The sequence below is a fragment of the Macaca thibetana genome, chromosome 13 (assembly GCF_024542745.1).
Source record: "Macaca thibetana thibetana isolate TM-01 chromosome 13, ASM2454274v1, whole genome shotgun sequence".
NCBI lineage: Eukaryota > Metazoa > Chordata > Mammalia > Primates > Cercopithecidae > Macaca > Macaca thibetana.
Window position 1 is genome coordinate 40,681,619 of NC_065590.1, and position 144,179 is coordinate 40,825,797.

The following is a 144,179-nucleotide window of genomic DNA, read 5'->3' on the forward strand; positions in this document are numbered from 1 at the left end:
TGGACAACAGTTTTCTCAGAGACGTATGTAGTGTTGCTTCAAAATAAGGGATTAAGGTAGAGTTCTCAACACAAAACACTGAGAAATAATGACCATCTTTTTCCTTTGGTAAGAACTCCCCTGCTTTAATACCATACTCAGTGCATGGTAACTATGGTGTCTATGCTGCTTCCTACAGGAGTCACACCGGTGTGGGACACAGACAAGGGCTCAGAGAGAACAGAGTGCAAATACCAGCCCTGCTCTTCCCCGCCATGTGACCCTGAGCCAGGTATTTTGCATCTTTGTGCCTTAGCTCCATCTGAAAAATGATTAATTAGACCTACTTCACAGGAGCAGAGTGTGAATGAAACAGGATAACCTGTAAGAAAGCACTTGGCCTGGGGACACCTCACAAATGTCATTTTGCCTTTCCTGTCTAGGAGCGAGGGTACATTTTACTCAGTCCAGAAGTCCCCAAAGGCCAGTCCTCAACTCCCAGAGCTGACCTGTCTGCTTTCTCTTGCTTTGCTCAGCCTCTCACCACTTCTGCCATCACTTTCTCCTTCAGAGCTCTGTGTGTGGCAGTAAAACCACAAATGGATGGCACAATTTGGAGTTCCAATGTTTTAATAACTGTCTGACCTCAGAGAAATTACTTAATGGAGACCTCAGTTTTCTCTTCTGCAAAATTGGATAATAATAATACCCATCTCACAGTTTTATAGTGGGGACTTTATGATGTAATACACGTAAGGTATTTAGTACAGTGCCTGACACAGAAGAGCTTAGTATCTACAGCTGTTAATATTAGGAAAAGGGGCCGGGCGTGGTGGCTCACACCTGTAATCTCAACATTTTGGGAGGCTGAGGCGGGCAGATGGCTTTAGGCCAGGATTTCAAGACTAGCCTGGTCAACATGGTGAAACCCTGTCTCTACTAAAAAATCAAAAACATTAGCCGGGCATGGTGGTGGGCACCTGTAATCCCAGCTACTCGAGAGGCTGACGCAGGAGGAGAATCATTTTAACCTGGGAGGCAGAGGTTGAAGGATGACAAGAGTGTTGTCAAGTCCCAAACAAGTATCAATGTTTTGGAGCATAATCAAGAAAAGATATTCCTTTCCCAGTGAGATTTCTTTTTAGGTTGCTGCTCAGTACACTGGAGTTTCCATTTCACCACCTTAAATGCCTCTGCCATTTTGGTAAGTTTTCAATGGGCTATGCAATAGAATGTAATTAATTACAGGATTTAATATAATTATACTTACATAATTAATTTAATAACCCAACTCAATTTCAATTGTCCTTTTTTTTTAATGCATTGAGTGTGCACCTCCTCATTCAAGCCATTGCCTTAGGCCCCTAGGAAAGCAGTTGGCTTTTTGCCTTTCTTTAGTGTTTTAGAAAACAGGAGGGGAGAGCCCTTAAGGTGTTCCTGGGTCACCTCCCTTCTTAGATAATTCAAATTTGAGGCTGCAAAGTAGCTTGTATTTCTGACTCAATTCCTTCACTGGGTGTTCCTACCTATGGAAAAAAAAATAAAATAAAATTGAAAAAAACCAGAGCCAGGGTCTAGAGGTCATTTGGGTGAAGTTTGAATGTCTAGGCTTGGTGGTAATGCTTACATAAGCCACAATAATCTTCTCTCCAAGTAAACAAAGGCCATGTTGCTTGCGCCATTCTCTGTAAGATTTGAGATCCTGGAAAATTATTTTCAACTCAATATAGCATAGTAGAGTCTTGTGTTATACTCATAGAGACCCAGTTTTCTCCTCTGCACAAAAGCTTAATAAACAGGGCCAGTCCCAGAGATAGAAACAGGACACACAACCACGAGTAAAGACATGCATGTGCCTCTCACGGGCCTCAACTACTAAGGTTTTACATAGGTTAGAAATTTGTGGGGTTCCTATCTCAAGGGAGGTGATTTTCTAATAGATGTGGTGGAGTGAAGAAGACAAAACACATACAAAAGCTGCTGGTTATTGGAAACACAGAAAACAATCATTCTTGATGTTTTGACAGTAGATGTGGCATATTTCTTTCTGTATCAGAAACTGCTTTAAAAAGAGTAAGCAAAGTTTGTGATTTCACAGTAATGGAAGTATTACTCAGTAATCACTGAAAGTGATGACATGGAAGAAAGGTTGGCCCAGACTCTTAGGACACATTACACCACACTGCATGCTGGAAAACCCTCACCTCCAAATCCCATCTGTTTTTTTGTTTTTGTTTTTTGTTTTGTTTTGTTTTGTTTTTGTTTTTTAAAGCTGTGGGTTATTTTGTCCCTTAGACGGGAGTGGATTTGAAGTTGGAATATTTTTTTCCTGATTCCTGCTTCTCTGAAGGAGCAATCAGGCCTTGCTTTTGTCATTAGTAGGGTCTTGTGTAACACTGCTACCTGTTGGAAGACAATCTTCTGTGTTCCAGAAGACTGAGGACACCCAGAAGTCCGGAGGATTGTTTATGGGTTCTATCATTTGAAGACTATTTTAAATATTTACCATGTTTCTAGCACTGTGGTTAAATAGTTATCAGTAAAAAGGACTATTCAGTCAAGGTAACCAAATCACTCAGAGACGTTTAATGATGTCTCATTTCTTCTCATTTATGCATCTGCGGATGAACTTGCATGAAGCTGATTTATGTTCGCTTTAGCTGAGCTTGGCTTCAAGTCACTGACTGGGTCAAGGTCTACTCTACTTGGCTCTGATCTATCTTAGTCCATTTGTTACCCAAGGCACACAAGAACAAGTATAACTAGGCAAACCTATTTTGTGTCTACGCTTGGAGTCACATCTGCTAACATCCCACTGGCCAAGGAAGTAACAATGTCAAGGCCAAAGCTAAGTGGATGTAATACCACCCATTACGAGACCAAAGCAAGTCACAGGGTGAGGAATGGGGGTGGGAGAGGCGGGAGGGAGTGAACATTTGCTGGATAATAAACTAAACTACCAGAGTAACGCATTTATTTTATATGTAGGTCAAGGCATTAAACCTTATTTACTTATTTTAGTTAAATTGTATCTGAGCATAGGGAAAATTTATTACCTTAAATAATTTGCACTGTGAATCTTTAGGGAGAGGAGCAGAATTGGAGACAGAAACCCATATCCTAAGACTGTAGCTTACTGAGAAGGTAAAATCTGTAGACAAGTAGGTTAACCACCCTGAGCCTCAGCCTCCCCATTATAAATGCAGACAATCCTTTAGGCTGCATCCCAGTATTTCCATGAGGATAAAGGGAAATAACGATAGAGGAAGTACTTTGACAACTTTAAAGTGCTACTCAAATTATCGGTTTTTGTTCTAATTAACAGAATGTAAAACCCCTTAAAAGTCAAAATATTGCTCATGCTTTTTACTTAGGGAAAAGGGAGCTGGTCTCCGGTTGAAGAACTCAGGTTTGAATCTCGACTCCATCAATTATTTGGTCTTTATAAATCTTAGTTTCTTTCTATGTAAAACAGGGATCATAATATTAGCTCTATCCACACCCAATGTTTGGGGTGCAAAGGATCGAAAACACTTCAAAAAAATGTAGAGTGCCATGCCATATGCAATGGGAGCTTAGAGCTTCATCATTAGTGACATTGATGCTTGTTGTCTGAATGGGGGAGTCACAAAGAATTACAGGTTCAAAGTAGTTATTCTTTACATGCAAATGTGGGTTTAGAAGGATAAGTGGTTTTTGAGATAAAAGTTTAAAGAAACTGTCTTATAAAATCTAAATAAAACTCTGGTGCTTGGCTGAAACTCCAGACCAACATTCTAAAACAGTACTTTCTTGAATCAAAAATTGTCAATCTGAGAAAGACTTTACAATTTACCTTGTGAAGTACAACCCCTTCAATTTTACAAATGTGGCAAGTGAGGCTCATAGAGTTTAAACCACATATGAAAGAAAGAAAAATCCAGTGATGGAAAGGACAGCTTTTAGTGGCAAGTTGAAGGCTGAGATTCTCCGCTGGAGAAAGGTGAATATTGGGGCCACAAAAGTGTCAAGGGATCTGTTGTGTAGGCATCTTCATGTAGAGAACTCAGGTTATATTTCAATTGGCTTTTCTTTGGATTTCTGTCAACTCTGAGTTTAAACCAGGGGACTGAATCAAAGTCAGGGAGGTGAGGCTAGTGGTAAAGAGTTTGAGAAGATGGATTTACAATCCCAGTTCTGCTACTTACAGTGGAGCAACCTTGAGAAGGTTACTAAGCCTGTGTGTATGTGGGCTTTCTTGTCTGTGTAAAGAGGATGAGCCTAAGTGTCTGGGAGTGTTCAGCGTCTGCTTGAAGTATGGTGTGGCCACCTGCACCCTGTAACCTTGGTGTCAGACCTGGCACTTCTGAAGGAAGAGAAGAAATGAATGACGTGGCACTTTCTTGGAGTAAGATGATGGGCTGGCTGGGGCCCCAGAGTGGACCATATATGTGATGATTCTGCATCTTAAGGAGCTTGTTCTAGGTTCTCAACTTAGCTCTCTTTGGCTGCCTCTAAATATTGAAACATCAAGACTGCACTCGAGACTAAGCAAATAACAATTGCTGGGGCTGGAGTCCGGGTGTCAGCATCTTCTAACCCCCATGTGCACACAGGACTGAGGACCACTGTTCCAGTGCAACAGGAGGCTTCTTCCCAAGGGCCAGGTTAACATAGTGGCAGGAGCACAGGGCTTTGTAATTAGATATATCTGGCTTTAGATCTTCACTCTGCTGCCTGCTAGCTGTGGACCTCTGGCCTCAATTTCTTTCCTTCTTCTTCTTCTTCTTCCTCTTTTTTTTTTTTTTTTTTTTTTTTTTTTTTTTTTTTTTTTTTTGAGACAGGGTCTTGCCCTGTAGCTTAAGCTAAAGTGCAGCAGTGTGATCTTGGTTCACTACAGCCTCCACCTCCTTGGCTAAAGTGATCTGCCCACCTCAGCCTCCTGAGTAGCTGGGACTACAGGCGTGCACCACTACACCCGGCTTATCTTTCTCTTTCCTCCCTTCCTTCCTTCCTTCTTTCCTTCCTTCCTTCCTTCCTTCCTTCCTTTCCTTCCTTCCTTCCTTCCTTCCTTCCTTCCTTCCTTCCTTCCTTCCTTCCTTTCCTTCCTTCCTTCCTTCCTTCCTTCCTTCCTTCCTTCCTTCCTTCCTTCCTTCCTTCCTTCCTTCCTCCTTTCCTTTCCTTTCCTTTCCTTTCCTTTCTTTCCTTCCTTCCTTCCTTCCTCTTTCTTTCTTTTGGTAGACATGGGGTTTCACCATGTTGCTCAGGCTGGTCTCAAACTCTAGGGCTCAAACAATTTTCCCTTCTCAGCCTCCCAAAGTGTTTGGATTACAAGTGTGAGCCACTGTGCCCGGCTTCTATTTCTTAATCTTTAAAAGGGGACTACAACTCTTACTTCACAAGGCTGTTGCAAAGATGAAACCAATAACAAATGTAATGTCATTGGCATATAATGAGTACTGACAATATGGTAGCTATTGTTATTAAAAGAGGCCTTCTCAGAGCAAACAGTCCATTTAATTTGTCTCCGCTGGACTCTCAGCCATATTACCTGGTTTTATTTCCTACATATCATGTAAGAGGATCTGGAATCATTTTATTCACTTATTTATTGTTGGGCACTATCATGACAGAGATCTTGTCTGTCCTCCATGTTCCCTCTGGGTTTCCTCTAAGTTCCCAGCACCTAGAACAGTGCCTGCTATACAATAGGCCTTCTTATAAATACTGGATCGAATGCATGAATACAGGAATCTTACCTGCCTTTGCAAAGTCTGATTCAAACAGTTTCCCTTCCTGTTCAATTGCAAGTTTTAAACTGTTGAGTCCCCTTTAAAGGAGATGATTGATTGCAACTATAGAAAAAAAAATTCTAGAAACATGGTTAGTGGCATAGCATCATTCTGGAGGGAGTTCTGGGGGAGGGTTGGCTTCAATGAACCCTTCTCTTTTTGCTGCCCTGGAGGCTGGAGAGAGCACACCTGCTTTTCTTTTTTTTTTTTTACTGACTGATTGCAAGACAGGGAGATTTGAAAAAGGCTCCTCTCCCTGCAAAATGAACTCCATCTCAGGTCACTGGGAGCGGGAAGTAAGAAGCAGACGGTTTTTTCTCCTTCCCTCTATACTGTCTGCCTGTCCCCTCAGGAGCCTGCCTAGGAGCCCATCTGTATCAAACATTCACTTACCTTTTGTTAACCCTTGAGCTTTCCACAGCAAACCAGACTCCTAAGGAGGAAGACAGGCATCCAGGTAGTTTGTTGTAATACTTAAATGTTGACAAGTTTGCACTTGCTGGTGAACTCAAGTAGGTTACTTTTAAGGTGAATTTAACTCCCCACCACCCCCCTGCAGAAGGTTCTGGGGAAGTCAAGACTATTGAATAATTACACTTTGAAGGTGGCTTCCATCCTTAGACTGGCAGTCTGTGTGGTAGGCCCTGGTGCTTGGCTCAAACTCTAGACTGAAACTGTAAAACAGCACTTTGTTTACTTGAATCAAAGACTGTCAGTCTGACAAAGACTTCAAAATTTACCTTGTGAAGTACAACCCCCTCGATTTTAACAACGTGGAAGTTGAGGCTCACAGAGTTTAAACCACATGTGCACACTATCCTAGCTGGTTACTGTGGACCTAAGACTGGAACCTCGGTCTCTCAGATCCTGGCTCACTCAGTTGTCTACAAGCCCACATTCTGCCCTCTGCATTGACAAAGAAAGGAGCACAGAGGGACAGTCACGTTTGATTTCTCGACTGCGACAGAGTGAGCAGAGGGCCTGGACCACCTAAAAGCTGAAGCTATGAAGTGGAGAGAAAGGACAAAGGTTTGAGCAAAGCAGACTGCTCCAATGTGTGAGTGTCTGAACCTTGAAGTGAATTTCCGGTCCACTAGAACAGCAGAGTCTTTTTTTGCCTTTCTCCCTAACAAACATTCTAGGCTGTGTGCGAAAACATAGTTTATTGTTGTTATTTCTTTCTCTGTTGCCTAGAGCCATACTTGGGTATAGAGAGTTTGTACTTGTCAGAAATTCAATAGAACCTTTAATATTTTATTTGGGTGAATCTCTGTGAAGAGTGGGACGTGAACAAGGGTGTGATAAAGATAATGTGAATTTAACCAGCCCGTGTTCACTATCTGAGTTTTACTTTCTTTGCATCATACTTACACATATATTTGCTGGTTTGTCAGGTCAGTGATTTCTTCTGGATAAAAAATGTATTGTATCCTTTGTTACCTATGCATTATTTAGCGTGAGGAAGTTGTTCAGTTTCATGCTCTAGAACCATTTTTATTTACCAAGCCACCATGGAGAATATTGAAACAGAGGCTCAGAGACAGTGGAAATTGCACAGTCACACAGCAATTTGTCATCCTAGTCAACCTAGAAATCAACCTGATTAAATCTATATTTATGGATGGGTGCGGTGGCTCATGCCTGTAATCCCAACTCTTTGGGAGGCCGAAGCAGGCAGATAGCGTGAGCTCAGAAGTTTAAGACCAGCCTGGACAATACGGTGAAATGTTGTCTCTACAAAAATACAAAAATTAGCCACGTATGGTGGCACATGCCTGTAGTTCCAGCTACTCTGGCAGCTGAGGTGGGAGGATTGCTTGAGCCCAGGAGTTTGAGTTTGCAGTGAGCCGAGATCATGCCACTGCACTCCAGCCTGGGTGGCAGAGTGAGACTCCATCTTAAAACAAAAACAAAACAAGCAAACAAACAAAAAACACCATCAAAACTATATTGAACAAGGAGTTCCATTGAATCATACTGTTTTGGAGTCTATCAGAAAGGGAAATTTTGTCAGTAAATTGTCTTTTTTCCTGGAATGAAATTATCCTATGATCTCTCTAATTCTTACAAAATACAAATAACCAAAATTGACTCAAGAATAGCAGTAAAGGAAAATGGAATTATAAATAAGGAATAAATTCAAGAATGCTGTCAAAGAATTGCTTTCAAAAGACACTTCAGCTCAGATTATTATTCCAAGCTATTTTTTTCAAAGTTTTAATGAAAATTCTCATTATATATGAACTGTTCTAAAGCAAGGGGAAAAAAAGCCATAGCAATTGATTTTTCAAACCTAGTGCATTTCTGATACCAAAACCTGACATAAACAACATAAAAAGAAAGCTACAAATCAATCTCACTCATGAACTCATGAATAGTGAGAAGTAATAATTCTAAATAAAACTTTAGTAAATTGAATCTAGTCGTATGTTAAAGATTGATTCACTATGAACAGACACAGCTTATTAAACAAATTAAAAATGTTTTACTATAGAAATTTACTAATGGTTCAAAGAAGAAGAAATATGATAAGGTGTATAGATCCTGAAAAACATTTGCTGAAATTGAATGTTCAGTAATAATTCTTAGAAATCATAGATTCCTAAGCATCCATGAATAGAGAAAAATTTCCTCAATTTTGTATGGAAAATCTAACACAAACCAAAAGACAATGCCATTTGGTAGAATAACATGAGAAAGACGTTATTACTAATATCAGGAACAAGGGAGGAGACCTATCATCACCACTGATATTTAATATTGTTCTGGATATTCTGGCAAATGAAATTGATGATGAAGAATGAATACATGTATTAGAAAGGAATATAAGGCCAGGCGCAGTGGCTCAAGCCTGTAATCCCAGCACTTTGGGAGGCCGAGACGGGCGGATCACGAGGTCAGGAGATCGAGACCATCCTGGCTAAGACGGTGAAACCCCGTCTCTACTAAAAAATACAAAAAACCAGCCGAACAAGGTGGCGGGCTCCTGTAGTCCCAGCTGCTCGGGAGGCTGAGGCAGGAGAATGGCGTAAACCCGGGAGGCGGAGCTTGCAGTGAGCTGAGATCCGGCGGCTGCACTCCAGCCTGGGCGACAGAGCGAGACTCCGTCTCAAAAAAAAAAAAAAAAAAAAGAAAGGAATATAAGAGGTAACACTATTGTGAGTTATAGAAATGTCTACCAAAAACAAATAAGCAATTTCCAAATACATTAAATAAAATTTCATTATAGTAAAAATTGTATATATTGCATTTGTAATATAGATGCTTAGAAAATATTCAGCAAAAAGGTTATATTCACAATAATAATAACAAAATATAAATTCCCAGGAATAAATTTATGAGACAATTTGGATCTATTTGAGAAAAAAGTGATAAAACTTCACTGAGTGTCCTAAGAAGAATATTAATAAATGAAATGGTACACTATATCTACTTGTTGATCCAATATTATAAAATTTAAATTCCCTCAAATTAACACATAAGCTTAATGAAATTACAAAAAGAACACAAATTATAATTCTCATTTTATTTTGGATGCAAGATTTGATAAAATAAATCTAAAATTTATCTGAAAGAATAAATGAATAAAAATTCTCAGGAAATTTTGTAAAAAAAGTAATGGGAGTATTTATGTTGTACAATATTAAAATATTTTAATTCTAAAATAAAAAAATTTGTACTAGTATATGAATTGACAGATTTCTGGAAGGAAATCAAGTGTTCAAAAATAATATTTGAGAAAAGGTAGCATTTCAAGTGAGTAGAAAAAGAAAAATGTTTTTTCCACAAAACAGTTCTCAGATAGTAGATTAACTATTTGAAAAAAATTCCAAAAGGAATAATAATTTGATTATCTTTAACAAACAATCATTTAATTTGGATCACAGATATAAATGTAAGAGATACAAATTATAAAACTTTTAGAAGAAAACAGGCATAAATCTTCATGACCTTGGATTAGGCAATGGTTTCTTAGATATGACACCAAAAGCACAAGCAGCAAGAGAAAAAGGTAGATAAAATACACTCCGTCAAAATTTAAAATTTTCGTGTTTAAAAAGACATCATGAAAAAGTAGGAATACAATCCATAGCGTGGAGAAAGTATTTGCAAATTACATAATGGATCAGACTTGCATTAAGAATATGTAAATTATGTTAAGTGAAATAAACCAGAACAGAAAGACAAACATCACATGTTCTCACTTACTTGTGGGATCTAAAAATCAAAACAATTGAACTCATGGATAGAGAATAGAAGGATGGTTACCAGAGGCTGGGAAGGGTACTGGGGGGATTGAGGGGAGATGGGATGGCTAATGGATAAAGAAAAATAGAAAGAACGAATAAGACCTACTATTTGATAGCACAACAGGGTGACCATAGTCCATGATAACTTAATTGTACACATTAAAATAACTAAGAGTGCAACTGGATTGTTTGTAATGAAAAGTATAAATGCTTGAGAGGACAGGTACCCTATTCTCCATGATATGATTATGATGCATTGCATGCCTGTATCAAAACATCTCATGTACCCCATAAATATATACACCTACTATGTACCTACAAAAATTATAAATTTTTAAAATAGAATATGTAAAGAACTCATTCAATTCAACAATAAAAAGGCAAGTAATCCAATTTAAAAATGGGTAAAGTGTTTGAATAAACCTTTCTCAGAAAAATGTATACAAATGGCCAATAAACACATAGAAGATGCTCAATAAGATTAGTCATTAAGGAAATAAATGCCAGGTGTGATGGCTTACACCTGTTATCTCAACACTTCGGGAGGCTGAGGCAAGTAGATCACTTGAGCTCAAGCGTTCAGGACCATCCTGGGCAACATGGCAAAGCCACAGCTCTACAAAAAAAAACACGAAAAATTAGCTGGGTGTGATGGTGAGTGCCTGTGGTCGCGGCTACTCAGGAGGCTGAGGTGGGAGGATTGCTTGAACCCAGGAGGTCAAGGTTGCAGTGAGCCATTATTGCACCACTGCACTCCAGCCTGGGTGACACAGAGAGATCCTGTTTCAAAAATCAACAAAAGGGAAACAAAATGAAAAACACAACGAGTTACCACTTCACACCCATTAGGATGGGTACAATATAAAAAGTGTAATACTATGTAAAGATGAACAACAACCAGTATTGGTGAAAATGTGGATAAATTGGAACATTGCTGGTGAAAATGTAAAATAGTGCAGTCACTTTGGAATACAACTTGGCAGTTCCTCAAAAAGTTAAACATAGAATACCATGTGCCCTAGAAATTCCACTTGTGTCTACATAGGCAAGAGAATTGAAAACATGCTCACACAAAATCTTGGGCAAGAATCTTCACAGTGGTGTTATTAATAATAGCCAAAATGGAAACAACCCAAATGTCTATCCAATGAGGAGTAGAGAAACAAAATGTGATCATATCCATACAATGGAATATCATTGAACTATAAATAGGAATGAAGTACTGACCTATGCTCTGATATGCTTTGGGTATTTGTCCCCTCCAAATCCCATGTTGAAATATGATCCCCAGTGTTAGAAGGGGGCCTAATGGATGTGTTTGGGTCATGGGGGCAGATTCTTCATGGATGGCTTGGTGTCCTCCCCACTGTAATGCATTCAAGTGAGATCTGGTTGTTAAAAGGAGTCTGGGGCCCCTCCTTCTCTCTCTCTCTTGCTCCCTTTCTTGCCATATGACATGCCAGTTTCCCTTGCCTTCCACCATCAGTGAAAGCTTCCTGAGGTCCTCACCAGAAATAGATGCTGAGGTCATGCTTCTTGTATAGCCTGCAAAACTATGAGCCAAATAAACCTCTTTTCTTTATAAATTGCCCATCCTTAGGTATTCCTTTACAACAATGCAAAAGGACACATGCTACAACATGGATGAACCTTGCAAACATTGTACTAGGTGAAAGAAGCCAAACACAAAATGACAAATCGTGTGCAATTTCCTTTGTATAGAATGTTTCAAATCAGAAAATCTGAATATAGAGAAAATGATTTAGTGGTTGCTGGGGGATAGGGAGAAAGGGGGATGAGGAATGACCCTTAATGGGTAAAGGGTTTATTTTGGGTAATGATGAAAATGTTCTGAAATTAGACAGTGGTGATGGTTGCACAACTCTGAATATATTAAAAACTACATAATTGCATGCTTTAAAGGAGTGAATTTTTGGTACACAAATTTCATTTCAATAAAGATGTAATTTTAAAAATATTATACGAAATACATCACTTTTGCTGAATCAAAAGAAAGATAATAGTATTGACAATTATTTGTACATGCTGTTCCTTGGCGTTCTTGAGGAGGATATTCTCCCATATATATCAATAACAATAAAAATATTTGTATCCTTTCACCTAACATTTATATGTAATATTCTATACAGTTAAATGGTTACACCTCCCCCACTCCACATTTAGTATACATGTGTTCCTTGAAAAACTGGAAATATGGTTTTTGCAATGGAAATTGGTTAAGCATTTTGCATATAGCTCCATGCTAGAACTTCATGTGATCACTGAACTCATATTGTAAAAGAATATTTAATGACTCTATAATGCTTGTGATATAATGTTCAATGAAAAAAAGGAACATACAGAAGTTTCTGAATGTAGATCCTTACTTGTAAAAGAGAGATAGCCAGAAATAGAGAGGGAAAAGAAAAATGAAATTAGTCACTCCAGAACTGATAAATTCATCTTGCAAAATGTGAAACTTAAAAATGGGCAAAATAAAGTATTCTAGGCATAGTCTGTGTCACACAACAGAGAAGGACTGTTAGATGCCATGTTTTATACTTGGTATTCCACTCACTGAGCCTATTATTGAATTTCTTTTTCCAACTTTATTCAATTCAGTTCAATTAAACAAAGATTTACTAAATACCTACTAGATGGATGGAAGACCTTGCTTCAGGTGCCACAGCAGAAGCAGAGATGAATAAGTAAGTAGATAAGACAGAGAGAAGCATTGATCAAGCTGGGTAAGAAGACAAGATAAGAGAACAGAGATGGGCTCAGGGTTAAGGATGAGATTGAGGGTGCAGGTGCAGCTGTTGTGAGAGAAAAGAAGACAGGAAAGATGGTGTTGCTGCAGTCATTTGAAACGTTTCTGAAGGACAGTGATACCATTATTATAGCCCACCTGTAGCCAAAATGGAGAAGTGGAGAAGTGGTTGGTGACCAGCCCAGGTGAAGGTACTTTTAGAGTCTTGCACTTGGAGGCTGAAGTCATGGGGATGAAAACCAGAGATGAAGTAGGAAGAAAGGCTGAGCCTGGCATATGGTAGGTATTTAATAAATACTTCTTGAATGAATGAATGAATGAATGAATGAATGAATGAATGAATGAACTGCAAGTGTAGAAAATGAAAGGTGCAACTGGGGATAAATTATAAATCGGTCACAAGGACTTTTAGAAGAAAATTTGTTGAGGGACAGGGAGGGTCCAAAGAGCTAGAAGGGACGGTAGTGAGCTAAATGCATCCAAACCCTGTCCTCAGTTTCTGGGCCTGAAGAAGAGGTAGAAAGAGATTTTCCCGCTGGAAAGTTTTGCCGAGGAATGATACAGTAAGAGGTTTGTTAGGTGAGGCTGTAGGGAAAAGCCTTAGAGGAAAATACTGGAGATGGAGACCTGCCATGGGGCCCTAGGGAAGGACCTTGATCCAGATGGTCAGATAAGATGGGGGTGAAGGGCTGCAGGGAGGAGCAGTGAGAGGATGGGAGAGAGATGGACGGAGGGAGGGAGGGAGCTGGGAAAACAGGCTAAGTAAGCCTGTATGCAGGAAGAGAGTCAAAGAAGGAGAACTAAAGTCAATTCTCACTTCCCTTGATCCACCTCCTAACCCAGAGCTTGCCTAGTTGGATGAGACCTCTTAGATGCCATCTGAAGTGAGAATGGAATAAGATGACCATTATGACATGATTTTTGTTTTTAATGCACACACACATGCAGTAAGTGACATTTCTAGGTGAATAATTAAATAATCTCAAGTCCTAGAGATAATTATGTCTGGTATCCAGTATACAGAGAGGTAAAGAAGTAACTTGCCTACAATTTCTCAATGATAGAGCTAAGAATTAAATCTAGGTCTCATGACTCCTTAACCAATGCTTAAACTAAAATAATTAAATTTCTAAATACACTTTTTCAGATAATTGTTTAAAATGTCATGTTGGAGAGTGTAAAACATATTATTGAAACCAACATGGATTGCATTTCTCAGTTTCCTTCCATGTACTGTATTTTGTACTATCATGGGAGTAGACTAGGGTCTTAAAAGAGACTTTAATAGTAGTTATAATATAATACTGCTTACTACCTAATACCCTGTTCTAGGCTATGTGTTGAAAAATTGACTTTGTGATAATTCTTTCCTGTGTCTAATCAGGTTGATAAATTAAACTTACAGGTCTGTTATTCTAGGTCATTCTTTTTTTCTCTAAAAAGAGCATTAGCCATTGGTCCTTCCCAGATGTTACTCTCAAGCTTGCCTTTGCCAATTCAGAATCTGATATCTGAAGCTCTTTGCTGCGCCTTGATGCTTTCCCTTCCACAACCCTGGTTGCTATTACCTTTGTTATTTCCAAAGACAGTGTGCCATGATAACAATTCGGTTGGGAGCTGTATTTAATATGTCAGGAAATCCCATTCTTTCAATGATTTTCAAATTTCCTTCAGGGTTATCTATAATAAAAATAAGGTTTCCAGATCATGCACATCAAAAACGAAACATTATTAGAACATGTGTTTGGTTTAAAAAAAATAAAACTGGGGTGATTTCAGTACAAATCCTGCTACTGTAATTTCTTATTTAAACTAAACAGATTTGTTCTCCTTTTATAATATGCCACTCAATTTCAGGCCTGCCCTGGTCCCAAGAAATGGGGGAAAGAAGTATCTATCTACCTTTTAAAATATGTGCCAACCATATCCCTGGCCCCTTGATATGGTATTTCCAAAGAGTGTTACTTCAACTTGGAGCGGTTATCAGCACCAGTGATTAATTAATGGATTATTTACTAAAGTTCCTTTCCTTTCTTCTCTCCTTCTGAAAAAGATGCAGAGGACAAGTGAAGAAAAGCCAGACATGTGTATTCCATTTGAAATCCATGATTAAAAACCTTAAAAATTCAAACCAACATAAAAAACTGTTTTATTTTAATACTCTGGAAGGTTTCAGTGAACTCCATTATTTTCACTCACTATTTGCTTGAATAATTTAGGCAAGAAAGCTAAATTATACATAAAGTGTACAGTTAGAAGAAAAAGTTCATGCACAGCCCTAGGCTATAGCCTTCCCCTAATGATGTCTGAAGTCAGTGAAAAGAACTCGTTAGACTGAGAGTAATTTCTCAGGGTTTAATTTTTTTTTTCTTAAAGCAATAATGTTCTTATAAAAATCTGACAAATAATACACTAAAAGAAAGCCACAGAAGAGTCTCCAGTTAAGGCCTTAGCCCCTGTAAGCTTTCATTTAATTTCATATATAAAAGTTGGCTTTCCATACACCACAATAGATTGTTGGCAGCCTCGAGTGATCTGATTCAACAAGAAAAATACACGGCTTGATTGAATCGAGTTGCTATTCGGTCCCGTCAGAATTCTGAAGTTACGGAGTTAAAAGGAGATGCTTCAAGCTAAGAGATAAACTGGAATCCACTGTGGAAAGAGGATCGGCACCCACTCAGTGCACCATCATTTGAACAAGTGGTTGCCACTTGCTAGGGTATTGTACTTAAGGAGCTCCACATATCATTAAAGATTTATGGATTCACTAAAATGTCCACATTCCCTTTAAGAATAACAACAGAGACTCTGGCTGCTGCAAGATGACAGGAATATCAAAATGGTACCATTGTCACCTTTGATTTCTGAGTTGCCTTTGTTCTTTCCTTAACGTTACACAATTGTAGAATTTGAAGAATCTGGTTCCACCCCTTCATTTTACAGATGAAGAACCTGAGACCCAGAGAGGTGAAATGATGAGCTCAAGGCTACACAGCTAATGTGTTTGTTCATTCACTTCCAAATGTTTATATATTTAGAGAGAGAGAGAAAAAACAATTCCAAGTGGAAAGAACACCATATGTAAAGGTGAAGAGGTAGAAACTGGCATGATGCCTTGGGGAACAAGAGGTGCTGATTATTGTCTGGTTGCATTCCCTGTCCCCATGCCCCACCCCCCATCTCCCAAGATACTTCTAAGCAAATCTACGCCAAGGTAGCCTAAGGTGGCAGGTGAGAGCACAGATTCCTTAAGATTGAATCCTGGCTCTGCCTTGTAATAGCTGTAAGGTCTTAGACAGTTCACTTGCCTCTCTCTGGTTTATTAAAATGGTGGTGGTAATAATAGAACCTACTTCTTAGGGTTGTTTTGAAGATCACATGGGTAACAATGCATCTAAAGTGTTTACAGTGTCCAGCACATAAAAGTTACATAAATATTTGTTGTTTTATTAATATTAACATGCAATAAACTCTTACATATGAATTAGGTCTCCTGGCCATGACTGATGAGACCAGGGGTGGGCAGTTGACCCAGGTGAACGAGCTGTCAGGTAGCCAATGTTCTACAACTTGTGTGGCCTCAATTTGAAAGGATAAATTGGGCCATCAGAGTGGGACCATCAGGAATTATGAAATGGGCAACCAAAGCCTTGGGCCAATTAACCAAGAGGCTGGGAAAAACAAATTATTAAAAAGACTCAGGGCTAGAACAGATAATAGGGTCCTAAGTGAAAAATGAAGTTACGAAGTTTTGAGGAAGTCGATTGGTTGAGAGAGGAGAATGGAGCATGTGTGGGTGCATACTCATGTGTGCATGTGTATACACATAGACACACACACACACTCAGTTCCTGAAAACTTCCTATGTTTAATCCAATTCCATGGGTAAACAACTCTCACTAAACCTCCTTTTCTTAGAGGTAACCAGAGTGAATCTCAGGCTCTTACAATCAGAAGAAACTGCCAAATACTAACAGACAGTTCTGCCAGGTAAATGTCGTGAGTCCCAGGGAGAAGGATAGAGGATGACACTGGGATATAAGCAGAGGCCAATTGTGAAATGCCTGGAATGCCAAACTGTGTTGAATGTTTCTCCTGAAAGCCACTGGAGGTAACTGAAGGATTTAAGCCAGTGAGGCGTGTCTGATCAGATGCCACCAGTTCTGTAAGATTCCCCCAGGCAACCATGCAGAGAGTAAATACGAAGGGCGAAAAAGACTAGAGGAAGAAGGACAGTAAAGGGGCTTTGGGTATAATCTAGGCTAAAATTGATCAGAACCTGAACTAGGGAAATTGCGGTAGAAATGGAAAGAAATAGACAGATAAGAAAAATGTTAAGAACCTGGCGACTTGCCATGGGGCACAAGGAAGCAGCTGGAGTCTAGGCAAGACATTTGACTTGAATGTTTGGACAGATGAACCAGGAAACATAGTTCGGGGATGGACATTGAGAGGCTTGCTTTTGCCTATGCTGAGTTTGAGGTACCTGTTGAAAATTCAAGTGTAGATGTCCTATTGCACTTGGATATGTAGTTACGGAGCTCAGCAAAGTATCTGGAAAGACCAATTGAGAAGCCTACAGGATGAAAGCGGTGGTTGAAGTGAAGTGTTTGGCTGATATCTTTCAGCATGACTGTACAGGGTGAGAAGAGAGGGCCAGATTTATGGTTTGGGGAACACCAGCATGTATGGGGCCAACAGAGGAGTCTCTGCAAGAGTCCAAACACGAATGGACAGAGAGATGGAGGAGATCCAGAAGAGGGTGTAAGAGCGAGGAGGATTTAGGAACCAAGAGGGGAGGAAATGTTAGGGTGGAAAGAATGATCAGCAATGTCAAGTGTGGAAGAAAGTTTCTATAAGTTGAGCGCACAAAACCATCACTGAATGCAGCAGCATGAAGGTCATTTGAGACCTAAGCTTAAAGAGTGCGAACAAAATTAAGATGACAGTAGCTTAAAGTATGAAGAGGAAGGAAAGTAAAGGGAAAGTATGTGTGTGTTCCAGTTGTAAAAGAAAAGAAGGTGAAGAGAATGTGGGGTCAAATAAAGATTATTTGTTTGCTTGTCTGTTTAATGCAGAATAGCTTTGACACTATGAACTGAGAAGAGACACGTTGGTGAACTCAGAAAAGGAAAGTTAATGACACAGAAAAGGGAGGAATGGTGGAGTTAGGTGTCTGCTGGGGAGGCAGGAGAATACGAGATCCCAGGCACAGGTGGAGGGATTAGCCTTGAACAGGATGAGGGACAATGGTTTGATGGAAACAGCAGGAAAGGATGGAGACCAGTAAAGATGTTTGTAGGTGAGGATTCTGCAAGTTGAGGGAGTTAGTGTTTGAGGGGGCTGTTTTTCTCAGTGAGGTAGGATGCAAGAGCATTTGCTGACAATGAGAGGAAAAGCTATGGTGTAAGGAGTTTGAAGAGAAAATAAAATGTTAGGAAAAAGTGCACCACAAGGGCCAAGAGAGGGATGGAGCAGGAACTCATGGAATTGCAGGGCCATTGAAGAGCCCAGTGAGTTTGAAAACCATTGCTATGTGAAGGCACCGGTCCACGTGGCAGTTAGACTTTCCTAGCAGTAATCCACATCCCAGGCATAGGAGCAGAGAAACCAAAAGACTGGAGGATGCAGGATGGGTTGGATGGAAAAGCTAAAAAGCAAGAAAGTCCAAAGTGATAGTAAAAGGAAGACGGATGAACTTAGATTTTAAAGAGGTAGAAACGAGTCAAGAGGGAGATCTGGGTTTGGGAGGCAAAGGGGAGGGTGTGGCCTGGAAGCTTTGGTGGGAGGAGGTGAAAAGGTGGGAGTTATGAGAGGAGAAAAGTGGTGACAAATAGAAAGACAGGAGTTTGTTGTCAGCATGTGGGATACAAGAGTTTAAGATTTTAGAATTAAAATAGCAAATGGTTGCCAAAACCAAGACCAAAGGCAGGTCCCCTGACTCAGTCATAGAATTTCTTTTCCTGGAATGCCTCTGGCTTCTCTGAAGAGACCTAGTGCCATAACTGAAGGCCAAACTTGTTATAGGCTGGCACGAACATTTGCCAGGGTAATTTATCCTCTTTTGTCACTGGGGTTCCAACTGAGGCTGGAAAAGCTTGAGAAAGTTTAATCACACTGTTCTTCAGAGTCCATTGTAAGACACTAACAACTTGCTGTGTGATATTAGCAGTTTTACATCTTACACTGGCATCATTTTGTCACACTGGTTTAATGTTACCATCATGTAGCTTAGTATTAGTGTGATACAAAAGTAAAATTACATGTGCACTTTTCATATTGTTATATTGAAATCCAGTATGTATATGACACTAATACTCTTCAAATTCCATAAAATATACATTTCCTGATATAAAGACATTTTAATGTCATGTTAGACGAAGAATGCAGATCAGTACATTTCCAGAGCTATGCAGTGGGAGAGAAAGGACTAAAGGGCTTAACATTTATGAGTCTTAGGAAAAGCAATCTAAAGATGGGCTTCATGCCTGACACCCAAACCCAACCTTGCCTTAGCAGGCAATCAGGGCAGTACTCATTGGCCACTTGTATAAGAATACAAGTCAGCAAACTTTCTCTCTAAAGGGTCAGTTTGTAAATATTTTTGGCTTTGAGGACCATTTGGTCTCTGTGGCAACTTCTCAAGTCGGCCACTGGAGGACAAAAGCAACCACAGACAATATGTAAACACATGAGTGTGGCTGTGTTGTGATCAAACTCTACTGATGGACACTGAAATTTGAATTTATATAATTTTAATATAATGATATAATATTCTTAATTTTTTTTCAAATATTAAAAAATGCAAAAACTACTCTTATTCTGTGGGCCATAGGAAAATCAATGGAGGATGAGATTTGGTACACAATAGTTCATTGACCCTGGCTGAGCACATTATAAATCTGCAGGAGCCCTAAATCAGGATTCCCTGGCAAACCCTAGTGGGTTCAAGTCCTGTTGCAGAACTTATCTATGCTAGTACATACATTCCTAAACTGACCTTGACACGAAGGAGACATATTTTGTCTTCTCTGTATTTTCAATTTCCTCATCTTCCACCCACAGAGAGCTGGCTTTGGTCAGCCGTCACAGTGGCAGTGCTCTGATGCCTGGCCAGAGCGTCAAAGAAGGTGTGCCATGACCTGGTTTGTCAAAAAGAAAAAAAAATAATTCTTAAGTTCAGACCAGGTCTTTGGATGCCCTTCCCTTTATATTTAATAGCAAAATATTTATTCCCAAGCAGAAGGCCAAAATTATGACAGTAAATGCAATAGATACCTCTATTAAAATGTCACATGGTGATCAACATTTTTTTGGTAGCGCTTTTGCTTTTGCATGTAACCATGTGGCACCTTTCCAGCAATTTTTGGCTTCGGGCTTCTTTGGTTGGTGCTGACTGCCTCAAATTTCCAAGTCCATTTGGCTCCCCATCTCTTTTCTTAGAATGAAATACAATAACACTAGAGTTAAACATCCATCCTCATGGGAAAGAGCGCTTTTGAAACTTCAGAATACTTCTTAAATCCTTTCTCTGCACTTTCTCATGGCAGCCTTTGAGTGAGGCTTTCTGAATAACATTGAATAGTCTTGCTAGTGGTTGCCTGCTGCAAAACATGCACAATCATGGAGGATGAGGTTACCTGCTGCCCTTGAGGCCATGGTTTATTCAACTTTTAACACCTAAGTAACTTAGAATTGATCAATTTCAAGCTCTATTCTTGCCAACACCCATTTGATCAGAACCTGCAAACATCATGGATTTATTTTTAATTGAAAGAAGAAAATTCAGAAGTGAGAGTAGAGGTAGGACTTACCTATAGGCCATGCCCATTTTTCCATATATACCCCTTTAGGAATAGGATGGTTCTACTCCCAAATACTTCATTGGGTAAACTTCCAAATAGCTCATGAAATGGTTATTGATACTTTCTCATAATTAAAAAAAGCTTAATGTAACAAAAATGTTCTCCAGATGTAAGGCTCATTTTCTACACCAAGGATGGCCAATACTTGACTATAACTCTCCCCACATAAAGTCGGGGCAGTTATTCCTCCTCCAACAAGTGTAACTTTCCATCTGAACCTGGTTGTGTCCATTAAATTCTTCCCAACCAACCACTGCAAGCAGCCTCCATTGGTCAAGCTTGCCTCAGATGACACTTCTTTAACCTCTGGACTACATTTTTTTTTAAATTTTGTCATTCCGGTGTAATCATAACACCAACTTCCAAAACATGTAATGTTTATTTATGCAGTGATACATAAGCACAAAGAATGGAGTCCTGTAATTTTTATCTCATGCCACAAAGCTTTTATTACTGGAAGACTTTCATGGAAGAGTCTCTCTTGTGGAAAAGAATGATTTCATAGCTTAGCGCTAACATGACCTAGAGCTTTTTCTGGGATTCAACCTTACATGAATAGTAATAAGTGTACAAAAAAATATATATATACATGATATTCATAATACCATTATTTATGATAGCAAAAAGTAGGAAACAACCTAACTGGACAAAAATAAGGGAATGGTTAATCAACATGGTAATTCCATATACTGTAACATTATACCGCCATTAAAATGAGAAATAACAATGTGCACTGACCTAAAAAAAGAAATAGACATTGATACAATCTCATTAAGAATGTATGTGCATGTATAAATGTGTTCCTATACATGGATATGTTGGTATAACTCTATCAAAGGGAAAGACTGAAAAGATCATGCAAAAACTATAAATAGTGGCTAAGTTATTCCTGGAGTCCAGGATAAAGGAACTTTCACTACATAGTTTTTATAATTTTTGAAAAAGCAGTGTATGGGTGTTTCCATTTGTAAAGATTATACTGTTAAGATGTATGCATTCCAATGTACATACATTTATGTATTATTTTATTTAAAATAATAATAATAATGGCATTGGAGTGGGGAATAAGTAGATATGTAGATGATAGAAGAATGACAGAATGATGATAATTATTGAAGGCAGGGTGGATATGAGGGAGTTCATTGAATTATACAGCTTATGTTGTATATGTTTGACATTTTCTACAATGAAAGTATTTCTTTTTCTTTTTAAAAAGGTGGGATTTTACAAAGCCCTAGAGATTATCCTTTGGGACCCGGTAACAAGGACTTATTTGAGATATAGCCATTAAAACTAAAGTCTCGAACAAACGAGCAAATAAAAATTATTAAAATAGCCAACAGACAACGTCAGTTTACTAGGTCATTTCAATGTCACCACCACAAAGTTATTTCATGTTTCTTCATCCAAACCTTTAAGGAAGATATACAAACACAGACAACTCCAAATATCAGCAATATTTCAATACATTGTTTTTAACTTGCATATAATTTAAAACTGTTATTTGCTTTCAGTTAGAAGTCATGTAGCAGGCTTCAAGTTGGATTCAAGACCCTTTGACTCCCTTGTGAAGTGACATTGTATTACGTACCTTCCATCAGAGAACTGAACTACTCCCCCCATCATCTTGTCGTTTTACTTAGATCGAATATAGAAGGATAGAGATGAACCTGAAAGATTTTTGAGTAACCTAAAGGACCTAACTGAGATTCAAGGATATGTCAGAAGGAAGCCTGGACTTAGGCCATCCAGAGCACTTCAACAATGGCAAAAAGGAGGGGACTGGGGCTCCTGAAGGGTGAAGTGTGAGGAACCACAGTAGGGGGAAGACAAGACAACAAGGAGGGAGGAAAAGCCATGGGGCTTACCCTATTGTCCTGCATCTCTTTTTCTTCACATGGCTACCTGCAGTCTAGCCGTCACAGACATAACCCTGCTCTCTTCCCGTGATGAGGTAGAGTAGGCACCAGGAGTGCTGGTGTGAGATGGAAGCTCTAGTAACAAGGAAGCTAGTTACAGGAGCATCATAACCACAGCAGTGGATCCGGGATCACATTATTTTCCTGCTTAAGCCTTGATTTTAAGACAAGAACTTGTTATGGATGGTAGGAAAGATTTATTGCCGTCTCATATTCCTAAACATGCAATAGGAAGAAAGAGTAAGATCCCTAACGAAAAAAGATTTAACAATTTCTAATCATTCCAGAGGAGGGTGATGCAATAATTCCAACTTCCCTCAGGGCCCCAGGACACTGAATTCTTCTTGTTTATCCTGGAAAGGGAATCTATTTCTAGTAGTAGTAGGTTTTGTCCAAGGTTTCAACCATATTTTGTTGCCTCAGGCTGTCCTGGAAAGCTGGAAATTGGGACCATTCTCTATGGAGCCGATTGGTTGTGGCCTGATCCTCACTAAGGATGGTCAAGCTTTGAGAGTGGAGGTCGCCCACTTACCAAAAACCCACTCATCCTTTGAAAACATACAACGTAAAGAATAGGCTGACCGTAGGACCCTGTTTGCCTGGGACCATCCTGGGAATTTATGTACTGACTAGTTATTAATAGTACCCTTTCATTTTAACTAGCAAATTAGATAATACATTATATGGTCACCCTAACTGAAAGTTGCTACATTCCAAGTCTAGCTTTTGTGCCTAAATTCTTACTGTTGTATCATCATCAAATTACAATTTCCTACTTGAGGAGGAAGAGCATTGCAGGCAGAGGGGACAGTAAAGCAAATGCTCGAGGAGAGAAATCGCATTGAAACCTTTGGGGAATTAAAAGGTGATGAGAATGGCTGAAGTGTAAGAAGCAAGCTGGATGGATGGGCCCTAAGAAAAAAGGCTGGAGGGAGATGGGGGTTCTAGATCACATGGGGCCCTTGGTGCTCTGCTAGGGAGTTTCAACTTTATCTTATAGTGCTTTGGAACTCATACCTGGCTAGTCTTCAGAAAACCTGGAAAGTGTTTTAAATTCAGACTTACTCCAAACCAAAGGTGAAAACATTTTTATACAATTAAGAAAACTATAAATACAAATTGGTTATTAATTACTTTAAGACACTATCATAACATTTACAGGGATCAGATGATACAATGTCTATGATTTGCCTTGAAATTCTCCAGCAGGAAAAAAGGGGGAGAGTGAGGATCCTGCAAAAAAAGTGGGGGTAGGTATAGGGAAATGTTGAGCAGTAAAGAGGTTGTTGAAGTTAAAGAATAAGAGTAAGGGGATTGATTTTTTATATTTTCCACCTTTGAGTGTGTTTAGAAATGTTCATATCCAGAAGATAAAAATGCATATTCCTTGGGTCTCATCTTATACCTACCTAACCAGAATCTTGAAGTAATAGGATGGAATTTTAGAAAAATTCCATCTGGTCAATCAGTAGATGTTCGATTGAGGGGTGGTTGGAGACAGACTGAAGGCAGGGGAACTAACTGGAAAGCCACAACAATTTTCCAGGAGAGAGACAATGAAAGGTTGAACCTAGGTGGTGGAGGTGGGAGAGAAGGATAGACCTGAGCTGAATCCTGAGTTTCATAAACAAGACCTCGTGTCTGATTAGACGGAGAAGATAAGGTTGACATTGACTGTTTAGTGACTGAATGAATGGTGCCATTACCGAGATGGGAAATATAGAAGGAGCAGATATGAATAATGTAGGCTAGAGAATTCAGCTTCGGGTTTTTCCAAAGATTAAAAATATTGGAATCTCCTCTATTAATATAGTTTCAATTTTTGCCAAATTTCTTATTTGTTAAAATTACTTCAAGACATGAATTCTATGCGAATAATACATTTTTTCTGCTCTATGTTCCAGGACTAGTCTTCATTCAGGGTTTTCAGCAGGTCTGCCTTTGAATTCATGTGACTTGATTCACTATTGACAAAGGCATATACCCTCAAGGTTTCCAACATCTTCTGTGCCTTTTGCATTTTCCTCTCTGCCTTTCCCCAGTATCCTACCAAGTCCTGCGGTTAGAGAACAAGCAACAGGCCAAGTACAGGGTCTTCTCTTCCCTTGAATTCTCCCATAAGTGTGGAGGCATGTGTAAACACTCCAGAGGCTGAGACCCCAAGATCAGCCACATCTGTTCTTTCAGCATTTTTGTCTTTTTTCCAGTCATTTCCTTTTTTTCAGTTGTAAGAATTTGAGCCTGAGACATGACATCTTTTAGGAAATCCAGTTAAACCCCACGCTTTCAAACAACTAGGTTTAGATTTGCCCAAGGGACATGAGGAAGTGGCCTGCGAGTTCCTTCTGTGTTGGGAACCTCTCTGGAGACCTGAGTCTTTCCTGTAATCTCCACGGGCTCTTTGCAGAAAGTCGTATTTCTTCCAAGTCTTTCTTTTCATCCCTGTCTGAACCTGCCTTCATTTTCCTAATGGCTAATTAAAAAATTACAACCAAGAGCATTAAATAGTAAACCCCTTCCCTGCTGTTCTCTGTTTAATTTCTGAGGCCCCAAGCAAAATGTCTTTAAAAGAATTAGAAAGAGCCACCTTTCTGCTTGCAAACTACATGATAAACAGCATCCTCGTGGGGAGAGGCCTTTATTCTAATGGGTAGCCCTTTAATACAGGATGTGCTTGGGCATTATTTACATCTTATTCCAGAAAGATAAAGGTTAGCAGGCCACATTCTCCCCAACATTATGACTTTTCACTTGTGTGTGTTAAAATAATTGTGGTGTGTGTGCGTGTGCATGTATGTGTGTTTATTCTTCCCTTGGTGCTTGCTGATTCCATTCTACACTAAAGCAACTATGAGTTTTAAAACTCAGAATTATTATTTTTTTCATATGACTTAGGAGCCTGAGCTTGATGAAAATTTCTCCCCATTCATGATATGCACACTTAAGCTGCTGCTCAATTTCATTTGCAAAGAGATCTTGGAAGGCAGTGTCTAAATAATAATCAACATAGTGCTCTAGTTGGATTTGTTTATATATTATCTTAACACTTTATTACATATTTTAATAGAACAGGAGTTTAAAAGCTGAAATCAGACATAGTCAGCTTGGCCTATTCTAGATTATTCTTCATCAATTGTTTTTTCTTGTGATTATACAGTTTTACTTTATCATCCCTTTGATAACAATTTCTGCATGAAAATTGACTTTATATTTCATTTTTCCCGTCTGTTATCTTAGCAGCATTCATACGCAAACACCCTTTGTGCTGCACTGGTAATATAACTGATCAGGCGAAGCTGTGCCATAAGAAATCAAAACCATAATAATGTCTTTGGGTTTTGCATTTTAAATACTGCGTTCATTGTTGCGCTGAGGTTTCTGATCCCTTTCCAGACATTATGGAGATTACCTTTGGTAATGCCTATTTCATTGTACTTTGATATAAAATAATGTGTGTCATAAATCATCTGAGTGACTGTCATTAAACAGAAAAGCGCCTACTTATGATATGTAACAATTTGCTTTTCTAATTTGAAGAAGATTGAAGCATTTTAATTACGGAAGGTCTTTGAAAATGAGACTGGAATTCAATATAAAATTGTATTCCTTATGGAATTGTTGGTTAGAAATAATCAAATCCTTATTCATTAATTTTACATTTTTTTTGCAAGCACTAAATAAAAACATTCTTACGAGGGGTTTTCCTAACGTAAGCCCTATACTTTTGTTACCATTAATCTGAGAAAAAGTTATGTTCACATATTTAAGAAAAAGGCACAAAAGAATCAGTTGTTATTAGGAATTAATTTGCAATTGTGAATTTGAAAAAAATAGATTTAAAATTGGGAGAGTCGTTGTCTAAAAAGTTGAGAAAAGATGAAGAAGGGGCATAAAATAGAAAGGGTTGGGGGAGAGAGCCATTTAAAATTATTGGTGTGTTTCATAGTTTTAAGACTGCTTCCATTTGGAAGAGAATGGGGGTTTGGAGATTTCCCAGTGAAGAACAATTGAAAATTATTGGAGCCCTCCTCTTTAAAGGTGATCAGAGCTCTGAACATGGACATTGCAGTGAGATTTAAAATTATGAGAGCTCTTCAAATTGTTTAAAACATTGATTTTTTATAAAATGGATTTCCACATTTTATTTCTTCAGTTACTAGGTAATTACAGCTGCCTAGAATCTGAGGTACTTTATTCTGAAACTAGTATTTTCTCTCTGGCTCCTTCCCTTTTCTTTCCTTCTGCATTTTTTTTCCTCCTTAATAAGTTTTCTAGTTTCCCTTGCTTCTGGGATAGATACATCATTCTTTGTTCTTGCTCATAAATCACTCTGTGACTAAGGAACCAGGAAGTTATTAGGGGTGAGGGGAAGGTCAGGTCGAAAATTCAGATTGATCTAACCTATTCTCACAAAAAAGCACTTTGCCTACCTTAAACCTAAAGCAAAGCACCAATGCCAGCTACTGCAATATGACTTTTAATAACACTTCATGAAAGAAAAGACTTCAGCATCTTTTACAGTAAGTGTGATAAAGATTCATAGGAACTATGAAGTTGTCACTAGTAAGTATTTAGTTATAGTATTACAGTTACATTTGCCCATACACATCATTCCAGGCACGCTTTCTTCCTTCTTCCCTCCTGTTTTTCCTTTCTCTCTTCTCCTCTTCTTTTGTCTCTCATCAATACAGACAGTTGAAAAGGAAATTCTGAAATTCATTGTGGAGACTGATGAAATTGGAAAGTAGATCCTTTAGTTGGGAACTCTAGATGTTGTTCTTCCCATGTGTTAGAAATTGGTCTTGTGCAAACACACACACACACACAGAGTCTTGTGCAAACACACACACACACACACACAGAGTCTTGTGCAAACTAACAAGGGACATGATCAGGGTTAATTAATTTGAGAACCCTAGTTTACATAGCAAATTATTTCTCTCTATTCGTAAAAAAATTCTCTCCTGTTGCTCCGTTGTCCTCTCCGTTGCTTATGATATTTGGTAATGGGCAGGAGGAGGGTTCCATGTATTTTGTACAAAGCTGTATCAAAGTGAATTGAACATAGTATTAGGTCTTTGTCAGCCTCAACTCACACCTGCCACACACAAGGTTTGTTGGCCTTTCATGCACATCATAACTTGAGTCTAAATCTAAAGGAACAGGGAAGGCAACAGAGCAAAGCTATCCAGATGTTGCTCAGTCTGTGCGATTGTAAATTTTAAAAGTACCAGCTTTCCATCCAGATTTTAGTGCATTGGGAACTATATGAAAATTCCAAGACATACTGGTTTATTGAAATGTCTGGCCATTTCTATATGAATTTTGGAACAGATGTACTGAGGTAGGCAATAAAACTGTGATAATAAGGAACATTTCCACATCAACTCACTAAACTACTAATCTATACTGAGGGGCAAGACTCAGCAGTGGAGGAGGGTGAATTTTCATGATTATTGTTTGTAACACAGTGTCAATGATGCAAATTCATCCTTGACTCTAGTTTTGCTTAAGATTTCAGGGGGATTGAGGTTGACATGTACATGGTCTGCTTTATTCCAAAATAAATTGACAATTGAATTTCAGTTTTACTTTCTAAAATCAATGATAATAAAACAGAAATATGCTATATGACTTTGAATTTATCCTTATAAAAGTTATCATTGTATCATTATATGTGATACCCCCAAGAAACCCAAATCAAGTACTTGGAGATCCTTAGAATTTAGAAGTCTGGGTCTGATTGATTCTCAGGGTCTACGCAGAAAGTAGAGGTTTGCACTCCAAAAGCGGGGGACTTGGTCTGGGTGTGCCTGTCGTGTGACCACTGTCTTTACAGCTCACACCTCTAGATGGAGAAGAAGGTATGCTGTCTTGCTGCCTTCTCATTCTTAGTCACAACCCAGCTCATTGACTCCTCCATTTGAGAACATTCCAGGATGCAGTTCCAGGAAGGGGACCCCTAGGGTTAAGGTTAAACCATTTGTATCCCTTTCAGGGATTTGCATAGCTGTGCAATTAGATAGAGCTTTGGAACTAATGTGGGTCCCCTAAATTCCTGACAATTTCGCCCAACAAGATTGACTATTGATCAGTCGAGACTACAGCTCTTGAAATAAAAGGCAAATACACACAAACAAAAACAAAAATGAAATGTGACTTACTTGATATTATATGGGTTTTAATTCTTTCTCAGCCCCTTTTCTACTAACCTGTGGTACTTGGACACTGGATTTTTTTAAATGAATAATTTTACTCTCTGATGCTACTAGGAAGACTTCAGAAGCAAAGGAAGCTTTCTGCGGGGGGATGGGGTGTGGGAAAGGAAGCAGAGGCAGGCTTATAAATGACACAGGCCATTTCCACATGAGAGCTACCTGAAGAACAGGGCTTCAGGGCTATTGACAAGCAAACAAGCATGTCACAGAGCATGCTTCAAGCCCAGGTACTGAGGCATCCTCCTACTCAGCCTCTTTATTTGGTCACATTTGGGAAATACTAAAGCTAGTAGAGTCTCATTTGCTCTTCTCTGGAATTTTAAAAATTATTTTTTTCTACCATGACCCAGTTTTCCCACAGCAAGTTTTGCTTATTTCTCTTTTTAACTGTAACATGGATCTCATCGATCGCCTCATATATTTCCTTGTTGCTTGTTTTGAAAGGGTCCTGAAACCCTAGGAAAATAGACAAATGACCAACAACAGAAGGAATCAATAGAAGCAAAAAGAGAAAATGTCTGTGACCTCTATTTGTGGAGAAAGTCAGCTCTGTTTTCTTGGAGCAGGACCTCTTAGAGTCAGAAAGGGGCCTAGGCAACTTCCTTCATTGTTGTTTTTTGGTCTGTTTTGCTGTTTTGTTTTTCTTTTGAAATCCTTTGTATAGTAAAAAGCAAGCATGGTAAAAACATGAGTGAAAAACTATAAAATATTTCAAATATTTACATTTAACAAACCAATAATTGTAAAACACACAGAAATACAATGACCATGTTTAAGTTCATTTAAAGAGAAGATCAAAAGTCCAAAGTGGAGGCTTTTGTGAATGTGAGCCCTGGGACAAATGGCTCCTTCCCAACCTCTTCTGACAGCCCAGCTCCAAGCCCCAGACATATGCCTGTCCCCAAGTATGTGATGTGTATCTTAAATATCCATTTCAGGGTAAAATGTGAGCATAATCACTATGATGGCCCAGGTACCTCACTTTGTGCATGGGTAGTCATGAAGCTTAAAAAAAATGGTAGTTTCCTTCTTCCTGCTGTCATTTTTTCATTTGATTTAGATCTGAACCTGGAAGACGGTCTTAAGGCAGTCTTTGTCAATGATGAATAAAGTGAAGTAAAATTCTTCTTGCCCTGTGAATGCTGGTTTGTGAGAAGAAAAAATGTGGTCTGTCAGGAAAGGGTGGATCACCTGCATCTGTGACAGTGTGCTTCTGTGAAGAAGAGATGCAGGAGCTCTGAGCTACCTGGTGGACCACAGGTTTTATTTGGCCCTCCTGTTTCATTGACCAGATATTGCCAACTGGGAATAGCAGCATTGATGAACTTCATTTTGTCAGCTTTATTTCTGCTGTAAATTTAATTTTTATCATGAAAAATTTCAAACGTATACAACAGAGATTAATATAATTAATATATTAATATAATTAATTAATATATAGATTAATATAATTAATATATTAATTATTCTCAGAGAGAATAATATAATAATTAAAATTCTGTGGAAATACAAAATATATAAATAAACTAAAATACCTAAGAATACATTTAACCAAAGAGGTAAAATATATCTACGGAAAACTACAAAATACTGAAGAAAGAAATGACAGATGACACACACACGAAGAAAAACATCCCATACTCATGAGTTAGAAGAATTAATAATATTAAAATGATCATACTACACAAAGCAACCTATATATTCAATGTAATCCCTATCAAAATATGGATGTTATTTTTTGCAGAAATAGAAAAAAATACTAAAATTCATATGGAACCAAAAAAGAGCCCAAGTAGCCCAAGCAATACTCAGCAAAAAGAACAAAGCTGATGACATCATACTACATTACCTCAAATTATACTACAAGGCTATAGTAAACAAAACAGCATGATACTGGTATAAATATAAACACAGAAATCAACAGAACATAATAGAGAACTCAGAAATAAAGCCACATAGCTACTGCCAACTGATCTCTGATAAAGTTGACAAAAATGTACACTGAGGAAAGGACACCTTTTTCAATAAATGGTGCTGGGAAAATTGGATTGCCATACGCAGAATAAAACTAGACTTTCACCATATGCAAAAATCAACTCAAGGTGGTTTAAAGGCTTAAATGTAAGACCTGAAACTATAAAAATACTAGAAGAAAACCTAGGGAAAACTCTTCTGGACATTGGTCTCATCAAATAATTCGTGACTAAGCCCTCAAAAGCACAAGCCACAAAAACAAAAATAGACAAATAGGACTTATTAAACTAAAAAACTTCTGCATAGCAAAAGAAATAGTCAACAGAGTGAACAGATAACCTGGAGAATAAGAGAAAATATTTTAAAACTATGCATACAACAGGCACTAATACCCAGAATTTACAAGGAAGTCAAATAACTCAATTACAACAACAAAAGCACAAATAACCCCAGTAAACAGTGTGCAAAGGACATGAATACACCATTTTTCAAATGGAGACATACAAAAGGCCAACAAGCCCATGAACAAAAATGCTCAAAATCACTCATCATCAGAGAAATGCAAATCAAAATCACAATGAGATATCACACCAATCAGAATGGCTATTATTAAAAAGTCAAAGAATAACAGATGTCAGTGAAGATGTGGAGAAAAGGGAACACTTATACACTGTTGGGAGGGAGTGTAAATTAGTACAACCGCTATGAAAAAAAGTCTAGAGATTTCTCAAAGAACTAAAAACAGAACTACCATTCTATCCAGTAATCCCACTACTGGTTATCTACTCAAAGGAAAAGAAATCACCGCATCAAGAAAAACGCTGCTCTTGTATGTTTATCACAGTACTGTTCACAATTGCAAAGACATGGAATCAACCTAACTGTCCATCAACAGATGACTGGGTGAAGAAAACTGTGTGTGTGCATGTGTGTGTATGATGTGTATATATATGGTATATACAAATATACTATATACACGCACATGCGCGCGCGCGCACACACACACACACACACACACGGCCATAAAAATAAACAAGTCATGTCTTTGCAGCAACAAAGATTAAAATGGAGGCTAGTATCTTAAGTGAAATAACAGAGAGTCAAATGCCACACATTCTCACTTCTTTAAGTGGGAGCTATATAATGTGTATGTGTGGATATTGAGTGTGGAATAACAGACATTGGAGGCTTGGAAGGGTGGGAGAGTGGGACAGGGGTGAGGGATGAGAAGTTACCTAATAGGTACAATGTACATTATTTGACTGATAGCTCAAACGTCACCATTAACAGTATATCCATATAATTAAACTGTACTTGTACCCTTTACATTTATATAAATTAGAAAAAAACTAAGACAGCCTTTGGTTTACACCTGTGCATTCATGCAACTAAACCTCAAACATCGACACCCAGAAGACTTCCTAGGTGCTTTTGAATCAAGAAAACTGTATTTATTGCCATGGAAAGGAAGATTCAAAGTGAACAAAGTTAGAATGACTTACCCCTAAATTGCTGTTTTTCTCATTCTTAATTTAAGGCTTATAGGTAGCATAAACATGTTGGTTGACAACTAGTTGCAAAGAAGGAAATACTGTTGGCTAAATACAGAATAATGTATTCTGCTTTTAGTGACCTGCTTTAAGAGAAGCGTGTGCGTGTGTGTGTGTGTGTGTGTGTGTGTTTCTGCGTGTGTCTGTACCTGTCTGTGTAGAAATGGGAAGATAAACTAAGTTGGAAAAACAGAATTACCTCAAGAAAAGTGAAATTGCAAGAGAAATCCTAGATAAGACAGGGCACATTCAGAAACAAGGCTTTTCTTACTATTATCAATGATAATGTCAAGTCTAGGGCACAACAGGGCATTTAACAGGATCATTGATGTATCTCATCTTGTAGAGGGAAGTCATTCAGCTCTGTATCTGTGTTTTCCTTTAATATTATTACCATGTGATATGGTTTCCAGTTAAAAACTTGTGCCAAAAATGAAGCAGACCTGACTTGGCACTGAGAACACTTATTTATGTTTTGTAAGTGCCAGTGTTTACTAAATCGAATGACAAGGTTACAGGTAGCTTTGGTGGTGACTGGGAATTGTGATATCTACTTTTGGGCTTCACCACCTGTAGCTGAAGGCTCTAGCATTGGTGATATTATCCACTCTCTACATGTTTCGGCTTGCCCCCCTGTGAGAGTCTAAAGACAATGCTTGATTTCTAGATGTATAGGTGCTAATACGGTTTGTACGTTCCCCTTGAAATCTCATGTTGAAATGTGATCCTCAGTGTTGGAGGTGGGGCCTGGTGGAAGGTATTAGCTTACAGTGGCAGATTGCTCATGAGAGACTTAGCGCCATCCCCTTGGTGATAAGTCAGTGTTAGCTCTGGTAGTACACAGGAGATCTGGTTGTTTAAGACTCTGGGACCTCCCCTTCTCTCTCCTCCTCCCTCTGTCTTACTCCCTCTTTTCCCTTAACCTTTGCCATGATCGTAAGCTTCTTGAGGCCCTTACCGGGAGCAGATGGCAGCACTGTGCTTAGTATGCAGCCTGAAGAACCAGGAGCCAATTCAACCTATTTTCCTTATAAATTTCTCAACCTCAGGCATTTCTTTTTTTTTTTTTTTTTTTTTTTTTTTTTTTTTGAGACGGAGTCTCGCTCTGGCACCCAGGCTGGAGTGCAGTGGCCGGATCTCAGCTCACTGCAAGCTCCGCCTCCCGGGTTCACGCCATTCTCCTGCCTCAGCCTCCGGAGTAGCTGGGACTACAGGCGCCCGCCACCTCGCCCGGCTAGTTTTTTGTATTTTTTTTTAGTAGAGACGGGGTTTCACCATGTTAGCTAGGATGGTCTTGATCTTGTGACCTCGTGATCCGCCCGTCTCGGCCTCCCAAAGTGCTGGGATTACAGGCTTGAGCCACCGCACCCGGCCAACCTCAGGCATTTCTTTATAGCAATGCAAAAATAGACTAATACAGGTACCAAGAGTGTTGACAGAAAAGGGTGATGGGTGATTGTGAATTCTTATTTTCCAACCTCAACATTTTGTAAAGTGTTTTGGGGTCCTTGAGAAACAAAAATGTTCATTTGGTGGCTCATCCCACTGGAGGCTCCAGAGGCTGTGCTGGCCTCCACGGGGATCTGACCTGTGCAGTTACATAGGGTCCCATGCTTGCTAACATACCGCTGTCACCATCTTGAAATTCTTAATTTTTGAACAATAGGTTCTGCTTTTTTTTTTTTTTTTTTTTTTTTTTTTTGCACTGGGTCTCACAAGTCCAGTAGCCATTCCTATCCAGCATGTCTTTGGGGACAAGCCACTATTCAAGTGATGGCATGACCATCTTACCAAGAGAGTTTCTGTATTGCCTTCTTCATGTCTGGGGCTCCCCTTAAAGACTGAGGAAAAGAATGAGTACTTGTTGTCTTCATCCATTTGTAATGCTATAATAATATATCTTAGACTGAGTCATTTATAAACAACATACATTTATTGCTGACTGTTCTAGAGGCCAGAAGGTCCAAAATCAAGGCCTCAGTAGATTCAGTGTCTAGTGAGGGCTCATTCTGTGCATCAAAGATGGAGCCTTCTAGCTGTGTCCTCACATAGCAGAAAGGCCATAGTGCTAACAAGTTCCCCCAGTCCTCTTTTATAAAGGCACTAATCCCATTTATCTCCCAAAGGCTGCACCGCTTAATGCCATCACCCTGGGGTCTAAGTTTTAACACCAGGGCACAAACATTTAGATCATAGCACTAGTTTTTAGGAGATTTTGAAGTCCCACATCATACATGAGGAATGTTAAGATCTAAAATACTCTGAGAATAAGGCTTGAGGTCAAGTGGACCTCTGAGAAGCTCTTCAAGAAATATCTACTAGAAACATAAAAGGCAGATCTCCTATAGATGGTCATTTCTTTCTGCCATGCTGACATTTCCAGGGTTCGTCTTTTTCTTTCTGTTGCATCATTTCTCTGTGTCAAGTATTATTCAAGCTCAACAATTCTTTTACAGTCTTTGAAAGCATTCCATTTTGTAATATTATTGTGTTTTGGTGGCTAGAGTTTGATTGCATCTAATAAGAGAAAGCATTTCTTATTTTATGATTTCTCCTAAAATTTGGGTTTCCACTCACTTTACTTTCCACTCAACAGCAGTGTGCGTTTGTTAATATTTGCCTGCTAAGAGATCATAGGCCTTGGGGTGGTAATTAAATGTTTGGATCACATGGAAGTTCAAGAATCTCTGTGATTTTAGTTACCTCTCAAAGTGTCCAGAGATGGAATACCACTTATATTTCTGGCTTTAAAAAAATAAAACCTGTACATCTGAGAAAAATGGATTTCAGCCTCAGGAAACAGCTGGCAAGGAGCCTGGGTTAGCCTGACCTGGCCGAAGGTGCACATAGTCTGCAATGGAAGATGTGAGTGGGTGAGCAGAGCCAAAGCAGAGGTCTTCTATGGAATCTACATTTTTATAAATTCTACAAGGATTTCATCAAATCTATTAAGTCTTTGAGTCTGATAGCTCTTCTCTACTTTTCCTCAGTCTACAAAATGCCTGTGTTTGTAAATTGCCAGAGGGGTTTTTACTTATTTCTTGTTGTATAGGAAGCAAAACCTCCAATATAATAAAATCCCCTTTTAAATGGTTTCTACCTGGAAAATAGACACAGAGTGGGGGTTCTCTCAGTTCACAACTTGTACAGCACTTGACATATGTTACAGTTGGGAGAGGTAAAACATGATGTCCCTATTTTTGTTCCTGCTCCAGTCTGGTACCTGTTGAAAGAGGTACTGTATAGAAGTCAGTGGATGGAAATCAAAGCATCAGCTTTGAGAATGAGACTTAGGTCCATGGGCAATTGGGCTCGCTAACATTTTACGTCTGCATTAGAGTCATACTCACTGGGTCACAGGTGAGTATGACTCTACCTGTGTTGGGGCCACTCCCCAGGGCATGAAGAAATGGATGGTGGGCACCTTGGCAGATAGTTAGCTTCTCAGGAGAGAACCAGGAAGTGCTGACTCAGTCCTGTTCTCCAACTCACCACTCTGAGAAAGTGATGGAGGGACACTAAGGAAGTAATTCTAACTGTGCAAATTCCTCTACATGAACACATGAGGAGTAAGGAATAAGCATCTCCCAAACAATAAACAAAAGAAAATAGTTATTTCTTTTGAGTTTAACATATGATGATTTCAGAAAATAAAATATCACAAATTAATATTCTATAATTGAGAAACTTTCTTTAAATGCCCAAAATAAATTTCTTAAAGACCATTTACTAGCTCAAAAAATTCTTTCAGTTATTTAAGGAGGGAAAAAGTTTACTTTGAAGAACTTTTAAAGTTACTTTAATAGCATGTAAAACAATGGGTATGTTGATAACATTTTTTGTGTGAAAATTTCCATAAGAACGTCTAACGTGGCTAGACTAGTAGACTTGTTCAAGATTCTATACATTCTTGGAAGTAGAGACTGGCATTTCTTTAAGAGTGTCTAACTTATGAACATACTGGCAATGAATCCAAAGAGGATTCCCCTGCGCCTTCCTATCTGGCTGAATTCAGGTTGCTTCACCACTTCAGCAATTCTAGGCCAGAGGCACATGGGGAGAAACATGGCTACACTAGGGCCTCTTAGGGTGGTTGTCACTGGGCTGCCTGGCTTTCACTGGGGCCTGTCTTCACTCTCCATCCCTTCCTTCACAAAATCATTCATTTGGTGGAAGCACCAAGAGACTTGGGAGCAGGAAGGCCTGCCAGGATGGGCCTAAGATTCTGCCCCTTTAAGACTGGCTTGTGCAGGAACCCATTAGGATAATTGGAAACCCAGCAGTGCCCAGGAGCAGAACTCAGTTCTGGTTTGAGTTAAGCTGGGTCTAAGATTCCCTTCCTTTCCACCGTATGTTTGCAAATATTAAAAACTAAACTGGGCCTCTTATTTCAGGGTTGAAGCTTTATGGTGTTATGGGACAAGGAGGAAGATAATTCGGTTAGGGAGTAACACAATCACCTTTGATCAATGGCATTTTTAGGTCCTCTTGGATGCACAAAAAGGATATTGGATGAGGGCAGGGTGGTCTTCCTGATGAATTTATTCTCAAAATTTGCCACTGTCGTGCTGGGAAAGAAGGGCACCTGACAACTGGGCTGTCTATCGGGTTAGGTTCTCTCTGTTGGAACACATGAGAGTGCTTTTGCCTGGCTGGAGAGGGTAGCAGCCTCTCTTTTGTATGATTTATTATAATGATGATGATTATTGTTGGATTATTACAGTTGCCTATTGGCAGGGCTATAGTTAAAAATTTGGCAGTGTTTTTATAATAAATGACTATTTTTACAGCTCAGCTATAAAAGTTTACTTAGGTCTGAAATATGATATACAAACCCTTCATCCGGGAATGCTTTCCTTTCAAATAGAATTTTAAAAAACGGTTAATAAAACTGGTCTTTCTAATTTTCCTGAGTTATATGAATATTTTGGAAAAACAGAAATATATCATTTGTAAAGGCTTTCTAATACTTTTTCTCAGTTGGCCTTGAGTTTAAACAAGATGCTATAAAAAATTGAAATTATTTAAGCTGAGCTTAGATAAATTGAGTTGAAATGATATTATGCACAGGGATAGACTGAAAAAAATAGAGAAGCAAGCAGTCTTTCTATTTCACTTTAAAAACTCTATCTTTGGCTCAGTAGTAGAAGCCCTTTGGAACAATTACCACTGTGCATTTTCATTATGCATTTTATACCTCTAAGTACATAATCACCTACTCATGTCTATCTGATAAATAACGAGACTTTTTATTTCACATTTGCATTGTTAATTACAGTATATTACAGAAGTAAGATTCCAGGCATCTGTTATTAATAGAATGTAATTTTTTTAAATAACAAGCGCACTTTAAATAGACAAAGAGAAGGCACCCTTTATTGGAGGCCACCCAGATTTGTTGTTAGCTTTTTTTTGTTTGGACTTTAAGATAGATGAGGCAAGAGTGGAGGGAAAATGTAGCATGAATTGAAGCTATCAGGATAAAATTATATTTGTTATTACTTGTGATTTATAGTCTGGCAAGAGTTTATATCCGTATTCTTGAGAAAGGAGTCACAGGTTTTGTAAATGCAAAAGCAATACAAATATCTTTCCCGGGCGTGGTGGCTCACACCTATAATCCCAGCACTCTGGGAGGTTGAGGTGGGTGGATTGCTTGAGCCCAAGGAGTTAGAGACCAGCCTGGACAACACAATGAAACCCTGTCTCTGCAAAACACACACACACACAAAGTAGCCAGGTGTGGTGGTATGTGCTTGTATTCCCAGCAACCCAGGAGGCTGAGATGGGAGAATCACCTGACTCTGGGAGGTCAAAGTTGCAGTGAACCATGATTGCACCACTGCACTCCAGCCTGAGAAACTAAATGAGACCCTGTCCTCCCCACCCCCCTAAAATATATATATGTGTTTAGGTTGAGAAGATGAAAAGTCCAACCCATGAGTTCCTTCATAGTGTATGACAGCCTCTGATCACAATATGAGGGCCCAGTTGGAAGAGAAAATTCTAGGGGTCTCAGAATCATTATCTTCAATACCCAAAGATAGTTCTTCTGAGCAGAGTTTACCCTCTCTTCCCACTTCCCTACCTGGAGTCTGGCTGAGAGGGGATGTGGTGAGAAAGACAACAGAATAAAATTCTGGGAGCCTGGGTATTTTTCATCTGCCCATTTCCATAACCACCTGGGTGATGGTTAGACTTGCTGAATCAATGAGGGCTACTGACACTGCCCTTCCAACTCCAGAGGGCCGCACTGAGAATCAGAGTGCAGTGAATGCACTGTGGAAAGCAGATCCATGACAAAAATGCAAATACTCAAGTACTGACTACCCCTTGGGAAGGGCTTGTGCAGGTCAGTGTTTGCGGCCTATTCTTTTTGGCAATAGACTTTACAGCTTTGTCAGTCACCACAATCAGGATATACAATAGTTCTAGCATGGGAAAAATCTCGCTCAAGTTACTCCTTAAAAATCACGCTCTTCATCTAACTCCATCCTGATCCATCATTATAAGTTTGTCACTTTGAGAACATAAATAGAATCACACAGCCCATAACCCCTGGAGATTGGTTTTTCTCTCGGCATAATGCCTTTGAGATTCATCCAAGTCGTTGCATGTATCAATACTTTATTCCTTTTTAGTGCTAAGGAAACATTTTATTGTACAAATGTAATGCTGTTTGTTTATCCATTCACTCATCAAAGGACCTTTGAGTCGTTTTGGCTGTTGCAAAAAAAGTTGCTGTGAGCATTTGTGTACAGGTTTTTGTAGAAACATAAATTTTGATTTCCTTAGGCAAAATATGCAAAAGTGTGATTGTAGGTTCATATGGTAAGTATATGTTTAACTGTATACAAAACTGGCAAACTTCCAGAGTAACTGTGCCATCTTATATTCCTACCAGCAATGTCTGAAAAATCTAGCTGTTCTGCATCCACACCAGCATTTGATATTATCAGTATTTTTACTTTAGCCATTTTAATAGGTGTACAGTGGTAATATGTCCTTGTAGTTTTAATCTGCATTTTTCTACTGGCTAATGATGTTGAACATTTTTTAATGTATTATTTACCACCTATATGTCCTCTTTAGTGAAATGTCTGTTCAAGTCATTTGCCCATTTTCTAGTAGAAAATAGGCTTTTAAAGAAGTTTTTCTTTATATTGTGACAATATTCTGCCTATAGTATGTTCATGAGAGGCTGTAGTAATAAAGTAAATTGCTTTCCAACTATTGTGAGTGTTGACCATGCTGAGATGGCCCACAAATCAGGACTCATGAGAAAAAAACATTATGTCATTTTCTCTAATATATCTTTTCTTGGTTCCACATTTCATTTCTATATTCTAGAAATATATTTTTCTTTTTGTTTTTTAACCAGGGACAGGAAAATATCACTAATTTAGAAAGATGAAGGGAGTAAAGAGAGTAGAGTCAGAATCCCTCAAAGGAAAATACACACAAAAAGATGTTCCTAAAGAAATGTAGTCTGGGTGTGGTGGCTCACACATGTAATCCCAACACTTTGGAAGCCTGAGGTTGGAGGATCACCTGAGTCTAGGAGTTGGAGACCAGCCTGGGCAACACAGTGAGACCCCATCTCCACAAAAAAATTAAAAAATTAGTCAGGGGTCGTGGCACATACCTGTAATCCCAGCTACTTGAAAGGCTGAGGTGGGAAGATTGCTTGAGAACAGGAGGTCAAGGCTTCAGTGAGCTGTGATGGTGCCATTGTACTCCAGCCTGCGTGACAGGGTGAGACCCTGTCTCAAAAAAAGAAAAAAAGTAAAGAAATGTAGCTGAATTAGAAGTCTGACTCTTATCGAGAAATCAAGAAAATTTAATGTATATTAAATACAATGTGACAGTTGATTTAGAGGATGATTATCATTAAAAAATAGAATGAGAATTGAGAATTTATCAGAAAAAAGAGGAATATTTCATTACGCTTTAGTGCGTGTTCAAAATGTTGCTTGACTTGCAAAGCTTTACTTTTCCGGGGCTGCATTTTTTTTCTTAAGTCAAGATACATTTGAACATTTCTAGGAAAGTGCGTTTAAAACTTTTATGTGTGTAAATACTAACAAGCAAATTTAAATGATCTATGTAAAACAAACATTATGAACTTTGAAAATCTAATCAAAGCATGCATCTCTTTTACTAGAGAAGAAAATATGTAAATTAAGAACTTGAAAGGGTATTGAAAGAACTTTGATATGAGGAATATTTATTTTGAAAGACTTTTATATTGGAATTTCTTCATTTTACAGCTACCTCCATTAGACCTGGGTATCTGGGGTCCCTGCTTTGGGTCCCACACCTTAGAAGCCCTCCTTTGACTCAAGTCTAGGTGCTTCCCCCACTTCAAGGGGAGGATTCGAAGGGGTCAAGAGGCAGCCCACCTGGAGCTTATACTATACCATCTCCCTTCAGGTACATCTCAGGTCCCAGGAACCTAGAATCTGTTGCCCAGAGGGACTGAGCCTGCGCCCACACCTGCATGGGCCTCTTCCCTAGCACCTCTTTCGTCTTCCTCAGGGCTGACCATGCTTCTGGTGGGCTCATGCTAGGCCCAAGTGGTAGCAAGGGTGGCTGTTTTGTGGGGTGTAGCTGTGGACTTAGATTGCATTGTGTGCTGGGGTTCTCATTCAAGCGTGTGATGCTTTTCCTATCAGGAAGAGGGCCAGGGATGGGAAGAGAGGAAGGCAGGCCTCAGTTTGGGGTGGGTGGTGGGGATGTGGGGAGCATTTGTGCTCTAGCCCAGGCTCAGGCCTGCTTATAAGAACAACCCTGAAAGTTTTTGGAAGAAGTACGTTTTAAACTTCTCAAAATTCACCTATGCCATAGCTGAAATAGTTTCCTTTTTTAATGTGTGTGGTGCATTTCACATGTTAACAGAGATACCCTTTCTGACAACTCCTGTAATACTTAGTCTGTACTGAGTGGTTTATAATTTAATTGCGTTTTTGTTATATGTGCATTTTATTTTATTTTGTCTCTAACTGTTATAGATCGTAAGTCCCTAGAGACAGGAAATAAGACTTATGCCTCTGTGGTATGTACCTACCATGACTAGCAGAATTTTGAATACAGAGTAGGTAATAAATACTTGGTACTTGATTGATAAACCTATAATGCCATATAAATATGTTAAACAACACTTACAAAAACAATTTGAAAACATGAAGTTGTGGAGAAAAAGCAGCAGTTTCTCAGGTATAAAAGAAAACAATACAAAATTTGGGAAGGGCATATAAAGACAAAGTAAGGTATTTGAGCATCTGACTTAGGATTGAACCAGAAAAAGGAGTTTTCAAAGACATTTCCCCTTCCCCATGTCCCATTATCACCAAAAAATCCTTAGGAATGGACAGGCAGACCTGGGGAGATCTGCTAGACAGGGCTGGTTTTGGCTGTGAAAACAGTGGTAAAGCAAGGGATTTGAGTAGCTCTGTTGCTTAAGAGCAAACAACTTACTACGCCCAAGTCAACAATATATAAGTAGAATGGTTTTAGGTGTGATATAAGAGGACTGCATGTTAGGGAATCTGCTTTCACTCTTAAGGCACAATCTCCCTCTGCCTTTCCACTTATGCTGACACTACTATGTCTTCCCAAAAAAATTAAACAAAAATCAATTTATTCTTCTTTTATTAATAAAAATTAGTTTGTTCTTCTCTTATTAAACTTAATAAGTTTATCTTAACTTTTCTAAGGTTGATAGCATAGATGCCTTGATGGTTAAAGTCTTTAATTTGTTGTATAATATAGTGTAATTTGATTTGGCCAATTGAGATTAGACTACACTCCTTGCTAACTGCCGCTGTATCCAGGTCTACTCTGAGGATAGTGCTATACTTTCCATAAAACAACAGATCTCAATGTGTGGTCCTGGGACTACAAGGATCCCCCAGACTCTTCAGGAGGTCTTCAGAGTCTATACTACTTTATAATAAAACAAATATGTTATTTGTCTTCTCAGTTTCATTCTCTCATGAGTATACCACAGAGTCTTCTAAAGGCTATGTGACATGATGACTTCATCATACTGACAGATAATGAACTGCTTACGTGTGTATTTTGGGTCTTAGAGAGTTCTCAGTCTTAATTTCTAATCTGGAAAATACTAATAGATATTAATTTCCATGGCAAAAACCACAATTACTTTTGCACCAATCTAATATAACCCCCATAAACAAAATTTATTTGGGGTTTTCAATTTTAGGAGTGTCAAAAGGGTCCTGAGAGCAAAAAGTTTTGAGAACTGCTGCCTCAAAGACATGAATGACTACCTATATCTCCAGTTAATCTTTAAGTATACCAAAGTTCAGGAGAAAGTCACAGAGATGATTAAAAGCTAGAAAGTAAGATTTACAAGGACAAGTGGAAGGAATTGGGATTGATCATCCCAGAGAAGAGAAGTTGGAGAGATGCCTTAATAATGATCTTCAGGTATGTGAAGGGTTGGTTTTCAGAACAAGAAATTGGCTTAAAGTGCAGTGTGTGAGATTTAAAGTACAGATAAAGGGAGACTCTCTGAGAGGGGTTGTTAAACAGCCGAGAGGGTAACTGACTGGGCTTGTGGACTCTCGCCCTCTGGAGGTCTTTTAAAACAGGATAGATTTACATCTGTCTGAGATGATTTAAATGGCGGGCTGGGCCAGATTATGTCTTGGGCTCCCCTTCCAGCCCCTTGGTTCTATAATTAACGTGGTGCGAAGGGCTGTGGTAATTTGTCGTGAAGGGTTTAGACGGGAATGTGCTTGCCAATCTTGGGATAGGTCTTGTGTGGTAAAGCCAGAGGTTTTGCTTCATGGCTAGTGACAATCCCACATCATCCGGGAAAATAACTGATACCGGGAGCAATCAATTTCAGGTCAGATTTAGAAGGATCGGGGCCTCTATTCCTGCTGAATCTTCCTCATTGTCAAGGAACAGTAAGAAAAATAATTTAGTAGATAGATTTTAGTCAAATGCACCTTGGACATTTTTAAGTATTAGATGTAGGTATCAGGGGCAGGGAATGCTGATAGCTTTAAAGGAAAAAGAAAACAAAATGTAATCTTTAATTTCATTTAAAAAAAAATCAGAAAATCTGAATGGAAAGTATGAGAAAAATGCTGGCCATGAACATACTCTTTCCATTTTACTTTGTGTGGGTGCTTTATTTTCTCTTGCAAAGTTAGTGAAATTTCATTGCTTCCAGTCTTTAGAGCCATTCTGCATGTTGGAGATTAGAGGTTTGAAGTTTCCCTACACTGGGTCAGAGATCCAGAGTATCAGCCAAATTCCAAGGTAGTTTGTTTCCTTTGCTTATCACTTGAATTTCAATGAGTAATGTCCCTGGGCCAAAACAGGAAGGAAAGGATGCAAATTTGCTAGGGTTCCTTTTGGATCCTGACATTAGGGACAACACAGTAGAAATCAGTGGAACCATCTAGGATAATGAGCTAGATTAGAGAATATAAATCAGATTTTATCTAAGTGTAGCCCCAATCACCAAGGTCTCTGTTGACACTTAAAAATTACTTGGATCACATATTATCTCGGCTTGGGCTGATTGATAGAAAGCAGAGAAAGAAGTCAGTGAAGGCCCCTTGGGTACTTTTAGAGACTGCAGGGTAGTTTAATCAGATATCTTTCAGGAAAACAACCCTGGCAGATAGCAGATAACCCCACTGTGGGAAATGGTTACTAGGCTCTATCTATCTCCAAAAGATTCCAAGAGGCTACTGACCTCTCTTTTGACAAAGTCTTGGTGTTGAATGAGATGGGAAGACCAAGCCTGGGGCAACAGGGTAAATAAGCATTCTGTCCCAGAGAAGAGGAAAGTGGGGGAATTTAATGGACGGTTTAAACCTAAAGCCTCTTTGATTTTTAACATCCACATCATGCAAATGCTCAATTAAAAGAAAATATCTTTCAACTTCATTTTGTGACTCAAATTCAAGTCCCTTGATGTTGAAGAAGGAGAATGAGAAAGAGAGAGAGAGAGAGAGGAGGAGGAATTCCCTTTTTTGAAAAACAAAGAGTTAACCTAGCAAAACCATGTTTTCCAAAACATACCTAGTAAAATACCACAGAATTTTAAAATGAGTTGGACAATGTCCTCATTTCTTCTAGCCATGCTTGCAGCTAAACTATCTAAAATAGTGAAGGTAAAAAACAAGCTTATAACTTTTGTGAATTAGGAATAAAATCATTTTCTTCTTGAGTAGAGCAAACTTGTGATCATGAAGATATGAATTCGTCTTTGTGTGGCTAGAAAAGGGAGATGCAGCTGGTTTGCTTGTTGTTTTGTTGTTTGAATTTTTGCTGTTTTTGTTTTGTTTTGTTTTAGCCCCATTCTAAGCAAATCAAGGGCAGCCTCTGCTAGAAGCTATGCATCTATCTTAAGGAACTTGACAATTTGGCACTTTGCCTCCTCTTCATTTATCCAGATGGTTCCTCAAGCAGTTACCTCTGCCTTTGTTCTTCACTCCTATCTCCCCTAGTTGTCTTCCAACCAAAGTTTTACTCATTTTCTAAGACAGCTGTCACGTCAGTGTAGCCTCCAGACCTCCCAAGAGCCCCAGCACACTATTTCCTGTATCACTCTATCCTAACACTTACTATTCTTTACCAAGTACTAGAATTATTTGTGTACATGTCTATCTTTGCCATTTAATTGCATGCTCCCATAGGGCAAGAGCCAAGTTATTTTTTTTCAGATGTGAGCCTTATACCTAGTAGTTGCTCAATTAATGTTTTCTACTGAGAGTTGCCTTTGATTTTAACACAGCTTTTTCAGAAAAAGAAAATGATCCAGATGCCACTAGTGCCTCTCACCTCTAGAAGTATGTTTACTAGCATTAAATAATCAGAAAACAATATAATTTATGCATTCAAAAATAGAAGTGATTGGGGAAACCCATTTCTACATACATATTTATGCAAACAATTATAATCCAACAGGGCAGCGACTGAAAGAATGCATGTACATGTATGTACACATATTTATGTATGAATGCCATTTCATATCTACATTTTAGTTTTTCAGTCATGAACCACTAGAACTAAACAAAATCTTTGAAATGTTAGATTAAAATCCTTAGTGAATAATGTCCCGATTTTAATATGGGAGATATAACAAAGAGGAATAGAATGAATAAAACGATCACTCTGACTCTTCCTAACATAATTTTCTTATTTTTGTAAAAATTCTGTGCTTCACAAAGCTGGTATGTTTTTGAAATTTTAATACTCATAGTTACCTACTGAAAAATATGTAAAGATAACATCTAAAAAGTAATATAGTCACTGGTTTTCTTATTTTTCCTCTGTCCGTTAGGTGAGGAGAGTTACAAATTATTTTCAAGGGAGGAATATGAGATTTCCACAGATGGATACTTTCCAGTACAAATGTAAACTGCAGAGCAAATAACTTTTTCTTTTCATGAGAAATGATCTCTGTAGTTTAAATGCAGAGTTTAAAATGATAAGAAACACAGAAAGCATTTTGAATAATTACTGTTGGCAGACACATAATCACGTTTAATTTTCTCCATTGCGCATGTACTTCTTATTTTCTTCCTTTCTGATTCCTCAGTTAAACTCCTTTGTGGAATCAGATTTCAAACGTGAATTTCTGCTTTGTGTAAATCTGGGTGTGTGAGAATGTGTGTGAGTGCATGTGACATCAGATTTTTTTAAAGCTTCTTTTGAGATATTTGTTTTTTATAAAATTTACTTGGTAGTATAGACTTTTTTTTCTAGCTAGGTGCAGAAATAAATTATTCCAATTATTAAGTTTCAATGCATGGAACCAGACACTCAGAGTCAGTCCCATAGACTGGCAGTTTCAGAACTAGGACTGAATCTTGGGTTATTTCCTTTATTTTACTTTGAAAATACATTTCACATTGATTTGCTTAGTTTTCAGCAAACTCATGCCCTTTGTAGCAACTATATTGATCACGACATTAGTGAAAAGTGCAGAATCTATGATCTAGAGAACATGTGTTCTAGAAAGATTGACTTAAAAGCATTGCTCATTGTATCCTTCAGTTCTCCAGAAGGTTCTCGGGAGAAGCACTTTCAACCTTGATATGAGTGGGATTCTCAATGGAGAATGGATTCCAAGTTGGGTTAGACCACAATGAAGTGTGTTGAAAGCCATTAGCAATTAAGAGCATGGCTCTGTACTGATTTGCTTTATGGTATATTTCATGCTGCTCATGCACAGTAGGTAATACACACGGATTCAGCATAAATTTAATTTTGCACATTAAGTAAAGTGCAATAGATAAATTATGGCTGAAGAGGAGCCACCAGCTGCCGTAGCCACTTCAACTAATGTACCCCGGAGGTGCCTGAGCACATCAGTTGTGTCGAACCACTAATGCATCCTGGATATCTGCATGTATACATTTGCTATGTGGAGCCAGGAGTAGCCTCCTGGCTCGCCGGGAGGGGCTGGGAAAGGAACTAGTCCAGCTTCCTGGGGCTGAGCTCCTCCCTGGGGCTCTCAAGAGTACTTTGCCATGCCTGCCTTATTCAAGGTCTTGGTGGAAGGGTCCTAGACAGGATTTTCCCACGACCAGGGGAAATGAGAAGGAGGGAGAGGAACCCCCAAGCATCCCTCCCCTGGCTTAGTTGAAGGATCCAGAGTCTATATGAAATGGGAATTCCACTGAGGGTTCAGAAATCGGAAAGGATGCATTACTGCAAAGATGGCTGAATTAGAGGTGCTGGGGGAACACTTACTTTTGAATTTCCTGGCATCCTCAGACCTCATTTCTCAACCTTAATGTTCACTTTATGGTCATTTTTTTGTATTTAATATATCTATGTCCCACACAGGGAATTGAAGCAGAACACTCTGAGGGCTTTAAGGAAGAAAACAGATCTCCTCTCTGGGCAGGATTCATTCCTGCGGCCAGGAATGGTGATGACATGCTTTAAGTTATTTGCGATGAGTAAGCAGTTACAAGTTCCTTTGGAAAAGGGGCTCTGATTGTTTTCATCCAAACTCTGATAATGCAAGCTTCATCCTCTCGGCCTCCCCTACTGGGGTCCCCTTGACTGCACCTGTTACAGGCTTGTGCTCTTTCCCAGGAAGTGGAGAGGAATACCTCGTCGGCACCTGTCATCGTGTCCTCTTGCCCATTGAAAGCACCCTGCAAGGCCTGGCTTTCTGCAAATAGTTCATTTACCAGACCCTTATTCTGGGGTGAATGGGCTTTACCGGCAGCTGCCGCATCTTAGGAAAGGAAACCCAAACACACTGAGTTCTGTGAAAGGGCAGACTGGACAATCGAAGGGCAATGACGTTAACAACTTACCAGGTGCCAGACTCTGTTCCAAGTCCTTTACTTGCATCTTATTATCTAAGTTCTCATGGAAACCCTATTGTCATTTTCATTTTGCAGAGGAGCACACTGAGGTTCTGAAACTGAAGTTATTTGCCCAAGGGCAGTTGCAGCCCACCAGAAGCTGAGCCAGTGTTCAAGTCCAGATTGCTGGATTTAGGGCACATGTTCTTCACCATCACATTACTCTGTCTGAAACTGTACTTTGGTGTACTTTGCCTTTGAGTTGTGATTTTTTTTTTTCTTGCAAAAAAGCATACATTTTCAACTCGTTTGTTTTTCATAGCTAAAGCAGGTCGCTTTTTCTTTAAATGAAAGCATTCTCTTGAATGAAAACTAACTCTTCCCATAGCAAGCCTATTCATGATGAATCATTTCTGTTCACTCTGATGTTGCAGAGGACGATTCTCAGGTAGGAAGAGAGAGACACTTCTATTACCCATTAGTTAGCTGACTGATTTACAGAGATCAGCTTCACCACGGAGGTTTCAAATGTTTCTTCTAAAAGAAGAACTTGAGCCACCAGAGAATGGATTGCTGGTTTCTTGGAGGTCCTTCCTTGGACTCAGTTAGAGGAGAGGGATCAGGAGGGACGCTTCCAGTGGGGCACTAGAGCCAGTTAGCACCAGCTTGTGAGAGCTCTTTGAGTACACCTCTTTCCAATTTTGTGTTTGGTGACGTCGTGTTAGTAGCTTGACATTGGTCATGGTAGGAGTATGTTTACCACAGAAATTTGCAAGCACTAGAAATCAAAGCTTTACTTTTTGGAGAATCTGTTGTGAAACATTTACCAGAACACCATCAGGCGCACCCGCTGTGGCCTAATGGGCCTTTAGGACTGTTCTGGGTACTTGGTAGTTCTTGTTCTACTCTCTTTTCAGTCCAGAACTTTAAAGGGGAGGAAAAAATCCCATCATCAGCACAAAACTATCACATATAAAGTATGATTCATGTGGTTGGGTTTCAGCAATGTTGAGATTAAGCATTATTTATTAGGGCAAATAAAAGATTTTGCAATATTAATAATAATGTTTAAGTCTAACACAGAAGGTGGCTGTATGGCGGTAGTTTCCCAAAATGTTTTCCTAAATACATCCATGTCCTACACAGGATAGAGAAGCACATACCAAACATTTTAATGAAGAAAAAAGATGCATGTCATTTGGCAATGATTATTGCTGTGGACAGAAATGTTCTTCACCAATAATTATTTCTACATGGTATCGATTTTGCAGTAAATTGGTTATTAGAGTCTCAGGGTTCCACAATTAACTAAAATACCCTATAGGCTCCAGACACATCATTTGACCCATTTGCACTTAGGTAACCTGGCTCACATGTGTTTCATTTAGGGTTCTGTGGTTGTAGGCAACAGAACTTAATTTAAGCAGAAAAGAAATTTACTGGTTGATTATTGGATGGTTCAAATAACTGATAGGAAGGTCAGAGAACCAGGCTCTGAGAGGGACTGGAACCAGGGCATTAGCACAAACCAGTCACTTTCTTGATAGTGCACAACCACTGGGAAGGAAGCAGCCACAGTCATTTGTCTCCTCGTGCTATTGCACAGCCTGTTTAAGATTCAATATCCTGGGGGGACAAAGTCAGATTGGGCCAGGTGGGAGCTTGGGAGGGACAGGGACACAGCATCTTCACTTAAAACAAGGGAAAGGCAACTCCTCAAAAGAGAATCAGGAAGAATTACCAAAATATTGAAAACCAGACACAGTATGGTCAACCTCCTCCTCCTTATTACCACAACAGCATTCACTGCAGAAGATGAGAAATCATTGTCTGCCCAACAAATAATTGGTAAAGCGTTTTGAACTTCTGTTGTGAAGTTCTGAACACCTCAATTATTGATGAGTCATATAGTCTTGAGCAAGTTTTTGTTTTTACCGTGAAACTAAAAAGTCGGAGTCAAATTTATGCTTCATGTATGGAAGTCTGTGAGCTTATATTAGCTCCATTGCTGGTTCCATTTTATATTTCTACGCTGGCGTTTTCTTCTTTGCTTTATGTCCACTTCTAATTTATGTAATGTTGCTACACTTCATATATCCTCCTAAGTTGCCTAGGATCCTTCCAACAAGGCAGTCTATAAATAAATAGATGCATACAACCATTTCTTAGGATTCTTTTCTAATTTTAATGTCCTATTGTTCTCATTCAGAAAAATTAGATATTTGAGTGAACAGAATATATTCTTTTAAACTCAAATATAATATTAGATCACCCTGTCTTGATTGATACCTACTCAAACACAGAGCTGCTTTTTAAATCTCTTTACTTAAATTCACATGCGGAGGAAAGCAATGCCATAGAAGAGGAATGGTAATTATTTCCCTAGAGAACAATAATTTTGCAATAAATTTCAAAAACAGCACGATTTAGCAAATTAAGCTTAGAGCCAAGGATATTAAATAGAGTTAACTTTGTAGAAATAAATTCTGATACCACAGGCTTCAAACATTACTTTAAATGTGTTCCTTTTGAAAAACCCTAGTGAAAGGGCCCTGAAGGCCTTGGTTTGGGATGTTGGATTTTGTTTTTAAGGGTGGGAAGAGTGAAAATTTTTTGCACCAGGCAGGATATAATGAATATATGTGTATATGTGCACTTTATTTTGAGATTAATAGACTGCTGAGTAAGCAATATTGATAGCAACAGTGCCTTCAAAGGAAACTTGTACTTTCCAGCCATGCTTCTGTGCTTTGGCAACTCCATATGGAAACAGTATTTCTTTGATCCTATATTTAGTACTGATATTGTTTATGTTTAAATGTTAAAAATAACTCTTTAAAGCAACATGTCCTAAAGTTAATTAGAAAGGCACATTCTCACCTTTTAGAAGAGTTTAAAAGAAATCTTGGGCCACCTTTGCTTGTCGTACACTTAGCTGCAATGCCTGAGAGGACTGAAGTGAGTGGCAATTCCTTATAAAAACCTTCCCTTTCAATGCTCTCCTCTATTCATGTGCTCTAGCCTGTTGAATTGCTACTTTGACTTCTTTCTTCTTTTCTTGGCCAGTATTTACTCAAGGGAATCATCAGAACACCGATCTTAAAAAAGAAGAAGGAGGAAATGGAGAAATGAAAAAAAAAAAAAAAAGACACACCACCAGCACACGTGCACTCACATCCTTATCTAGCAATCATCTAGCTACCGATCAATCAGTTTACCTCTCCACGTATCTAATACATGCTGTCTTTTCCTCTGCTTTAATCTGGAGGAATAATTCACAAATGGAAATTCAGAAACTGGCCCTGTCTTGCTTAAGTTAGATGCATTCTTCTTAAAGTGCTGATGTTGGTCTATTGTCAGACTACAGTGCCCTCTCTCATTAATATTAATCATTTCCTCTAAAGAGTCTTGCCCTTTGACTCGCTCTGTTTTAAGGAGCCATTATTTTTATAGTTGTTTCTAAGTCATCATCAAAGAATTCTAAGATCTTTGAAGCACGAACATACAGGAAATCAACATTATCAGTTCCCTGGCCTTTGCTGGTAGTGTGAAGTACTTTTTGAAACTTGAGAATATTATGGTTAGGTGTATCTATCTAAGTGGAAGTAAATTCTACCCTAGAAATGTATTTCGCTGAAGAGTTGGTCATATAGTTGCCAACGTTGCTCTGATATTGTGCAGGTGATTATGAGAAAAGCCCATCTAAATGACTATAGGTGTCTGTGCACGTGTGTTGCTATAGATAACATATGTTCTAGAAAACTGAGACCGTGTAACTGTGTGTGGCTACTTCAATCTAATGTAGTTGAGAATAAAAAATTTCTTCTTAATCTATTTATTGGTTGGTAGTCAGGCTGGTTGCTGATAGGTGGGGGTAGGGAAGGCTTGTAGTATTTTGCTTTTGTTTTGCTTTCTGGTGATAATGGTAAATGGGTGACTGTGTGGCTTAGTAATCAGAGATAACTATTCATAAAAGTGTCTGGTTGAACGCTTTGATTGCTGCTGATCAACCAGATCTCTTTAGTCTAACCTTGGACTTTAAACTCAAATTCACTCAAAAATTGCTTCTACATACCACATGCGGCAGATCTGTGATCTCGCCAAACCACCTGAAAAGAATTATTTTTCTTGTACACCAAAAATAATCGTCAGTTCTTTAAAGTGCAGACTGTAGACGTCTTGAATAATTAAAACCTTTTCTACACCTTGGTAGCCCTCCCAAAGGTTAAATATGTTTCTGTTCTAACATCTACAGGATAATTATGGGAAAGGGAATGAGTTTCTTCTGTGAAAAGACATGGAGACCAAGTAGTTATTTGTGCCTGCAAATCCTTTTGGGTCTAAAGAATCAGCAAGATAATAAATTGTTTTGCTAAAAACAGGAAGTTTGGCAAAGATGCAAAAGAACAGCTAAACTTTGGCCAGGCAACCCAAAACATTGTGTTCTTCTTTGAAAGTATTTCCAGCAAGAAAAAAGTGGAGTGCCTGGAATACATGGTTTAAGAAACAGTGAAGGCATCTGGCAACATGAAATGCTTGCCAAACTTGTGGTTGTGCTGTGCTCGCTGATGGAAAGATGTGCCAGTTTTCGGTGACGTATGTCATGCACAGCTGGAAACCCACGCAGAAATAAGACCCTGAGTGCTGTAAAGACCGAAAAATTTGAGCAAATGTTTCCCCTTTCTCTCCCTTCAAGGAACCTGTAAAAAATATTAAATACAAGGATGGATGTGGAGTTTAGATAGGGAAAAAGCCAACTTCAGATTTCTCAGGGAAACCTGTTTCTGGGCAGGAGCATTCAGTCAGTCAGACACATTCTGGAAGTTGTTAGTTTCCCCTCCCCTTCCCCTGAAATTCTTTATCCTCATTGTTGCCAGCTTTATTAATACGACTGTGATTATGTGGCATCTGTTTTGGACATGGCCGATTGGACTGTAATTTCCACTTTGGTCAATCAGTCTGGAAAGACTTCAAAATGTGAGCCAAAAATAAATAAATAAATAAATAAATAAATAAAAGAAATTAACCCAGGATGTCTGAGAAGATGGGCATTGTGCTTCTGTCAATTCGAACTGCAGGGAACCCTGGGATGTCTTGATTGGAGGAAAATGTGCTGGAGAAGGGGAGCTTCTCAGACTCGCAGGGCCTCTTCCAGCTGGCAAGGGCAATGGGACTCCTTTTGTTCTTGTTCTACACTGGGTGATTTGGCTTGCAGTTTTGAACTTAGGATTCCAGGAGAGGAACTCCCAATTTTAGTTCTTATTTGGAACTGGAAGCAATGGTCCGTCTCTGTCAGCTTCTCCTCTGAGTAGTGAGAGAAGGATGCAGAGCATCTAGAAGTCAGGGATGCATGCGCACCAGAGCCAGGAGCAAGCGCAGAAGCAATCAGCCCCTTGCTTATTTCTCAAGAGATGGGCTTTCTTCTCTGGTCACTGTTTTCTCTCTGCCTACTCTTAGATGCTTGATTTAACCTTTGAGGCACCCCTTGATTATAATTTCCGAGTATTTTCTTTTGGGAGGAAAAACAGTGAGGTGGCCAGCAGCCTAGTGCAGTGATGGAGTGAGGATGCGGACTCTGTCAGTAAGTCCTAATAACAGTAACTTCCTCAAAGACATGTTGAGAAGCATAGATGAGTGGATGTGAGTAAGGCCTGGGCTACAATCTGGGACTGAGCTGCTTCCTATGTAATCCACAAGTGTTGGCTGCTATGGGGATGGGGAGAGCCACAGTGTGATTTCCCCCCAGCAGCCAGGGAGGAATGCTGTTGCTTTTTTTTTTTTCAGCATAAATTTGTTCTTTTTAGGGATAAATGCTTTGAGATTGTCATATTTAAAACACATAAAAATATGTTATCTTTATTTGCTGATTATAAAATAATTGAAAGTTTAGAGAATTGGAGGGGAAAAAAGACACATAAGAATAACCTTTCATTTACTACCTAGAAATAACTACTACCCATAGGTCAACACAGTTCCTTCCAGTATTTTTTCTATGATTTTGTTTTGAATTATTAAATTGAAACACTATCATATACCCTAAGCATTTTACCATATGTTATTTTATAAGCATTTTCCCACTTCATTAAGTATTATTTTCTAAGTACCTAAAAATGTTATTTTAAAGGGCTTATAACATTCTATTTTATGGATCGTCTTATTGAGATGAAAGTTTTTCCTCTTTTTAAAAACGTCATGGTCGGCCGGGCGCGGTGGCTCAAGCCTGTAATCCCAGCACTTTGGGAGGCCGAGACGGGCGGATCATGAGGTCAGGAGATCGAGACCATCCTGGCTAACACAGTGAAACCCCGTCTCTACTAAAAATACAAAAACTTAGCCGGGCGAGGTGGCAGGCGCCTGTAGTCCCAGCTACTCGGGAGGCTGAGGCAGGAGAATGGCGTGAACCCGGGAGGCGGAGCTTGCAGTGAGCTGAGATCCGGCCACTGCACTCCAGCCTGGGTGACAGAGCGAGACTCCATCTCAAAAAAAAAAAAAAAAAAAAAAAAAAGTCATGGTCAATATCTTTGTCTGCATTTGTATTTCCTTAGGACAGAATTATTGGATTAAAAAGAAGTATATTTTAGAACTCTTGATAAGTGATGGTTATGCTTTTAAATTATGAGAGATTTACTTTCCTTAGAAAGGGTGGAGCGAGAATTATGGAACACTGGCCAAATCCAACTGGGAGTCGAAGTGGCTATATTTACTATATCTGTACTACATCTGTGTATCTCTACCCTATATATATCTGTACCCTAGTGTGTGCATAGATACATACATTTAGTGTGTACATATAGTGTGTGTGTGTGTATACATGTATCTTGAATAAGGAAAGAGGTGAGGAAAATTCTGCTTCTTTCCCACTCCTACCCCACTCACCTTGGGTTGGTTTTGATCTCCAGTGGGAAGGAGTAAGGCTAGAAGATGAAGGAGGTGCCTTTAGCGCTGACTTAGTGATTCAGTGGGCATAAGGAACACTGCCTGGGAGACCAGACTAGAGGAGGAGCAGGGTGGAGGAGAAAGCTGTTCTTGCCACTTTTGCCTGGAGCCTCACTCCATGCTTGCCCCTTGAGAACTGACAGCTTAGGCTGCTCCAGCAAACAGCATCTTGCCTAGACATGACTGTTTTCACGGTTAGTGGCTGGCAATAGTGAAAACTGCGAAACTTCTTTGGCGGCTTGAGAATGGAGTTGCAGAAAAGAAGGAAGCTGGTGCAGTAAGAAACGCACAGAGCAGATGCCAGCGGTGAAAGCTCCCAGCAGGTTGGCATACTAGTGCTTATGAGATAACCCTGGCTCCAAATCAAAACTTATTAGGTTGCTGCAGCAACTGGACTTCCTGTTCAAGCCTGTGGTGACTTTCACTAGTGAGAGGTGGGTTTAACTGCTAGTGTGACTTTGTGTCCACAGCCTAGCTGAGCTGGGGGTTCCTGGCTTTTATATATGCAGGGCCCTATTCAATGAGGTGTAAAAAATGGAGCAGGAGCTGAGAAAAAGGGGAAAATGTGATTAAAGGGGAAAAAAAGAAGCCATGCAAATCTAAAGAAACCAGAGCCTGGAGCCAGGAAGGGTTATTTAGAGTTACAGAATGTGCATGAAAAGGAACAAGAAAGGTCTTCCACTTCAACCCTAGTTTTGCACACGAGGCAGCTGTGGCCTGGGGGAGTTGTCGCTTCCTCCAGGTCAGGCGTGAGTCAGTCTGATCCAGCTGAGAAGCGGAGGTCTGTGGCACATCAGGCAGGGCACCTTCCACTACCTCACTCTGCCTCTCTTCCTCCACGCCTTTAAGCCTCTGGGTGCCTTTAATGAGGTGTCAGTGCTTACTGGTTGCTCCCCAGGGAAACCTCTCAGGAAGGGGCTTCAGTGTTAGGTGAGTGCTCTCCTGCCTGGGTTTAGGATCGCCCAGGGAGCTTCCCGCAGTTGTGATGCCCAAGCCATACCCAGGACCACTGAGATGTGAATCTCTGAGGATGGAACCCTGCCTTCAGCATGGTGTCAAGCTCCCCAGGGGATTCCAGTGGCACCCAGGGTCCAGGACACATCAGAGGCACATCATCGTGCTCAGTGGTGGGGGCCTGGGGCCTGGTTTTTACATAGATTTGGCGGCTTTGTGACCTGTACCACTGGCCTGTCTGTTAAGCAGTGATTACAGTTTATCTTTTCAGTCAGTGGGCTGGACCTACTGCTTTCTGAAGTACCTCTCAATTCTAGAACCTGAGAGTCCAAGTAAAAAGAAATAAACATTGTACTAGAATAGTGCTTTTTTTTTTTTTTTTTTGAGATGGAGTCTCCCTCTGTCGTCCAGGCTGGAGTGCAGTGGCGCGATCTTGGCTCATTGCAACCTCCGCCTCCCGGGTTCAAGCAATTCTCCTGCCTCAGCCTTCTGAGAAGCTTGGACTACAAGCACACGCCACCATGCCCTGCTAATTTTTTGTATTTTTAGTAGAGATGGGGTTTCACCACGTTGGTCAGGCTGGTCTGGAACTCCAGACCTCAAATGATCTGCCCGCCTCGGCTTCCCAAAGTGCTAGAATTACAGGCGTGAGCCACCGAGCCCCACCTGGAAAAGCTTTAATTAAGCACACCTTTTCTTTATCTTGTCATTCTTTCTCTTGACTTTTCTGCCTCAAAGATTCCCAGAACCTCTTCATCACTCCTCAAAGAAAAAGAAATGAAAGTCTATTGGATTGCCTGGAAATCACTATAAAGCTAAACAGCTCTCTGGCGTTTGGGGTTAACTGTGGCGTGGGGCCCTTACTCACTTGGGATAGAGCACTCCTTGCTCTCGGGGTTCTCAACAAGCCCGGTCACGCTGCCCACAGCCTCACAAGACCTGGTTTTGGAAACACCAGCGTAATGCTTATGAAGTCACACCCCGTGAGGTTTGGTCTTGAAGTGTTATGGCTGAAAGAACACAGTCCATGCAATCAGAAGTAATTTCAAAATAAATCAGGCCCTTGATTTGAACTTCTCAAATGCTGTGTGTGGACGGAAAACCTGGGCCCCCTACAATTCTCACATATTCCTTTTTCCCGCCCCCATCCATTGCTCCTGCATTCTGGGACTGCTTTCCAGAAACCCTCCTCCAGAGTACAGTAGTCCACGAATCTCCTCTCAGAAGGCAGGACCAACTACAGAGGGCTGAAGGAGGCAAACACCCTCAAGGCAGAGTGTGCAGAATTACCTTGTCGATGCCAAGGGGAGGAAAAGGTGAGGGCACACATGGTCAGGCTGGTCTGAAACTCCTGTTATTGTTATCCCTTTATACAGAAACCCTTGTGAGGCTGTTTGAGCTCCAGACAGGTCATGATTGGGAGCTTTGGGGTGCTGCAGAGAGACCAGGACGGGGAGAGTGTGCACAGGTGTCGACTGGAAGCAGAGAGCTGCCTTGGGTGACATCTTGAGATTCTGTCCTACTGGGGACTCCTCTTCCCCTCACTTTTCACGTACGGAAAGTTTATTTGGCAGCATCTCACGTTGGGCTCTCAGAGTAGAATATCACTGTCTTCAAACACAGCTGGCTATAAAATCCAAGTTCCATTAGACGCACTGACTACAGTTTTTTGGGGAACACTTTAGAAACAGGGGCCGAGTGAACTTGGTTTAATGTTTCCTGAAAGCGGGAAGAGAGTTCTCTTTTTTCCTGGTTTATTTATTGCACACATTTTCTTGTTCTTTTACTTTGGCACTTGGGGTCAAGGCTGAGGAGCCCCAGAGAAAGCTCCATTGCCATGACATCATTTTATGGACAGAAAGTTCCATTCTCCTCCTCTGCAAGTGTTGAGGACATTCCGTAGCCTGACATGGGACCAGGCTAGGAAGAACGCTGACAGTCCTGTTTGGAGTTAAGCAGGGGCTGTGTGGCTCATCAGCAGACACACTTTATGTAAAGGAGAAGGAGCTGTTGAAGCATCTTGAAAACCTATGGAATTGCTGGGTAGGAGAGTATGTACTAAAGCAGATCCTAAGAATATTAATTATTCAGATATGGACACTGAGCCATTGACGCCTATTTTATTCACTGTGTGTGTGTGTGTGTGTGTGTGTGTTTTACATTGCCAGAGATTTGCTCTTCTCCCTGTTCCACTGACAGTATGTTGGGCTGAACCCCTATTCACCTCAATAGGGAAGGTACCAAGTTCAAGAGACCAAAGAGGAGACCCAGAGACAGCAAACGAGACATTAGGGACTCACATACAGAGGAGAGAGTCCAGCGGCAGCTGGCTGGATAATGTATCCACCTTACCTATGATCCAGTGGCAGCAGGCTGGACAAGATAGCTGCATGGCCCAGCGGCAGTGGGCTGGACAGGAAAACTGCAACCACTTGCAAACAGCATGCAGTTTATATAGCATTTTCACTTGACAACCTCCCCTTAACCACCTACACCTGGCGACCTTCATGCAACCCAAAACTCAGGGCCTCAATTGCCTGTGTGGCCTATCTTCCATGGGACAGGTGGGAGACTCAGATGTTCCTTATAGACAAGGAATGAATCTCTGGGTTGGCCACTCCCAGATCCCAGAGCTCAGGGCACACATTCGGGTATGTCTGCTATACAGGCTCATTTTAAGAGTATGCTTAAGTTATGCTACCTGGTGCATTTACCCACCATAGCAGTCTCAGCACTGGGGGAGGAATCCCAGGATTTGGAAAATTATTTATGGAGGTCCAAAGCCAGTGGCCACAGGGACTGAAGGGACCAGGAAATTGTTATCCCAGAAAGACCTGTTCTCTATTAGGCAAATCTCTCCATGAAATGGGGAAAAAGAGAGGTTTCAGAGCTAGAATGATCTGGGCTCACGTGAACATGTACATTTGGGTCTCTAAGTTTTTGCATCGGTACAAGATGCTGTTGTGCTGGATCCCTGTTGACTTCAACGGGGATGACACCATGTTCAAGAGGCCAAAGACCTGGAGCCAGCAAAAGAGACATAGGGTTTATTGAGCGGACCTACATACATGGTGGTTCAGTGGCACTGGGCTGGACAGAATGAACAATCGCTCCCATTTGTGAAAAGCATGCAGTTTATGTAGCATTTTCACTTAGCACTCTCCCCGTAGCAACCTCCACCTGGCAACCTTCATTTAACCCAAAACAAAGGACCTTAATCTCCTGTACAACCTGCATTCCAAGGGATGGGCCAGCAGTTCAGATGTTCCTCATAGATAAAAAATGAATCTCTGGATTGGCCACTCCTGGATTCCTTAGCTCAAGACTCTGAATACATTCTTCTCAGACCATAGGGTCATTTTCAGGGTGTGCTTAAGGGAAGTTATTGCTGTCAGGTGTGTCTGGCATACAGGTTAATAATTCTCAGGTAATGCTGACGTCTTTGCTGTCAGGTGCGTCTGCCATCCAGATGCATATTACTGATTTTTCCTACCTTATTTAATCACTGAAGAAGTAAATGAGAAAACATTCCTAGTATGTCTGGCATGGTGCCTGGCTCATAGTAGATGCACAATAAACTCCACATTTCCTCCTTCCTCAAATACACGTAGGCACACACCTGGAATAATACTTCAAGGGAGTTTTCTCAAAGAATCCATTACTTTTGTTCTGAGGCACCAGTTCCTAGCCAGCAGAAATGAGTCTACAGAGCTAAACTCTTTCCAAAATATGGATGAATGTTTAATCTCCAAATAAATAAATGAGTGTTAGTTGCTTTCATTTTGGGGGAGCTAAGGAAGCAAATAGCTTATTCCTGCCCTCACTGAGTATAGAGTAAAACTGGGAAGACAAGATGCATGCAGTGTCCACATTCAGAGATGAGGTATAAAGACATTCGAGTCTTGTCACTGTCTGGTTTAATTATTAAGGCTCCCAAATATGCCATCAGCCACTCAAAGGCATCTAGTTCCTACTCACCTCTTGCATGAGTCCATGCATAGCCCCCCTCTCTCTCCAGGTGATTTGGCAGCTGGTAGTAACATCACCATTATAACTCTTCCCTCAGACACCCCACACCAATCCCACTACAGGCTTGGTTCTGACTCCCCAGCTGCTCCTGGTTTTGTTATAGCCAATCCCTGAAGAGCCTGGGACTTAGGACTCCACCCTGCAAGGGCTCCAGCGCTCTGGCTGCTCCACTGAGCACTGTCATTTTCCCTTTCCCCCAAAGAGAAGATGCTACAGGAAGCATCTGTTTCAACCACCCTTAAACAGTGATGTTAGTGATTACCAGCTGAGACTTTGGAGCCAGAATGCATGAGTTCAAATCCTACTTCTTTCACCTCCTAACTTATGACTTTCGGGAAATTAATAATGAAGCCTCAGTTTCCATGTCTGGAAAACTGGAGCTAATAAGTTAATACCGTCCTTATTTTGAGGACCAAGTGAGATGATCTACACTTAGTGTAGCACATAGGCTATTAGGAAATGTTTTCTGTTATTACACAACAGTTGCAGTTTTGGGGTGTTAAATGTGTGCCTGATTTATTGCCAGATGCAAGGTCAGTGGTCCTCTTTCACCTGACCTTCCTCTCCAACTCTCTCTGCGTCCCAGGATGGGATATAGGATTTTCAACTCAGCCTTGCATTTGGATAGCTACTTTTCTCCTTCTGGAATCCCTTCCTTTCTTATCAAGGCTTTGCCATAGCTCTCAAATTCCTATGTTAGTTGGAGACTCTTAATCCTAGCATCTAGAAATCCTACTATCAGGCTTAAAGTATTCAACATTGTTTCTTCTAAATAGCTTGGGGTCTTTCACACAGCTAAGGAGCTAGTGGAGGCTGCTTGACACTTCAGGGGTTCGAAATGGATGCAAAGATCAGGCACCCTTGAGACCTTTACTAAAGCCAATGGCTCCAGGGGAGCCATTTGGTCACAAGAATAATGCAAATGATAAATGCTCTTGGAGATTTTAGCTCAGAGAAAGTTTTTGACTCTGTAAGGTAGATACCAATTTATAACCATCTAGAGCTTGAGCTACATCAGCTATGGCCTCAGAGAAATGACTCTTGGTTGCTATTTTCTAGTTATAAAATGGGCATACCTGGGAATGATCATTCTGACTACAGAAATCTTCAAACATGGGCTACAAGGTAACTCTTTGCACTGAATTCCAGAAGGGAAAGAACAGAGGGTAGGGATAGGAAGAATTTGGCAATTCCACAGAGAATTAGAAATGCCACTCAGAAAAAGGGCAAAGAGTTCCTAGAAAAACAAAGAGAACAAAAGTGTAGAAGAATGAAATGGAGAGCAGAGGAGTAAGAGGACAGAGAGGAAGGAAACGTGAAAAACCAAAGCAGCTATTTAACATAGTGAAGAAAGGTGAATCCAAGATTGCAGAAGAAAGCTTGTTCAGATCTCTTAGATTAAGCAACTTCAATCAATTGCAAAGCACAATGAGCATCTTAAAAGCATCTTTTCTCAGCTGGTTTTGTTTTTGGTTTTTGACACTTAGCAGTAGTTTTTAACACTGAACTAAAGCATACAGGCGAGCATATATGCAGAGCATAACCATCCTAGAAATGACATCACAGGCTTCCAGTTTAGAGCCTTGCTGTCCAGACACTCAGACTTCAATTTGATGAAGATGAGAGTTTGCTTGATTCTCCCCTATGATCTCATCCTTGACCTACAATGGCACTTTTGGGAACAACTTCCATAGCTTTCCTTCTGCCATATTACAAGATAAGACTGATTTGCTTATGGAAAGTGATTTAAAAATATATCATTGATCTTGGAAATCTTTTAAAGTCTATGACATTTCTTGGCTCAGCAAGGTCAATTTTTGTTCCAGAGTTTCTAAAGAAAAGCTCTATCTCTAAAGGGTTGATTGATTTATTTCAAATAGCAACATTATTCCTTCTTGTACCTATAAACCATCTTTGTTTTAAATTTAGTTTTCTAAGGTCTTCAAACTGATTGGACCCATAAGAAAGAGCATCAATCTTTAGTCTACAATTCCTTTGGATGGCCTTAAATCTACCACGTGCTCCAATGGTCCTGATAATGAGTAATGTCACATTGCCCCAGGTTTGATTGGGCACTTGCTTGGAGCCCTGTAGAGTAACTTGTACCATTTTTCTTTTCCAGACAAGAGAGAAGATAAAAGGCTACTGTAAGACTCAGCCTAGTGTCTGGCACTTGCTTGGGATGATTTTAAATCTAATATATAAATATGGAATACAAATAGAAAAGTAATTGTTAGGCCACTTGTTTAAATGACAGAAGATCCGTAACTCAAGGACAATGACGTTAAACCATGGATTGGATGATGAGAGTTTGACTCCTTCAAGTTTTCTGGGCCTTTGCCTGTACACCCTCCACAGTTCCTCCCAATGCTTCTCCTTCCTCTTGACCCACAAACAGGTCATCTTGGAAACAGGAGATTCCTCCCAGACTTTTGTACATCGACAGTTGCACAAGAGGCCAAAACTCCATCCCCTAAGATGATGGTTGTGACCTTGATTTGCTTCTTAACCTGTATCCGAAATGCCTTCTGCCTAGAAGAGGTAAAACAACATTTCTTATTGTCCATGTGATTTGGATATGTCAAGGAACTTCCTTGAGACTCAGCTGGTTTTTAGTTTTCTTTCTTTCTGTGAAATGGGGTGGTTGGGAAGATTTGGTGACCACGTATGAAAGGGCTTTATAAGTTATAAATGTTCTATCAAGAGGTCAGGGGCAGACCTACTCCTAACTGTGTGAGGTCTGAGGGAAGAACAGAAATGAAGGCACACATACACAGCTGAATTTTGAAAAGTTGTAAGAACCGCTAAGTAAACACTTCAATCTTTCTGCCTTGACAAGACACCTTATAAAGAGCTGAAAGGCTGAATTTAAATGTAGAATTTGTTGACTTCTTGTAGCCCTATGCTGCAGTGTAACTTGCCTCCCCACACCTCTTCCCTACTTTTTCTGTCCCGCCACAAAGGCCCTGTGTTCACAGGTGCAGGCTTCACAGTCCATGGTTCAAATTCTGCCTCCCCTCCAAGCAGCTACTTCTTGGCTACTTCCTCACCCCCATGGCATAGAAGTGTTCCAGGAACCACAACAGGGAGCTTGGAGGTGGCGCGTTTATGATGCACATGATGAAGCATTGGGCTTTTTCTTTTCTTTGACATGGAGCTAAAATTTGTAATTGTCAAGATTTGAGGGCCATCATTTTGAGTTATAAGAAGTGAGTATCTTGAGACCATTATCCTATAGCATTTTCCTAGTGTAAATGACCATTTACCAAAGAGATTTAATAGCCGAAGAATAAATTTTGTCTTTGTAATTTTATTTTTTTATACTTCTGCAATTCTGAAACCAAGTTTACTTTCTCTGACCTTTTCTTTCTTTTCACAGTTTTTATTTTGAACAAGCTACAGTCAAGAAATAGAATTGAGATTTGTTATAGTCTCAATGCAAAATACTATCCACTGATGTGTGCTTTTGCTGTCAGTTATTATATTTAGTTAATAAAGTGCTCTGATAATACATACAAAGTTTTGGTACAATGTTAAATTTCCCTGGAGACTGTTCATTCCCTTATCAAATATTTAAGTGGTTTCCACTGCATGGTGGGACGGTTTAAGATACAAAAGGTACAGATAGACAGTTATGGAGGAGAGTATTAATCTGACTCAATTGAACCTTTGACTATACAGAGGGAAATATCATCACAGTTAGTAAGAATTGAAATGTTGATTTTTAACTGGTGGTTACAGTTTAGAAAATGAAAGATCATTTTGAATTCCTGTTTTAAGCTGTTTTGCCTTAATAATATCAGTCCCTTGCCCACTTACATGGTATTTGGATGCTTACTCTAACAATAAGGCCTAACTTGAAATAGCACAAGACATGGGAGCCCTGTAGCAAGTTCATAATCCTGATTCTGAGCAGGTGAGGATGAAGCATCGTTGGGTCTAAAGGTGAGCATCAAGGAGACACACTTGTCCAGGACTAGGGGAAATCCTATGTGGTAGCCACTGACTATCCAGCTGGATGCTTTTTAAAGGAAGGGCTTGAGGTATTGCTCACCAAATATTGTAGGCTAGCCTACAGAAGTCAGAAATGGCTAGGATGAAACCAGAAATGGTTGTCAGAGTTATCCACCAGGCTCCCCATCGGCTCAGTGGTACTAGAAATTTCACCAAAAGAGCTTAAACAATTTAAATTTATTTTGTTTTGTCACCAAGGACCTTGCATGACACCAATAAAACAGCTAATTTTAAATAGGGTTATTATTATGTTTGACGCTATGCTAAGTCTTCCACAGGTATATTTTAGCCCTCATCATGTCCTATGAAATAGTATTATTTTATTTAGTACACAGAAGAGAAAAGGCACGAGATGTTAAATAACTTTGCCTGAGATCACAGCATTGTGAGATGGTGGGACTGAGCTTCAAATGTGGACAGTGAGGTCAGACAGGAAACCATCATTTTGATCTCTGTTAATACCTCATTTACAGAACTGAGGATTTTGGACTGCTACAGGGTTTGGTATGTAGACCTGAGCTGATCTTCCCTAGACATACGGGACCAGGAGACCCAAATAATGCCTGTTTTATCCTTGTTAATAAGCAGAAATAAAAAGGTAAAATTTGGATTGATTTCTAGGAGGCAATATATCCAGAGTTCTGGCGGGGGAGGCTCTGAAGTTGAGGTCCAAAGGAATAAATAACCACCCCGCCAAATCATCCACAATCCAATGGCTGCAGGAAAGGAAATGATTGCCACTCTGTGTTAAGAATTCAGGCCCCTGGTTCAGGACTCACTGAGAGCAGTGATTGATGCACACTGAGCGGTGAAGATGCTGTCCTTTACCAAGTCTGTGGCTGTTGGTTGCATCAGGGCCTGGAACAGCTCCAGAGACAGGCTGGTCTCTGGTATGGATCCATGGGCTCACCCCCTCCAACTCCCCACCACCAAGTGGGGCTTTTGGATTGAATATCCAAGGAACTGCTGTGGTATTGGCTTGAAGTTTCCAGATCTACAAATCTGATCTCTCCCCAAGGCTTACCTTGATGTTGATTCCAAGTCTACTGCACAAGGCTGACGATGATGTAAGAGACAAATGCTTGAAAGTTGGACACGGGCCCTTTTCAGGCTGGGGCAGAGCTGATGGGCAGACTTTGCTTTAGAGGTCTGAGAGGCTGAGTGGATGGCAGGGGGAAAAGTCATACCAAGTGTTCTCTGTGATTTGTTCCTGAAAATTTGCATGATTGAGCTGCTGCAAAGAGTAGCACAGGCAATCCTTTTCAAAATCAGTGCCTCAGTCTCCTCAAATACAAAGTGTCGGATAATAATCTTAGGTCCTTTGGGGGACCTTAGAGGAATGGTGGCAACAGACAAACAAATATTACAAACTGTTATTATGCATGAAATACTGCAACGCTAAGTTTCAAAGAATTAAACTAATTCATATATATGATATGAATAAAAGTCATAGTATTGGACTAGTTTATACACCACTCTTTAGAAATGCATGATTATTATGACGATAATTATTAAAGATGACCTTTTTTGTGTACTTTACCTTGTGAATCTTTACCTTGACTCTACTCTAGCCTACTGACACCCAGATTGTGGAAAACCCAGGTATAATTAAATACGAATAACTATAACAACAACAAGTAGACAAATATAATAATAATAATAGAAAACTGACATAAGGTTTAGCACTTTAAAACTTTTCATTTATTTCCTAATTGCATAAGTAGCAACTCTACATGTTCTTCTTATTAAAAAATGTTAAACTGTATAGATAAGGCAAAGTCTCCAATGACATCCATCTAATCTCAGTGTCTTCTGAAAGAGGCACAGCAAACTGATCACACTGGTTTCATCTTTGTTTCATCTTCCAGATCTTTCTCTATACACTTACATACGTACATAAGTCTATATAGAAGCACATCCTTTGGATGGTTTCTTTATATAGACAGCATCATACAGTACCTTTATGCGACGTCATTTTCTTTTTTTTCTCCCTTAATCTCGGTGATTTTTCTGTGTCAATGCAGCTCTATCTCATTCTTCTTAAACTGCTCCACCTAACTCCTTAGTGCGAGTCTACCAAGATTTATTTAACATTCCTTATTTCCTTTTGTATTTGCTTGTTTTTGCACATGTATGGTACCCTACAGAAATACACCCAATATGCACAGGGATAAGTATACAACTTGCTGTTTTGTCCAACTAAAGATTTTAGTAAAGAACAACTTTCCATATACTCTCCCCACTATTTTGTAAAATAAAATATAAAAGAACAAGTCCATACTTATGAGGAACAAAATTACAGGGAAAAAAAAGAAAAAAGCAAACAAAGGAGATAGCCTTCTCCCAAGAAAGGATGGATGGAAGCCCTAATGCAGATCACTGAAAATTTCATCAGAGAGGAGCTCTGGTGCAAGAAGCTGCTTTGAAGAAGCATCGCTTAAGTCTCACCTCAGAAACAAGTGAGCTTTTCTTCCATCAAGTCTTCTCGCTACCAAAAACAGCCTTTAGCATGGGACCATTTCCTAAATTGTGGTTGGTGTTCCCAGGGGAAATGCCAGATGACTTGATGAGGTGGCACACAAGTAAACATTCTCCAATTTAATAATTATATATTAGTTTAATATTTATTACAGAAAAAAAGGATACTTAATATCTACTGCAAAAAACATGGGTTGACTGAAATAAAAAATATTTAGAATCAGATCTGCATGTATCGACATAAAAAAAAAAAAAAAAAAAAAAAAAAACAGCAAGGTTGAAGTTAATGCTCTCTCTGTGACCCAGAGCAATTTCTGTAGTCTATTTGAACTCCGGTCTCCATCTCTAAGATGAGGTCAGTAATATTACCTCACTGGAATCCCATGGAGTTGATATGAGATGATGAAGAGTAGAACGTGTCTGGTACATAACGAGATGTGAATACATGTAGGGTTTACTCCTCTTTTTCTACTGTTTTCTCTTCCTCCCTCAGGATTTTCCATCCCAGAGTTGGAATCTAGAGTCCCATTCAGACAGAGTTTAAAAACTTTGTTCATCAAAATCTTGCTAAGGTGTTAACTGCCAATGATGTATTTGAATTTTAATCGTGCAAGTTCTGAAAGCCAACTAATCTATGTGCAAATAAATGAATCTCTTAATGACAGAATTTCAGGCCCAGAGAGGACATTTTTGAGTAGGGAGGTATTCCTAGAGATAGAAAAAGAATACCATGTAGATTACTTGTTAGGTCCAAATGGGGTGCAGAAGAATCCGTGTTTGTCATATTCCAATTCAGAGTTGTCATTTCCTGTGGGCCAAGTTATTTGCTTCCTGACATACAAGGCCAAGATAAAAAATCTATTAAGATCCAAAAAGAAATTTAGTTTATTGGAAAAAAAAAAAAACCCGGTTGTATCTGCTCATCCAGGAATAACCTAGGGGAAGTGAAAGCTCCTGGTTCAGATTTGAAAGTGGGTTTTATTTTCCATTGAATTGGAATGTACAAAGAAGCATGGCTTGCAGGAATCTCCCACCGCTGCCCGAGGTCCTTTGTGAAAATGTAAGTTATACTGACTCTTATCCAGGGTGAGACCTTCGTGTATTGTCTGGAAACAATTAGAGGTATTTTTCCATCTTGGTCTGACAACCTCAGACACATAGGCAGTGGGAGTTGGGTGGGGGCAGGGGGCAGTCTAAGTTCCACTGTTAGCTATTTAAATGGTTAAAGTATTAAAACTAATTAAGTTGCATATGTTTGGAGCCCCAAAGGGTGGGCACTGGCAGAACAGGGAGCCTCAGAGAGGTTAAAAGTCACCAGGAAGAAAAATCTTGGAGCTCTGGAAAATATTTTGTCATTGCTAATGATTTTCCAGGACACTTTAGGAAAGTAGTGTGACAATGAAAAGCTGTTCAGGGAATGCCTGAGCCAACATCAGAGGTGGTCTGGGAACCTGGGTGACTGCAGGTGAACCTGGCATCACTTGGCTTCAAATGTGGCATCAGGGCTATGGCCCCTGACCAGGTGAGACAGAGATTCCAGAGTGGCAAACTGTACCTGTACAAAGCTCATTTTGTCAAGGTATGCCAGTCTCCTGGAAACTGCATTTGGATTATTACAAAGAGAAAATGACATGAGTTTACTCATTGGTTTGTTTTGTTTTGAAAGAAGGCTGGAGTGGAAAGAGAGGTCGGCAAGGGGCCCAGGGAGCCAGAGCAGGCGCTCACGGAAAGAGGACCAATGTGGACATGGATGTACGCAAATCCTGGGCCTACCTCATTTGGCAAGATTTGTGAAGAGCCTTTTCAACTTTATTTTAAAACTGAAGTTCGAGGCAAATGTTCCCACCTTTACCCTGTTTGTCAGCAAGGTCCAAATTGCCAAGTGCAATTGTGTCAACAGCAGAAGGCTTTGCAGTTGCCAAATGGCCATCAGCAAAAACACCTCACGTTTGGGTAGGGACCTAACACTTTGCGGCGTGTTTTCACAGCTATGGTTTAGTGGATCCTTATGGTAAACTTTTGGGGGAAGCAGAAAGGTGTTGCTATTTCAAAGATGGAGGAGAGGAGGCTCAGGGTGATGGAGGATCCTGTATGATCGCAGAGCTTGTGAGCGGTGGAGTGAGGATTTATTCCTGGCCCTGGCACTGCAGTCAGGTGTCTATCCTCATCCCACCCTGCCTCGCCACATGTAGCTGATACAACTGGGCTTCAAAACAAACTTTCTAAAATAGAGAATTCAATAGAAAATCTCTGCCTTCAGATCCATCAGTAGATTGGTCAGGAATGAGAAGCATCTCATTTCTCTCCAATGAGCATCACTTAAGACTGGTTCTTGAGAATATGCCCTCTTCTTTTAAAATGCTAGCTTTTTTTTCTCATGGATAGAATAATTTATTATTATTATTTAATAAGAAACAAAGTAGCATTAAAGAAATATTCATAATATTGATTCAATGCTGAAGAAAACTAGTCAGTGTTTTCTTAGGAGACAAATTTATGTTTGCTCAGAGTGTCTCTTAATTTTGATCAAAGATGTACCTTTGTAGTACATGTGCCAATTGATTCTTGAGCCAAGTTGATATTAAACCTCTGCCTTCTCCATCCATGACCCCGGAACTGGCAATATTGCCCATGGAGACCCCTGTGGAAAGGTGGGCAAGGGTCCACAGAGCAGGCTTCCAAGAAGAAAAAAGCAGGCATGCCCAAGACCAGGTGCTAAAATTCAGGAGATTTGCAGAAACTTTTTGCCCCTGATTCTTTATCTTTTTATCCTCATTTTATGCAAAACTTGAATGAATGTGTCTTACAGTTCCTTAGCAAATGTGGAGGAGGCAAGAGACCTGGCCCACAGAAAAGAAGTGAAAGTTCAGAGTCTGACAACAAAAGCAGCATAAATCCCAACAGACGCAGACTTAGGAACTACAGACATTTTTCGGCCACTTTGTCTAGAGGCAAATATTATCACCCAGCTCAATAGGCTTTGAAGTCAACATTCTTCTACTACTATATACACTATTTGAACTCTTAAAGGAGGAGTCAAATTAGATTTGGTACATACTGCTTGAGAACACAGAAAATGTTCAGTATTATTGAAAAATGATTCTTATCCAAACAATTAAAATAAATCTATTAGGCTGTAGTTTTTTCTTTATTGTGATAAAAAACACACACCATAAAATGCACCATCTTAGCCATCTTTAAGAGTGCAATTCAGTAGTATTAAACACATTCATATCGCTGTGCAAACAATCTCCAGAACTTTTTCACTTTGCAAAAACGAAACTCTATTCCCGTTAAACAATTGCCTTTTTTTCTCCTCACTCCCAGACCCTGATAACCAGTCTCATTGGTTTGCTTGGTTGGAAAGAAGGCTGTCTACTTTCTGTCTCTATGAATTTGACGACTTTAGATACCTCATTTAAATGTAACCATACAGTATTTGTCTTCTTGTGATTGGCTCATGTCACTTAGCATCATATCCTTAAGGTTTATCCACATTGTAGCATATGATGGGATTTCTTCCATTTTTAGGGCTGAATAATATTCCATTGTATGTGTATACAACATTTTGTTTATTCATTCATCGGTGGAAATTTGGGTTGCTTTCACCTCATTGCTATTGTGAATGGTGCTGCTATGAACATGGATGTGCAAATATCTCCTCAAGAGCTTATTTCTATTGGTTTTTAAAGAGGTCATTCCAGGCCGGGCTCGGTGGCTCACGCCTGCAATCCCAGCACTTTGGGAGGCCGAGGCGGGCGGATCACGAGGTCAGGAGATTGAGACCATCCTGGCTAACATGATGAAACCCCGTCTCTACTAAAAATACAAAAAATTAGCCGGGCATGGTACCAGGCGCCTGTAGTTCCAGCTACTTGGGAGGCTGAGGCAGGAGAATGGTGTGAACCTGGGAGGCGGAGCTTGCAGTGAGCCGAGATCGCACCACTGCACTCCAGCCTGGGCCACAGAGCGAGACTTAGTCTCAAAAACAAAACAGAACAACAACAAGAGGTCATTCCTGTGCTATTCAGAAAACATGACTATCAAAAGTCACTTTAAAATGAGCCTTCTTTTCATCTCTATTATTTACAGACAGCTGAGTTTTCTTCATAATAAATGCTTTTGTGCAGTACCCTAAGAGTTGAGTTAGTAATATTCTAGGACCAGTAATCTTTATCTCCATCATTGAATAGGAATCTCATTTGCAGCCATGGCTACCCCATTCTCCTCCCATCCAAAGGCTTTGGGTGTGAGTGCTTCCTTCTTTCCTTTCCACGTGCCTTGCTTCCACCCTGTGACCTTCTTTTCCCTAAACACAGTAAAGTTCTGACCTGTCCAGGCCCACCCCCATCCTTACCTGGAGGGGACCACCACCCGCCTCACCTCATTGGTTATCATTATTATGTCATCCAGATCAATCACTGGGCACTCGTGCTGTTGTAACTGTCGCTTTGATCATTCGTTACACTTTGTTAGTCCTCATCAGATCCAGGCTCCACTAATCGGAAACAGCGGCCCTCCAAAAGCAAGGCAACCTGGTGACCAGGGGCAATTACCACATTGTTTGGTTTTTAAATTAGTACCTTCTTGGCGCTCTGATCACCATCAGGAGGCTGGTGATTCAGAAACCGAGGGGGTGCCTGCTGCACGAGGGTAAGGAGGGGGACACCTCCCCTAGCCTGTCTGGATTCAGGCACACCATGCCAGTGACTCTAAGTTGAAGGCCACCTCTATGGACCTGAAAAGCACGCAGGCCATGACCTAGAGGCATAGCCTCCTCCTAAAAGGGAGTCCTGGCTGGGTATTCTCACCCAGGGGAACTTACATATAAGATGATGCCTATCTTAGCTTGGCTTTCTCTGTTGGGAGTTCTGGGATCTTAACACTAGGATTGAACCATGACAGTAGCACAATCCTGTGGCTCAACAGAAATCTATTTTCTTCTGGTCTACACCCAAGAGGGTGCAGGAAATGAGGGTAGAGTTGGGAGAGGTAGATATCTCTTGGATTTCCACATAACAAAACAGATACTCTAGCTTCTAGCTCACATGCCTGGGGCTGGCCCTAGAGGAAGCTGTTAGAGGGTCGGTTAGTAGGAAATTAAAGGCCAATCTAAGCCGTCTTCCAGGGCTTCATTTTCTTTTATGTCAGTGTCTCCCAAACTTCAGGCATTTACGTTGACTTTCATGATTTTTGCTATGTCCAATCCTCTTTTATATTTTAAAAGAACTACTTAAAAATGGAAACTTTATCTCATATCTTGAATGGAAAGTAAGTGTTTCTTGTCTCCCTTACAGCAATGACGGTCTTAAAATGTCATTTATTCCCACCCAAAATGCCATTTATTCCCACCCTAACTAGTACCCAGCCCCACTGATTAGCCCATCAATGAATACCTCTCATTTCCCTGCTAGTCCAGTTGTAGCTCCTTTCATGACTTGGGGTGGGACAGCTGGATGGCCACTGAATAGTGGTCATTGGATTTGGTGGATTACATTTGTTAATGCACAGTTATTGTAGCTTATTCCTGTTAAGTGTTTGTATTATACAAATTCGTATAGTAATGCCTCATCTCGCAGGAATCCCTTTGCTGATTCCACAGCAGGCTATGTGGAATAAAACAGGAGCTTTATGGCCAGAGTACTTTCCCTGCTCCTGGGGACCTTCAAACTGTTTCCCAACACATTCCCAGTTTGCTGTCTTTGATTTTGCATGATACAGTCGTGGTCAAAATAGGCAAGTTCCTAAGCTACCTTTGATAACATCTCAGATGGAGGCAGTTATGTTCCTAAGAGCAAGTTTCATAGAAAGTACACAAGAAGAAATGCACGTACCTCCGGCTTTACCTCTTCTCTCTCAGAAGCTGCAGTTATCAGAAGGGACACAGCTCTAGCATGCCTTTTGATTTAAAGTAAAAAGGAGATATTTTGTTTTTCAGTAAGGCAGAATATATCTTAATGTAGTAATTGAATTTAGTTCTATTTAGTCTAGTTTGATGGGGGTAGAGCTAGAGTTATGAGGCCAGAATTGACATTGTTTAATACTTAACAGATGGATAGAAAACCAAAAGTTAGAAGATAAGAATGTCAGAAGGTTACCAGCTGCTGTGGGCATACAGTAAAATGAAATGTATTTGAAAGGTTAGGCTCATGTTTATTAATACTTGTCTCTTCTTCTATTATATTTTACAATTACAAATTATTCAGAGGGAGAGCTGTTTTTTCTCCGAAACCCTAAGTGAGTTGCTATGCTCCAAAAAGATGTCTTTGTGTTTCATGTGAGATATACCCTATTATGCAAGAAGATGCTGATACTCTTGAATGGTATAGAATTGGAGTAGTATTTTATTAGCTTAGCTCCATGATGCAGCAATCTTTGCTTTCTATTATCAAATTTGAAAGTCTGACCATTTTTGCTTTATATTCTCATATTTAAATGTCTGTCATTAAAGAGTTACATGAAGGTAAGTACACTCCCTGACATGTGCACTAATTTTCATGTCACTAGACATGAAAGTCTACTTCTGAGAGGGTTCATTAGGCAAGGGCCACCTTCATACGCTGGAAAGGGTAAAGTCACCATTGAAAATGGAGGGAATTGCTCCACTGAAAGTTTCCTAACAGAAGACTTTCGGCACCAACTCTTTCTACATTGAGTCTTGTGTCTAATGTGGAGTCAGTCAAAATGAGTCCAGGTGTTGAGGGATGGCAGGAGCCCTGTGACAACAGCTTCACAGAGCCTGAGGCAGTGACTTCTTCAGGGTTGTTTGGCCAGCCCTTAACCTACAGATTCAGTCTGCCCAGCTTCCCGGTGGAGATTCAGTTGCTTAACTGTTTAGTGTGGATTCTTTAAAAAGCAATGAAATTAGTTCTTACCAGAAAAGCAGTTTGAAGATATACAAAGCACTATTTTGGTTAAATTGAGGGAAGTTGTTTTTATGCACATTTTTTGTAAAACCCATTAAATAATTCTTTTTTTGTCAAAATGGCAATACATAGGAAGAAATAAGTAGCAAATAAGAGAGTTATCAAAGAGAAAGGAGAACACTTGACAGAAACTCCACGTGTGGTAGGATGGATTGCTTCTAGGGTTACGGGGGATGGCCAATGGATAATAGATTTGTCAGGAGGGGATTGGGTGGGGGGAGGGTGGGAAGGCTACTGTGGAGAACCTGGTCAGACAATTGAAGCTCCAATAAACAAAATATGAAACCAAAACATGGCGTTTCCTTAAAGCACCAGCTAGTAATCTTTCTATCTTGAAAGCAAGTCATAGCCAATCAACGATTCTTTGTTGAATGTTGGTGATGCATTTATTACTGTGTTAGAATTTGTGGGAAACACTATGGTGTAAGAAACAAGGAGTCTCAGGCCTCAGGGATTTATAAATTCATTGGGAAGCCAAGGGTTAATACAATAAGAGGCTCTAAGAGAACAATACATTCAAGCAATATAATCAACGGCCATTTCTTGCTCTTTCCCTGCAAATTCTTCTACTTCTTCCTTTTTAAATGTTGGTATTCTTCAAGTTTTGGTCTTGACCATCCTTTTCTACTCCCAGTACCAAATGTTAGTAATATGATGTGTTGAAAACTAAATGACAACAGGGAATGGAAAGGAAACATAAAGACATGAGTGGGTAGGTATAATAAGGAATGGCAGGGCTTCTGGTAAAATAAACAGCTCTTACCTGCCTAACGACATCCAAATTTAAGTTTAAGTAATGTATATGTTTTTCTGACCCAAAAAAATCACCTTTACTAGCTGGGATTTGGGCTCTCAGTGAGTGACCTATGATCTATATACTGACTTCTTCTGAACTTTGTTCTCTAAACCTGAGTTCCTCTCCTGAGTTTCATATTGATTTATCCAAGTACCTAGTAGTCATCTGCATCTGGAAGTCCCCCAGAGGTCTTAATCAAGGGGCTAAATCTCACCCACTCCCTGTCCCATTATAGTAGAATATAGCCACACCCATCATTCACCTATCTTCTACGGCTACCTTCATCCCACAAAGAGAGTTGAGTAGCTATAACAGAGACCACATGTCCAACAAAGACTAAAATATTTACTATCTGGCCCCTTAGCAAAAAAGTTTGGCAAACCCTCCTTTAAAACAACATATTCTCAGATGCACTCATCCTTTTCCCCCAAACCAACCATCCAATGCACTTTTGTCAATATCTTCCTCATTTACTATGGATTCCCTCAGGTTCCTTCCTCCACTTCATGCCCCTGGTCTAGGACCTGTCCTGAGACCTGGCATTGCTCATACCTCTTCCCTCCAGTCCATTTCCCCCACCACAGCCTTGGTTCTCTATTTCTCACCCATCTTAATAGTTTCTGCTATTCCTACAGACCACCAGATTTACATTTTTGTAAAAACAAATCTGATCAGGTTACTTCCCTATTTAGCATCCTTCACTGATGTCCATATCCTCCTAGATAAAATAATCGTCTTTCTGAGGATACAATCCCCTTCCTCCTCTATAACCCTAATCGCAGGTTCAGCCTTGTCTTCCCTGCACTCACCTGCTCTCTAACGTCTGTCTACTGACATTTATCATCGCCTCGAATGGCTCATTCTCTCCTTCACGCCTGTGAGAGATGCGCAGACTGTTCTTTTATTTTTTCATTTTAAGAAACTTAATTGTCAAGATTCCACTTCAGCATCACCTCCTTTGTGATGCTGTCTCACCTCTGATCTCTCCTGCCTCTGTCCTGCACTCTGGCTCCCATCAGAATTATGGCCCCTTTATTCTGATTCTATAGTGTATTATGTATAAATGTTGGAGTATGTGTCAAATTGCATTGAATCTTAATTACATTTAGTCCTCTCTCTCTCCTCATTAGGTGTGAACTCCCTGAGGGATCTTTTCTTACATATATTTGTGTCCCTAGTACTTATCATATGCTTGGCAAAAGATTAGATGCTCAATAAATGTTCAGTGAATTCCTGAAGTTGATTATAAGTCAGTAAGTTTTTAACAAACAAGGACTAATCCCTAACTGATACCTTGGTCATGAGGAGTAAACACAAATCTGTAATTGATTAAATGATGAGATAATTCAGGAGCAGAGAGAGCCTTCTGAAATGCGAATCACATCAGCATGTTATTCCCACCCTTAAACCCCTCCATGGCTTCCCATTGCACTTAGGATAAAACTCAAAATCTTTGAGGTGGCCAACCTCAAACTTCATCAGGCAGGCCAGTGTTTTACTACATACCCACGACTCACTGTGCTTCAGGCACACGGACCTTTCTCCTGTTTCTCAAGAGCACTACACTCTTTTCTGCCTTCGGGTCTTTGCACCCACTTTCCATCGTTTGGAAATACTCTTCTGCTCTTCCTCTGGCCAAATTCTATTCAACTCACCTGTCACAGTTGAAAGATTATGTCCTCCTAGGGACTTTGCCAACCTAGAATTCTCTGCTGGCGTGCCTGTTCTTTTCTGCAAAAGCATTCATTACCTTTTGAAGCCGTACACTTACTTGCTGGTTGGTGTGTTTAACATTGTCATTCTGAAAACTCATAGGGCAAAGATCATACTGGTTTCATTGATTGCTGGCATTGCCTGGCACATTCTGGGTGCTCAATAAGGATTTGAGAAATAAAAGAATAATTGAAAAAGAGAGCATTCTGGATATTTTTGAAGAGAGAGTGGTTAGATTGGTCAGCACTGTAAAGGGTAAACTAGAATGAAGAGTAACAGGAATGAAGAGGAACTTAAGGAAGCCCTTGCTTCTATGTGAGGCGAAAGTGTTACAGAATAACTGATGAAGTGAGGATGGAAGGAAGAAGCAACTTTATCACTCTATTCTAATTACATTCTTTTCCGCCAGGAAAACAACACAAGAAACAAACCTCCAAAGATGAGTAAGAAGTTAAACAAGTTGGCCATTTTCAAACATGTGTGTACTAAAATCATAGCTTTCACACACACTAACAACAACTAGTTTAAAAAATGCAAGGAAGAAAGCAATCTATTCAAAGTAGCAAACAAAATTTTTAAAATCATAAACTAATAAGAATTATGTGAAAGACCTTAAGCATCAGCAAGATTATAAAGAAGACTTCCACAAGTCTTGAAATTACCATATTTTTAAATGAGAAGTCTCATCTTATTAAAGGTGAGTTATGGGGCCTGGTGTGGTGGCTCACGCCTGTAATCCCAGCACTTTGGGAGGCCGAGGCGGGCGGATCACAAGGTCAGGAGATCGAGACCACGGTGAAACTCTGTCTCTACTAAAAATACAAAAAAAATTAGCCGGGCGTGGTGGCGGGCGCCTGTAGTCCCAGCTACTCGGTAGGCTGAGGCAGGAGAATGGCGTGAACCCAGGAGGCAGAGCTTGCAGTGAGCCGAGATCGTGCCACTGCACTCCAGCCTTGGCGACAGAGCGAGACTCTGTCTCAAAAAATAAAAATAAATAAAATTAAATTAAAAAAAGGTGAGTTATACCTATACTAGTTGGTAAATGGAATGCAATTCTTTTCAAAGTGCTCTATGGATTTTTGTGAAATTTGACAAACAGGATATTTAAGATCACCTGAATAAATAAATGTTTGAATTTGAGACAAGCCTGGGCAACACAGTGAGACTCCAAATCTACAAAAAATAATTTAAACAAAAATTAGCCAGTCATGATAGTGTGTGCCTGTAGTATGACCTATTCAGGAGGCTGAGGCAGGAGGATTGCGTGAGCCCAGGAGTTTGAGGTTGCAGGGAGCTACCATTGCACCACTGCACTCCAGCCCGGGTAACAGAATGACACCCTGTCTCTTAAAAAATGAAAAAGAAAAAAGAAAAGAAAATGGAAAAAAAAATGAAGCAATGAGGAGGAAGGTGTCTTCCCATATATTAACAATTTTAAGCTATATTAAGTAAGGCAGTATGGTAAACAGTGCCAGAGTAGCCAAAGAAACTCATTGAGCCAAATGAAAGATTCAGAATTAGAGCCATTTATAAAAGATTTTAATACGGTAAACAAGGTATTTTAAATTACTGAGGCAAGGATGAATTATTCAATAAACAATTTCAATAGTTGAAAAAACTGAAATTAAATCTACCTCATAAAAACACCATTTTACACATATTTAAATATAATATGGTATATATTATAAGTATATAATATGTATAAATAAAGCATTAAAATATTAAGAGGAAATACTCACATGATCTTTGGATGGGAAAGTGCTCTCCATGAGACTAAAAGTAGAAATCCCAAAGGAAGACTGATTTCTTCAACTACATAAACATTTAAAATTCCATTATTAGAAAACCATAACAAGGTTAAAAGTTAAATGGTAATCTAGAAAAATACTTGCAACGTTTTAATAGACAAATTTTAGTGTCTCTAATAGATAGAGCTCTTAAAAATCAAAAATTTTTAATTGGCAAACTTTCTAAAAAATGGATAAAAATAGGCAATTAACACACACATACACAATATGAAAAGAAATACAGATGTCTCACATTATAAGAAGATGTTTAATTTCACTAGTCATCAAAGAAATGCAAATTATATCAGTTGCAAGATACAATTTTCACCTACCTATCTGACAAAATAAACATTAAGTAGTAAATTAACACCCATACTGCCAGAGGTGATATAAATTGCCAAAATTTCTTTAGAGGTTAATACATGTCAAAGGCAACAAAAAACTTTTGAATCAAAAATCCCATTTCTAGAAAAATTTTCCCTACAAATTAAAACTATACCTGAAGACTTTATGTATTAAGTCATTTATAACTTGCAATTGTTTGCTCAATATTTATCAAACACCCAGCAGGTTCTAGTTACTGTAAGGATGAGTTGATACAGGACTACACAAGCCAGATATAACCTCTGCCTTCATGGAGCTTGCACTCTCATAGGAAAGACAGGTGGTAAATAAGTAACCAAATCAGTAAGATGATAATTAGGTACTGTTGAACATGATGAAGAAAATAAACAGGAAAGCTATGACAGTCAGATGATAGTCAGGGAAGGCTTTTCTTAAGAGATGACATTTAAACTAGGACATGAAGGCTATAAATGACATAATTTTCCAAACAAACAAACAGAAAAACAGGTGTAGGAAACAGCAAATGTAAAAGTCTTTGGGAAGGAAACAGCGTAGCACATTTGAAGATCTGACAGAAGTCCAGGAAACTACAGAAGAGTAACCCAAGGGAGTGGGTGGCATGGGAAGGTGGTCGAAGAAGGTCGAAGTGGTGTGTTGATGGAGGTGAGGTCGGCATTGGCCATCTAAGCAGGACTTTGTTGGGCATGCTGAGGAGGTTGGAACTACAATGGGAAGTCACTGCAGGATTTTGAAAGGGGAGACATGTGATCTAATTTGTACTTTAGTACATTACTTTGGTTGCTATATGGAGGGTGGATTTGGCGGGGGCAGGGGGCAGCAATTGAGGAAGCAGGAAAATTGGTTAGGAAGCTATCACAAAATCAGAGGGAGAGGTGATGGTACGTTGGATGCATCTGATGGTGGAGATAATGAGGATGTGACAGAGATCATTTAAAATGGTAAAAATTTTGTAACCCTCCCCATTCTGTGAGACAGGGAATGCTGAATAAAATTATGAGCTCCTAAACTACCATTAAAAATGAATTGTCAGCCAAATGTGGTGATTCCAGCATTCCCGGAGACCAAGGAGGGAGGATCACTGGAGCCCAAGAGTTTGAGACCAGCCTGAGCAACATAGTGAGACCCTGTCTCAAAAAAATAAATAAATAAATAAATAAATAAAAATTAGCTGGGCATGATGGCATGTGCCTGTACTCCTAGCTACTCAGGAGGCTGAGGTGGGAGGATCGCTTGAGTTTGGGAGTTTGAGGCTGCAGTGAGCCATGATTATGCCACTGAACTCCAGCTTGGGCAAAAAAAAAAAAAAAAAAAAAAAGAATTGTTAGAGACAATCTTGACATAATAGGCACTTTTTGAATATTAAGTGAATAAACTGATGGACAAACTGAGAAATAATAAAAGGAAGTAAATTGGTGGAACCAAGTCCCGGAGAAGACATAAAGTAAGACCAAAGCAGAGGCAGAAAAGTATTCTGGGCAAAGAAAGTTTCTACTTTCCAGGGTGACCATAGGTTCCCGCTCACCCAGGACAGTTGTTGTACACTGTGTCCACAGGTTCTAGTGCACTGTGTGCTTGTGTAAGTGTGGTGTGTCCTTTCACTCTCAGAAGTATCCTGGTTTGAATGAGAAATTATATGGTCCCTCCATAGTGCTTCACCCATGACAGAAATGAAGGGAAAAAGGAAGTTCTGTTAAAGAAGCGGAGAGATGTTCAGTGGAATAGTAAGAGAACTCACAAGAGGTTGCCTCAGTCACCACAGTGATATAGGAGGCTGGGTTTTCAGGGCACCCAGGGTGGTGGTGGGTTTGGGTCTTGTGGAGGGTAGGAGAAGCTGGTACCACCAACACGGTGGAACTCCTGGGAAGCCAAGAGATAAACTAAAGATGCTCAGGGGATCTCCACGGCCGGACAGCATTTCATCTACGGCACTTAAAATCCGGAGTCTTTGAGTTTCTATGTTCATAATTTAGATTCAACAAAGATCAATTTAATTATCTGTAGTGTCATGTTTATGGTACATTTATTTTATTTTGTCCTTTGAAAACTAGAAAGCCATGTATCTGAAATTCTTTTCACAAAATCAGAACCCTTATTCAGTCCTTCAAATAAAACCAACCCCTTGTGTCAATGATCATGCATTTCTTTCTTTCTTTCTTTCTTTTTCCCTAGACAGGGTCTTGCTCTATTGCCCAGGCCGGAGTGCAGTGGTGCAATCATAGCTCACTGCAGCCTTCATGTTTTGGGCTCAAGGATTCTCTCACCTCAGTCTCCCAAGTAGCTGGGACTACAGGCATGTGCTACCACACCTGGCTAATTTGGTTTATTTATTGTAGAGATGAGGTCTCACTTTCTTTTCCAGGCTGATCACAAACTCCTGGAATCAAGCAGCCCTCCTGCCTCGGCTGCCCAAAGGCCTGGGATTACAAGGGTGAGCTACAGTGCTCAGCTGATATGGATTTCAATTTTTATCTTTTTGTTTACTCAACAAATATTTATGTGTCACAGCACCTCACTGTATGATTGTATGTCTCTGAGACAGCATGACACTGGTCCCACCAACTACTGCCAATCTGTTTACATTTCCACCTTCCTCCTAGCAATAAAGGCTCTAAACATAGACAAACATTCCAACATTCATTTTCTGTCACAAGCTCATGCACAAACTCACTCTCTTCTTTCTTTCTCTCCCAGTCTCAGCCTGTCTCCAAAAAATACACATTAGATTTTTCTCCTTCAATATTTCTTTGCTTTCCTATATCCACATAAGCTAATGCATCAACTGTTTTTTAAAAACCTATGCATACAAAGATTTGAATGCAAATGCTTATAATAGCTTCATTCCTAAATTCAGAAAAACTGGAAACAATCCAAGTGTCCTTCAGTGGATAAACAAATGGTGGTATAGCCACATAATGGAATTTTTCCTATCAATATAAAGGAACTGATGTGTGGAAGAACACGAATAAGTTTCAAATGCACTGTGCTGAGTGAAAGAAGTCAGATTTGAAGGGTTATATACTGTATGGTTTCGTCTATATGGCAATATGGAAAAAGCAAACTGGATCAGTGGTGCTCGGGACTGGGGTTGGGGAAAAGAGATGGACTACGAAGGGACAGGAGAAAGCTTTCTGGGGTGATTTAAATATTCTGTATCTAGGTTGTTATATGACTGTATGTGTTTCTCAAAATACAACTATCTGCATAATTTAGAAAGGATGAGTTTATCATTTATAAATCATGCCTCAGTAAACCCAACTGCTTAAAGCTTCTGGCAGATTGTTTTTCTAGACACACACACACACACACACGAGTGAGAGACAAAACAAGAGAAAACAAAATTCAAGAGAAGAAAGGAAGAGACTGATAGGATGGAAAAGGAAGAGAGATTTTGATGAGGTTCTTTTGGTAAAGCAATGTAATTACTAGTTGATTAAATAGAAATATGGTACTTAACTGCCTGAAATTGTCAGACACATGTCAAGAACATATTGGAGGAATAAAATATCACCCATAAAATTTGAGAAGGTCCCTAAAAAAGAGTAAATAAAATATGTTGAAAATAAGAGTTTGTCGTTGTAGAGTAGCGCAAAAAATGACGCTTCTACTTGTCTAGGACAGAACTCTATTGTGAACCTCTTCCAGGATAGAAGGCTTGTGCTTATCTACACAGCTGCTGTAGAATCCAACAGGGATATTGAGGATGCCCCTCCATCCCCAAACCTGAAAGTCAAGGAGGTAGCAGCAGCTATCCCTGTTCACAGCACTGTCCTCTTCAGAGACACAGCCATCCAAAGACATTAGCCAGTTCACAGCATAGTCAGCGGAAAAGAGTGAGTGGCTTGTGGTTCTGCATTGAGAGAGTGTGAGTAAATTAATATAAAGGATTCTATCTAAAATCTACACGTAGCACGGCATTAGGTTTATTTTTCAATCAGAAAGGAGAGCATATAATGGGCCAGTTCATATGCATGAGTCCAAAGACAGCACAGAAAATATTGGTATTGAGGTAGATACAGGTGATTTAGCTCACGAAAAGAGACTGGCTAAATCATGGGAAGAGTTGACTTCTGCAAGGCCAAGTTCTTACTGTGGAAAATCCATGCCCCCTCAATCCCATCTCCCACCCCCCACCCTGAACTTCTCTTTTGAACACTCACATTAGCGCTTTGGCTTCTTGCCCAAGAACTTGAAAATGAAAGGATAAAAAGTGAGCTTAATGTTCTTTGCTAGGCATAAGTCCCCTTTATTCTTTAACACAGGCTCAGGAGCTCCCCTGAGAAATAATGAGTAAGAATTTAGTATTTTTAATAGAACGATTTGAGGGCAGCATCACAAGGATTTAGTGGGGGCCATAAGAGTAAGAACCCCTGTTGGTCTCTGAGGTCTGTTCCCCAGACTTTGGCCATTCTGTTTTCACATATGGGAAAATGCAGGTAGAGTTTTCTTTCCAACCTTAACATCCTCTGTTAAATCATATGCTTGTATTTCTCAGCCACTTCTGTCCAAACATGTTTTCCTAATGAGGCATTATATTCCTATGAAATTAAGCTGCTTTTCTTCAAAACTAATATTTTGTTTTTAAAAAAACCACGCGTAGTAAACCCTATTAGATTGTGGTTGTAGACAATAACACTATGTTATTTAGAAATAGTCTTCGGTGGTAGTTCCAGATACCAGCAGCCACCAATTGCAATTTATATGTGTTCCAAAAGCACATGTTTGGAACAGGTTTCTTATAGAATTTATTACATGTGATACATTTCCAAGCTAGCCTATAGTGACTAACTAAAAGGAACAAAAGTCTATAATAACATCATGGTCATGGTCAAAAAAAATAAAGCAGGAAGTTTTAGAAATTATTGAGACAAAATAACAATGCAATAGAAAAAAACAAAGTCCAGAAAGGTTACAGAAAAAAAATACACATCAAACCAAACAAAAATCCAAAGAATCATTTATCTCATATATGGATATCTGAGAAAAAGTGAGTAAATTACAAGAAAATTTTCAACAAGTTTACACAAAAATTTTGAGGGGGCTTTGTAGGTTGTAAAATTAATGGCACTGTTTTTTATTAAATTACATTTCTATCAAAAGGAACAAATTTTATTTTCCTTGGCAATGAAAAATGCTAACTTTAGGATTGGTTTGGAGGCTCACAAATGGGAAGTTGATAGGAAAAGAAATCCTGAAAAGTGGAGCTTTCCTGAGGCAAGAGGAGATGGTGGGTTTCTTGCTTTTCTTATTATATGAAAACCAATGTTCCTTCTGGTCTTCCCCAGGTAACCTCTTTTTCACCCATTGATTATAAACTGATGACTCTCAAATTTGTTTCTGAAGTGTGCACCATCTTCAGGAACTTCAGACTTCTTTCATTCCTTCCACCAATTTGACTCACAGCTGAGTCTGTGATAATTTGTCCAACAAGTACATGCACTCCCCCTAGATTCCTTCCCAGTCCCATTCCCTAGAAGACAGAAGAAGAAAGAATGCACTCCTCTTCCTCCTGCGCCGCTTGATAGCATCCTCTCACCTCCCCAGTCCTCTGGGCCAGATGTACTAGGGTCATCTTTGACTTTTCTCCCTGGACCTCACATGTAATCAGCCCTCATATCCTCTCACATTTCCCTACTAAATGTCTCTCAAACTTGTTGCTTCCTTCCCATCCCTAGCACTACTGCAATAATTCATTTTTTACAGTAACCAGTCTTCCTGCCTTCAGTCTTGCTCCCTGTAGTGAATTTTCCAAATTGCCAAGGAAGGGACAGCTGCTCTGTGCAAAACTCTTTCTGGATTCCCAGTCACTTAATACAGGACGGCCCAAAGGGAGACCACCTGCTTCCATGTCAGTGAGGGGTCAGGGGACGTGGTGCAAGGGTGTGCTTACCAAAGTGCAGATTTGTGAGCTCTGCTGTGGGACAACAGAATGTGAATTTTGCAGGAGAAGGGGAGTAGGTAAGATGTAGAAAGCAGCAACGTTAAGCAAGTTTGAATGATTTCTTTCTGTGTGCACTTATGTTTGGAAGCCGCGGACCGAGGGGTCAATCCTCCTCCTTCTATAGCACGTCTCTCTTTTCTGACACACACCAGGCTGTTTCCTAGATTCTTTTGCATGTATTTTTGGCTTGCCTGGAATATCCCTCTGCCCCCTGTCTCCCTGGTAAATGTGATTCACCTCCCAAATCCCAGCAGAAGCTGGCAAACTGAGATAGAATGAAAGCAATTATTTGTTCTAAGGTTTCCAAGGATGCTCATGGCAGTGGTTAAGGTACATTTTAATAGCCATTTTCTATGTCTCTTTTGGTTGCCATGAAAGAAATAACCAGAAATCCTCTATTTCCTGATCTTCATTTAAGAATAAAACCAACTATCCCATTTGAAAATGGGACATAAAAATAAGCTCACACATGCCCCCGTTGACATTTATATGGGGGCCACATAGGAGCCACATGGAAATAGACTTTTTTCTGGCTTTATCAAAGGAAAGACCCTCAAAAACCAAGAATAATCATTATCATTTGTTCTAAAATCCAAATGTATATTTTCCATCCTTTTTATTTACAATATAAAGTGCTTTTCTCAGTAAATCAACAAATATGAGTATTCATGTCACCAAGTGCTGATGATTAAAAATAATTACTTTAATGGGAGCTGGCCTGATGCCAAACATGATCAGGTTTTGCATTTCAAGCATGATCATGGATAATTTACATCTCCTTTCACACCAATGCCCCACCATGCTTAATGGATTCTATTTTAGTTTTTATGAATTAATAGAAATTTAGTGCCTCATTCCCTATATTATAGTCCACCATTTGCTTTCAGAATCCACAGAATTATCTTTAAAAAAAAAACTGAATGGCTCAACATCATATAATTCTTCCAGTTACTTATTTAAAATGTTTAGCTGTCTGCTTTCTGTGAGTCCTAAGAGGACAGAGTAGAAAGGAGAAACAGAACCCAGTCTTAAGCCACCCAGGAGGGCTCTTAGTTACAGCAAGGAGACCTCTGAGCCCAAGTTGGTGCCCTGCTTCTTTCACAAACAAAGCACAGGACCCCTCAAAATTCAGGTCACAGCCTGAGGGTCCTACTGGCAGTACTTCTCAGCGTGAGGGAAGACAGGGCCATATTTTTTCCTTTTTTCATTAAAAAAAAAATTCCTTTGAGTTTTCATATGTAATGAAGAGATGTCAAAACAACATTACAAAGAATTGTAGTAGGTTTTTAAAATGTTTACATTTAACAAATTAACACTTTCAAGAAAAAAATGCAATATGATTTAATTATTCAGATGATAATTATAGGATTGATTAACAAGATATATATTAATACTTAGTACCCTAAAGGCAGTGTGGACCAGTAATAGGAATCCAGTTTCAATTTGTAGAATTTTTTTGGAAACCTATCTATGTATCCCTGTGGCACTATATGGACAAACAACAGTATATGGTCATTCACAGATAATGTTAAAAGTAAACATTTCCAGCCTCACCAACATGGTGAAACCCCATCTCTACTAAAAGAAATAATAACAATAATAAAAATTAGCCAGGCATGGTGGCACGTGCCTCTGTAATCCCAGCTACTCAGGATGCTGAGGCAGGATGCTGAGGTAGGATGCTTGCATCCGGGAGGCGGAGATTGCAGTGAGCCTATATTGGGACACTGCACTCCAGCCTGGATGACAGAGTGAGACTCTGTCTCAAAAAACCAAAAAAAAAAAAAAAAAAAAAAGTAAACATCTGATACTCCCAAGTGAATGTGAGTTCTGGTCTTCCTGCTAGACAGATTTATTAAAATGTGTAAACCCTTAAAATATATTATTTGTTGATAAGGTGAAGGTAGAAAAAGGAAGGTATTCCCAAGAAATTGGCTTAAAGGTATGGCTGTAGTAAGCAAGGAAGACCCAGAAATGTTGCCAGGTCTTGGGTCAAGAAGAGGTCCTCTTTGTGCTGGGGAGAGGCAGCAGAAGGGTTAATGGGCAAAGGTGCCCTGGGCATCTATAAACCTGGAACAGCTTATTCTAAACATTCCTTGCACAGCTTGAACCTTGCTGGCCAATGGTAGGCATGAAAAGACATAGACTTATTTGTTTATTCTGATTTATGTGTTACCTGTGCCAATCTCTCTGGCAACAGGAAAATGTAACTATAACCTGGATAGTGCTTTCATTTATAGTATCTCCTTTGCCCATCCCTCTGAAAGCGCAAGAAAACTTTGGAGAAAAGCTCAATAACACAGTGGAGAAAAGAACATTTTGCAGGAAGAGCTGACTAGGATTCTAGATATGTGATGTGCACATGTTTATAATACGGTTGGAAGAAAGGACTGAAGTTGTTCCATTTGCTTTGGGAAGGAAACCAATGCATATCAGATTATTAGGCTGCCCACCAAGGAATCAAGTCCTTTTACATAATTATCAAAAATGTTACTCTTTCTCCAAGGGTCAGCATGCTCTCCTATTTTGCCTGACCTAGAATAGATCTTGGTATCAAAATGGCCTTGGACAGGGACTCTCCTTATTCTCCAGCCCAGGCAGAGTACAGGGTTGGTGATTTCCATCCAGTTGGATAGTCCATATATAGAGAAGCACCCTTAGGCATTTGTAATAATTAATGTGAGATAGATATGGCTCACCAAAGCCAGTCACCTGTACCTTATCCTACCAATTCACCTGCATCTTCTACAGAAACCTCTCAACTCTCTGGAAAGGTCACACACACACACACACACACACACACACACACACAAAGAGATAAAGAACAGGGGAGATGTGAGGGGAGAATAAGAAAGAGAGAGAAAGAGAGAGAGTGAGAGAGAGAGAGAGAGAGAGAAGGAGGGAGACTTCAACTCTAGTATTTTTTTTTTTGGTTGATTTCCTTGTGCATTCTCAGGCTACTCCTGTCCAAAGCATCAGGATGCACATGGGTCATCTATAAACACGTCCTAAGACATGTATCTTATGCAATAATAGCATCTACTCTTTATTTACATTCTCACCCCCAAAACATTTATTTAATACTTATTCAATATGCTGTGGACATCATGCTAGTTATTAGAGACAAAACTAGTCTGTAAGACACAATCTTTATTCTTAAAGAGATGGCAAGTCAGTGGGAAAACAGACATGAAAATAGATCATTAGAATACAGTGTGGAAAGTGCTGTAAGTTCAATTGCGTGCTGTGCAGGGAGAGACTGGTCCAGCAGAGGCAAGACTCATGACCTTCTCTGAGGAGGACCTTGCAATCCTGTTGGGACAAGAACCTAATTAATTGATGAGTGAAGCAGCATTGTATAAGTATGTTCTGTGCTCATAAAGTGAAATTGTCATCCTGAAGTTTCAGACAATTAGAAGAGTAGGCTGTGTGATTCAAGGAATACACTAGGGCGTATGCATGAGGGTGAGCATAGAGACCACTGCTGTCTCAGCAGAGAGCCCTGTACTTTTTCTTAATAGTGACAATAGTTACAATGAACTGACAATAGTTACAATGAAATGCTGTGGCATTTTAAACTTATCTCATTTATTCCTTATAATAATGCTTTGAGGTAGCTACACACAAGGATTACATCCATTCTAGGATAGGCCAAATGTGGTTTGCTGATTGGCCCAAGGTCTTACTGCTGGAACATGATGGAGCTGAGATTTGAACACACCAGAACGCACAAGCTCTTTTCATCAAGGCCTATTCTGCCCCTGCCAATGACGTAGCCCACACCTTGGGTGGCTTTTCTGCTATTGTCTGAAGCTGACAAATCGTACCAGTCTCATCCTCTGTGGCTCAGGGATGGAGCTGAAGACACTGAAGACAGTGACTATTCCTCCTGCACATGCACAGAGTTGGGTAGAACGAAGTTCCTGAGCTCTTTGCTGCTGTAGCTTCAGTTGGAGGGGAGGAAAGTGACCCTGGATGACCAAAGTGTATATACAATAATTCTCTTCTCCACCCACCTTCCACACCACCCCTAAACAAGGGTGGTTTTACGTGGAAGCAGTGGAAGCAGGAAATGGGCACCTAATGGGACCTGCTTTCACACCTTATTTGTCTATTCCCTGTTCCATGTTCAACATGCTAGGTTGGGAGAGGCGGACTTGTGGTCCTTAAGCTCTACCTACTGAAGAGCCCCTTTCTCTGACTTTTCTTGATTAATCTGCAGATTTCCCCAGAGATCTTTTCTTCCTTCTGTCTCCTGTGTTATGGCTTCGGTTGCTCCAAAGTTGGTGGGTTATTGTTGACCCAAAAGGCAACTTAAAAGGCTACCTGAGCAATGAAAATAAAAGAAAAGGAACCACAAATTTACTTTGCAAGCAAGGCCATTCTTAATTCGCAGTGGCAGACTAGAGCCTGGTTGTGAGAGCCCTGGCACCTATTATTCAAGTCCATGACTTATGTAGGTCAATGTAAATAACCCCAGGCATAAAAAGGGGAATGTTTATGATGGGCGAGGCATCCAATTCAAGTGGATGGTTCAACATGCATTATAGTGTTTCAAGCCAATTTTTAACTGAAAAGAAAGCACAAAGATTGGGATAGCAACTGAACCTCACTCCTTAGTGTGGAGGAAGGCAGTGGGATCACTTAGACTTCCTACGAGTGTCACTGTTGCCAATTTTGACAGATTTTCCATGTCCCTTTGGGTGCTTTCAACTGAGACAATCTGCTTTGGTGCCTTAGTTATGGACTCATGCTTTGAACAGTCAAGTGTATCAAATACATGGTTAATTGGAAGAGAATTGATCATGCTTCATTTTTAATAGTCTTACTAATCTAGTTAAATAGTCTATTAGTAACTACAATTATTACTTTCTTTTAAGGTGTGTTCAGTTACAAAATGTAAAGATGAAGTTCTACTTGCTAGTAAACTGTTTGCTAATTGTTTACTCACTGGCTTATACTAATTGTTGCTTAATACAAATGGTTTAAATAGAACACTTCTTTTAACTCATTGTTTATATCTAAACAGAATCAAAAGCTCTTCCAGAAGCTATTTCTCTTTAATTCCAATTGATAGCAACAACCTTTTATAGGTTCAGATGCCAGCTCCGCATCCCGACAGCACAAAATAAATCAAAAGTGTATATATTTTCTTGCTCAAAATTATAATGAATTTAGTATTGGCTATTGTTTTTCCCTTTTTTTCAACTTTTATTTTAGAATCAGAGACAGAGGGTACATGTGCAGGTTTGTTACAAAGCTGTATTGCATGATGCTGAGGTTTGGAGTATAAATTAATTGGTCACCCAAGTAATGAGCATAGCACCCAATAGCTAGTTTTTTACAACCTTTACCCCTCTAATCTTGTATTCCCCAGTGTCTATTTCTCCCATTTTATGACTATGAGTACCCAATATTTAACTCCCACTTGTAAGTGAGAACCTGGCAGTATTTGGTTTTCTGTTTCTGCATTACTTTACTTAAGATAATCATTTCTAGCTGCATCCATGTTGCTGCAAAGAACATTATTTTATTATTTTTTATGGCTGTGCAGTATTCCATGGTGCATGTGTACCACGTTTTCCTTATCCAGTCCACCCTTCATAGGCACTTGGGGCGATCCCATGTCTCTGCTATTGTGAATAGTGCTGCAGCGGACATATGGGCACATGTGGTCTTTTTGGTAGAATGATTTATTTCCCTCTGGGTATATACCCAGTAGTGGGAATGCTGAGTTGAATGGTACTTCAACTCTCAGTTCTTTGAGAAATCTCCAAACCGCTCTTCACGTGGCTAAACTAATTTACATTCCCACCAACAGCCCACGAGTTCCATTTTCTCTGTAACCTCACCAACATCTAATTTTTGATTTTTTAAAGAGAAAACAATTGCCTTTTTTAAAATGACTTTCTGGGATAATACATACTCAGTCTCCCTCCGCCCTTCACCTTGGGTGTCTCCTGTTTCTCTAACAGTTCCTAGACAAGGTTGTCTGCGGATCCTTAGCTCTGGTTGTTGATACTTGCTGTCTGGATCCAAACCCATCCTACCAAAAAGATAACTGATCATTTGTGGGCCTTCTGCCATCATTGTCTGAATGCTTACATCCTTGATTGATTGTACTCTTCTACAATTCCCTCATGCCATTGTGAGAATCTGATTTTCCTGATATCCACACTTGAGTGTGACAGAGACAGAAACGATATCAAGTGATGTGATGTTACTGATATGTTTGAACTTGTAATATCTGTTTGTGGATTAGAATGGAGTGATTCTACACCTGTCCACCTCTCATCTTTAGGTGTTTGACCCTAGAAATTTTAACTTGATTACATGATGCATTTATGTGAAATGTTCCCGTAGTGATCATTTGTTTTCCAGCGTGCTTTGGCCCTCTTTACCTTGTCTTAATTTTCTTGATAGCAATTATTACTACCTGATACTAAATTTTATATTTGTTTGTTTATTGCTCGTTTCCACCACTACATGTAGATTCCATGAGAGTAGTTACTACATCTTCAGTATTTAGAATAGTGGCTGGCACATAGTAAGCACTGGATATATATTTTTAAAATAAATGTTGAGTGGATGAATTAGCCACAAGCAAAAAGGAGAGCATATTACCGATGATCAGTATCACATCCCCTCCATTGGAATCTTTCAGACAAAGATCTCTAGGCTGTTTTGCTGTAGTTTTGCCTAATGTTGGGGGAGATGAGTGAAGTACTGTACCATAAATGTTAAGAGCGTGGGTTTTGATTCAGATTCTCTGGATTTGAATATAGTTTTAACTCTTATCATCTGTTTATAATTTTATGCAAGTTATTTAACATCTCTGTGATTCTATTTCCTTTCTTTAGAACGGAGATAACCACACCTACCCCAAAGTGCTATTGTGAAGATGAAATAAAACAACATAAAGCCCTTATAATAGTGATTGGCTTATGGAAAGGGCACAATTAACGCTATGTGTTCCTAGTTAAGATCTAGTTGCAAATAACAGAAAACTCAACTCAAATTGACTTAAATTATAAGTGGGATTTATTGGTTCATGTAACCGAAAATTTCAGAGGTAAGGTATGATTTAAACATGTATTGATAAAAATTCTGGTCACGTTTTTCTGCAATTTTCTATATCTTTCCTCTCTCCAGGGACTTCATTCTTCATGATAGTATGGTGGCTGCAATAAACTTGGCCTCACAGCCACACTGCACATCACCCAGAATGAGAGATTCTCTTTAAGTGCTTCCATGGAAGCCAGAGGAGGTTCTTACCTCGAAGCAAGAACTCTGACATTTCCTGGGAAAATTGGGTCACATGCCCATCCTGAATCAATCACTGTGGTCTCCGAGATGGGACGCATGAAATGTATTGATTGGCATAAGCTAATCATTTATCATTCTTTGATTCGAGGTGAAGTCAGTTTGCATTGAAACACTAGAATTTCATGGTGGAGAAATAGAAAGCCAAACCAGAATTGAGGCACTATAACAAGAGAAAAGGACGATGGATGCCAAAACATAGCAAAAGTACTCTATTGGTGAATAAACTATGGCAAACATTTGAGTCCCAATGATGCTGTAAAATGGGCAGAGGGAGAGGAAATTTCATCATCACCTTCACCTTCACAAAACATTTTGGTGAAAAGGTTTAACTGATGCACTGCAATGGACAGAGGTTCTCCTCCAAGCTAATGACTTGCCCAGAAAAATTTCACTCCAATCTCTTACTCTTCAACAGCCTCTTCTCAATGAACACATTCCATTATTTTATATTTCCTGAACTATTTTGGATGTCCTTATACACTCCATGAATGAAAGTATTAATCTCTTTTAAACCTGGGTTGTATTATTTAATGTTTTATTTTTGAGACAGATTCTCACTCTGTCACCCAGACTGTAGTGTAGTGGTGCATTCTCAGCTCACTGCAGCCTCTACCTCTCATGTTCAAGAGATTCTCATGCCTCACCCTCCTGAGTAGCTGAGATTACAGGCATGCACCACCATATCCAGCTAATTTTTTGTATTTTTAGTAGAGACAGGGTTTTGCCATGTTGATCAGGCTGGTCTCGAACTCCTGACCTCAAGTGATCCACCTGCCTTGGGATCCCAAAGTGCTGGTATTACAGACGTGAGGCACCGTTCGGGGCCTGTATTCTTAATTTTATAAAATAAAAGCATCACTTGCAATCACTTCTCTTATATAAAATGAAAACCTATAATTGTGAATGGATTTAAGTTGAGAGATGATAAATTTTATGTGATATTTTTCTTATAAATCCTGTGTGACTTTGTCAAGTTGCACAGATACTGAAATAACCGTAACTTTATCACAGTGACAAGGTACACGATATAGTAGAGCATCTTGTTTTGGAAAATGTTCAGGCCATTTCTTATTCTTGCTTTTCTGTGTTGTTGTTTTAATGATATGCACAAAAGACATTGTTTTTATTGTAACCTTACTTATAAAACACTATTATTGACACCTGAGGATTAAGTTTTAATTGAAGTAAGATTTCAAATAGTCTATTATCTGTGATCCCTATATAATGATCACAAAGACATCCTAGACTAGGCAATGAAACAGATAAATTTGTTGAAAAGACAGCTAACAGCTCCATTTAGCTCACCCATGCTTGCCGAACTTGACACACACAATTTATTCCAGACTGATGGAAAGGGAGCATAAAATATAGCCAGATTGTGATACTGTGTGTCTCTCCGATGGTGCTTTGTTAGGCTGAAAATCAGGTATCTCATATGCCCAGTCATGGTATTCCCATAACTGCGCATGGGGATTTTTGGCCCAAGTTTATCATATGTTTTGATTCTTTAGTTTGGAGCTTTCCTGAGAACAAGGTTAGCAGTAAGTCCCTCCTCTGTATAACATCTTGGATAAAATGAGCTTCAATACAAAGAGAGAGCAGGGAGCCATCCATGACTAAACCCAAATCAACTCCTAAGAGAGAAGTGAGAAGTGAATCCAACAAATATTTAACAAATGATAATCATTTGTGACAGTGATTGTAAACAATGGGGAGTAATTAGATTTGCTGTAAAGTGGCTCCCAGGATGTTTCAGTTTCTAGAATTTTTTTTTATTTTTTATTTTTTATTTTTAGATCTCTACTCAACAGTTTTGCCTGGGTAACATGCCCAAGAGAATTCTGCTCTGGGTTCGTCAGTCTGAATTTGAGTCTGTTTTAAAAGGTGATTCAACAACTTGGGTTTTCAATAGCCAACTCATGGCACTGGATAACTCTTGGATTGCAGCTTTAGAGAGATTAGGGGGCCAGACCACAGCTGCAGCACTGTCCATTTTTAATAGAAAAAACAACCCCCTTCCATGTGTGTACCCCTTCCTGACCTCCAGCCAGCCACCCCCTCCCCACTTCCCTGCTAGGAAGTTTTCTGAGCTAAACTGGTCAAAAGTGACTCCACAGTGTAAAGCAAGGTCCTGGCAGCAAGATGCTAGTAAAGGAAGCCTCTTGTGAACATTGATTGGAATTACAATTACCTGCTGCTTCCATGTTTGTTTAGGACTAAAGAGACACGGGAGTTGACAGGCTGTGGAGGAGGAGCTCAGGGGACAACAGGGCCAGGGCTCCAGTGTGGGTTTCACTGATCTCACCCCAGTGGTCCAGGATGTTCTTGCTGTTGCCACTCATCCCATTGCTTTTGCTTTTCCTCTGTTCCGCAGGTCTCATTTTCTACCCTCACCTAGTTAAGTCAGGGTGGAGGTAAAATTTGCCATATAGAAACAGCTGTTGAAAAAGAGCCTCCTCAAGTAAGTGAAATGAGCAAAAGGTCTTTTCTTTTGCTTCCCGAAAGAGGACATGATGATAAGGACGTGGAGACAAAGATGCTATGAATAGGCAAGATCCTCCAGGTAAGCCTTTACATCACATGAGCTGCGGGGGACAAGAGTTACCATTGGGCCTCATGTTCAGATAAATCTGAATATTGGGTGGGAAGGCTGATTGTAAGACCTGGACAAGACACTTTACTCATGGGTGGTGGGGGCTGGGGGTGTAGACACAAGAGAAAGAAAAGTGTTTTGCTTGCTTGTTTCCATTTGCTTTCTTAGAGGGAGCTCACCTGCTCTGTAAGGCAGTAGCTCTCCCACTCTCTAGGGCAATTAGCTCACCACCTTCATAGGAAAACACTCTCTTTGCCTGTCTTCTCCCTTGACTGCGCCACTCTCCCTGAGAATGTGGCTCTGTTCTCTGACCTCTGCATTGCCCAGGATGTCCCAAGGAGAGCTCTCAAGGATTCTCGAATGGACTAAAATGTTTGTGACCTGCAGCCAAGAACCAGGGCAGGACAAAAAGCATGGGCTTCAACTCAACAGAAGTGATTGAGGCTGATTTAAGGCAACCTCGGGATTGCTAAACACAAAGTGAAATCCTTCAGCCCAGATCACTTTTCCCTCCTCTACCTGGAAAATGCCCTCTCAGTCATCCAAACCCAGCTCAACAGCCTACTTCTCTGAGAGCCTTCTCTGCAACCTTCCATTTGGAGTTGCTAGCACATTTCCCCATTACAGTGACTCTCTCCTCTTCCTGCACTGTTTACCTGCATGCCTTGTCTAGCCAGACTATGCATCTTTCGAGAAAAAGAGCTCCTGTTCTATTCGTGTTTATTCTCCCCAAACCTGGAATAACAATATTGTTGTTGAATGATGATGATGATAATGAAAGCTATCACTCAGATAGTACTTACTATGTACCAGCCATTGTTCTAAGTGGCTCACATATATTCACACATTAATCTTTACAACAATCCTGTAAGGCAGCTTCTGTTATTTCACTCCTTTTACAAATGACAAAACCAAGTCCTAGAATGGTTAAATAGCCCTTGAGACGTTAGATAATATAACTATATAGCTTTCTAGGGTTGGGACTGCTGCTCAGAATTTTGGCTTTGTTTTCTCTACCATTTGAGCCCATAAATGATTTTTCATGAGTGAATGAATGTACTAGAAAAGGAACCAGGAACAAATGCCACTAAGAAATGGTTTCGATTATTTTTTCCATGAAATATACAGGCCATATTTTGTTTTCAAGCTTTTGGTCTGACAAAATATTGATTTTTTTGATTAATTTCTTAATGTAAATGATATTAGAGAAACATAAAAAACAATGCTATTTAGTCATAAGTAACATATTAGCATATATAACTGTGTGTGTGTATATATGTGTATATATGTATGTATTTAAAATTTGGAACATAAGACTACAACGAGTATGGAATAAAATAATCTCAAACATAAAAGTCATTCAAATCATCTACCAATCTCATGTTTATGTCCCTTCTACAAAACATTAATTAACAATGATCATCCAGGCCAGGTGCAGTGGAGTGTACCTGTAGTCCCACCTACTCAGGATGCTGAGGTGGGAGGATCCTTGAGCCCAGGAGTTCAAGGGTATACTATGCTGTGATTATACCTGTGAATAGCCAGTGCACTCCAGTCTGGGCAACACAGGAAGAACCCACCTCTGAAAAAAAAAAATGATCCAACCTTGGATTGAACTACCGTAGGGATGGAAAACTCTCTACTTTTCGGAGTAACCTATTCCCTCTTAAAATGACTCCATTGTTGAGTTTCTTCCCTACATTGAGCTGCAGTTAACTATAACTGACTCTGCTAACTTCCTGGAGCATCTTCCCACTGGTTCTAGTAGGAAGCAAAGTGCAGGGCTAGAAGACATCTTTGGCTCTCTCTTTGCTGTATATTTCCAAGTTATTACATGTTGATCCCTTTGTCTTAAAGGAACCAATCTTTAGATTTTACTCATTGTATCCATATCTTACTGCTTGACATTGTTCCATTGTCTTGAGTTTTGGGGATCTAGGAAAGAGGAGGATGAGACTTCTATAAAAAGGCAGTCATGACAATAAGATATGTATATCACATAGACTGATGAGACTTCTAATAAAAGGCAGACAGGCAGACATGACAATAAGATCTGTCAGTCACATAGACTGATGCATCTCAAAATTTAAGTTTAATATGCACACACAAATCTCCTGGGAATTGTTAAAATGTAGATTTTGACAGTTGTTCTGACATAGGATCTGAGATTCCAAATTTCAAATAGGTCCCAATTGATGCTGATACAGTTGGTCCAGGCACCACACTTTGAGAAACACAGAACTATAACTTAAGGAGGTGTGAGACTGCATTTGCAATAATTCTCTTGATCCTGGCATTTTCCATGAAACTGGCACCCCTCCTTATGTAAGAACTCGTTTGCTCCCTTCACTCACAGCAAGGTTTCTCAAACTTTAATGGGTATAAACAATCCTGTGGGGGAATTCTTTTAATATTCAGATTCCTGGTCCTTTCCTGGCTACACTGATTTGGTAGGTCTAGAGTAAAGGAGAGAAATTTAAATGTCTTTTTTTTTTTTTTTTTTTTTTTTTTTTTTTGAGACGGAGTCTCACTCTGTTGCCCAGGCTGGAGTGCAGTGGCGCAATCTCAGCTCACCGCAACCTCCGCCTCCTGGGTTCAAGCAATTCTCTGCCTCAGCCGCCGGAGTAGCTGGGACTATAAGCACCTGTCACCTTGCCCGGCGAATTTTTTTGTATTTCTAGTAGAGACAGAGTTTCACCATATTGGCCAGGCTGGTCTTGAACTGCTGACCTCATGATCTGCCCACCTTGGCCTCCCAAAGTGCTGGGATCACAGGCGTGAGCCACTGCGCCTGGCCAAAATTTGATTTTTGTAACAAGTGTGTCCCCACATATGATTTTGATGCAGACGGCCTTTGGCTCAGGCTTTGGGAAACACTGCCTGGAATGAAGAAGTTAAGTGGAAACACCAGTTTTCTACATAGCTCATCATTCTTAATCATCAGAGTGAAGGATGTCAACTAAATGGTGACCATATTTTGTAGGGGTTAGTAATGAAGGCTCGGATTGACACTGTTAAGTCAAACTACTCTCTCGTAGCAACCGGGACATACCCCAAGAATTCCTCCCTGACTGGAGAATACAGTCCGTATGCTTTGGTTACAAGAAAACGTCAATAAATAATGTATTAAGAGAGCAAACAATGTAGTGGACATATGGATACCACTGATCATTGAATTCGCTGGGCCGGTGCACCTGTGTTCTGCCTCTTAACAAATAGTATCTTCATAACATAGGATGATGCTACAAGGCCCATGCCAAATTAGTAGCACTCTTGTTTTAATCTGGATGATTAGAAAATCATCCAACTCCCTTAGAAGCCAGAAGAAACTTAGCCACATTTGAAAATACACTAAAACCATGAACTCACAGCTGTTTTCCCAATATGTCTTCTTCCCAGAGGATGTGAAGGGAACAAGTAAGTGAGGTCAATGTTCTTAACTAAGCCCTGGAAATAAACTGTCTGAGTATTACCAGTAAGGATTAGGGAGAACTCTTCCAGGGAAGGAAGAGTTTGTGAGAGATGTACTCTCTGCATAAAGGAACTGAGACCAAAGATGCTTTCATGTTGATTTCTTGAGATGTTGAAAGGTGAGTAGAATTTCTGCCATAAATATTTCTCAGGAAACCCATAATCCAGTTTGCTTTCTGCTCAAACAGGCAAAATGCCACAGAGCTCAAGCATATACTAGGTAAAGGGAATAGGCAGAATGTGAATTTTCTTATTCTAATACTATGTGTGTATTGCCACAGCTCTTGGCTCATTCACACATGCTTGCATAATTATTCTTAAATGACCTTGTTGTGTTGAAAGCTTGCTAAAGTTGTGGTAAGATGATGAAAGGAAGTCTATGCTGCCTTAGGGAGAAACACCAAGGAGACACACATTTTCAATGAGGATTTTGTGTGTGTGCATTTCTGTGCTGACTATGTGTTGGAACAATGTGACTCATGCTATCAGGATATCAGGCAATGTGCCAGTAATGTTTGAAAATAAAATGGCTAGGAAAATTATTGCAAAATGCAGATGTTCTTGTGGCAATCTTTAATAAATGATATGGACATCTACACATCAGCAGAGTGTGTACCGTATCCGCTCCCAGATCCTCATAGATGAGGCATGATGATTGGATATGGTGATAGAGGATCAAAAGGGTTATTGGGACAACCATCCTTTGACCTTTGCAAAGCAGACAAACATTCAGCGTTGCATAGAGACATAACAACATACAATGACATGGAGACTTTTGTAACAAGACACAGATGTAAACAACCAAAATGTGCCCAGCTTTGCCCCCCTTGATTCGTGGCTGTGGCTTCATCTCTTTTCTTCAAACTAACTGACAGTCCTTGCTCTTATGAGAATCAGTAGGCTTCTCAAGAAAGGATTTCCCCGGGACAATACACCCCAACTCTTACAGCTAAAATTACTCAAAAGCTAAGGTTAAGTGGCCTATTTGAAAGTTACATATGGTTAGTGGAATGCAGGTCAGGAAAGTTGGGGATAAGGCTCTAAATTGACACCTGCTACATTGGCTCTAGCCATCCCCATCATCTATGTACAAGAATATGCATAATTTGTGTCACCCCATTTAATTAACCTTGACATATTTATTCAGATGACAGATTTCCAAGTTGTATCTCCTACATCCTCAGCCCCTAGCCTGGAAAAAAATAAATGATCACAACAAATTTCTTACAATATTTGCTGAATGAATGAGTGAATAAATGAGTCTTTGTATGTCAGTTATCTTTTCAGACTCTCAGGAAATTCTTACATCAATGTATTCTTTTTAATATAAACTCATTTTAAAAATTATAAACTGTCATTTAAACTTCTATCTTTTACATACACTGCAATCAGCTATGGCTCTACCACTAGCACCATCATGATGACACATTCTTAATGCCAACAGAGACTACAATCAAAACCATTCAAATTCAGTTTCACATTCCAAGGGTCAGCTTCTTAGGAGGGCCAATTACAAATAAGTAATGCCTCTTGGGGCAATACTTATGTAGACATTTTATAATCCATTTTCTCCAAAAATAGTCTTCCTGATTGGGTTATTAGCAGTGGCTAAAACTGTAGTTAAAATCAGCAACCACATGCTGGAAAGCTGGCTAGCTATATGCAGAAGAATGAAACTGGACCCCTACCTTTCATCACATACAAAAATTAATTCAAGATGGATTGAAGATTTAAATGTAAGATTGTAAACTATAAGAATCCTAGAAGAAAACCTGGAAAACACCATTCTAGATACCAGCCTCGGGAAAGAATTTATGACTAAGTTATCAAAAGAAATTGCAACAAAACCAAAAGTTGACAAGTGGGACCCAATTAAACTAAAAACCTTCTGCACAGTGAAAGAAACTATAAAAGACAACTTACAGAATGGGAGAACAGACTCACAGACTATACATCTGACAAAGATCTAAAATCCAGAATCTGTAAGGAACTTAAACAATTCAAGCAAAAACAAACAACCCTGTTAGAAAATGGGCAAAAGACATGAACAGACACTTTTTAAAATAAAACATACGAGCACCCAACAAACACATGACAGAATGCTCCACATCACTAATTATCACAGAAATACAAAACTACACTGTAAGATGAGATACAATCTCATACTAGTCAGAATGGCTATTAAAAAGTCAAAAAACAACAGATGCTAGCAAAGCTGCTTAGAAAAGAGAGTGTTCACACACTGTTGGTGGGAATATAAATTAGTTCAGCCACTGTGATAAGCAGTTTGGAGATTTCTCAAATAACTTAAACAGAACTACCATTCAATCCAGCAATCCCATTACTGGATATATATCTAAGAGAATACAAATCATTCTACCAAAAAGACACATGTACTCATATGTTCATCACAGCACTAGTCACAGTAGCAAAGACATGGAATCAACCTAGTTGCCCATCGATGGTGGATTGGATAAACAAAATGTGGTATATATACACCATGGAATACTACACAGCCATAAAAAGGAGATTGTGTCCTTTGCTGCAACATGGAGGCAGTTGGAGGCCCTTTTCCTAAGCATATTAACGCAGGACTAGAAAAACAAATACCACATGTTATCATGTAGAAGTTGGAGCTAATCACTGGATACTCATGGACATAAATATGACAACAATAGACACTGGGGACAATTAGAAGAGAATGGGAAGAAGGGAGGGGGACAAGGGTGGAAAAACTAACTGTTGGGTACTATGATCACTCACTCAGTGACAGGATCAATCATATCCTAAACCTCAGCATCATGAAATATACCCAGGTACAAATCTGCACATGTACCCCCTGAATCTAAAATAGAAGTTGAAATTATTAAAAAAATAAAAAACCTTCCATTGCAAGAAAAAAATCAGCAACCACTAATTATGTGATATCTTCTGTGTCTCCCATCCTGGTCACACACACACACACATATACATACACACACACACACACACATACACACACACACACACAGCACAAGCCATGCCTCTGTGTTTTCTAATCCATTTTCTGATCTGTTTCCCTTCTCCTCAAATGTGATGCATTATTTTAACCCTAAATGATTATTTTCTGCCTCTTGTTTAGTTGTCTTTCTAGTGTTCCTGGTTATTATCTGCTAGTACTGGCTACCTCGTAGTACAGAACCTACCTCATTTTCCTCACCAGTGGGTGTGCATAGGTCGAATTTTAAGATATACATTTAATTAATGCAGTTTCTCTTATTTTGAGCTCAGAGTGGCAGCATCAGGACTGTGGGTCAAATGTAGAAGGAGATGTCTCCAGCCTCCCTCACTCTTTCCGGGTTAATCCAGCTTGTTCTGAATTGAACTGGAAACTCTGGCTGTCCCTGGTAACTTTCTTCTGGCTTCCTATTGGCTCAGGGCCTGTGCTACTTCAAACTGAGCAAAATGAAACTACATGAAGAGTGGGCACCATGGAGATCAAAGTCTCTGGCTCCCTCATTTACACATTAGCTCACGTGCCTCCGGGTGTGTGTGTGTGTGTGTGTGTGTGTATTTGGAGGGGTGGAGGTTAAAGCAAAAGGGAGAGAGACTTGAGCTTAGTCTTCATTCATTGACATTGGCCAGATCTGCATGATTTTTGGAAAGTAATTTTGCAGCCTGAAAGTCTCTTTTACCAAACAGATGATACATTCTATCCAGTCTGAATCAGATGCACTAACTGAACACATCCTTGTGATACTCTGTGATGCTGATTAGAAAACCCAAGAACAACAGAAAAATCTATAATCCCTGTGGATACAAAAAAAAAATAATAATAATCCAAAAGTTAGATTTGAAATTCCAAAAATATTTTAAATTTAATTATTCAGAATCTGTACCTATTCGTAATATAAGTTGTGGGATATATCACGTAAATGTAAGTGCATCTGAAACTCTGAAAATGTATGCTCATCTCTATGGTGATGTCACATCAGTTTTTACTTATCTGTCGACAATCGGGTGTTCTCAATAACCCAGTGAAGTCTGGATATAGAAGGCAGAGTGCAAAAAGGGGAAATATATCGTGAGGGGCCCAGGCAGGTCTGATGTGGTGTAGCCCAGCATGCAGGGGAGCTGTGGCCTAATGAAAGCCGAGAGCTGTTTCTACTCAGCTTCCTTGAAGTGCTTCCTTTGCGGTCCTTGGTCCAAAAGGAGATGGCCTTGACTCCCACCTACCTCTGCTTTGAAAACGTAAACCTAAGGGGTTCCTGCATGGCCCAGATTTTTGGTTTTCTTTCTTTTGATGCCAAGCGTGATAAAATAAATGGTAAACGAACTCTGGTTTCTTTATGAGGCTCGCCTATTCAGGTTGGGACAAGCAGTGTATGGAATACTCCACCCGTCCCTCCGAAGCGCCATCTCCACCCTTAGCAGAGGCCTCGGGACTGCTTCAGGTGCGCGACTTTGGCTTATTTCATTTCTGGTCTCCACTCCTGCTTTGCCCCGAGAGTACAGATGAGGCAATCGTTTTCTACCTCTCATGATGAGCCAGTGCCCTAGAGAACATTTCCTAACCCAGCTCCACCCTGCCTGAGAGTGAGTTTAACCCCAGAAAATTCCTTGAAGAGGTCTCAAAGAAATCCTAATCATCCACCCCAGAGAGAAAAGATTCTAACTTATGGATGGGAGGCCACGGGGAAGGGATGTGATATTGGAAAGTCAGAAGGAATGTGATGTAAGAAAGTCACCCATCTCTCTTGAGGTGGGACTTAAGGGCATTTAATACAGGTTTTTAAATGAACACATATTCTCCACACCCTCTTTCCTCTCCCCTTCCCCGTGTGCTTACATTTTCTTCTCTCTTTTTTATATAAACACACACCCCAATACCATAACCACTACCACCACGGGTGCCATGTAGCACATTCATACAGATCCAGATTTAAATCCTGTTGTGCCATTTGAGAGTTGTATGGCCTTATTCACATTATTTAACTTCCCATGCCTCAGCTTCCTCCAACGATAAGAACAAACACTAATATCTCTCTCATACGGGATGTTGTGGGGATTAAGAGAGGAGATAAAGTTTCCGATCTAGAGTTTGGCCCAATGCCTGGTGCTTAGCAAATGCAAATCTACCTTCCCCTCGCCTCCTGCTTTTTGTTCTCCTTGAGTAAATCCTATAAGCTATCCTCACAGCCACTCATTTTCAGAGGTCTTCCTATTATGAACTGTCCTTCTTTCCTTGCATCTGAATGGATTCTGACTTCTTGTACTGTGAGAGTCACGTACGTTCCCTCCATTGCCTGCTCCTCTCCTTGATAGCCAGATGTTTAGAAAGTTTTCCTCCTTTCTCACTTCCATCTCTCCTGCTTCCTTTTAAAAATACCTACAGGAAAATGACATTTAGCTGGAAGCACTTTCCACAGCAAGATGGCCTTTCCTCTGGATCTCTGGGTAGCCGTCTAAATGCAGCCTTCACAGATTAAAATCGAACGCCACTAAGGGGCTCTTCAGCAATGGCTCAGCTGCTTTTTCCTTTGAGGTCCAGGGGCTGTGTTCCCTGTATGCAGATCCCTTTGACTTCAACAAATTGAAATAACACCTATTTCAAATATATTATTTGATGAAAGCAGATGTCAGCAGATACTGCCTATGTAATTGATATTTGATTTATTCAAGATTTATGCATGCTGTGCCTTAGATTTATTAATGATAATCCCCAGCTCTTGTGTTTAATATAGTGGAACCAAAACATAATTTGCTGGGATCAGTCAGAAATGCATCAAAGTGATTAACTCTACATGCAAACCATTATCCAGTGACATCCCTACTGTGCACAGTGCAAAAGGAGGCAATAATACAGTAATTGGCTTCATTTATGCAAGTTAGATATTTGCCGTAATTGCTAGTAAAATTTGGTCCCTTTTATCTCTGATTCTGCATCTCCATATCCCTTCTCATCCTTTGATGCTCCTTTTTCTGGCAGGATTCTCCTGAAATTAGCAGATGCACATGTGCACGCAAGCATGCATACGCATGCGCACGCGCACACACACACACACACACACACACACACACACACATATATCACTCTAGCAGTTATGTGCTAAGGAAGGTAGAGACTCTTACTAAAACAGGGAGGGTAATTGCCTTTCTCAGGAGGCTCGCTAGTGGAGCACTGCCTCTGGGGTGGATGACCGGCCACCTATCTCTCCCAGCAAAGGAAGGTGGTGCATGGCCAGCAAATGAAAATCACATCCCAGTATTACTTTCTATCCACATCTATCACCTGTTTCCATACCCAGCCAGGCTGCAAATCCATAGCTCTCTTGGAGTGAAAAATCAGAGCTATGCAAACCAGCATTAGGATGACTTTTTGGGGGAACATGCCTGTTTTTTTTGTTTGTTTTTCACATAACACTTTTAGAATTATCTTTTATACATGTGTTTTTAAACACTTCACTATATGCATAACAGTAAGGGCCTATTCTTTTGTGTTTTATGTTGTTTTATTTTGCTTTTGCTAATTAAAAATTGGATGGACAGCCCTTTATTATAAGACTATGTCTTTTCTACTTAAAAAAAAATCCCTTTCTGTTACGAACCGATGATAGATGAGAACAGTTTATTTTTAAAATTTGAAAGTAAAAATAATAAACACATGTGACAAAATATTCAAAGCCCACAAAAATGTGTGAAATGAAAAATGGAAGTCACCTTTCTGTGCCCTATCCTTTATCTCTAGTCCCTCTCCACCAAGGTAATCATTGTAATAGCTTCTTGTGCAGCCTTTCAGAAAATGTAAACAACATACCTACATATATATGCACCATGTGCTTTTCATTTAATGTTCTATCCTAGAGATGTTTCCCTGTTTGCATGTGGAGAGCCACCTGACTCATTCTCTTTGCTATCTATGATCATTTTTAATTGTTTAAAGTGCTGCCTGGCCTGACAATGATGCTCGATGAGCTCTGTATTTGAAAATCATTTAAAAATTCTTATTTCTAGCTTGGGGATTGGGGCCACAATTCAGAATGAAGTAGCATCCTGTGAGGATTTACAGCAAGATGAAAACACATACTGCATCCCACATTTTGCAGCAAAACCTGCGTAAGATGGTCCTTGGTTTTCACATTGCCTAAATGTGCCATCTGTCTTCAGGGCATCTGGTAGAACGCGTCAGTACATCAGCATGGTATTCTTGATGGGAGAGGGCATTTTTGACTTCCATGCCTACCACCAGGTTTGGATCGGGGTTTTAGCATATTCAGGAATACATTAGTAAATGATGCCTACACCATCTACCTCATGGTCTCACATCACTCACTACTAATTGAAAATGAAGTCCCCGGATGCTTTCTTGGGTTCTTCCATGGAACAATAAGAAAGATTAGTTTCTCTTTTTCTCCCCCTGCAGTATAGTCGGTATTTTGAGAAACTATAAGAATATCTCACAGGGATATTCTTTTGTATTCTTAACACCATTAAGGAATTGCCCAAAGAATCAAATGGATGTCTTCTGACGTTTTCTAACTCATCTTTTCAAGCATTATGAACAAGGCCCAGTGTTCTGAATAGCTCTGCATGGGCTAGGCCTGTCGATAAACACCCCAAGCCTTGGTTATTAAGAGAGCTGTCTACTCAGCAAACCCTCAGACTCCTGAGCCATGGACGCAGCAGTTCACTCTCTGGACTCGTTTCTCTTAGCTGCTGCAGAAGCTCTTCCTGCTTCAGCAATCCAAGTGATCTATTTTTCCTGTCCTAAAAATTAATTGAGTCCTACTTCTGACTGCCATGGACTATGAAAAGCTACGTCTTTGCTCAGCAACAGTCTATCAGACTAGATCAAGCTGGACTTACTTTGAAAGGCTCCATGGCTTGGCACAACCTGGGGACCCTGGATCTGAAGTCTGAAAGAAATTAGGACAGGGCTACAAAAAGCTTGTCTAAGAGAGCCATTTAAAAATGTGAAATATGGCCAGCAGTCTGCACAGTACAAATTTTCAGACTCCCAGAAGATGAGGGAACTATTGTTATTACTGAGGGAAGGGACAAGTGGACAGTTTGCAAACTGATAACATTGCAGGGAGTGGATCCTTAAAGCAAGACTCATTTGGGTCCAAGTTCCAACTGTCAACACTTCGAATTGAGAGGTCTCAGGAATAACACTTAACCACTCTGACCCCAGTTTCTTCTGGGGAAAAAAGTCTACATTGGGTGTCATGGAGAGAAGGATAATAAAGTATATGAAGAAATGTATGTTAGGAAAATGATGAACGATTCTAGCAGAGTGCTTGGCACTAGTAGCTGATGAACAGTGATATCAATAATAGCAACAATGGTTACTAGTCAAAAAAGTATCCTCATTCAGGCCACTAGCAATTTTCTCAGAGAAAGGCTACGAGGATTTCAGATACCTACACTGTATTCTGGGGGACATTTGCAGTCCAGCAGGCCGCCGCCTACTCCTCCTCTACAGCAGTTGTCTTTAGGCTCACTATGCCCCAAAACTCTATGCCTGTGAGTCAGCGGTATGGACAGTTCCAAAGGGATTGCTTTGTTTCCAATGAAGGACATAGTTAAGGAGAAAATGGAGACTCTAAACAGCAAATGCTTAATTAACTTCACAGTATGGGGGAAAAGTCTAGCTGAGGCTACTTAAATCTTGAGAAGCATATGCTCCTTTCTTGGACCTGAGTCTTTTCCTTCCACAGAGCACTGTTCATGTTCAAGTTATTGAAATTCCATGTGACCCTGACTTTGGACCCCTTTGGCCTATGAAACCTCCATTACTTTTAAGCCACTCTTACACTTGAGGTAAGTTTGTAATTTGGGGAGTGTTTATGGCATTTAATTAGGTCTGTACCGTACGAGGAAGATATTCAAGGTTCTTTGAGGCCACTAAGTCAAAGATGTTTATAGAAGGTTAGAGTTTGAAAGATTCTTAGAAATTCCTAAATTTAGTAGCTTGGCTTTTAACTTATTTGGGATGAGTGCAGAACAGGTTTTATTAAATAAATTCCTGTGCAGGACACCAATTAAAGCATTTGATAAAAGTGCAGTTATGCTCATTGCAGTGGAGGGAGGGAAGAGAATCCCTGAGATACCTCTGAGATCTGAAACACCTTTGAAGACCACATTTGTCTAATTTACTTTTTGCCTATTAGGAGAGGATGACAAGACAGTTCTATCTTATGGTATGGTATCCTGGGTACAGTATCAGCTTCACCCCAGAGCTTGTTAGAAATTCAAATTCTTGGACTCACCCCAGACCTACTGGAGGCGGAATCCAGGAGTCTCTGCTTTAACAATTACTCCAGATGATTCCGATGCACGCTCACTCAAGTTTGAGAACCAGTCCCCCAAGGGCTTTTCAGTGAATATTTCAAGCTCATTTAATACAATGCAGCTTCAATAGATGGCAAGGATAGCCCTTTACACATCCCAAGGAGTTTCTGCCGTACACACCCTGTCTTGGGAGTGGTTCTTTTCCATTCAATACACTTTAGTAGCATTGCAGGGAACTCTGTCTATCGTACATTGGAAACAATTCAAACGGTGGTTCTTCTAGACAAATGGCTCCGAGTCAAGAGATTTTGATCCCCACAATAGATTGTTTTAATGGATTTGGCCAGTAGCCAAACTGTTGCAATGGAATTACACCCCCAAAATATGCTATTCTTAAGAAATTATTTGTCCTTAGAAAAATAATGAACTTAAAGAGTGATTTTCAGTTTTCAAACATGTTTTGCATGTAGTATCTTCTCGTGTGATAATGCTGCCATCCTAATCCTGACACCCCTACATAACTTTCCCTTCCTATATTTAGGAGTACAAAATCAAGAACGGAAGGGTTAGGTAAATTTTCCTAGATCACATACAGAGATAGTTGCAGAATGAATATTGGAATCCAGTTCTCCTTGGTACGTAGTTCACTGTTTTTTTTTTTTTTCTGATGAATATATTAGGCCATTTCCTGAGACGTGAATTTACAACCAGATCAGTTACCTCTATGGAACTTTATTTTTTCTCTCTTTTCTTTTGTTGATAATTGGGCGTAATAAACTTCATAAACCCTAAAATTGTTGAATTCCCAGTTTGATGATTAGTTAGGGAGCGTCCTGCCCTATCCCAGTAACAGGTGAGGTGTGAGGTGTTATAACTAAGGCAACTATTCCCTTCTGATCCTATTGGTGGGCATCTGTTTCTAGTTGTAACTGGCCAAACATTCCCTTTGCAGGAAAACTAATAACATCTTAACATATGGTCTTGAATGTGAGCCGCCAAATGACCTTGCATGGAGATTAATTGAAGGTGTTAATGGCATAGTTCCCAGCCAGGAATGTCAAAATACTGGCTTGGCCTTCTATGTACATGTTTTAAGAGGATTTGCTATTGATACTGAACTGGATTAACTTTAAATATAAAGAAAAATACTATAACTTCAGCAACCACCTGGGAAGCAAGTTTCTGTAGCAAAGAAATCTGGATTAGTGCTCCAAGCAGGGTGCAGGATAATTAATTTGACATCCCTTAGGACTCCCTTGAAAAAATTCCCATGATACAATCTTCTTAAGTGGGGGTAATATAGGGAGCAAAATTCTGTTGAGGATAAAAAATCTATTGTATGACCTTCTCTAAGACTCTGCTGGAAAATGCCATTAGAGATTAGAGTTGACTTATGGGTGTTCTCTCCTACTGCCCCCTTCCCTCCCACCTCACCCAGACAGGAGGAATAGGCCAAAGACCAGTGAAAAGAACTGTACTTGGAATTGCATTTCCTCACATATTTACTTAGAAATATGTTCAACTTTTAGGAAGCTTATTCAAGGTTGGTTGTCATAATTATCTCATGACTTAATCCTGGTATAATCTCCCATTCTCTCTATGGGTTCCTTTTTTTAAAATTTCTATTTTACTACCCTAGTGCTTGAGTTCTTCTGCATGTGTGCATGTTTATTATAATTCACCTTAAGGCTGCTTGTGGGATATAGATTATAAAGACATAAAGGTAAACATGGAATAATCTCCTTTCACGCATATATTTGCAAACCCATAAACGCTAAGGAAGAGTGAATTAGATTTTTAAAACATTGAAAATTATGTTTACTAAGCCTTTTTTTTGCCCAGTTTATACAGCTATTTTGGCCAAAGGGGTCATATAAATATGTCAACTGCTGCTGGCACAACTGACTAGAAAGTAAAAACTATTAACTCAAATACAGCACCACCAATCCAATAATGACTTAGAGAAGAGATCCTTGAAATTACAATTTCGTATCATTTTTAGGAACTACTCAGTGTCTAGTTCTTTGAGTATTGCTCTTTGCTCTTGCAACATCGCCTACACACACATCTCAATCTTCTATATTATTATATAGTATTTGTGTATATTTTCATTTGTTCTGAAAAACTGTGAGCCCCCTGAGGGTAGACCTGTGTTTCATTTATCTTTTTAATACCTAATGTTTTCTGCAATGACTGACACAAAACAGGCCTCAGTTGTTTGGGGTTTTTTAAATAAATAATTCTGTGAGCCTGGCTGCAAAGAGGTTTTGTGGTATTAGTACTAACTTACCTGAGCAAGAAGAATGAAATTAACCCATAGAGTCAATACCCACATTACACATTCGATTTTGCAAACTCACTGAAGCCAGCTAGGCAGTTTTCTTTACGCCATCCAATAGCACACATTCATGCTTATTGAGAAACATTTTGTAGCATATGAAAAAACTCTAAAAGCTTAATTATTCTTAGAAACTTAGCACATTTTGTGCTCATGTACTTGTGCCAACAAGATTCCACATGTGCATTTTAATTTTCCTCTAAATAAAATTCCCCAAATTCTTTTTTTTAAAAATCTTAACTCATTGTGTTCAGATGAAAGAAGTAGAAAATGAAGTGGGCCAGCTTTATCTAATTTTCCAAATTGAATAAAATGAAAAACAAATAAATGGATGATGAAAAGCAAGGTATGTCTGATTCCCTTGGCTTTCCTGTTGGTCAAGCCACTCAGGTCATTCAGTTGGGTCCCCTGTAATTCTTTGCACATTTGAATTTCAACATCAGGCAGAATGGCAAGCCATTCACTGGGCAATCCAGGGCAAAGAGAACCACATAAACCATAAAATGTAAGAATGCTGACTCCAGCTATCATTGGAATCCAGGCTTAGGTATCTGGGAGCTGTGAAACACAAATAGAGTTATAAAGAGATTATGTAGCCCTGGATATTGCAAATACACTGCACACTGTTTTCCCTCACTAAAATGAGGCCATGGATAGATACCTCAGTGGAAAAAGCAATTAGTGGTAGGGAATGAAGTTCCTTACTTTTCTTTCCCCATTCTCTCCCTCCCAAGCCTTTCAAATCTCCCTTGGGTCCAATTTGGGAATTCTTGCAAAGGCTAAAGTCCAGCAGCTTAACAGCTATTAAACACGGTCGTAAAGTGAAGATGCAGCCTGCGAGTTGGGCTCTTGGCAGCGTCAGAGGAATAAGGCAAACGGCACAACTCTTTTGCTGAAAGGAAATAAAGAAGGAGATGAAGGGAGGGGATGTGGATAAACCAGATTGGGAGTTTCAGATGGCAACCCATGGAGCATACTAACCCACTCTGGTATTGCTATTTAGTACCTGTGCAGTCTACCATTATGCATTATTAAATTCATGTATTATTGAATCACGAATCCTTGTTCCCTGATAAGAAATGGAGATGATTTCTTAGTTTAAATTAAAGCCCTGCCTCCTTATTTGAATAAAACTGCATTACTGGATGCCTAGCATGCTAATCAGAAAACTGCATTAAGCAGGTAGGACTGTACGAATTAAAAAATAATGAAACAAGACTTTTCAGCCAGACATTGTTCCCTTGCCTGCTTTTCATGACAGCGGATTTCCTACTTGGAGTTGATAAGACAACGGCAAATGAAGATAACAACATGAGAGGGAAATCATTCACTCTAATGGGCTCCACCTGTGCAGACTTCAGCTCATTTACATGGCTGCAGAAAAATTAGAAATCATGCAGCAATTAGTCTGTTCTAGATTATGCAGTGTGTCAACTGATACCACTCAGGAGAGCACTAGTGCTAAAATGGTTTCAGAAGATAAATCTACTCTCCTATACAAACAGTTTTAATTACCTGGAAAACGGCATTGCCTATTGAGAAATCTCCATTGTGAACCTGGGCTGCTCTCTTGCTATTGGAATCAGATGTTGGGAAATTCCAGTGTTTATGTAATTGACTCATATAGTATTTGATGACTTGTTGAAGCTGAAATTGGGCCTCTTGGTCCGGTTACCAGTTGTTCATCAAAGGCCTGTTTTCTTTTTTTTTTTTTTTTTTTTTTTTTTTTGAGACAGAGTCTTGCTCTGTCACCCAAGCTGGAGTGCAGTGGCACAATCTCGGCTCACGGAAACCTCTGCCTCCCAGGTTCAAGCGATTCTCCTGCCTCAGCCTCCTGAGCAGCTGGGACTACAGGTGCACACCACCACACCCAGCTAATTTTTTGTATTTTTAGTAGAGACAGGGTTTCACCGTGTTAGCCAGGATGGTCTCTATCTCCTGACATTGTGATCTGCCTGCTTCGGCCTCCGAAGGTGTTGGGATTATAGGCGTGAGCCACCACACCTGGCCCAAAGGCCTCTTTTAATGTCTTCTTCAGAGTTGGTCCAGAAAATGTAGGAGAGGGTTAGTTTTTTTTTAGGCCCTTCTGTTTATAGGTAGCCTTTGCATCATCAGCCTTAGCTCTCAAATGTCTACAGAAATCTGAGAAATTATCATAAATTAGCTTCAAATATGAACCTTTAGTCAGCAGATCAAACAACTATAAACATCTCCTTATGAATAAAACGTTAAGACCATGAAGGTTTTGGTTTCTCACTTAAGACACTGAGATAGTATTTTTCTTTCTTTTCTTCTTTTTTTTTTTTTTTTTTTTTTTTTGAGACAGATTCTTGCTCTGTCACCCAAGTTGGAGTGCAGTGGCAAGGCAGTATTTTTTCTGTTTATTCCTGCCTTAAAGTATATGTATCGCTTTCTTTAAAAAGTGTACCTAGAGAAGTAATGTTCATAAAAATCTAGTTTTTGCATATATGTATAAGGGATTATTTAAAGGTTTCACTTTGGGTTGCTTATAAAAGTGCTTATGTATTCACACCCACTTTATTTCATCATTGTTATTTTTTGGGGGGGTAATTGTTTTATTGGATTTGGGGGTAATGCAATGAAGTCAGGGTTAATGGATCAATTTACAGCAGAAGCAATGGTTGAGAAGGGGCATCCTATAAGACAAAGCTTTGGTCCCTGGGTAGGAATTATCTCCTGAGGTGTTGGTGGAATGTCTGTCTTCTGCCTGTATCTTTAAGGATGAGAGGGTCAAGGACTCCTTCAAGAAACAGCAGGCCAGGCCAGGCACGGTGGCTCACATCTGTAATCCCAGTACTTTGGGAGGCCGAGGCGGGGTGGATCACGAGGTCAGGAGATCGAGACCCTCCTGGCTAACACGGTGAAACCCCATCTCTACTAAAAACACAAACAATTAGCCCGGTGTGGTTGTGGGCACCTGTAGTCCCAGCTACTCGGGAGGCTGAGGCAGGAGAATGGTGTGAACCTGGGAGGCGGAGCTTGCAGTGAGCTGAGATCGCAACACTGCACTCCAGCCTGGGCGACAGAGCCAGACAAAAAAACAATCAAACATACAAAGCAAAAAAAAAAAAAAAAACCCAGCAGGCCAGCACTTAGCATTGTCCACTGGAATTTGGTCACAAAACAAAAATAAAATATGGTTTCTCATTGTTGGATGCAAGTGGAAATGGGACATGCTTTAAAAAGCAGGTAATGTGTACCCTCAGTGACAAAAGCAGGGTCAATCATACCAACAGGTAGAGAAGCAATCCTCTAGCATAGTGGGACTTCAGTCAGCATAACCTCTACTGGCCAAGAGAATTTTCCAAACTTATTCTCTGAGATTCAGTTCAAGATTCCAATCTTCACTAAAAATACAGCCTCTCCAGGGATAGTCCACATAGAACTTTAGCATACGAGTTTTCATTTTTTGTTCAGTGAGGTATCTCTCCATCAAAGAATTCCAAAGATGCATAAATTTAGCAAATGTTGCTGTAGCCTTTGCCAGAATAACAAAATGAACCTACCATGCAAAAGGTCCTGAGATGTCCCGGAGTAAAGAGACTTGATGGACCCTGCATTTTCCAGACTTATCTGCACACTGAAGTACTCCCTCACCTCTTCTGGTAATGGAATACTCGTTCGCATCCAGGTTCCAAGAGAACAACTTTGAGTCATACTCCCGTATTTTGAGAGTGAGTTTCCCAGAGCCAGCTTTTCGTATGGACAAAACACAAGGATATTAGGGGCACAACTCATGGTGTTGCAAAGCACAGAAGCAGAATTGCACTGGCTAGATGGACTCTCTGAATCATTTGGCTTATTTCAAAGGCAATTTCCTTCTATCTCAACACCTTCATTAACAAAAATATATATACACACACAGATGAAGACACAAAGACATAGAGAAATACACACACAGCCCCAGCCACACCAGGACCATCAAATCCTAATACAATTGTGCAAATGGATTTTCTTATGGGAACCACTGAACACAAAAAATGTTTTGAGTGACTATTTTCTCATTCTCCCAAAGCTGGTACTTAATTAGTACCATCCTAGATGCCTAGGAGAGAAGTTAATTCAATACACACAATTAATACCTTAAGGCATTAGGGCATAATCTCTCCTGGAACCAGAGCACAGTGAGGTCCTACCAACATTTTTAGGATAATCTTTTTTTTTTTTTTTCAAGCTATGTCTTCTCCTACTTTGCTTCACATTCCCCAAAAGGAATGTAAAATGCTATATGATTGAATCAAAAAAATGATGGACCTTTTGATCTGAAACAGATTTTAGAGACAGTGAAGTTCCTTGTCCACATTTTACAGGTGAGGACAGTAAGGCTCAGAGAGATGACCCAAGCCACTGTGGATGACACATTGAATCTGGTATAAAGCAAGATTGCAGCTCTGGGCTTCAGACCCAAAGACTAGTATTTATTCTGCCACATGACTGCGGCCTATGGGAGCTAGAGCCAGAATTCCATGCTCTGGCATTACCCAAGGCCCTTCAGGAGAGGAGAGGGCAGGCCTCATTATAAAGATTTGCAGTCATGGATGTGTGAGTTCATCATGTCAAGAAAAGTATGTTGCTCAGGACCCTGAAACTCAGACACTGACATCACTGAGAAGAACAGGCCAGCCAGAAAATCCTCAGAAGAATTGTGCATGTCCTAGGAGAAAGTAAGAAACTTGTCAAAAGGAGAGTGAATTAGTATGTTATGAGAAATCCCCTTCCATAGTGCTAACGGGTCAGTGACACTCCATTTCTAGAAGGATGCTGATAAACGAAGTTCCAGTGAGAGGGTGGGAGAATGAATGGGACAGAAGAGTCTGAGTTCAAGATGGAGACTTCAGCCATTATTCACATACCTAAGGACTCCTCATAACCAATGGGGGAAGACAATATTAAAAAGCAATGGCAACAAAAACAATGAGACATTTATTTGATTGATGGAATATGGAGTATCATACTATAATTAAAAATGATATTGATTCTTGAAAAACTAGAAGTAAATTGGATTGAAAAATATTTGTAAGCGTAAGAACCATGGAAGAAACTTTTAAAATCTGTGTACTTGACTACATAAAACATATAATATTTTATGTTAGAAAATGTAACAAAATCAAAGGCAAACTGGTAAAGTGATTTGTCATCAATATAATAGGCACATGGTTTACCACCCTGTGTGGGGTTGGAGGAATGTACTTTGTGTCTTGGAGTACGTAGCACTAGCTGCATCAGCTTTCTGTAGCCTCTATGGAAATGTGTTCTTGGCCATGGCTGTTCTGTGCTCTTTAAATCTCTTGAGGCCATGAATGTGTCCTCCCACAGTGTCTTGGAGCCACTGTTGATTACACTTGTTGGATGATCCCCACAGGCTGCAGCGGTATTTATAGCACATTTCATAATATCAAAGGGCCTCTAGTTTCCTCTGCTAACCTTTATCTTCATTTCCTCAGTCACTTCAGTGAAGGCACTTACAGTGACTTCAAAATTTGCATTTAATGCCCAGAATGACAACCTGCCTTTGTTTCTTTGTTGTGGGCCCAGTGTCAATATCTGCATGCCTTTATCGGCCACAAAAGATCAAAAGGTGTGCAAAATACAATAAATGGCAGAGGGAATACATCAGATAAAGCCACACCTCTGCAAATACCCTTGATTTGGTGACAACTTAGAGCAGGAGTTAGCTAAGGGAGTTTGCACTATGGTGCCCAGAGTATAAGATCTAATCCACCACATGAGATTCCATTGACTAAGAGCATACTAGAGCACTCAGAACATGGGACAAAATTAACATCTGAACGGTGTCCCATTCACTGTAAGCCCAAGGAGGCTCAGTCCTTCGTCTTGTTCTCTATCTCTGCTCACTCCCTGGTGATCTCATTCTGAACTATGACTTCAAATACGAGAAAGTGCGGGATACTTGGAAATGTTACGTCTCCAGCCCAGACCTCTCCCCTGAACTCCAGATTCATGTATCAGATTCAACTGCCTACTTGACATCTCCTCTTGAAAGTTTAAGAAACATAACAGACTGATTTCCCCATATAAGCATGCCTTCCCTATCTCAAAAAAGTAGCAATTCCATTCTTTCAGTCGCTCAGTCCTCTTTTTTTCTCATCCCACCTCTGACTGAGCAGGAAATCCTATTGGCTATTACCTTCAAAATATATCCACAATCTGGCCACTTCTTACCACTTACACTGCAACTCCCCTGATCCAAGCCCCCATCATCTCTCACCTCAATGATTGTCATGGTCTCTAAGTGACCTCCTCAGCTTTGCTCTTGACACCTAATGTCCATGATTGTCACATTAGCCAGAGTCTGTCATGCCAGACCTTCAACAATAGCTTCTGTGTCTTTCAGAGGGAAAGCCCAGATCCTCACAATGACCAGAAGACCTTGCTGGTCTCCCACCCACACCTTACCTCTTTGATACCATCTTATAGTCACCTCTGCCCTGCTCATTCTGCTCTAGCTACACTGGACTTCTGAATGTGTTTTTAAGAACATGTTAAGCATGCTCCACCTTGGGAATTTTTTTCTATTTATTGTATCCTACGCATGAATGATTCTTCCTCCAGATATCTGCATAGCTTACTCACTCATCTCCCTTAAGTCTTTGTTTAAATGACACCTTCTCAATGAGCCTTTCACAGACCACATGATTTGAAATGAACACTCACCATGATATCCCCCATTCGTTTCTCTGCTTTCTTTTTCTCCATAGCACTTACTTTACATGAAATTATAACTTTACTTAATGATTTACTGTCAATGTCTTCCTGCTGAAAAGTAAACACAGCAAAGATAGAGATCCTTTTATCAGTTTTCCACTGCTATAACCTCAGTGCCTAAAATAGTGCCTGGAATGTAGAAGACATTTTTTAAAAGAAGGAGAAAAACATTTACGTATCTTTTTATTCACATAAGATAATATTTAGAAGAGAAAGATATGTATGACAGGTCAGTGCTGTGCAAGGCAGTTTATACGTAATGCTAACAGCTGTGACAAACATCTCCAAATCCCAATGCCTTCATGCAAAGGTTTATTTCTCATTTGTACCAAAGTCCATTGTAGATGGCTCCTGGTTGTGCAGGTCTTCTGGATGCCTCGCCTACAAGTAGCAACTCAGAGATCTAATCTGTTTATATGTATCTTTATATATGTCCTCAGAATACTTGACTTATACCAGACAGGAGATAGAGGCAGAGACAGAGTGATTTCATGAAGTTTTACATAGAATACCTGTATTGCATGGGGCAGGCTTGTAAGTGGCATACATATTTTTGCTCACCTTTCTTTGACCAAAACTCAGGTACATGGTCTCATCTTGATACAAAGATGGTGGGAAGGGGACTGGAAAATATACTTAACTATGTGCCCCCTTCCCACCATATAGCTTAACTGTGAGAAAATAGAACTAGATGGTGAACATTAGCAGTCTTTATGACATATTGCTAGATAATATAAACTGATAAGATAAACACCATATCCCTTATAGGCCCTGAATAGATTACTCAAAGAAGAGAAAATAGAAAACTAATGAACATATAAAGGGATTGTATAACCTCAGTATTTCAAATAAAAATGAAAATTTTAATGAGACAACATTTTAGGAAGCTCTTTTCAAGTTTGCTGAGTGTCTATTATGAATGGTTGTTAAATTTTGTCAAGTGTTTTCTTGTCCGCCTTTATTGTGATAATAGTTATTTTCTTCTTTAGTTTGCTAATATTATTAATTACATTAATTAACTTTTGAATGTTAAAACAACCTTGCCTACTTGGGAGAAAGTACAGTTGGTCATAATGTATTAGACTTTTCATATATTGTTGAATTCAATTTATGAATGATTTGTTAAGGATCTTTTTGTTCATGATCATGAACAATATTGGTCTGTGATTTTCTTTTACTATAATGTCTTCATTAGGTTGTGGCATCAGGGAAATTGAGAAGTATTCCCTCATTGTCCATTCCTAGTCTACTTTCAAAGAGAGTATGTGCAAATTTGGTATTATTTCTTCCTTAAAATTTGACAGAATTCAGTGGAGCCATCTAAACTGAGTTTTCTTTGTGGTAGAGTTTTTAGTAACAATTCCAATTTATTAAATAGACTTAGGGAAACTCAGATTTTTTAATTCCTAAGTTTTGATACATTGTGTCTTTCTTTTCAAGGAATTTGTCTATTTCATCTAAGTTCTGGAATTTATTGGCATAAAATTGTTCATAATATATCCATATTACCATTTTAATGTGAAATATCATCTTAAAAGTCCATGTTAGTGAATTGAATATGCAATGGGATTTATATTTTCATGTACTGCTGATGAGAGAGTAAATTTGAACAACCTTCTGGAAGGCAATTTGACAATATGTAACAAATGGCTTTTAAGTATTTGTACTCTATAAAAAGATGCACAAAACTTGTTAAGATAAAAAAACTTTATCAAACATATAGTTGTACTATATGATTAAATTCTGACAAATGTATGTATGTTTACACTTTTGGAGTATACATATTTGATGTGCATATGATGTGTAGGTATTTCATACGTGACTATTTCATGCTTTTTCATCTCTTCTCAAATGTCTAGCACTTTTTCTCTCTCCCTTCTCCCATCTGATAAATTTATTTCTTCTTTCTCTGAATGTGATGGTTAATTTTACATATCAAGTTTACTAGGCTACAAGATGTCCAGATAGCTGGTAAAACATTAATTCTGGGCATGTCCGTGAAGGTGTTTCCAGAAGAGATTAGCATTTGAATCAGTGCACTGAGTAAAGAAGCTTGGCTCTCCCCAACATGGACAGGCATTGTCCAATTCCTTGAGGTCTCAAATAGAGCAAAAAAGAAGAGGGAGGAGGAATTAATCTCCCTCTCTTTTTAAGCATGGATATCCATTTTTTCCTGCCCTAGGACATTGGAGCTCCTGGTTCCTGGGCCTTCAGCCTCAGACTGAATTACACTCACTGGCTTTCCTGGTTCTGCAGCTTAGAGATGTCACTTCTCAGCCTCCATAATCATGTGTGCCAATCCCCACAATAAATCTCTTTTTATTTATAACTGCACACATATCTTCTATTGGTTCTGCTTCTCTGAAGAACCCTGACTAATACACTAATGAAAAATAAAAGTAATCAGAAAAGAATTGCCTGAAAGAACTAACATCAAATCCACCATTTATCTGCATTGATACTCCCATTCTCTGCTTCTCTTCCACTGCAATGCAAGAAGTGGCCCCCTCCTGTCTTTTGTCAAGTTCTCTCTTTACATATGGAATCTCATTCCTCCTCAACCTCTCACAGTTATCACCCTTGACATTATCCCCTTCTCTCCTACATCATAAATTTCTCTCTCTTTACCAGATTATTATGATTAGCTCACAAATATTCTATGTTATATCCCAACTTAAAATCAATCTCCCCACATCTCCCTCCATCTACCACCCTAATTATCTGATTCTCTTTAGGGCAAAATACCCCAGCAGTCGTCTATACTAGGCTGCTGTCATGAACATCCCACCGAAATGGTTTTTGCCAAATCCAGTTGTCGGGACTTATTCCTCCTGTTACTCCACCTCCAAAAGCATTTTAGAATACAAAGCAGTAGGCCACTTCCTCCTTCTTGAAACATTTTTACAATTGACTTCCAATATACTATACCTCCTTCTTTTCCTTTTATCATACTGGCTACAACTTCTTAATTTCTCTGTTCTTCATTTTACATACTCTAAAATTTGGAGAGTATCAGAGTTTACTCCTTGGCCCTCTTAGCCATGTCACTCCCTGAGTGAGCTCATCTGCTCACTAGTCATAGGTTTGAATACCATCTCTACACTGATAATTCACAAGTTTACATCTCTAACACAAGCCTTTCTCTCTGAAGCCCCAGAGAGCTCTCGTGAGTTCAACACCCTCAAACATAACTTGTCCAAAGAGAACACTAGATGTTCGACTCGAAGATGCCCTTCTCCCAGTCTTTGCTATCTTAGTAACTACTTTCATTACACCTTTAGTTTCTCTGCACCAAAACCGTGGAGTCATTTTCTTTTACACACACCCCACATCCATCTAACAGTGAGTCCTGTCAACTCTGCCTTCAAAAATGTACTTTAAAATAGATGCTGGATTTGACCAGTTCGGCACCTCATCCACAGCACTAATTGCAGTTTAACTAATGAAGTTCATCTATTGCTCAGACTACAGTGATGTCATCTAACTCATTATTATTTGAATTATAGATAAAATTATCTTTCCATGGTTAGATTGTACCCATTGTTAAGATCAGCATCCACTTACTTCGGAGGAAGTGGAGAAAAGTACACATTTTAGGGAAGAATCAATCGTAAACTTCATCCCTATTTTTTGAACTCCAGAAAATGTTATTCTTATAATTAAATAAATTTCAAATATTTATACACTAAAATTTTATTAGTAGATATTTCCCATTGTTATTTTCTTGTTGCACAGCTGTAGTTTTTTAAGCTTTGCACAGAATAAACCAATGTTACATTTGTCAAAAGGGGAAAATAAGTTATTTTTTAAAATGTTATTATTTATTACTTTAATACACTGATATTTTTTGTAAATCTAATTTAAGGAAATAATTATAAATAGGGACACAGATATACAAATACAAATATTAATCAGAATAACTATTATAAATGTTAATTTATAATATTAATATTTAAGATAACCTTAAATGGTTCTGTTTTATCAATTTCAATTTCTGATTGTTCATTGTTAGTGTGTAAAAATACTAATTGATTTATTGTACATTGATTTTGTATCCTGTGACTTTTGTACACTTACTTATTAGTTCTAGAGCATTTTCATAGATTCTTTAGAATTTTCTACATTGACTATCATGTCATTTACAGATAAAGATAATTTCACTTCTTCATCTCCAATCTGTGTACCTTTCAATTATTTTTCTTTCCTTATTGCACTCACTAGAACCTCTATTATACACATAAATAAAGTTATTACAAGGAAATATGTGTCTTGTTCCCAATCTGAGGGAGCAAGCTATCAGATTTTTTGCCATAAAGCATGATGCTAGCTGTAGATTTCTTTTTTCGGTAGATGTTCTTTATTATGTTTAAGAAGTTTCCTTTGGTGCCTATTTTGCTGTGAGATCTTATCATGAAAAGACATTGAATGCTGTTAAATGCTTTTTCTGTATTGCTTTTGATGATAGTTTTTTTTTAATTCAATAGTTTGTTGATATAGTGAATTACATTAATTGATTGATTGTCAAATATGGAACCAGCCTTGCAAATTAGTCACCATGTTTTATCCTCCTTTATATATTGCTGAATACAATTTGCTAGTATCTTATTAAAAATTTTGCCACCATGTCCATGAGGCATACTAGTCTATAGGTGTCTCTTTCTGACTTACTACTTGAGTAATTGTGGTCCTGTGAAATTAGTTGGAAACCTTTTTCTCCACTTCTGTCTCTGAAAATCTTTGTAGAAGGTGGTACTATTTATTCCTTCAATGTTGGTAGAATTCAGAGAAGGCATCTGGGCTTTTTTCTTTCTCAGAAGGCTTTTAATTATGACATCAATTCCCTTGTAATAGATATAGGAATATTAGGATATCTCTCTTATTGAGTGAGTTTTGGAAGTTTCTATCTTTCAAAGACTTTTTTCTACTTCATCTAAGATATCATTTATAGGCACGGTTGCTCATAATATTTCCTTTTTATCCTTTTAATGTCTATAATAATGTGATATCTATAATAATATCCTATCTTTCATTCCTGATGTTGATTGGTTTGTATTATCTCTTTCTTGGTTAGTCAGGCTAAAGATTGATCAATATTATTAACATTTTCAAAGATAAATTTTTTGTTGTATTGAGTTTATTGCTTTTTATTGGTTTTCAAATTTTAAAAATATCACTGATTTCTGTTTATCTTTTTATTTTTCTTCCTTCTACTTGCTTTAGGTTTAATTTGCTTTTATTTGTCTAGATTCCTAAGATCAAGAACTGGATGTCTGATTTGAGATCTTTGTTCTTTTCTAATATAAGCATTTAATGCTCTCAATTTCTTTCTGCTTTAACTCCATCCCACACAATTTGATACGATGTCTGCATTTTTATTCATTAAAATAGTTTGTAATTCATTTCTTTTTTGACACATGGACTATTTAGAATGATGTTGCATAATTTTCAAATATTTGGGGGTTTTCCACATATTTTTCCACAATCCAGTTTGTGGTCACAAAATGTACTTTGTGTAATTTCATTTCTCTTAAACTTATTGAGACTTGTTTTACAGCCCATAATATGGTCTACTTTAGTGAACATTCCAGGTGCACTTGAGGAGAATCTATAATCCACTGTTGCTAGATGAATTTATTCCATAGATATCAATTAGGTCAAATTGGTTGATAATGCTGTTCACATCTCCTGAATGTCTACTGATATTCTGTCTACCTGTTTTATCAGTAACTGAGAAAGAAGAGTTTAAATCTCCAAATGTAATTGTAGATTTGCATATTTCTCTTTTCTATTCTTTTGGTTTTTCTTTATGTGTTTTAATGTTATTACATACAATCACATTTAGGTTTTTAAGCATCTTTATAAGCTAATCTTTTAATCAATATGAAACATCCCTCTTTTTCTCTTTTAAAGTCTAATTTATCTGATATTAGTTTAGTCATGATAGCTTGCTTTTGTCTAATTTTCAGTAGATATGACTTTTTCTATTTATTTATTTTCTACCTTTGCATTTGTATTTAAAGTACATTTTTGTAGCAGTGTGTAGTTGGTTCTTTTGTTTTCATACAAACTGATAATCACACCCTATTAGCTAAAGTATTTAGATGGTTTATATTTAATATAGATATTGATATGTTGCATCAAAATATATCATCTTATTATTCTTTTTCTATTTGTCCCATCAATTCTGCTGTTTTATCTTTTCCTGAATTCTTTGAAATTCATTGACCTTCTAAATAATTTCATGTTATCTGTAGTATTGGTTAATGATCTATACTTCTGCTTTTTGTTTCATGGGTTGTTCTAGCTGTTATATACCTTTAACTCATCACCTTCTACCTTCAAGTAATATTATACTTCAAGTAGAGTGTAAGAATTTTACACAATGTATTCCCCCTGCTTTCGTTTCATTTGTGTTAATGTTTTCGTACCTTTTTTTCTGTACATAGCTACAAGTCCCTAATACATGGTTTTCCATTTTGCTTTAAACAGTTGTATATTATCTTTTAAAGAGTATTCGCTTTTAAAGAGTTTCAAATTTTTGGAAAATAGCTTTTAGATTTACTGACCTATTTACCATTTCTAGAGCTCTTTGTTTCTTTGTATAGATCAAAATTTCTGTCTAGTGTCCTTTTACTTTTTCTTGAAGAACTTCCTTTAACATTTCTTATAGTGCAGATCTGCTGGCAAAACTGTTTAAATTCTGTTTTTCATTCAGTTGTGAAAGATATTTTTACTGGGTAAACAATTCTAGGTTAACAGTTTCTTCTTGTACCTTATCATATCTTATATTGTCTTCTGACTTCATTCTTTTTTTATGAGAAGTCTGCTACCATTCTTTTTGTTGTTCTTCTTCTCTACACATACTGTATATTTTATTTCTGGCTATTTTCAGGATGTCCTCTTTGTCACTGGTTATATAAATTATATTAGGAGGTACATTGACATAGTTTTCTTTATATTTATTCTGAATGGAATAGAAATATTTGCTGGCTTCTGTATCTGTGGATTTATAGATTTCATCATAGTTGAAAATTTTTAGCCCCTATGTCCTTTAATTTTTTTCTGTATATACATTTTCTCTCTTTCTAGGACTTCAATTACATTTAGACCACTCAATATTTCTCGACCTATCACTGGAAACTTGTTCGTTATTTTTATTCCTTTTTGCTCCCATTTCTTTATTTTGAATAGTTAAAGATGGACTCAAGTTCACTGCTCTTTTCTTCCACAGTGTCTAATTTGCTGTGCATTCTATCCAGTGTAGTAATCATTGTAAATATTTTAACATTCATCTATAGAAGTTTTATTTGCATCTGATTTATATTATTTATATCTTCCATTTATTTCCACAGCATGGTCATATTTTTCTCTACTTCCTTAAATATACATTATACATATGTATCTCTGTGTGTGTGTGTGTGTGTGTATGTGTGTGTGTGTGAATGTTTGTGTATTTGAGACAGGTTCTAGCTCTGTCACCCAGGCTGGTGTGCAACAGCACAATTTCAGCTCACTGCAGCTTTGTCCTCCTGGGCTAAAGCAATCCTCTTATCTCAGCCTCCCAAGTAGCTGGGACCACAGGCATCCACCACCATGCTGGGGTAATTTTTGTATTTTTTGTAGAGACAAGGTTTCACCATGTTGCCCAGGCTGGTCTTGAACTCTTGAGCTCAAGCAATCCACCTGCCTCAGCTTCCCAAAGTGCTGGGACTACAGGCGTGAGCCACAGTGTTTGGCCCGTGCTGTTTTTTTAATAGCTGTTTTAAAGTTCTTGTTGGCTACTTCTACCACCCGTATTACTATTGGATCTGTTTATATTTATGGATTTTTTTTCTGGTTATGGATCATATTTTTATGCTTCTTTTTATACTTGGTAACATTTTAAGTGCACACTTTGACAAGTTTTGAAAAAGGGATACAGCAATGTTATCTATCAACTCAATTGTGATAACTTTTCTTTATCCCCAAAAGTTTTCTGGTATCCTCTGTATTCAACCCATTTCCTCAACCCTCAGGCCCTGGAAGTCACTGTCATGACCTTTATTACTATGGTTTTGCTTTTCTTGGAATTTCATATAAATGAAATCATAGAGTGTGTAGACTTTTGTGTCTGGCTACTTCATTTATCACATTGTTTTTGAGATTTGTCCATTGTTGTTGCTTGTATCAATACTGTGTTTCTTTTCATTGTGGAGTACTAGTCCTTTATATGGATATACCACTTTCTGTTTGTCCATTTACTATGTCAGTGGATGTTTGGGTCTTTTTATTCCCGACTTTTGGGTTATCATGACTAAAGCTCATTGATTATTTGAGTATATGTATTTGTGTGAACATATGTTTACATTTCTCTTGGGTATATACATACTAGGTAAGTTTTTGTTGGTTCCAAACATTGTGCACTTTACATTGTTAGTTGCTTCATTCTGTTGACTTCTTTTAGATAATGTTAGGTTTTCTTCTTGTGTGCAGTTAATTGAAATTTGTTGGGTTATTTTGAGGCTTGCCTCAAAATTTTAATAAGGCATATCCAAAGCACTCTTTAGTCTCAGGTTAATTTAACCCTATTATTAGAGCAATAGTCTATTGAGGAGTCTACCCAATACTCTGCATATTTTGAGATTTTTCCATCCTTCAGTTAGATACACAAACTATTCCTAGCTCTGTCACAGCTTTGGAGATTGTCTTACTTACACTTTCTAGTGACTCCTTCCCTGGCCTCACACTTAGTCCCTTCTCATATATGTACAGGTCAACAGTCTGCAAAAGACCTCTGGGAAACTCTCTCTCTCTCTCTCTCTCTCTCTCTCTTGCTCTCACTCTCTCTCTCATTCCCTGTCCCTTTTCCTCTCTCACTGTGCAACTCTCTTCAGTATTCTTCCATGCAAATTCCAGACACCTTAGCCTCCCCAAACTATGATTTCTGTCTCTTCGACTCAGTAAGACTAATGGGCTCTGTTTGAATTTCACCTCCCTATATTGGTGTCTGAAACTTATCTCATGGGAAGGCTATGTTTGTTTCTGTTTGTTTCTCTTCTCTCACAGAGCAGAAGTATGTGCTACTCATTTTCCAATATCTGAAAAATCCATCTTTTATATATTTTGTCTTATTTTACTAGTTCTTTACAGTAGGAATGGGAACTATAATTCTTCTTACTCTATTTTGACTGAGTGTAACGATACTGCTTTTTTTTTTTTTTTCTTTTAGAGTTTTAATTAAAAATAACCATGAGGCTGGGTGCGGTGACTCACGCCTATAATCCCAGCACTTTGGGAGACTGAGGTGGGCAGATCAAGAGGTCAGGAGTTCAAGACCAGCCTAGCCAGCATGGTGAAAGCCCGTCTCTACTAAAAATACAAAAAATTAGTCAGGCATGGTAGCACATGCCTGTAGTCCCAGCTACTCGGGAGGGTGAGGCAGGAGAATCGCTTGAACCTGGGAGGCAGAGGTTGTAGTGTGCTGATATTATTGCACCACTGCACTCCAGCCTGGGTGACAGAGCGAGACTTCATCTCAAAAAAAATAAAAATAAAAATAACATGAATACAATGTCAAACTTTAGTAAATACATTTTAAAAATAAATTAAGATAAGCATGCATGTTTTCTTTTAATTAATTGATATATTACATTGAGAGTTTTTAAATGCTAAACCATTGTCTATTTGTGAAATGAGCCTACTTGATCACAATGAATTATTTTTAATACATGCTTGGATTTAATTGACTAATATTTTTGATAAAATGTTCACATACAGTTTCAAGTAATGCTTTCATAATATTCCTGTGAAACTAAGATTACACTAACACCTAAAATGAGTTGGGCAGTTTTTCTTCCCTCCTTGTTTTGTGAAACAATATTTTTAAAATGAGAGCTATCTTTGCTTGATGACTTGTGATATAGAACAAAAAAAAGAGAGTGACCTGTTTCCCAAAAACTTAGAAGAAATTTTCTTTACAGGTATTTATGCTTAGAACAACTTTGGGAATTATAAATCTTTAATTACTATTTTAATTTATTTTGTGGCTATATATCTATATATAGATTCCTATTTTTTGCTCCAATTTTTATGTTTTGTGTTTTTCATGAATTACATAAACAGGATTTTCTACCTTCCTAAGTTAAATGGTTATCTCATTTGTTCTTTTTTTTTTTTTTTGAAATCTGCAAAGACGTTTAAAGCTATACATTTTATTTCAAATGTTAGTTAACTATGACCCTTAATGTGTATGTATTGTATTCATATTTATTCAATTTTAAGTATTCCACAATTTTCTTTATGATTATCTATTTTTCTCAAGGGCTATTCAGAAGTATGTGTTCTATTTTCCAGATATATGAGAGTTGTTTTTTAAAAAAATACCTTTTTGTTATTCATTATTGATTGAATATAGTAGATTGCGAATTTAGAAGATAATCACTATGATGTTAATCTTGTGGAATTGACTGAGGTTTGTGTGTTTGTATGTGCCTTAGCATTTGGCCGATATTTGTAGAGATTCTGTTTAGTGAATGTTTCATGTGGGATTTCCTTAAAACATCCAGAAAACAATTAACAAAATGACAGGAATAAGTCCTTACCTATCAATAATAACTTTGAATGTAAATGGATTAAATTCCCAAATTAAAAATATAGAATAACTGAATGGATATTTTAAGAAAACACATGACCCAACTATATGCTGCCTACAATAAACTCATTTCATCTGTAAAGACACATATGGACAGAAGTGAAGGAAAGGATAAAGATGTACCAGGCAAAAGGAAACCAAAAGCAAGTAGGAATTACATCAAATAAAACAGACTTTAAGTCAAAAATTAAAAAACAAAAAGACAAAGAAGGTCATTATTTAATGATAAAGGGATTAATTCAGCAAGATAATATAATAATTCTAATTATATATGCACCCAACACCAAACACTCAGTTATATAAAGCAAATATTATTAGATTCAAAGGGAGAGATAGACTCCATTACAATAATAGGGACTTCAGCACCCAAACTCTCAGCATTGAATAGGTTATATAGACAGAAAATCAATAAAGAAACATTGAATTTAAACTGCACATTAGACCAATCAGACATAATAGACATTTACAGAACATGTTATTTAACAAATGTAGAATGCACATTCTTCTTATCAGTACACGGAACATTCTCCAGGATAGAATATGTTAGACCACAAAACAAGTCTCAACAAATTTTTGAAAACCAAAATCTAAGACCACAAAGGAATAAAACTAGAAATTAACACCAAGAGGAACTTTGGGAACTACACAAACATACAAAAATTAAACAACATGCTCCTGAATGACCACTGGATCAATGAAGAAATTAATAAAAAAGCCAAAAATTTATTGAAATAACTGAAAATAGAAACACTACATACCAAAGCTTAGGATACACAGCAAAAGCAATGCTGAGAGGGAGGTTTATAGCAATAAATGCCTACATCAGGAAGATTTCAAATAAACAACCTAATGATACAACTCAGGCAACTAAAAAAGTAAGAACAAACCAAATTTAAAATTAGTAGAAGGAAAAAAATTATAAAAATCAGAGCAGAACTCAATGAAATAGAGACTACAAAAGCAATACAAAGGATCAACAGAACAAAAGATTGATTTTTTGAAAAGATAAACGAAATTGATAAACTGCTAGCTAGACTAGCCAAAAAAGAAAAGAAGACCCAAATAAATAGAATCAGAAACAAAATGGAGATATTACAACTGATAATGCAAAAATACAAAGAATCATTAGCTATCATGAACAACCATATGCTAACAAATGAGAAAACCTAGAAAAAGTGGTTAAATTCCTAAAAACATACAACATACCAAGAATGAACCATGAAAAGATAGAAAACCTGAATACACCAATAATTAGTAATGAGATTGAATCAGCAATCAAGTCTCCCAACAAAGGAAAGCCCAAGAGTGAAAGCCTTTACTGCAAAATACTACCAAACTTAAGGAAGAACTAACACTAGTTCTTCTCAAACTATTCCGAACAATTGAAGAAAAGGAAATTCTTCCTAAATCAAATGAGGCTAACATTACCTTGATACCAAAACCAGACACAACAAAAAAAGAAAACTACAGGCCAATATCCTTGGTGAACATAGATGCAAAAATGCTCACTAAAATGCAAGCAAACTGAATCCAACAAGACATCAAAAAGATTATACACCATGATCAAGTGGCATTTATCTCAGGGATGCAAGAATGGTTTAATATATGCAAATCAATAAACACAAAACACCACATCGACAGAATGAAGGACAAAAAACATACAAGCATCTCAATAGATGGTGAAAAAGCATTTGATAAAATTCAATATTGCTTCTTGATCAAAAAAACTGTCAACAAATTAGACATAGAAGGAAATCACTTCAACATAATTAAGACCATATATGACAATCTCACAGCTAACATCATACTAAACAGGGAAAAACTTAAAGCCTTTTCTCTAAGAACTGGAACAAGGTAATGATGCCCACTCTCACTACTTTTATCCAGCATTGTACTGGAAGTTCTATCCAGAGCAATCAGACAAGAGAAAGAAATAAAAAGCATTCAAATTGGAAAAAAGGAAGTCAAATTTCCTCTATGCAGATGAAATAATATTATATAGAGAAAAATCTAAAGAGTCTACTGAAGAACTCTTAAACATACAAAAATCAATAGTGTTTTTATATACCAAAATGATCTAGTTGAAAAAGAAATTAAGAAACCAATCCCATTTACAATAGCTAAAAAAATTAAAATTCCTAGAAACAAATTTAACCAAGGAGGTGAAAAACCTACCTCTACAACAGAAACTAGAAAAAAACTGATGAAAAAATTGAAAAAGATACAAGCAAATGGAAAAACATCCCATGCATATGGGTTGGAAGAATTAATATTGCTAAAACGACCATAGTACCCAAAGCAACCTACAAATTTAATGCAATATCTACCAAAATACCAATGTAATTTTTCATATAAATAGAAAAAACTCTAAAATTCATATGGAACATATGACAAAGAGCCAGAATAGCCAAAACAATCCTAAGCAAAAAGAACAAAGCTAGAGTCATCATACTACCTGATGTCAAAATACACTACAAAGCTATGGTAACCAAACCAGCATGGTATTTGTTTAAAAACAAACAATCATGCCAATGGAACAGAATAGAGAACCACCCAGAAATAAATACATGTATTCAAAGCCAACTGATTTTTGACAAAGGTGCCAAAAATATACATTGGGGAAAGAACACCCTCTTTAATAAATGTTCTGGGAAAAGTGTATATCCATATGCAGAAGAATAAAACTAGACCCCTATCTCTCATCCTACATACAAATCAACTTAAAATGGATTAAAGATTTAAATGTAAGACCCAAAACAATAAAATTACTAGAAGAAAACATAGGGGAAATATTCAGGATACTGGTCTAGTCAATGATTTCATGGTTAAGACTTCAAAAGCACAGATAACTCTAGCCCCAAAAGACAAATGGGATTATATTAAACTAAAAACTTTTTCACAAGAAAGGAAGCAATGAATGGGGTGAAGAGAAAATTCATTGAATTGGAGAAAATATTTGCAAACTATACCTTTAAAAGGCACTCATATCCAGAATATATAAGGAGCTCAAACAACTCAACAATAATAAAATAATCTCATTAAAAAGTAGGCTAAGGACATGAATAGACATTTCTCAAGACATACAAACAGGTGCATGAAAAATATTCAGCATCACTAATCATTAAGGAAATGCAAATTGAAACCAAAATGAAATATCATTTTATCCAAATTAGAATGGCTACTATTAAAAACACAAAAAATTGCAGATGCTGGTGAGGTACAGAGAAGAGGAAATTCTTATACTCTGTTGATGGGAATATAAATTAGCACAACGACTATGGAAAACAGTATAGAAATTTCTCAAAAAGCTAAAAATAGAAATACCATATGATCCAGCAATATCACTACAAGGTATTTATCCAAAGAAAGAAAAATTGTATATCAAAGAGATACCTGCACCCACATGTTTATTGCGGCACTATTCACAATAGCAAAGATATGGAATCAACATACGTGGCCACTGACAGAAGAATGGATAAAGAAAAATGTGGTATATATACACAATGGAATATTATTGAATCATAAAATGAATAAAATTTTGTAATTTGCAGCAATGTAGGTGGAACTGGAGGTCATTATATTAAGTGAAATAAGCCAGGTGTAGAAAAATAAATATTGCATGTTCTCACTCACATGTGGGAGCTAAAATAGTTGATTTCATGAAGGAAGAGAGTAGAATAATGACTACTAGGGGCTGGGAAGAAGGGGAGGGAAATGAATAGAGATTGTTTATTGGGTACCAATATACAGTTAGATAGAAAGACAAGTTATATGTTGTAAGTATATCAAACTTCTTGTTAGTCTTTTAATCAATTGTCCCATTTCATACCTTTGTAACTTTGCATATACAGTTTCCTTTGCCTGAAATACCCCTCCTCATTGTCTATCAGGTAAAAACATATTTATCTTTCAAGACTCAGGTCAAAATATTCTTCCTTATGGAAATGTCCCTCAGTATCCCAGGCAGAAATAAGAATTCATTCTCCACTCCCACTGTTCTTTATACCAAGTCCATACTGTGTCGATTATTTCATTGTATTTTAATAACCATCATTTGTTTATAAAATATATTTTTCATCATTATTACCCATCATTGTCACCTGGCATAGCACATATTTATTAATGTATAAATATTTGTTGAATGAGACATTTTGGGTCCAGTAATTTAAAGACACAGGAAAACACCCCCTAAACACTCAATTTCTAAGATTATATTTGATATTTTCCTAGAGGAACGAGGACTTGCTTGACAGGACTTTACACAGAATGTATGTGAAAATTCTCATACTCACCCTACAAAACCCCTTGAAGTTCCCAAGGCTCTGTGACTGCTCAGCCTCACTGACCTTTGTTTTCTCTGAACTGTGAACATATAAACCTTCAAAAGCCCAATTTCCCATTGAGAAAAACCAGGCAGTCAGGGGTAAGAGAATAAATCTTCAAAAGCTGAATCTTTACCTACTGATAACATAAAACTCTGTTTTCTAGGCTGGGGAAAAAGCTGGACCGATAGCTATTTCGAATGTTGCATAAATCCAACGATAATAATTTTTGCTCATCTGCCATGTGATCTGTCTTTTGTGCTCTGTTGAAAGACATCAGATGATGAAGTGGACCCTGGCAAGGGCAGCCTGACCTTTTTAAAGGCAAGTTTAAAGGTAGGTTTAAAGGCAGACCTTTAAACCTGGGAAAAGCTAATGAAGATGCAGTAAACCTGAGACATACTAAAAGAATATGTAAATATGTAAATGTGTATGTCTAAGTAGGTATAGTTTTTTTTTTTTTCAGTTTTTGTGTTCTTTGGTGGCATTATTTTTGGAATAAGACAAACCTAGGTTTGAACCATGACTCCACCATATATTTGCCCTCTTAAACATGAGCAAGTTAGAGCTAATCTTTTTAAGCTTTCATTTTCTCAACTCTAAAAAGACCTCTCTTTTTCATCACTAATATACTTATAAGTACACACACACACACACACACACCCTACATTTGTATTTAAACTAATTAGAAACATACATATAATTTCTTCCTTTGTCATGGTAATATATATTGGTCTAGACAATCAATGTCTCAAAAATACAGTAAGCCTGAGATAAATAATTTGACACTCCCTAGATTAATTTAGCACATTACTTATTTACTTACTAGGGACTGCAATGGGGAATGAGGCTAGAATCCACCATTTGGCCTCTCAATCTTCCCACCCCAAGAGGCACCTGAGATACACGAGCAGAGTTCTAGCACTACACTTTGGAAAACACTGAGCCAAGCCAATGCCCTTTATTTCCCAGAAAACAAACTCAAACAAGTAGAGTTTGTTGCCCAATGTCACATATAACCAGAACTAAGACCTCCGACTTCTGATTTCCATAGCAATGCCAATTCCACAGCAGACCAGAAAATCTGGTTGCAGGAGAATCTCCTGATGGGCTGAACACCTATTTATTTCATAGGTCCACTCTCCACTTAGTTTCATCCTGTGTTGTCTCAAGAAATGGGAAAGGAGGGTTGACCTTTAAGGACAGCAACAAAAGGCTCCCTTATCTTCCAGCTTCTAGCTGGGTTCTGTCATGAGGAGGACCAGTAGGAGATGGAGGCGGGAGATGAAAATATGGTTGGGATATAGCTTTCCTGGCTGCCTTCGTATGAAATTACCCGGGGTTGGCTGCATCCTTAGACTTAAGGTCACATAGCTCCTGTTAGGTGACTCTCCCGAGGGGGGCTTCCCCTTTCTCTGGGTTCTGACGACTATTTCCACCCTTTCCTTTTCTAAACTAGGGGTGATAATAGCACCCTACTGCTCCTAGACTGAAAGTACTGCACTATTCCTTCTAGTTTTCCTCTACTCTGCCGGCACCTTTGTAAAGAGTCCCTTTACTAAACTTTCTTTAGCTTACCCAATTTGAATCTGCCATTGATTTCCTGTTGGGGCCATAACTGCAGAGCTTTTAAGAAGTATAAATGCCTGGGGACTTTCAAAGCTGCCCAGGTGACTCTAGTTTATAGTTAGAGTTGAAAACCTCTATGCTAAACCATGATGATAATTTTTGATGTTAAGTCACTAGTGTATACATACACACACACACACACACACACACACACATTCACATTCACATTCACATTCACTGTTAAAATGGTAGAGCCTTCAAATGTGAGGAAATATCACGAGCCATGTTGGCTGGATTCTGGTGATCTATGGTTTTTGCAAACTACCATTCAGGCTGACATACAGATTGCTAAATGTGCAAACTCTTAGAATTAAGCAGCCTTGTAAATGCATTCAAAATGTTTACTTTCATGCTGTTTCTTCTTCTAACACCCAAATGTCAATTTTAATGGAAGCCACATCTCCATGTATTGATTGGTTCATCTTGATTTTTTTAAGGTTCAGTTTGGTGGCCCAGGAAGCTTTTCTAGCATTTGAAACATTTATAAAAATTGTCTATTTGAGAGGGGCAGAAAGGGAGACAAGGTAGGTGGGGGCAATGAAAAAAATATCCCTTCTTGTCTAAAGTAAAACATAGTTTGTTGCCAAGATTTCATTAATTCAATAAATAAAAATACAAGTAAGCTCCAACTTCAACAAGCTCGAGTTTCCCTTCTAGCTGTGAAACCACAGCACCCCGATGGCTTCTAAATATGTCAACACATCCCTTCCCATCCCAAACTCGCCAGTGTGGAGAACATGATTTATGAGGTTGTCTGACCATCCTTGAAAGAGGTTTTAAATTTTTTACTCTTATAATAAGTGCAGTTCCTTCATTCAGTGGTAAATGATTGTGGGTTCTTAGAGAAAAGGGCTAATTTCTGGAAGAAGAAGAAGAAAAAAAAAAAAAAAACTTGGAAGAGATCTGCAAATAGCTCTGTGGCACCTTATGGTGTGTGAGCTAATTACTGGCCCTAAGTTGCCTAGTAAACGGTCTTTGTTTGGGAAGGTTAAGTTTCATCTCGGTTCCAAAAACTCAGAGCCAGACAGGGAAGGGGAAAAAATGATGGTGTCTGTGGCGAGGCTGGCAATGCTGCCTGCCGGCTGGTTATTTGGAAAGGTTTTAGAAGATGTGTTATGAGGCATGGTAATGTGTGTCATTTGTCATGACTTAAGTCAAAGGATTTAGCAGGTTGAGTCTGTGGACTTGAAGTTGGAAACGGAAATTATCAGATAATGTGTGAGCCTGACTTTCATACCATCAAAGACGGAGGAAGAGGGTGCTACTTTTTGAACTGCAGAATATAACCAAGGAGAAGAGGGGAAATTTGACTCACCCAACTTTAAATTTATTTTTATATAGAAAAGTGAGTTTCAGTTGTAGAAAAAGTTCCTCAGTTTAGAAGCTGTTAATGAGGAATGTGAATGTTCTAAAATATGTCAAAATGGAGGCATCCCTTGTTCTGAGAAAGAACCCTTAAAAAACTGGAAGGTGCAGTGCCTTTCCCCTGAAGTACTCTTTCTGTTCTGGTTTCTTGAAAATTTATGTTCAAGGGCAATTGAATGTAAACCTAACTCTCCTCACCAATGATTCTTAGTTTCAAGTAATAGAAACTCTCTCAAACTGGTGTAAGTCAAAAAAGCAGCATTTCTTATAAGGACAAAGAGGTATCTCATGGAACTCAACAGGCTAAAGTGAGTTCAGACTTAGGAGAGACCAGAACCAGGAGCCAGAAAACCATGAAAAAATCAAAGCACCTGCTCTATCTGTATGCCTTCCTGGTCTCCTGATTTGCCTTTTCACTCCATTCTGTTTTCTCATCGTGTCCTGACGACTGTCTTTCCCTCCTTAGTCAGGTCAAGCCTGAAGTTGATCATTCCACAGTGTCTTCAATTCCCAGATCTACAGCTCTTTAATTCATGTGACCGGCCAAGGTCACAAATTAGCCAACCCTCAGAGAGTGCATGCTACAGTCCAGACTCTACTCTAAGCAGTTTACATGTTGTATTAACTTATTTAATCCTCTCGTCTAAACTATAATGTTTATCCCCATTTTACAGATAAAATTGAGGCCAAGAAGCTAAGTGACATCTAAATTCCCATAGCAAATTAGTAGTAGATTTGGATGTCAAACCCAGGCAGCCTGGCTCAAGAGTCTGTGCTCTTAACCACTGCTGGTCTGCTCGCTCAGTCCTGATGCACCCCCCGCCAGAAGAGAGAATAGAGTTGGCTTATATCCGCTTGAATAGTATCTCTTGGATTATTCCACTCCCATCAGCCATTCCCTGGATGGTGATGGGACCCCAACTGGCCACATGGCACCACATGAATTTTAGGACCCATTATGGTGGAGAGAAATCAGTTTTCAGGGATTGGGGAATGGAGATCAGACGGGTACTAACAATGTCTTTCACATTTCACTATGAAAACTCTGCTTTCTGAGCCAAGTCATGGGATAGTGTGGCAATATAGAATTGAAAGTCGTTAAAATTTTTGAAACAAAGAGGATTTTCCTGGACACAATTATTTTCACAAAGGCAATTCCATATGTGAGTGGTTGTTTCACTTCCCTCTAGAATTCTCTAGAGATGAGGATTTTAAGTTCCCCACGTAGCACTTCTGCCAGGTTCTTGCAGTCTGGGAGTTCTTCTCCCAGTCCAACCTAAATCTCTCTAATGGCAGCTGAAATTGATTTCTTTGTCTTGCTTTCAGGGTAAACTCTACCAAAAACGAAATATGAGGATATTCTGAAGGAATTCTGTTCTTTGGCCAAGTGTCACACTGATTTAATTAGAAAATTTTATCAAAAGACTAATAACAAAGGCATTATAAAGTTCCTGGAATTATGTGTCTGGAAAGAGTTATATATATATATGTATATGTGTGTGTGTGTTGTGTGTATGTATATGAGTACATGAGTGAGAAAAGCATTCCAAATCTGAGAAAACATTGGCTTCATAGCAGAAATGATGAGGAAGATAAAACTGTGAACTAAGAAATAGGCATTTTTTGGATACATATTTCTGACCCTCACCCCATAAATGCCCTAATGCATGAGACGATGGTCTACATGGAAATTTTGATGCATTTAACACTTTCCTAATACAAAATTCCATTGAATGTATATAATATTCTACCATGGCAAAAGACCAAAGTAAAATTAAAAATCAAACAAGATATTCTCATTCTGTTCTAAATTATCCAAAGAGAGTTTCAGCTCACTCTCTCCTTCCCAGAATTGCCTAGTTTTTGCTGCTAATACAATAGTTATCTCAGCTTTTGTAGGCCTCAAATCTTTTAAGCAGTTCTCATCTCCCTTCTACTGCAGCCAAATGATTAGCTGATGGGTTAGCCCTGCTTCCACCTCCGACACACACACACACAGACACACGCATGCACATACACACATACACTTCCTGTGTCTATTCCCATCTTCCTTGCAATCATGGTTTGGGCTTATTCTACTCCAGGGTCAACCTGTAACAATAAGCAGCCTCTTAGTCATTCTAGGCCTTGTTTTCGCTTCCAGAAGACAGCAGTGGCCATCAGCTTCCAGAGGTATCATTTCTGTCTTATTGCTTCATCATCACCTCTCACTACCTTGTAGAACCAATAGAAGTTGCAACTCAGTGACCTCTCAAAGGTCTCTGCCTTAACTAGAAAACTTCAGTTCATACCATACCTCCACCTGTGATTTCACTCCAACTCTATGGAGCAACATGCTTTCTGTTTCTGTTACTGTTGAGAATCCCATCTGGTAAGCAATACTTGCCAGAGACGTCAAATGTATGAATTATGAATGAAGCCCCTGTTCTACTGTTGTGAGAAACAACATTAAGCAGGGATAATCCCACAAAATGCAAAGTGCGGATTCCAGGTCCATTCCACTCCACACCTCGTGGAATTAGAACCTATTTCATAGGCACCAACCCTTGATCAAGTGCTCTAAAGACCAAGCAAGAAGGCTTTAACAATTGAGATGGCTTCACAGGGACGCACTGGAAATATTTGATTTATTCATTCAACAGATACTTATTAAGCTCATGGACCAGCCACTGAGCTACTACTTCAGGTTCTTGTGTTCTTTCAGCTCCTTGGAGATATTTGCTGAAGATCTTGGTGGGAGTTGGGGACTGAGGATTTCAAGGGTAGTGGGTGGGAAGCTACAGCCAACCCCTGATAGAGCAGTCTCAATGGCCCAACCATGCTCTCCTGCCCGTAGATGCCCCAACTATTATATGACACCAGTGGTTTCCTTTGGATATCTCTTTCATTGACTCCTTTTCCTCTAGCTTCTTTGTTTGCCAATGTCCCTACCCCAACACCTCTTTCTTCTGCTCGTCTGCCTCTCACTAATTCTCAGGGTTCTCCCTGCCTTCATTACCTTCCACTCATAAGAAAAGCTAATTGAGCCAACCAATCCAGACCTCTCCCCTTCCAGGATTTTTTTTTCACAAAGCACAATGCTTCAAGGGGGCAACATTTAGCTGGTATGAATGAACTGCTATTAACTGAATTGAAGTATTTTTGCCTTGGTTGAGAATGGAAGGGCTGCTCTACAAGGGGATTTTTGGCTGATGGAAGCTTTCCTGAGGTAATTCAAGGCAACTTAAAGAGACAGCAAACTTTCTGCCTACTTCCAAGGTCAGCTCTGAAGAAAAGATTCAGTGTACTCTAACAAAGAAGGAGCAGAGGCTCAAATAACCTGTGTTGTCTACAGAGTTGACTCCTTGGATTTGTTTCAAACTTTAATCTGTCTCCAGCCTAAAGTTCTCTGCCAATGACAGAGAAGTACTTTAAGACTTAGTGGGCTTAGTGTGATCACATTAGCCTTGACTTTCAAGTCACCAGACACAGCGGTCTAGTGTAAGAGGGGTTGGCTACACAGCTGGTGCCACTCTGTGTGTGTGGATGGTGGCTTTGTAAAAGACACACTCTCTACGAATGTGGGGAAGGGCTACACCAATCGTTCAGGCCAGCTGTGTGGGGCGGTGGGTGCAGCATACAAGATGGGGAATCACAAGTCCTGGGTTTCCCTCTCTGCTCTGTTCCTTCTGGGGCTGACCTTTCCAAGGCATTTCCCTTTTCTGTGTCTCAGATTGCTCATCAGGGGTTGCAGGATCCCAAAATCTTAAGTTTTCCTGCAAGATCTTAGATCCTGGGGTTCCTTGGACTTTCTTCTTAATCCAGTCTTTATGACTCTGGTTTCACCAGAAACTCTTTGTGAGGAACAAGGCCCAGCTGTGGGAGGCATCGGTGAGAAACCTCAAGTTAAACCTAGGGCACGGGGCACAGGGATGGACCACGCACAGAATGCCTGAAGCTCATGATTTTCAAGTTTTTAGAGGCCTGGCAGGTGACATGTAATGTGTGATGCAGCTAAATCTAGGACAATAGGAAATGATGAGGCTTGCTGTAAACTGGAGAGGGCACTTCCCACCAAAAGGCCCTCCAATTCTTATCTTTTAAACACAGTGCCTGTGACACAGAAGGAACCTGAGGGCTGGATTGCACTCACAGGCAGCAAGATTGAGACCCAATATGATCCCCAGAATGACAGTAAATACCTTTTCTGAAGCAGTCAACTTGTCTGTCACTGACCAAGAAAATTTTCTTTCAGGAACTTTAGGTCAGTGAGTTCCATTTCAATCAGATGTTTTCTATGGCATCGAAAAGCAGAGAGACACACAGGATAGAATGCACAGGAAGGAGCTTAAAAACTCACAGCCCATCTGAATCACCTCTAGGTCCAGCATTAATTTCAAAGTTTGTTGTGCTGCTAAATTGAAAACCTTGTCTGCAGCCAAAATGATCTCCAACTGCCTTCCAAACAATGTAGTCTCTGGGAGCTGGGAAGAGTCTCATAGGACTGTGGCTTTTCAGATGAGAGAATAGCAGGCAAGAAAGGAGACTTCTTGCTAAGCCCCATTAACGTTTTAATAGAGCTTAAAGCAATAGTCCTCTTTGAAAATACTTTACTCACAATTGACCAATTGTCATTAGATATAGTTACACTCCATGGCATCTTATTAGAAGGAGCTTTTTTGAACCACCTCCTCAAGTATTCATAGTAAATTCCTAACAGATGATGTCATAACAGGCTGTTACAATCCATAACATGTAGATACCATTAAAGCAATGTGTGTGACTTTTTGATACTGAAACATCTAAGTTTATTGTGAAGTTTGCTATAAAACCTGCTATGATGTATTTAACAATATTAAAGCGTTTATTCTTTAATATTGGAGTCATACTGCCCCCGTGAAGCCTGTTACTCCTGCCACGAATGAAAATTGCTAAATCTATCAGTTCAACTTTTAAACACTTCCTTAAGAAATTTTTTTTCCCTTCTTTCCTCTTCTTGCTTTTTTTTTTTTTTTTTTTTTGCTATGAAAAAGCAGATGTTCTAAAGCTATAAGTAACTGAAAACCAGCAATATAGGCTCAAAGGCTGAAATCTAATACTTACAATAAGCTGATCCAATGAGAAATGTCTCCATGGTGACCCTGGTCGTGAAGTAGGAACCCGTGTGGTTGTCTGTCCTCGCTGAGAAGGTCGCCACTCATCAGGACCCTGTGCATTAGGATTCTCAATTAGAAACTTTCCTGACATCTGCAACTCTCCACTTACTTGATAAAAAGGCAAAATAAATATAAAATCTGTCTTTACTGCATCACATTCCATTGGCTTTACAATTGTCATATGTGGCAGTTATTCTGCGATGTAGGTGGATTCTGTGATGTATGTGAATTCTATAATTTCTGTAGGGAGATTTGGGTTTTGAGGTGGTGGCCCTACTGTTAATCTCTGTTACTATAGCAAACATTAAATTTCCTAATAAATCCTTCAGATAGGAATTGCTGTCATAAATATGTATTTCTAAGACCTAGTAAGATTTATAGATCTTAATATGCAGACCAATGCCAAAAATGAGAGGAAAGCTGGTCTTCCCTAGAAGAAGCCATAAAATTCAAACAATGGAAGGGACTTGACTAAGTATGGCACCAAATTGCTAACCTTGGACTTCTAGGGAATATGTGTATGTTGGGAAGAAATTCAAACTTCTCATAAGACCTTTGAGTCCAAACATGTCTGTATATTCTATCAGTTATACATGAATTTACTATAACCAGATCCTCTTTTAAACTACAGACATTCCTTAGAAGGGTTAAGCCTATGGATTATTCATTTTTTGCATGTTTTTCTTTGCTGTAGTAATTTTTAAAAGAGTCTCTTTAATTCAACTATCAAATAATTTAATGAGCACCTATTAGGTGTAAAATAGAGGACTATGTTCACTTGGAAGTTATACAAACAGATGCTGTCCTCTTCCCCTTGACAGCTCCTCAGAGGAGAGTTTGAAGGGTCCCAGTAAGAAGTTTCAAGTACTTCTGGTAACAGGCTCCATCCTGCTCCTCCTCACCCTCCAGAACCCTCTGGATCTTTCCTGCTGTTCCTGTGGCCTGTACCCATGGAGATATTTTATGCTCATATTCTTTCCCAAGTCTTCTTTTCCATCTGGACTCTCTCAATCTCATGGCTCTACATGCCACAGCCATAGTCCAGTGCTCCTTATTCTCCCTATTCTAGAACCTCACCCGGATCAGTGCTCTGGACTTCCATTTGCCAAGAGGAACATTCAGATGGCAAAGACTCTATTTTTCTAGCTCCAGAACTGCACAACCCAAAGGTTGTCATTAGAAGCACCTACTCATTTCCCACACTAGTAAATCGGTGGGGTAATTCCCCCTCCTCATTCATTGATCACCCCAGCACTTGCCTCCTGAAAAGTGGTGAGTTAACTGACCAAGAGTGTAAAAGAAGAAATGGGCATGCTTGGCTCAGGCTCCTTTTCTTCCTTTTCTCTTCACCCACCTGCCCACAGAAATAGGTGTCTGTCTGTTTGTGGGCCATGGAGAAAAGGCCTACTCCTGGGGGCAAGGCTGCTGATGTCATGGGGGACATCAGATTCACAGCAGCAGAGTGTTAGCAAGCCCATCTGGCTCCCACATCTAGGCCATGTTCTTTAATCCAGTTCTAATAACTAAAAAGCTGTCAGTCAGATCGTTACTTGTCCAACTTCTGTGCCTACTACCTCTTACCTCATTCTGAATTCTGGCAAGAAAGAAGGCTGTTATTCTTTAGGTCCCCTAAAACACAAGCACTTTGACACTTTCTATGCTATAGGTGGTACCTACTCCACCCCTCCCCATCATGCTCCAGGGCTGCCTCCTGTAGCATTTACTTGGAGGCACGTTCCCTAAAAACAGGTGCAGAGTTATTCCACAGGCCCTGGAATAACTCTGGGCGGTGCCCTGCCATCCAACCCAGTTTCATACAAGAGAAATGTTTCTTTTTGGACACAAGTAGGCAAAGAGTGATCTCATTAAATCCATACCAATTTAACGTTAGAAAAGTAACACGACATTTCCTCTTTCAGAAGTATTTGCGTTGATTTTCATAGAGGATGGATGACATAAGGAGTTAAATAACCCAAAGCGATAAGTAGTAATGGGGAAATTTCAGGCATACCTGAGGCAGATATCTGGGGACGAATCCAATCACTCTTTACTGGAGATGGAGGGCCCAGGCAGGAAACATAAATGGTTGAAGCTTCTAAGCCTAAGAAAACCACTAGCTCAAGTATGATCACTGGCAACTGGTATTTGGTATCAGCATGAAAAAGTAATAGAGAGTGGAAGGGACTCAGTCAAACTTAACATTTGTGGACAGCAAATAGTTTAGGGCAGTTCGCAACAAGAGGAGGAAGCAATTAAAAAGACACAGCCCCTGCCTACTGCCAGTGAATAGATTGTTTGTATTTTCAAGAGAAATAACAGAAATATGGATTTTTATGCAAAAATGCATTCTCCCTTCCATGTTAGCCACTAACTCATTAAGAAAACAAGATCAGGCTGGGCGCGGTGGTGCATGCCTGTAATCCCAACATTTTGGGAGGCCAAGGTGGGTGGATCACCTGAGGTCAGGAGTTCAAGACCAGCCTGGCCAACATGGTGAAAACCCATCTCTACTAAAAATACAAAAATTATCCAGGCATGTTGGTGTGCTCCTGTAGACCCAGCTACTCAGGAGGCTGAGGTGGAAAATCGCTTGAATCCGGGAGGCGGAGGTTGCAGTGAGCCGATATCGCATCACTGCACTCCAGCCTGGATGCCAGAGCAAGACTCCATATCAAAAAGAAAAAAAAAGAAAAAGAAAACAAGATCAAACAACAACAACAACAACAACAAAACCTTGTGTGGGTGATTGTTTGCAAGATGTCTGAGATTGTCCTCAGGCCCATGTGGTGGCATATGGTTTGCCTGCTGTAACCATCACCGAGTCTTTCCTCTTCCCCTCCTTCCCTTCCACATATTAGTTACAATCACCATGAAAACCTTCAAGGAGATAAGCATAGACTCATTTTCAATAAAATGAACTCTGGCTAGCCTGAGAAAGGGTTGCTTCTCAGCCATGAACGGCTGTTACTATCACCTTTAATGTGCAATATAACTTAGTGCCTTCTGATATCACTACTTTAAAAAGCTGAACTATACCAGAGGAAAAAAAATGATAAAATTATTATCAAATTCAGACTTTTTCAAAGCACACAATTTTCCGCCATAGACTGTAACATCTTTAGAGTTTGAAACACCTGAAAAAAATCTGCGAGGGTGAATCCATCTTTCAAGTTACAGCCTTCATCAGCATTCGGGGTGTCTCTCTGTTCTGCCTGCCCAGATTTCCACCTTGAAACTTAGCAACTTTATCCTTCTTAAAGAAACGGACTCCTCCAAGCTAGAATGGGTTCAATAACTTGGTCCAACTGAATCTTTTGATTGTTGATCCTACATTGATCTTACATCTCAAACAAACCGTAAAAGAAAAGGTGAATTTCCCACTCCATTGGGTACCTGATGACAAGGTGCTTGGCCCTACAGGTTTTATTTACAGATCCACAAGGAAATGCCGTCTGTCTGAAAAGTGCTAAAAAAAAAAAAAGAAAAGAAAAAGAAAAAAAAAAGGAAACAGTCCATATGTGTATAACTGGAAGCTGATGATGCTCTTTTGGGACATCAGCAGGGCCCCGGGGCTGTTTGCATGAGAAACTAGCCTGCCACACAGTGCGGGAGAGGTCCCCGCTGCAGAATGGATGATGGAGGTTGACAAAAACAAAATTGCAGGCCAGTGATGACTCCTTGCCACTTGCTCCTCAAAATTCCCACCAGAGAGAACTTTGTAGGGACTGGATCATTACATACATTAAATTTATGGAGACAAAACAAGTGGTTTGAGAGTAAAAATCAAATTACTGCAGATCAGGGCTAGTGAAGGGGGTCACACGGCATTTATTGACAGACTTGAGCTGGTTCCTTTCCCCCACCCTCTCCAGATGGGGTGAGTTTTTGGCTCAGTGCAACCTCCTGCTGCTGTTTGGGTGCGTGGTTCTCAGAACCACTGGCTAGCTAACACAGTTCAACTCTTGAGAAGTGCTGCCCTGCTTTAAAATGCTCAGCTCCTCAGATGCATTTGTTTGTGTCAGAAATTGGTTTCCAGGTACAGAAGCCTCCAAACTCCGTAAGCTGGTGTGGATTCCTTCTGGTCCTGCTCTTCTCAACTTTCCTTGGAGGCATGAAGGAAGTTTGGCTTACAGTTCAGTTGCATAGGGACAGATAAACCTCCGGCTACCCACAAACCCAGTACGACACATGGTAGGAAGGGAGTTAAGTAATTTTCAATTTAGTTTAACAAAGAATTATTCAGAGATCCCTGTCTTGAGGGAGTTGATAGCTCAAAAAGACAATGCATCATCAAATACTGAATTTGGCGGTTAATTAGAGTGAACAGCAGCCTAGTTTGCCTGGAACTGTCTTGGTTTACACCTTTTGCCCCAGTGTACTTATTACTGAAAAAAAAAAAAGTCCCTGTTTGAACACTTAAAGATATATTCACCAGATATGAGGAGAAAAGAAGAGAGAAGACGCCTCAATTTTTTTCTTGGCTATGATTGTCTTCCCTAGCAAGGCACAATAGCAATATTGTTGATGGCTCCGAGAAAGTTCTTCAACGCCCTTTAGACATGGTTTTGGTATTTCTGCCATTCCTGGCCCCTAACAGCACAGAATAGTATTGCTCCACAGGTGTAAATATCCTGTTTTTCCTGCAGACATCCAATTAGTGTCAAATTTAATAAAAAAAACACAGGATGCTCAGTTAAATTTAAATTTCAGATAGAAAACAAATAATATTTTTAGTATAAGAGGCTCAATTCACAGACCAGACTCAACCAGTGTTTTAGAGGCTGTGATCTGTGGGCACCTTGTCCTGATCCTGTTCGTGAGTTGCCCTCTGGCGGGCATTGTTTCCCCAAACCAGCTGATGGGGCCTGGACGTTAGGGACCCTAGGGAGCCCCGACCATCTCTACCCTCTTTCTCCCAGAGTCAAAACATTTTCTTTCCCTCAGTGGAAGATGAAAGGTTGCACAGGGAGGCCTACTTCTAGATGATGGTTACGTGAGACAATGATTTTCTGGGAAGAAGAAATACCACACTTTGGAGAAATGAGCAACTTCTTGGAAGGTTCAGTTCTCTGCCTAGAACTCTCAGTTTCTTTGCCCTTGTAATTCTTACCTCCAGCACTAAAGAAGGGGAATGAAGAAGCTCTGGGAGGACGGGCTGGAGCCATAGTCATTCTTCCCAGTGGGGTTTGGAGAGCAGCATAAGCAGGTTCCAATCTGCATCCTCCCACACACGCTCCCAGACACTGTGGTCCGAGCGGTCTGTATGTTAAAGCCCGCTAAAGTCAGCCTTTAATCATGTCAGCTTCCACCTGTGGAAAGATTCCAGGGGACAGGTAAACACATACGGAAACACACACATACACATACATGTACACACTTGTTTGTAACACACATTTCATACCTTGGGTAAAATGTAGGTGGTGGACACACATGAAGGAAAGAAAGAAAAAGGAAAGAACAAAGGAAGGAGGAAAGGGAGAAAGGAAGGAAAGAAGGAAGGAAGGAAAGAAGGAAGGAAGGAAGGAAGGAAGGAAGGAAGGAAGGAAGGAAGGAAGGAAGGAAGGAAGGAAGGGCAGGCAGGCGGGCAGCAGCGTGGATGAGACCCAGTGTAGCTTCAATTCAGAGATTTTTCAACTCGAGCCTTCTCTTATTTATTAATGTTTTTGATCTACTTAAGTGTCTTTCTCTGAAACCGGATTCTGACCAGAAAAATTATTTTAATGAGATGACTATTCAGAGTTTAGAAAGATGAGTTTAGAACTGAGAAGGCCGGGGTTGTTACTTGTCCTGGGCTTCTGAC